Raw genomic sequence first — 101,031 nt, forward strand, 5'->3', positions numbered from 1 at the left:
TTGATCGGTAGGGCTCGTTCAGAAATATTCCAAAAATAAGATTTTTTTTTAAATGTTTTCTTTTGATAACTTTTAATGTGCTCGATGGATTGATTCCAAAATGGACTGGGCTCAAGATCTTTATAAGCCGCGTCAAATGCCACCTCAACCATCAAAATCGGTTCATTCGTTCAAGAGAAACCGTTGTCGAAAGAATTAAAAAAAAAATTTTTTTTAATTTTTTCTGAAATATCTCAAAAACGACTCGATAAATCGAATTCAAAATTTGATCAGCTTTAGAACTTGATAAAACGCGTCGATTGCCACCTCAACCGTGTCAATCGGTTTATTCGTTTGAGAGATATCGTTGGAGAAAAAATGGTGAAAAACGTTTTTTTTCGAAAACAACAGCATACAAAGGTATTTTCGAGCTCGAAGAGCTCGTAAATGTCTTCACAATAATGTTTTCGAGGTTCTTGAGCTCGAAAACAGCGGGAAGTTTTGGGGCTGGCCCGCAGGGTCAACTGACAGACCGATTTTTTTGACTGTTGTTGATTTGCTGCGACAATATTTTAAGTAATTCATTTTTGCTTATTCTTTGACGTTAGTAGATATATTAGCTACTACGAAAAAAAGTTTGAAATTAAGTTTTGAAAAAATTTGGCTCGATACGGTCGGAATTTAAATCAATAAATATTAAAAGCTCAATATCACAAGAACTATCAGTCTGGGAGATTTGGCCAAGAGAATCTTATTTGTAAGAAAATTTTTTTCCTACAAAGTTGTCATTAACAATTGTTCTGTTAGTTTAGTCATTCTTGATAGAATCGCAAAAATACAAGAATTACATACAAAAATTAACTTAGGTGGGCTCTACAAACCTGACGGTTTAAGTAACAGTTATACTGCGATTAGAAAATTTCGTGCATCAGTATTCAATATTCGGTAGAATGCGAGTTTAAACGTACGGTTAGCATAATATGCATCTGAGTTATAGGAATTAAAAATGAAATGATCAAGATAAAGAGTTACGTAAACTTTGAATGAAACTAGCGAGTTAATGTATGAAACATCCGGAAAAAGATGTCAGGAACAGTGATCTTTCATAATTTTTGATGATAATATTTAAACTAACAAATCTACTGCAATAATTTATGTAGCGATCATCAAACACCATGAAGCAATTATAAAAAACGCCGGTAGAAGTTTTGGAACATATGAGGAATTACAATATGCGTTGTTCGAAAAAACGAAGTAAATTGTTATTTTTTTAATTTTTCATCGTCGATATCCTTCGAACTAATTAACTGACTTTGATGATTGAGGCGACATCGAGGTAGTTTTTCAATCTTTAACGCTAGAACATTATTAGAATCAGTCAGTTTTGTTATTTTTGAGTTCATTAGAAAAAACTTTTTGAAATTTTTCCGACGATATCTCTTGAACAAAAAATTCAACTAAAAGCTATCCAAAAAAAAATATTTTTCAATATTTTTTTTATTTGGAATAACTCGAAACGTACTGTATCGATCAAGCTCAATTTCTTACGGCACCCAGGAATTAATAAACTGCTTCGAATACCACCTTAAATACCTTAATCGGTTCATTTTTTTTAAAAGTTATAGAATATTTACATACGTACATACACACATACATTCATTCAACACGGGATGTAAGTTTTTGGAAATCATTTTTTTTTTGGTAATCATTTTATTCGCTATTTTGAGAATGATTTTTGATATTCCCGCTTAAATAATGTCTCGGCATAAGAAAATTTTAATATTGGTGAAAATAATAATTACACACTGAGGGAGGAAAGTAGGACATTTAAACCTGCGCGTGCAATTGCCTAACTGAGCCGAAGGCGAGGATGGCAAACACGCAGATTGGGATGTCTTACTTTCATCGATGGTTTGTATATTATTTTTCACCAGATCTGTATCTGAAAGTTTAAATTTGTGCCTCTGTTTGTGGAAGAATGGCGCATGCGCTTATTTTTGTCATTTAATTTCTCATAAAGAAAATAAAATGACTCTCTTCTCTCGAAACAGGGCAGGAATTTAAGCTTTCGATGCAGGTATGATCAAATAATTTTTTTGTAGCTAGAAGTTCTAGTGCTTTCATATATTATCTTTTTTGAGATAATTAAAAAACTAGTTAAAGAATTAATTTCGAAATGGAATCAGGGTTCAGTTACAAAGTAATTCTCTACTTAATGTAATGCATATTAAAATCATAAGCATTCAAAAGCTATTACGGCATAGTTAATAAAATTGAAGCTCGAGATCAATGATCCCAAAAATTTTATAAAAATTATAAAAAAGAAAAATTGCAATAAAGAAATATTATTGTACATATTTAATATTTATGATTACTCGGCTACTTAGCTTCAAAATCACATCAGTTATCAGTCATCTTGATAAAAATTTTCAATTGCACAGCAATCAAAATCAACTAATTCGTTCAAAAATTATCGTAAAACAAAATTTAGTTTTTCAATATACATAACATAAATCATAAAAATTTTTCAAAATAAAACCAATAAGAAGCTTCACTTCAAAATGTACAAATTCATTGAAGATATGATATTCGACAATTGAAATGATCGTAACTTCCTTTTCCGTGAAAATTAATAATTTTCTGAGCGGTAAGTTAGAAATTAAACACATTAATTTTTGTTAATTTATATTTATTTACCGTTTTTATTTAATTATTTTTTTCAATATTAAATAATAGAGGACTGTGTGAATGTCATTACTTATTAATTAATCCACTCATTATGGTTTTTTTATCACTTCATTTATCTTCTCAAGTCAATAATTTATATAATATATATTACATATATATTATGATTAGTTACTCATTTAGTTTATGATTATTAGTAATTATCATTATTTTAATAATTATTAATATTTTAATGAATTCAATTATGACCGTAACCACCGACGAGATACGATTAACGATGGTAATTATTTAATTCATAAAATCATTGATTTCATGAATGATCATATTATTTTTTTATTTTTTTAATTTAATTTTCGAATTTAAAACTGAATAATTTTTTACATTAAATTTTGTTCTGTAATTTAGTTGTTTCGACACGCACTAAATCACTAAATTTCAAAAGTTATCTATTTTATTTTATATATATTTTTTTTTTTATCAAAGTTTTTTATTGTTAGAAGTAATGAAATCACGAAAGCAAGTTTAATTTTTTATTCAAAAGTTTTTTTCTCGGAAAATTTCTAAGAAAAATATTTTCTTTTGCTTAAATTGAAAAATTTTTTTCTATTTTGATATTGCATAAAAAACGTTTTTTCCAGAAATCAACAAAAACTTTTTTTTTTATTTTGGAAAAAAGTTTTATTAAAGAATAAATTATTAATGAAAAATGAAAATAAAAATTTTTAATAGCGTTTTGGTAGTTTATGATTGGTTATAAATTTCTATTTCAATAATTAAATTTATTAATTGTAATGAAAATTCAATTTTTTGGTACTATTTTTTTTCCATTCTTTGAACAGGACAAAAAGGGGAATGTAAAAAGGATTAATTTATTATCCATATTTTTTTTTTTGTTAAATATTAAATATATCAATTAATTAATTATTTATTTAATGTATTAAGACATTGATAGCGAGCTTTAAATGCTCATTTTATTTCATTTATTTATTTTGAATTAATCACTTGAACTTCATTATTTACTCACTTTCTTTAGTATTTATTCATAATCTTCACTGAATAATTATTCTCATCAAACAATGAAGTCCAAAAAAATTTTTTTTTTTCAAATTACTTAATTCATTGTTCACAATGCAACTAATCAATAAACATACTGATTAATAATTAGTTATAAAGAAAAAAAAAATAAACGAGTAAATATCGAAATTAAAAAAAAGCCAATTAAATCTTAGGAAATTAATATGGAAAAAATTCCATACGTATATATGTATGTATGCATATATGTAAATATGCGTATATATATATATATATATATATATATATATATATATATATATATATATATATATATATATACCAATAGCTTTAAAAATCTAACTAATTTTAATTAAAATTTTTTTGTTTGTAATTCTTGCTATGTTATTAATTTTCTTTCGTTCGCTATTGATTTTCTCAATTGACCCACAACTTTATTTCGTTGGATCAATTATTAAACGAAATATTTATTTGTTAGTTAATTTATATTTATCTTTCTTCATGTTTACTTCCATTAATTCATTTAGTTAATTACTATTAGTAGTTTTTATTAATTTTTTATTCTAGATAATAATTAATTTTGTTGATTAATTAATTGTAGTTAAAATTTAATTTTTTTATATCGAAATGCGTGTATTTAAGTTCATCTGATAATTTATTTTATCGAGTAATAAATGAAAAACAATATTTTAAATTAAAAGAAAAAATTTTTTCGTTAAGTAAAAACAAAGAAAAAACAAAAAAAAATGAATAAAATTGTTTTTTATTTCTATTCGTGCAAATTTATTTATTTATAATTAACAACAATATCATGAAAAACGTGAGAAAATTATTTGAAATTAGACAGAAAAATAAATCAGATTATGAAAAAAAAAAAAAAAAATCGTTTAACTATTCATAGAAAAACAAAATTCTTTCCACATTTTTTTCCCGAAAAATAATTCCATTTCCCTAACAGTTGAAAAACCCACTGAATTACATATAAAAGAGTAGTCATAATAATTACAATTTAAAAAATTAAATTATCTATTGTAAACTAATGAAAAACGTTCTTAATTAATATTGTATGTTTAATTACTAAATAATAATAATTAATAATTTAAATGGAATAAATTTTTTTTTATCTTTATTAGATAAGTAATAAAGGCTCCTTTTTGATTAAGAATAGAATTATTATTAATTATTAGATTGTTTATGAACATAACTTTAAATCGTGTAGAAGGAAACAAAAAAAAATAGCTATTTCTGTTTCATCATTTTTTTTTATACTTAAAATTAATAATTATTAATTAATAATATTATTTATTTATTTTTTTTCAACTTTTATTTATTTCAATTTTTATTTTATTTAAATTTTTTTTATTATTAATTATTATTAAACTTTTTTTGCCAACAGACAGACTTTTCATTTCATTGAAATCCTATTTCTTTTGTTACTTTTACTGTAGTTGTAGCTGTAGTTTTAGTTACTGCTAGATTTCTGCTTCATAACAATTCGCACCTGTAGATGTTCATTTTTTTAATATAATAATTATTCATTATTTATCTGTTTTAGTTTAGTTATTTAAATTTTATTTTATTTTTTTGAATTCTCTTAATATGTCAATACCACTTCAAGTTGAAAATTATTCATACACGTAAGTTGTATTCACTTTGATGTCATCATTGTGACGAATTCTGCAAGAGAAAAACCATATCATTATTAATTATTAAATTTTCTGAAAAGAAATGGGTAATGATAATTACCTTCATAATTAACTTGACCATCGCCATCGATATCTGCTTCTCTTATCATTTCATCGACTTCTTCATCAGTTAATTTCTCACCAAGATTTGTCATAACGTGTCTCAACTCAGCAGCTGATATGAAACCGTTTCCATCTTTATCAAATACCCTAAATGCCTCTCTAATTTCTTCTTCACTATCTGTATCCTTCATTTTACGTGCCATCATTGTTAAAAATTCCGGAAAATCAATTGTTCCGTTACCTATTAAAATTAACATATCAATCAATTCAATTATATAAGAAATTTAATATCATAAAAATTTCATCAATTACTTAAAAAAGAAATATCTTAATTTTTGACTAAGTCGGGACAAAATTATTATCTTGATTTGTATAGTGTGTTTTTTTTTTAAAAGACTAATGGTAGAAAAGAGTTTTTAAGTCATTGGTGTGTTTATTGGCAAAAATATTGTATATCTATAACAGCTAGATTTCAAGTTCGGACAGTAACAGCGATTCATTAGTCATGCAATCAATATTTTTATGTCCCGACGGTAATAATTCGCACTTATTTAGACATCGCGTTATGATATATTGGAATAAAAAAAAAGTTAAAGTAAGTTAAAATTATTCGTATTTAAGGCAGTCTCCAATTGCATTTGTAACAGCCATAAGAAGTAAACCAACATAGATTATAATTCTGCTAACTAATATTACTACAAAGTTAAAAATTCATACGAATTCAAATTTGACCAAAAAGTCATTATTATATAAAAACTTTACTACTGACAGTTGAGATTATTAGTATGGCAAAGAAATATTAATAATACAAGCTGATAATTGTTTGGTAAAATTACCAAAATGTTGGTTACTGGAGGATGTCTAGTCTACATCGAAATTTTGATTGTGCATCTTGTAGTCTACACCATTTTATAGATCGTATATCAATTGTCATTTTTAGTAAGCACATGGATAAATTTAATTACTGGCAAGAGGTTCTCACAGAATCAAATTTCTGGACAACTTTTACTTAGGAGTTTCCTGTGTAAAGGTGTCACGCAATAGAGCTATATTTAATTATTTTTAGTTTTTATTTAGTAGTTGTTTTATGATAGAGATGTTATCAAGTACAGTTTTCACATGGTTATGTTTTTTTATTCGAAAGAGCTTATAATTTAGTTGAATCGTTTACGCAATGCTAGTTATGGTGGAGTCGAGTCGGTTTAGTTATACATAATTTAGTTGAACGGGTTTAGAATTTGACAATGGAATGGTCATTCTTATTTTTATTTGATCATATGCGTATGAGTTTTTCACTGTCTGGTGTATTCATTTGTTATCTTAATTGACGCGTGTTTATATACCATAATTTGTCGAGTTTTTATTTAATTTTGAAGCACATTTCATATTGGGTTTTTTTTTTTTTTTCGTTTACTTAAAAAAAAAAAAAAAAAAAAATTCTATAAGGTAAGAGACCAAGTACCCGATCAGGGAACTAGTACCCAATCACTCATGTATTTGTATATCTGTATTTAGTAGAATTTAGTAAATATAGATATACAAATACATGGAGTGATCGGGTACTAGGTCTCTTACCTTACATTTAAGAAAAATAAATTAATTCAATAAAAACAACAATAAAAATAACCGCTGAAAAAACAATATTCACATTCAAAATAAACTTTTGATTTGTAATCATTTTTTCTATAATACAATGCCTAAATTTAATATTTTTATAACAAATTTACTACATTCTATAAAACTCAGATTTAATAAGACAATGAAAAATATAATTACCGTCAGCATCAACTTCATTAATCATATCTTGCAACTCAGCTTCTGTTGGATTTTGTCCCAACGAACGCATAACAGTACCCAATTCTTTTGTTGTAATAGTACCATCACCGTCTTTGTCAAACAGCGAAAATGCCTCTTTAAATTCAGCAATCTGTTCTTCTGTTAATTGATCAGCCTTTAACATAAAAACAAATCCAAGATTAACAATTAAATATCTTATTATTTTTCCTAAAAAATAAATAGATAAAAGAACATGTATCCTCTGTAAAAATATTTTACCCAGATATCTAGGGTCTTGTTAACTATCTGACCTCGACCTCAATTTGTTTGCCCTCATCCCTTAAAAAAAATAACTCTTTTCCTCATTGAAATAAAATAAAAAATTAAAAAAAAAACCAATTGTATAAAATATAGGTATCTACATCTTGTGGGAACAAAATATTTTTGAAGTAGACCGGGTTAAATTATAAAAAAAGAAGTAAAAAACATAAAATAAAGAGGTGTTAGGTGTACGACGGGTGAAACGAACCGTAGAGGAGAAAGTATGAAGAGGGGAGGTAACGGTGATGAGAGGATAGGGGAGAAGTTGAAGAAAATCAATAGCTTAGTATATAGCACAATGGCTGATTGGCGAATGCCGCAACGCGCTAGTATCCCTTCCACCCTCTCAAACCCTCGTTTTTTTTAATTTTCCCTCTCTCTCTCTTTCTTTTGCGTTATAACAATCCAACCCTCGGTTATGTTATACTAGAGTTTACAAAACATACAAATTCTTGTGGATAGTCTAACAAGACATTAATCGATTGACATACTTCTCACACGTTATCTAGTTCATTATTATAATTATTATTATAATTAATAATATTATTACAATAATTTGACCGAAAAAATTAAGTACTTATTTTACTAAAAAATTTAGAGCATTTAAAAAAAAACTCATCATGTCGAGTTTCATAAAAAAATTTTCGACCGCAAATTTTTGATTCGTTTCATAGTATTCCTTAAAATTAAAGTTTAAAAAAAACGAGGAAATTTTTTTAAATATGAATTTATGTAGCTCATTTATTGAATTAAATTAAAAATTAATATATATGAAAAATTACATTTTAATTGAATTTCCCTAGATAAAATCTAGTTATTTACTAGTGAAAAAAATCCCCATAAAAAAATGTAATAGTCTAGTGAAATAGAATACTATTTTTTTGTTCCAACGCCATTTTCTAAAATTAACAATTTAAAATAAATGTGTGGATATATTTACATAAATTTAAATATTGTAAGTGTCGCAGATAGGGCTTAAAAATAATAAATTATCGTATCCACGTGCTCGTTAAAAAGTTAAACGTGTCAGTTAAAAAAAAAAAAACATGCTGAGAAAAAAAAAACCCGGAAAAGATTTTTTAATCACGTTGAAAAAAAAAACCCAAAAAAATTCCTAATAATAACTCCATAACTCATTAAATAATAATCATAATGATAATCAATACTTACCATGTTGGCTTAGTAAAATTACTTGATGTAAGTCAAATGGAAGAAAAATCCACGAATTAATGAATTAGTAATAATAAATTATTCACAATAAATCACTGGAAAAATTTAACCAACAAAAGGATGAAACAGTCAATAATAACGTTGACAAAGAAAATAATTATCTAAATCCCGGTGCAAATTGGCAACACACTTCTCTACGCAATAAAATATACGTTAATATGTATTATTTAAAATAATAAAAAGTACGTTCTTTATTATTTAAAACTGTTAATTTAATATTTTGATAATAATATGAGACTTAAATGAATATTTAAATGTTAAACAATTATTAATTAAATACGATATTTATACAGTAAAACAACTCGACGTTAAAAAACGCACTCGAACTCTTACTAAACTTGAGCAGAGAACAAGAACAGCAATGGAGGAGTCTACCGTTTCGTGTATGTTAACAGTACGAGGACTAGTTGTATTACTACGCGTTTAAAGCTTTAGCTGCTGATGTAGAAGCAGTAGAAACCGACCGGCAGAGCGGCACTCGGTTATTCTCGGTTATACGTTTTGGCCTACACTACAGACAGACTTGTATATTAAAACCGATCATTGGCGGGGAAATTTTCGGTTAAAGTGGGGGAAATGACGGTTGATTTTGAACGACGCGCGCATTTTACTCCGCGTATATAAAATAGTACGTTGCGTTACTATACATTTTTATTATTATATTAATAATTTCATTGCTAGATACTTTATATTTATATTAATTGAATCGATTTTATCTGTTTAATTAAGCTATAGGTGAATTGAGGCAGTAGTGGAAATTAAAAGATGAAAACATGGTTAACGGTTTTTTTTTGTACGTTTAAATTTTTACTGGGGTGCGGTTATTGTTTACAGGACAGGTCCGGGCGTATACTCAGGACACTTGTGATTGGCCCGCGCGCACCTGCAATGCGTCAGCCGCCGGCCGACGTTGACGCCGCCGCCGCGCTGACTCTGCCGGTGGCTGCCGGGTCAAAGCCAGCGAGGCTCCCGAGCCGCAGCATTTTTACTTATAAACGCTATCTTTATAAATTTTTTCATTTAGTTATTAATTTTTTTTTAATATATATATATATATATATATATATATATATATATATATATATATATATATATATATATATATATATGTATATATATATATATATGGCGTATTCTTTCAATTATAATTTTTTATTAATTGCGAAGAGGGTGTAGAAAATCTCTTATGATCATTTTTCTCCAGTTTGGTATCAAATTGTTTTATTTTTATTTTTCGAATGAACTTTTTTTGATTAATTTAGCTCTCAATAGGGGGATAAATTAAACATACATATAAATACATTTATTATTTTTAAGTTTATCATTTGATTAAATATGATTATGAATGTAGCAGACATCAGACAAATTTAAAATTATAAATAAATAAAGTAAATAATTAATAAAGTAAAATTTAATGAAATGCACATTTAAGAAATTTTAAAATTAATGAGTGAATTTTTTATAAATATTATTTTTTTAATTATTTACCCTATTTATTTATAATTTAAAATTTGTCTGATGTCTGCTACATTCACACTCGTGATTAAATAGATAGTAATATTTTTAATGTTTTTTTTTAATAAAGTATGAAAATTATATTTTGTAAAAAAAAATTTTAAATAAAATAGTATGATAAAATTTTATTTTTTATTTTTCAGGAGGTAAACTCATGACAAAACAAATGAGCGTGCGCGAACGTACGCGCAATGCGACACGCTATGAAAGTGAGATGGAGATAGAACTGTAATCTTGTTAAAGAAAAATCGAGAGAGAAAGAAAGTAAAAATACAAAAAAAGAGCAATAGAGGAAAAAGAAGGAGTGAAAGAGCGTGTAATGAAGAGTGCACGGAGAAGTAGAGAAAAGGGAAAGAGAAAAAGAGAAAAAAGAGTGTGTAACATGGGTGGAGAAGAGAAAATTTAATCTTGTTGAACGTTCAATTGAGTTAACAGACAGGCCTATATTATTATGCGTCTTTTCTGTCTCTCTTTTTCTTTCTCATTTGATTTATAATTTGTTTTTTTTATTCATTTATTTCATTTTCACCTTTTTCTTTGTTCATAATCTTAAATGAGTAATTTATCAGATTGGAGATAAAAAAATTCAATAAAAAAAAAATAAAAAAAATAAAAAAAAAAAAAAAATTAAAGAATTTTTTTTTATCGGAAAAATTATATACATATTAGAAAGAAAAAAATATATTTGATGTGTAACGATCAAACATATAGAATTGACGTCAAGGTTTGATGATAAATAAATTGGGGGAACAAAAAAAAAAGTAATAAATAAATAAATAGAAATATAAAAATATACATCTATGGTATAATGTAACGAGCGAGATAGAGAATGATAAGAGAAAATTTATTTTTATGTTAGCGCATATATATTTTTACGTGATACTTTAATAGGCAATAAATCATTTTTTATATTATATATTCGTGCATGTGAGACATATTTATTGATTATACAAATACAAATTTCATTTTTTTATTAAATTTGAACGTGCATTGTAATTTTTGTTAATATACACTAAATATAAATTTTACTATGTATTTAGATGTCTATGAAGCATAAGAACAACTTTTAATGATTGTCATTTTTTCACTACGTTGAGCTAAGATACAAGAATTTGTTTGAATCAAAAAAATTTTATAATTTAATTTGTAGAAAATTAATGTTTTGCACAACTTTTTTCCAACGAAGTAAATTATAATAAACAGAATATGGCTATCTTGCAGTGTTGATGACGACTATTATTGCCGCCGAAAAATTATTTTATAAAATTTAATAGGCTCAGGATGCTTTAAACAAATAAAAGGGTTGGTCGGAATTTAACATTTCACGAGAGAGATCAATTATCACGAGAGATCGACTAATTTTTAAGTTATTAGAGAAATAGAATTTTTAACTTCCCGCTAAGAAAATTGGAAATTTTCAAAAATTCGGGAAGTTATTGGTTTCGGTCCGATTTACGAAAATCGAATTTCTAAGAGATCTTGACGTTTTGAGCTTCTAGAAAGCTATTCTGACTAATTTCAAGATGATGTCCGAGTGTATGTATGCATGTATGTAAATACCTATATCTTTTGAACGGATACACCGATTTTGATCGTCAAGGTGTTATTCGACGCGGCGTGTCGATATCTTGAAGCTGTAAAAAATTGATCTTGATCGGTAGGGCACGTTCAGAGATATTCCAAAAATAAAATTTTTTCAAAAATGTTTTTTTTGGATAACTTGTAATGTCCTCGATGGATTGATTCCATAATCAACTGGGCTCTAAAACTTTATGAGCCGCGTCAAATGCCACCTCAACCATCAAAATTGGTTCATTTGTTCAAGAGAAACCGTTGTCGAAAGAATTAAAAAAAAAAATTTTTTTATTTTTTTTGAAATATCTTAAAAACGACTCGATAAATCGAATTCAAAATTTGATCAGATTTAGAACTTGATAAAACGCATCGATTGCCACCTCAACCGTCTCAATCGGTTTATTCGTTTGAGAGATATCGTTGATGAAAGAAATAGTGAAAAACGTTTGTTTTCGAATATCTACAAAAAAATTGAATCAATCGATTTCAAAATCTAATCAGTTCTAGAACTTAATAAAACACGTTGATTGTCACCTTAACCGTCTCAATCGGTCAATTCGTTTGAGAGATATCGTTGGAGAAAAAATGGTAAAAAACGTTTTTTTTCGAAAACAACGGCATACAAAAGTATTTTCGAGCTCGAAAATGTATTTACAATAATGTTTTCGAGGTTCTTGAGCTCGAAAACAGCGGAAAGTTTTGGGGCTGGCCCGCAGGGTCAACCGATAGACCGATTTTTTAACTTCCCGCTAAGAAAATTGACGATTTTCGAAAAATTGGGAAATTATTGTTTTCACCCCGATTTTCGAAAATCGAAATTTCATCAGATGTCGACGTTTTGAGGTCCTAGGAAGCTAATCTGACTATTTTTAGAATGACGTCCGAGTGTCCGTATGTTGTGTGTCCGTATTTGTGTGTGTGTGTGTGTGTGTGTGACCGGTCTATAACTTTTTAACTAATGAACGGATGTGGATGGTTAAGGCGGCAATCGAAAGAGCTTGTTGACCATCAACTTTTCTGATAATTTCAGATCATTTGATCAAGTAGACTCGAAAATATTGGCGAATTACGAAAAAAAAAGTTTTCTTTTTTAGTTTTTTATTGATTTCTCAGAAACGACTTGAACGATCGACTTCAAAATCTAATCAGCTCTAGAACTTAATAAAACGTGTCGATTGCCGCCTTAGCCATCAAAATCGGTTAATTCGTTCCTGAGATATCATGGGAGAAGGAAATGCTAAAATCGTTTTTGTTTCGAAAACAATGGCACACAAAAGTATTTTCGAGCTCGAAAATGTATCCACAACGTTTTCGAGCTCAAAGAGCTCGAGAACAGCGGTAAGGTTCGGGGCTGGCCCACAGGGTCAACCGATAGACATATTATTTTTTATAGTTTTCAATTGTTAAAATCTTAAAATTGATCACTTGTTCGAGAGATGCATAAGTGTTTACACACTAACGCGCAGACGTTTTCAAAAAAATTATTTCTAGTCCTCACAAAGTTGACAATTGTTGTAACTCGAATTGTGAAAATCTTAAATGAAGTACTTATGACGCGTTCGGTTGATTATTTTAAACTGTTCTGAGCATACTTATTTATCGTACATTTACGTCTATGTTTTTCTGCTCTTAACTTTACTCCTAATCATCTCAATACATATATATATACAGACCGAGCAAGGAACCGAACACGCTATTAGTTTTTCTCTTATTTTTAAATCTTTTAATTTTTAGAATAGGAAGTTAAAAATATGACAATCAACTAACCTTGGCTTTGAAACTTGCCGCTCAAAGACAGTGTCTGAATGTATTGTTCCTCAAGTTCAAAAATACTATTCGAAGAACTGTTTGAGCAACTTATATAATAAAATCTCCATTTTATTTTTTTAAAATATGTTGTAAAACGTAAGAAAATTCACGTATGAAAAATACTTTTTTATTGAGAAATAAAAATCTTTATCAGTATAAAGTGACGAGTAAACAGTCTACTGCAGAATTGTGAAAAGATTTTACCACGAACGTACTGATTGGGTGTTTGCATTTGCTTTTCTGAATAATTTTGAATAAAAATCTAATCAAACCAATATCTAAATATATATCATATGATACTTTTCTGCTGTGATGCATATCAACTACTGTCTTCTGATAAAAACTTTCATTTTTGTAAAAGTCGTTATTTTAGTTAATCGACAAATTTATTGGCGATAATTTGTGTATGAGACATAATCGTTGACATCAACAAAGAAATAATTCTAACAAAATCTATAACAGTAAAGGAAAATATTTGTAGGAAATTTTCAATAAAATTTTTAGTGATATCCAACAACGAAAAATAATTTAATTTTTTTCGAAATTTTTAATTTTCAAAATGAAAAAAACTATCATCAAATTATTTTTCTTGAGAGGGGTTTGCAAATAATTTTGTCCAAATTTCTATTCTAAATGAAAACTTTTATCATCAGATGCATAGCAAGGTTATATGCATTATTCTATAATTTAGGGATCCTCGGACTAATTTATTGAAAGTTTCCATTGTTGCGAAAAAAATTTGAACAAAGCCTTCATTTACAGTACAAGCGCAACAATCACAGCTCCGTTCATTCACTTGAGTGCGACAGAGAACAAACTTAAAACCCCCCTCAATCTTATTTAATTTAAATCTTTAAACAGAAAAATTATTTAGACAACTTTTTCTGCTATCGATTTTCCCAGATACGGTCGATATGAGTATATTTAATAATTAATACAATCAAGTTTCTACAGATACATCTTTATTCACAATATAACAACAAAGTCCCTTACGCCGGCATAAGAGTAATTTACAAATAATTTAAAAAAAAATATTAAGTAGTTAGTTAACTTTAATAAAAAAAATTAATGGATAAATTTTTTTCTTATTCAAATGTAATTGAAATTGATGATATTGGTAAAATAGGATTAGAATTTTCAACTTCTAATGCTGTCGCCATACAATCATTGGCTGTTTCCATTTCACCTAATGATTCCAAAACTTTTCCCAAATTATACCAAGTTTGATGTGAGTTTGGATCTATTTTAGCTGCATCACGTAACGTTTTTTCTGCTAATCTTTGACACCCTAAGTAATGATAAATTAAGCCCTGTAAATCAAACAATTTTTGTTACAAAGTTTACTTGAATAAAAATACATTAGTCATAAAAATTAAAGAATATAAAAAAGACGTAAATTTTTGGTAATTTTCAAAAAAAACTGTAACTTAGTAAAAAATGGTCGCAGAGCAATAAAAAAAAAGTAAACTGAAAATACAAGTCTCTAGTTTTTAGATTTCGAGGTTAAATATTTTTATCATTGACAGTTTTTGAGTAATAAAAAAAATCAACGGTAAAAAAAAAATTAAAAAAATTTGTTTTGCCTTTCAAAAAGTCGACATATTTCAATAAAATGTGTGTTAGTAATTTTACTTCAAAGCTCTTTTAGTTCGATTTTTTACTGAGTTCATCCAAAAATAGATTTTTGACTTTGATAATTAATTACTCAGAAACTGACAATTGTACAAAAAATTTAAATAGGGTTTTAAAAATTTAAAACTATTCTATGTAAAACTTAACTTTTGTTTTTTAATCAAAACATTTTTTTTTTGATGCGAAGAACGTCATTCAAAAGAGTTACAAAATTTCGTATTTTGGGATAATTGCTAAAATTTAGATAACTTTGCAAATAGTGGATAGACCAAGGATAGTTTTAGTTGTTTTTTCAACCTTGAGGTATGCCAACAAAACGTTCAAAAATTTTAACCACTACAATTTTTTGCACACCTCAAACACGAAAGCGCTGAGGGTACCCTATTGTCGCTCGTTTTTTTTTTCTTTTGTTTCGAATGATTGAAATTATAATTTTTTCATGATACCAACATCGAAAATTGAAGTTTCAGTGTCTCTACAGCCCGTCGAAACTAGCTAATTTCAAGCCGATGCTGTAAACAACTGCTAGCGAATTCGTAATTCAAAAATACCTTCATACAGCGGGCAGAAACATGCGTGTTTCTTCCCAAGGAAAGAAACACAATTGTTTCTGCCCGGTGTCAGTTATTTTTAATGTTCATTTGCAGCCTTATTACTCTCAATTGTTTACTTGTCACTTCAGTTTACTCATTTCATTTTTTAAGTGACAATTTTAATTAACTAAATAAAATTAATAAAAAATGAGTGAAAATAATATTTTTGCATTATTTACTATTTAAAGCGCGTCGATTGCAACATTAAACGCTAGAATCGGTTGATTAGTTTAGAAGACATTCGCGTTAAAATGTTGAAAAAATAACATTTTATGTTATTTTTTCCGGATAAGTCATAATATAATGTAATAAAATATGTCCAAAATCATACCAACTCTTCGTCTTTATGGTCTTTTTCGAACCCCATATAATTTCATCTAACTCGTTCTTTAGTTTGAATCGTATTATCAACAAAAAAAATTTTAAAAACACAGTTTTTAATATTTTTCGCGGATATTTTAAATATCATTGCTCTGAACTACGTCAAAACTCATTTAAATCTCAATTTTTATTACTGACATTGATTTTTACCTCAATTTATTTATTTATTGAACATAATCAGGACTAAAAATTTAAAAACCGCATGTTTATTAATGATTTTCGATTTTTAAATGCTCAAACTTTAACATAAAACGTAACTTGTTAGAGCTTAAAAGGCTAATAAAAAAACAATTGCAAGTACAAGCATTTTCGAGCTTGCAGAGCTCGAAAATGTATTCACACTAATGTTTCCGAGCTTTTTGAGCTCGAAAACAGCGGGAAGTTTTGGGGCTGGCCCGCAGGATCAACTGACGCCCAGATTTTTTTTATGATATCCACAATGCTACAAAATCATAAAAAGTAAAATCATTTTTACCGCTTTATCCATCTTAGCCGTAGGATCTCATGTTTTTAAGAACAATCATATTCTGATAAACACATACACACACACACAAAGAAGGGTATATCTAACCACGCAGCCTCTTCGTATAATACTTTGAGTAACGCTGATGCTGCCGATATTGAAAAATGTTGATATGTGTCAAACAACGTCAAACGATTTTTTATACGATTGTGTGGTATTGTGAATATTGTATAAAAAATTAATTCTTAAAAACATTTTTTAATTGATTTTTTGTAGAAGAGACACTTTCAAGCATTCGAAACTCAACGAATAAAAAATCGCAGTGGTTTGAACTTTTAAAGATTCTGTTAGGATACTTTGAAGTTGAAAAACAAAAAAACAAAAAAATCAATATTATTGTTGAAATTTAGGTAATCAATAAAAAAAAAAAAAAATAGTCCAGCACCATTTTTATATCATGCAGTATGTAATTCCCAAATTGATAATTAATATTACTTCAAGTTAAAATTTTACGAAACAAAAGCACGTACGCATGTTTGTTGTAAAAATTAAAATTATAACTAATAAAAGTTATTGAAACTCAAGAAAAGATATTAATTAAAAAAAAAAAATGTCATAAATAAAATAATATTCAAAAAATCAATATTCAATTATAACTCATAAACAATTTTAATGTCATTGATGATTACTATTAGTTATTCATTTTTTCACTGTAAAATATAGTTAGCTGATTGTCAAATTGTATTAATTATTCGAAATCCATTATTTTGTAAGAAATAATTGAATTTATTTATACGTATGGAAAATTAATGACTGTGTAGAAGTTTTAGACTTACGGTGTAAAATGATTAATTATGATTTTTCAAACCAGTAGTTAATATGAATATTGTTCTAACGATTTATGAATTACATAGTAATCTTTAACAATGATTAATGCAAGATATAGATTGTGAAACAAAATAGTTCATTTAGTGTTAGTAAATAATGCTTAACATTTCAACAATTTGTAATAAAAATTAAAGATCAAGTTAAAGATTTTTGTCTTAAAATTTCAATTAACGATCATTTTAGATTTTGAAGGTGGAATTAAGTAATTTCATTTTTTTTAATTATATCTAAAAAATTGTCATCAATTAATTAATGTTTCAATCCTTTAAAGTTATAAATTTAACTTTAACTTTTTTGTTATTGGGTTTGAATCGAGCTATAAATAAAGTATCAAATATTATTCCTATCACCAATGACATTTTCTGTTCATATCATCTGCATTGGAACAACGAATTTTTAAATACTTGTTTAGACAATTGAATCAACCAAATTTACATATCAATGTGATTTAGTGATTTGTAAATCATCGGCTCTGGTTTCTAAATTAGTTTTTGACTTTATTTCAGCCCTACCAGAATTTTAATACTTTATTGGAAACATTACAATAACTAATAAATAATAAATCAAACATATTTTTATCATCACAATTCTTAAATAGTACGCGAATAGCTTATTTGAAAGTAGCGCTGGTATGGAAATACTAAACTCGTGTATACTTACGTATATAGATATTAGGCTGTATCAAAAAAATCGACTATTTTTTTTTTCTCTATTATATCGAAAATATTGTTAGAAATGACGAAAAAAATATACTGTGAAAGTTTGAGCACTCAATATTAACATTAAGAGGTTCCTATTACAAAATATCATGGGACCTTTTTTGTAGACAATTTTATTACCTACAAGTTATTTTCAAGCAAGTTTTTTTTAATTCCGTATTGTTTTCTAGTTATTCTAATTTTAATGTCAAGCTCATAAAAAAAATAGTCTTCTGATCGATTTTAAGAGCTTGACATTAAAATAAAAATAACTAGAAAACAATGCGGAATTCAAAAAAACTTGTAGGGAATAGAATTGTATACAAAAAAGGTCCCATGATATTTTGTAATAGATCTGATAGTTTCGCCGGAAAAGTAAAATGATCTCAAAATTTAATATGAATTCGACTTCAACCTCAAATAACTTTTGAACAAATAGATTTATCAAAAAATGATAAGAAACTTTTTTTGTAGAGCATTCAATTACCTACAAAAATTTACCTGCCAATTATTCCTATGACGCATCGTTAGCTACTGAAAAATCAGCAGACGCAAAAAAAATTTTTTCTATGTTATTCTTATGGAAAATAGAAAAGTGCCATGCGGAACCTCTTAATGTTAATATTAAGAGCTCAAACTTTTACAGTATTTTTTTATCGTCATTTCCAACAATATTTTCGATATAATGAAGAAAAAAAAAAATAGTCGATTTTTTTGATACAGCCTAATAGATATGTGTTTGAATATGCGCTTAGACGAGATACTACCGTTTTTTAATTATTTAGTAGTTAATTAATAATGTAGTTCATTATTTATTTATATATATTCTTACCAAATGTTGCAGACTTTTTATGTGATAAGGATTTATTGCAACAGCATTTTGATAGCATTGTTTAGCTTCATTGTACTCGGATTTGTATTCATGTAATAAGCCTTTCTGTAATAATTGAAAAATAAAATTAAATTAATTATGTTTAAAAATAGTTTTGTTGTATAACAATTATGACAAGGTTGAGAATGAAGATTGTTATTGTTTTTTTTAAATTGGCTATCAAGTATCATACATGTAATTAAAATTAATTATGCTTTTTAATTACTTATGTAGCTAAGAATAAATATGACACTGTGGTACATAAATATAAGATCATATTTTGGTAAAGTCAAAATTATTAAAATAAAGAAAGATTTGTTTTTTTCTATGTTGTTAATAAAATTTAATCTTTTTTTGTTAACTATTTAAAATTTAAAACTTAATTATACTATTTTAGTTCCCTCGACAGAAAAAAATAAAAAAATAAATGAAGAATCTTGGAGTTAAAAAAAAAAAAACGGTTAATAAATGAGAAAATAAAAAAAACCGAATACTGTTGTTTATTTTCGAATCAACTCTTTCAAAAGAATACCTACTAGTCTAACTTTGAATTAAAAATTTATTCATATTTTGTTTCACTCAAAAATATCGAAATTGATATACTATTTTTATTTTTTTCCATTTTTAGAACAAGCCTTTTTATTTTACTTCAATGAAAGATGTCATCTCGAAGTTTCCAAATTAAAAAAATAAAAATAAATCATACCGTATACATAATATGATGACTCATTGGAAAAATAATTGTAGCTTCTTGTAATGATAACGCTGCAGCATCTGGTTTATCAAGCATTAAAAAAACCTCAGTTAACAATAACCAAATCTGTAATTGCAGCAACCAAGCACGTTGTGGTCCGGGTTTTGGTGTAAATGAACTCAGTGATGAAGCAACTTCGGAAAGCGCTTGTTCAATTTTTGATGCCGCCAACGATTGTGCATGCAATGAACTTGAATCTTTGTCTGATAATTCCGTCGTATAAAGTTGAAAAACACTGCGTGTTTCACTGCGTTTTTCACTCTGCTGTTCATTACAATCAACATTTATTTGATTTTCATATAAATCGCGCCAGATTTTTAACATCTCTTTAATAGTAATAAGTGATTCTTCAGCACCCACGCTATGAAGTTGTAAATGGGCTTTTATATACAAAAAATTTGAATTCTCTGGATACTCAGCTAAAATTGAATTAACTAAATTTAATGCATCATTATATTGTTTGTATGCTGATAACAACAATGCTAATAAATGCAATGATGGAGTATGTTCAGCTCGTAAATTCAAAGCTATTTTTACATGAATCATAGCTTCATTTAGTTGTCGATTGATTGCATATTCATATGCTAAATAATATTCAGCTAGATGATCATTCGGATCGTATTGTTGAGCTCTAAAAATTAATATATAATTAATTTTTGGAAAAAAGAAATAATAATAATAATAATAATAATAATAATAATAAAATGCATGAGCCATTGGGAAATAATTAATTCACAAAAACTGAAAAATTGAGTATCGTGAAAAATTATGAATCACATAGAATATAACTGGTGGTTTTGTACACTTCAAGTTTCTGTTTTAAAAATTATCAGAATTTTGATTTGACTCGATATTTTTAAAGATTAAATTGATATCTACATACTTTCTGATATATCAAATTAGTTTCGTGCAGTTTTCTCAATTTTCGATAAAAAATCAGTAGGATTACTATACTTCCTAGTAGCTCATGATATATAGTTAAAATTAAAATACCAACTTATGGAATGCTTCAAGCGCCTGAGTACTGTGTGCTGCCTTGTCTACTTTTACCATACAACTTCTTGCTAAAATACTATTTCCAATACCAACGTATAAATGACAACGTGATATTAAACCTGATGGATTATTATTTTCTCTTGTAACAGCTTTTTTTGCCCACTCAATCCCTGTAGGTATTTTCTCTAAATGCTCGAAACAAATCCGTGCTGCGAGTAAACAAGGCATAACTTTATTTGGCGCTAAACGTGCAACTATCTCCAGTACTGCATATGCATGTGCATACTGTCCTAATTGTATCAAACAAAGTGCATACTGCATCCAAACGTGAATTTCTTCATGTGAAAATTTCATAGCACGTTTAAATGATTCGTACAATAATTCAACTTGATTCCATTTTACTGTGACAATCGTCAGTAAATCATAGACATTAGTTGCTATTTCATGAGCACGTGATTTAGCTTCTTTAAATTCTGGCGATTGACTCAAGACCGCGTCACGTACAGCCATCGCTTCACCAATTAATAAAAGCAAAATTATTTCCTCATTAATATTACGAGGTACAAACATATTAATGCCCTGATATTTTCGTGGTTTCCATGGAGATTTTTGTGTCTCCATTATGCCATTAGATGTTACATAATTATTCAATTTACGTGTTAATGTATTTGACGTTACCGTGGTAGTGGTGGTTTCAGCGACTTCAGGTGCTTTATAATCTGAATTTGTAATACGTCGTAAAAGTAATTCTGCTAGCTGACGAATTAGGGTCAAGCGTAGACTTTGAGTTGTTGTAGTTTCAATAGCAGATAAAATTGCACGCCAACGATTTATTGAACGTTCAATATTACCAGATTGAAGATGTAGTAATGGGGCACGTAGTAAAGCAGTTTCAAGAATAGGGCCCATTGTTTTTAATGTTATTGGGGGTTGGGGCGAATAGCCACCATTTTGTATTATCTGAGATTTTTCAAGTTCTTGAAAGTAGACTAGAGACAAGTCACCTGAAGTTTCAAAACATTTAGTGATGCGGTCATGATATTCAGATAATTTGTATTTAGATTTCACAGTTGGTAATTGTTTTTCAAGACATAAGCCTTGAATGGCATAAGACTCAGCAATTATACGAAGGCTCCGAGGGGGTAGAGGTTTTTCAGTTAGAGTATGAAGCTCAGCAAGGTCATAGTGGTTCAAGGCCTCAGAATAAAGTCCCATTGCGTAGTGAAGTTTACCCAGAAGTAGGTGCGCATCGAGGACTACTACTGCCTGAAATATTATAATGGTATTTTAGTGATTTAAATTGTTTTTTTTTTTTTTTTTTTTTTTTAATTATTAGGCATCGTACAATATGCCATTCATTTATATAGTATTAGATATTTAGATTTTCGTATTCCATTATAAATTATATAGTGTCATCTATTTAATGAATTATTATATTATGCATATCATAGAAAAAAAATGTACTTTTTGGTCATAGTAGAAAATGCTCACAAATATTAATAATAACAGGCATGAATCGTATACTTAATTAAGTTAAAATTATTCATATTGATTCTGGTACATAAAAATAGGTAAAACTTTATTATAACACACAAAACTAATAAGAAAATAACATTTACATAGCAAGATCATATAATTGATTAATCTGATTCAGCCACATTAGTTTTTAATAGATATGAGATGTAATAAAAAAATTATTTCAAGAGACTAGGTGAACTGAATGTTAATTTTTTTTTAAACATCATAGTTCAATGTGAATTGTTCGAACAGGGCTAGTTATATTATGAAAATAAGAAAAATGAATTGTGATATGTCACTCTTAGTTGATAGTTAATAGTAATATATCATTAATATAAGTATACATCATTATATTTACCTGTTTGTCTTTTTCATTAGCAGCTAAAACTAAATCTTTTTTTGCGTCAATTAATCCTGTTTTAGCTTTTGTAATATTAGAATCAATCGGTGGAGTTTCTTCGAGAAAACTTTCAAGTTTTCCTTCTCCGCTTAAAAAATTTGCTAAACATTCTACAAAGCAGAAGATTACAATAAAATGACTAATTAAAAGATCCAACTTTTTTTTGCTGGGTTAAAAAATATACATTTATTGTCAATATAATTTTTTGTGAGATGAAGTCTTAGAGTGAATTGATTTTTTTTAATTTCAAAATGTTACAATAAAACTTTGAATTTTTGTTAAGATAATAATGTTAATTTTTCCATTATTACTTCAATAAAGTATTTTTACGTTGCTGCTAAAATTATTATTGAAAATAGCTTTCACATTAATTGAAAAATAATTTTTTATAACTTTATTTACTATTCTTCTAATTACTATTATCAATAAATATTTATAAAATAACATAGATCATATAAACGAATGATTATTATAATTAATACACTATTTGTTTATACGAAGTTTTATTAAAGATTACCACAATATGTCTGATTATTATGACATTTTTTTATTAACTCAAACTTTGATCATTTCTAATTCAAAAACAAATGAAATTAAATTATGTGTTGATAAATTTGTTTAAAAATAATTGATCAACAGATATATAAAATGTTACAGCATCATAAAATTGATTTATCTCAATGTCCAGTTTATAATTCTTAATCGACAATAATTTACTTATATAGTTAATAATAAATGAATACTTTTATTTCGTTGATAACTAAAGAAAAATAAAAATCACGTACCATTAGATGGATATAATTCTTTTAAATTATTTGCTAACTCTATAACCTTTTTCCAATTCCCTTCACCACGATATTTATCAATCTCACTCTCGATTCTCAAAGTTTGACCTTTTTTACTCGTCATTATTAACAGAAATCGTCAATATCTCACAATAAATGTCGTCGTTCTAAATAAATAGAATAATTTAAACATTACTTTGATATTTCATTGCAATAATTTGACATTGCTACCTTGACACATAAAATAGCATTGTAACATATGTTATAATATGGCGCTGCTAGAAAAGGTTAGGAAAATTATGTTCGTGTAATAGAAAAAGATACCAAAATAAGTTGTATATTATAATTATTACGAAATAGCTGGTGGGATTTGTGCGCATGTACCAACCTTCTACGCATGTTTTTAAAAGAGCGGGAAATTGAAGTTATTATGTTAAATATGAAACTGAAACTAGTAGGGGTAGATATTGATTAAATGATAAAAACACCTGGTTATAAAATAAAACTATATTGTTTATAGATGTGTACTATATTTCTGTATACAAAACATTACCTAAATAAATTTATCGAGCAATGTTAAAACAAATTTTTTTATTGGTATTTATCGTCGACTGTTTTTTTTAAGCTGTTAATTTTGTTTTATTTGTTTTTGAATAATGGAAGGTTATACGATAACTGGAAGAATTGGTGAAGGTGCTCATGGTTTAGTTTTACGAGGTATACATCGTGAAAGTGGTAAAGAAGTGGCATTAAAACGTATTATGATGAAAAAAATTGATGATGAAATACCTGTATCTATAATTCGTGAAATAAAAAGCTTACAAGAATTAAATCACCCATATGTAATTAGTTATTATCGTTATTTTTAAATTATTATTTTTATTGGCATATACAAATGCATATTTAATATACTAAACTGACTGTAAAATCATGTTTCTAAATTTCAGATAATAAATTTACTAGATGCATTTCCATCAGGTTACGATTTTATAATGATATTTGATTATATGCCATCTGGATTATGGGAATTATTAAGAGACAATGATAGACCATTGACGGTGCCACAAATTAAAATTTATTTTAAAATGCTCTTAGAAGGCACACATTATATGCACAAAAATAATTTTATGCATCGGGTAAAAGATATAAAAGAAGTAGTCTTTAAAAAAAAAAAGAAATTTAGAATTCAAAACTGTAATTTTTCTTACAATAGGATCTTAAACCAGCAAATTTATTAATAAATAATGATGGAATATTAAAAATAGCTGATTTTGGATTAACAAGATTGATGTATGATGACAGTACACATCCATATTCACATCAAGTGGCTACAAGATGGTATCGTGCCCCAGAATTATTGTATGGATCGAAAACTTATACGTCTGCTATTGATATGTGGTCAATTGGTTGTATATTTGGAGAAATGATTAATAGCTCGCCATTATTTCCGGTAAGAAAATATGTAGGGATATAATCGAAAATCTTTAGATAAAAAAAACTAACTTGAATCAAAAAGAATTTTCATTAGCCAAAAGTATCATTATGGGGTAAAAAAATTTTTTGGATCAAGAATATTTTTTTCTTGAAATTTTTATTCTTGGTTTAGGAAGATATTTTTTCGATTGATAAATTTAAATTCTTGACCCAAGTACATAATTTGGTTAAATTAAAGAAAAAAAAAAATTGCTTGAAGATCCTCAAATTCTTGTTCCAACTGTATTACCGACTTAAATTAAAAGTGGTAAGAACTCAGTCCAAGAATATCAGTCTCTTCCCTACAAGAAGCGTTTTCATTTGTTTCTCTATTCGCGCTCAAGTGGATGAACGGTACTATCTTGGTTGCACTTGTACAGTATACTGATAGAAGGATTTCTTAGTATATAACAAATCATTTCTTAAACACCCGATGAAAAAAGATTTTATACAATTATATATAAACTATATATAAATTGGATAAAAAAAATGGCCCGATCCAATTGTATACAATTTGTATAGAAATTATATACAATTCTATACAAATTGTATACAATTCTATATAATTATATACAATTCTATATATTGCAAGTATGTAAAAAATTCGCGGAGTGAATGCGGATTAAATCCGGAGTGAATGCGGAGTGAATGAATTTTTAATTATTCACTCCCCTCGGAGTGAAATTCACTCCGCAGGGGAGTTTTCGCGGAGTAGATAATTTTTTATTAATTTAATCCCTCCGGAGTGAAATCCACCCAGAGAGGAAAGTACGACGGGCCCAGGCTTGGTGCAGGCTTGGCCCAAGTATGTAAAACCTTGGCCCAAGCTTGTAAGCCAGCCTTGGCCCAGCCTTGGTAGGACTCTGGAATGATAACATTGGGCCAGACCTGGTTGCTAGACCTGGCCCATGCTTGGTTGCCAGTCCTGGCCCTGACTTTTTCGCCAGACCTTGCCCATGCCTCGAGGAAACGAATAAATTTAATTAAAAAAAAAATTTTATTATTATTAACATCGTAGATTTTATGATCATTAACGTTTAAACTATCTGAAGGAGGTAAATGATGTGAAAAAAACTCGGTGAAAATTCTGCTGGGCTCCGGGCGCGAACTGCCGTCCTTCAGATTGCTGGGTCCGAACGATAGCTACTGGACGAACCTACTAACGTTGAACTGATACATTTATATGATCTACTTATTAAACCATAGGTATAGCCAAACTTGGGTAATTCTACCTTGGCCCAAGCCTGGGTTGCCATTGGACGGCCAAGGCAGGGGCATCCAGTCTTGGCCCAAGCCTGGGTTGTCATTGAATGGCCAAGACTAGGTTACCCAGTCTTGGCCCAAGTCTGGCTCCCCATTGGATGGCCAAGGCTAGGTTACCTATTCTTGGCCCAAGCCTGGCTTGCCATTGAATGGCCAAGACAGGGGAACCCAGCCTTGGCCCAAGTCTGGGTAATCATTGTAACGGCCAAGCCTAGATTACCCAGTCTTGGCCCAAGCCTGGGTTGCCATTGAACGGCCAAGGCTAGGTTACCCAGTCTTGGCTCAAGCCCGGGTAATCATTGTAATGGCCAAGACTGAGTACCCAATCTTGAGCCAAGCATGGGCCAATCTAGATGTGCCAAAGCTAGGTTCCCCAGTGCTGGGCCAAGTAGGGCCCTGTGGTTCAACTCTGGCGGCTCCTGCATGGGCACTCCGGAGCGGAGTTTTGAAAATATTATTAATAAAATATAACTCCACATAATAAAATCGAAGTAAAAATTCGCGTATTACATTATTGATCAGCTGATATGCACACACATACGCACAAATTTTCACACATGCACACATTTGCACACACGCACACAAACACCTGCACACATTGTTTAGCAGTTTAATATAAATTTATTTAAGTATTAAAACTCCGGAGCGGAGTGAATTAGGAGTGAAATAAAATCCGCGTCACTCCGAGATCACTCCGCTAAAAAAAAACTCCCAATTCACTCCGCATGCGGAGTGATTTTTTTTAAAACTCCGGAACTCCGAGTGGCGGAGTGAATGCGGAGTGAATTCGGATTTAATTCCAATCCGAATTCACTCCGGATATTTTACAGTGTAATTATATAGACTTGTATACATTTTGTATAGAATTGTATACAATTTTTCTACAGTTGTATACAATTGGATCGGGCCATTTTTTGTATATAATTTTATACAATTGTATAAAATCTTTTTTCATCGGGCATCATTTTTTTGTATTTAACAAATATTTTTTACTATTTAAGAAATTATTTTTCAATAGTTAAGAAATCATGCCTTAAGAAATGATTTCTTAACTATTAAGAAATCATTTCTTAAATAGTAAGAAATATTTGTTAAACAGTAAAAAATATTTGTTAAATACAAAAAAATGATATTTAAGAAATGGTTTCTTAAATACTAAGAAATCTTTTTTAAATGCTAAGAAATCCTTCTATCAGTGATAAATGGGAACTTTGTCCAAGTTTTTTTCGTAAACAACTGGAAGTTATCAAAAAATTGAAGTGCACTTCGTCGCTAGTTCATAGAGTAGAGCATCGGGTCTGTGTCTTCACTTTGTGTTTAGGGCTTTTATTTCAGAAAAAAGCTTGGACAAAATTATCTGATAACCGTTCTTTAAGAAATGATAGCTTTTCATAACTGTAGGCATAAAGCATATAACTTGACTAAACCCTGCTTAAAAAATCTGATAGATTCTTATAGCTGTTTGTATAAGGACATATACTTAACTATAGCACCTCATAGAACTCATTCATTCTTATAAAATCTCTATGGGAATTTATGAGAATCTATTGGATTCTATGAGATTTTCTAAACAGGGAAGCACTTTCTCATAGAATTCATTCATTTCCATAAAACCTCTACGAGAATTCATGAAAATCTATTAGATTCTATGAGATTTTTTCAACAGAGTTTGCTTTTAGATACCCCCACCAGGCTTGGGGCAAGAATATCGCGTCTTTGTTAAAGATTAAAATAATTTCGTTAAAAATATTATAATTCTTGGTCAAAGGATAAGTTTTCTTCAACTAAGATTAAAATACTTAAATGAAGAATTTTTTGGTTTTTGATGCAAGTGAATATTTTCTCGAATTAAAAAAAAGAATGACTTAAAAACAATTCAATTATGAAAAAAACAAATTTCTTCATTCATGTTAAATTTTTTTTTTCGTGTAATTTTAGGGTGAAACAGATATTGAACAATTAGCAATTGTTCTAAAACAGTTGGGTTCACCGACACCAGAATCATGGCCTGAATTAACATCCTTACCTGATTACAATAAAATTACTTTTCCGTATCAAACAAGTGTGCCATGGGAACAAATTGTTCCTGAGGCATCATCTGAAGCCTTAGATATTATACGTTCCCTCCTGATCTACAATTCATTCAAACGGTTAACTGCTGAAGAGGTAACATTATGAACTTATCATTTTAATTTTTTGTTTGATTAACTGTGTGTATATTTTCTCTTTTCTTTTAGATACTAAAACATAATTATTTTTATGTATCTCCTTTTCCTTGTGATGTTAAACAGTTATCAAAGCCACCAAATAATCATAGAAATCAATTTAAAACAGAAGAAATTGATTGTAATATTAAGTCAACTGAATTATTTGCTGATTTGATAAAAATTATGTAATAAAAAGAGTTTTTTGTTAGGATACATAAATTTCTCAACACCATAATGCTATAAAAAATGCAAACTTTAATCCGTCCGACGATAGATTTTATGTCGTTTGATTCAACTGTATAAAAAATGTCATTTATCAGCGAGTTTTCCTCCTAAAAAATAAAGTTATTTTAAAATGAGAAAAATATACTAAAGTTTGTAAAAATTTTTGTACAAAATAATTAAAAAAAAATAAATTAAAGTTTATTAAACAATGCACGGAAAAAAATAAACTTTAAAAATTAGTGTTTGAAATTATAACCCGAAACCCGGGTGTCAATATGGGGAATTTTAACATTCCAATTAATAAATTTTATAATACGTGTCGTCCATTTTCTAAATATTAGTTATACGATTTTTAAATTTCGAATAGAATAATTTCTTGCACCAAGTCATTTTTTCTAGTTCTAAATAAATTTTTGTTTTTAATTCATAATGTAAAAAATTTATTGGGGTAAGTAAAAATTTTCTTTAGCCGAGTAAAAATTGTTTGTGTCAATGAATTTTTTTTTTCTATGCACACATTTTTGGCTTTGAGAAGCTTCCTAAAACCAAAAGGGAGTATAAAAATCTGTCATTTTGAAATAAGTAACGCGATATGAAGAATATAGCTATATTCAGTGACATTCAGCCATATTTAGTGACAGAATAATTAAAGTATTAATTTATTTAAAGAAAATAAATGCGATCGTCTTTTTTCTCGCGTAGTTTAAATATAATGCGAATGATATGGATAAATCTATTTATCTTGGCAATTAAAAAGAATTTAAACTATGAAAAGGCACAAATTCAAGTCAAGACCTATCTAATGATACCGATTTCAATAACATTAACTGATTCTATCATATAGATATATGGCGGGAAAAAATCTTCCTTATTCTCTTAATAATATAGATTACTCCAGCCATAAATATACCACTAATTCAACCAGTGGTATACTTATAGTTGGTTCCCAGTGCATATTCGCTAATTCGCAGTGAATTTCGCTAATTCATTTTTAGAGAGTAACTGATATCACATTTGAATTCAAAATTATAACTAAAAAAGTAAATGGGGAGAAGTATTCTCCCCGAATAGAAATTTTTTCAGGTCAAGAAAATGTTTGAAATTTCTTCACGGAGAAAAAAATATATCTCAGAATTATATTCTATGATTAAAGTAACAATGCGCAGTACTTATCTACTAGATTGTTACTGTAACGATCTACTGTATCTTTCTGACAACAATCAAAAATAGTCGCACAGGGTTTTTTTTTCAGTAACGTTTGTTGTTCTCGTTATTTATATACTTTCGAACAATCCCTTATTAAAAGAAGCGATTTAAAACGATTTGCAATGTTAAATGCCCATAAGAAGGGCGATTAGAAAATATTCAAAGTATTCAAAAGTATTGAAAAATTTTTTTTTCTAATCGTTTTAAATCGCTTCTTTTAATAAGGGAACTACAAAATTTTTAAGTGTTTCAAATTTGTCCACCTCAGCATTTATCTGAAATTCTTTCGACTGGACTAAGTATATAGTTGTCTCTAAAATGTGATCTTTTCTCCCACTACTTGGCTATGATGAAGTCCATGAATTTGCAATAACTAACGTGCATACGCAGTAATGACATGATTGTAGAAAAATGGTGGGAGAAGAGATCATTCTTTTACGGACTCAAATATAGCCATTATACACCTAATGTCATTACCATTAATACAATTAAATCATGGTTAGTTGCAATTATTCACAATCTCAGCTTTTTTTTATGGACTTGGTATGTAATTATGTATATACAATTGTTCATTTGTATTAATTTAGATCATAAAATTAATTACTTTTGCAATTAAATTTGTAGGTTAGGATTTCATTAAACGGTTTCTCAACATCTGTAGCTGTTAGGATTAATGATAATGATAAAAGAATCCAAATAATCGATAATAGTAAGGGTATTGCTTATCAAGATTTAGAAAATTTTGGAACAAATAACAAAAAAATTCATAATATCGACACCAATATTAACGAAATTATTTTTAAAATGCATCAAATACCTTTAGTAATTTTTATGACAAAGTCTGAAAATTCACAATACTCTTATACAAAAGTATGAAAAAAAAATTATTTCTAATATTAATTAAAGAAATGATTTATTACACGGAAAGAATTTTTTGATAAAAATTACTCTATAATTTCGAGTAATCCTGGGCCGTTGCAAAAATTGGTATTTTTTTTTTTAAATTTAATATTTTTTGTTTAAATATTAACGTTGCTAGACCATGTTTTACTCTACTACTGAGTAATTTTTTAAAAGTCTTATATTTAATCGATTATTGTGAATATCTCAGCTTAATCTATTCATTTTTACTCCATGCGATTAATTTTTACTCCCCAATATACCATTCTTGTATTTTTTTTTATTCTTTTTCAAAATATTTATTTTAAGTCATATTCTAAAGCCATTAGATGATTTTTAGATTTTTTATGAAAATTTCAGTCTATTAATTGTAATTTTTATTGTAATTCAATATAAATTTTATAAATTGAATCATCAACTTTTTATCATAACCTACGAGTAAAAATTGAATTAGAGAGAATTTATTTAGACAGCCGCTAGGTGTAATTTTTACTCGTAATTGTGAGTAAAAATTAATCTGATTGATTTTTACTCTCAATTACGAGTAAAATTTCGTAATTTGAAAGTAAAAAGTCGTAATGGCCCAAGATTACTCGATTTAGAGTAATTTTTAGAATAAATAACATGGCAATATTCATACGAAAATTGTTTCCGTGTACTTGATTACAAATGTTTTGATTTCTAAATCCATTACTTGCGTTTTTCATCTGCAGATTTTTAAATTTGGTCGCGCGTTGAAAGTCAGAAAAATTTTAGATCGTCCTATAAACGGTATAACTACAACGATTTATTTTGGCAATAATGTATACGAAAAGGGATTTTTAAATCGAAAAAATTTTAAAGAAATACTTGAAAATTTTGCTTTAGATTATCCTCAGGTGATTAAAATATTTTTTTTTACCATCCCTGCACCGAAAGTTTAAATCTCTGCCTTGTTTAGAGGGAAGAAAATCGTTCCTTCTTTTTACGAGAAAAAGTGCATGCGCCATGCTTCCCACAAACAGAGGCCGAAATTCAAATTTTCAGGTACATATCTGGTGCGAGACTATACATACCACATAGAAAGGTAGGACATCCCGATCCACGTGGTTACTAATTGCTACACTCGCCTTCGGCTCGGGAATGACGCGTGCGGGCTGGAATGTCCTACTTTTCTCCCTGAGTGTGTAATATACTATTAATCTTTTAATCGATATTTTTTGTATAGGTCTCATTCACTATGCGTGATGATGTTAGACAAAAAATAATTATGGGTATAAAAAAAAAATCCTCAGATCAATTGCAGAAATATAAAATTATCAAAAAATCCAAATATTCCACTACCAATTTATTTAATTTGAAATTTGATAACACTTATCCTAAAAATAATATAAATGCAATAATTGATGTGTTGTTTCACAACAAAATAACTGAGTGTACAGAGATTGATATGGATAAGCAAACAATACCGTCGTCTGAAGACCATCAATTAAAATTTGACAACAAAATTAATTATGATAAAAAAAAGTCTATTCCGATGGAAGTGTCACGTGATTTAGATAATATTAGTGGCGAATGGTCTGACTGGATTTTAGATTCTCCCAATAATTATTCATATTCAATAAATAATGATGAAAAATATCTTAAAAATTATTGTAATTCAGAAAAACAATGTTATAGTTTTTTGCCAAAAAAATTAAATAAAGTATTACGGACTGGTGGTCAACGTTTATTCAATCATCAGTTGAGCAATGAATCCGACAATGAACATAACTTCAGTTTTCATTCATGTCGTCGAGAAAATTTAGATGATGTAAGGATTTGTAAAAATAAAAGGATATTTTCCGAAATATCTATAGACAAAAATTCATTACAACAAATTAAGGTAATTAAATTTATAAAAATAATTTTCACGTTAAATTTATAATCAACTAAAAGTCAACTAAATATAAGTTGATAAAATGAAATATGCAATAGGCAAAATTTGCCGAAGAAAAAATATCAGCGAAAAAATCAAATAGAAAAAAACTTTAATGAAGCCGAACAATGGAAAATACGTTATTTACAGTAAAGTTACTGTAGACGCTGTATTTTTTACAGGTAAAATACAGTAGAAATACAAAAAAACATGGTTTTTATGGTATAGGGGAGCCTGGGGCACAAAGGTCCCCCTCAAAAATTAGGTAAAAAATTTTTTTTTTATAGTTTTTTAGGGAGGGGGCCGTCGTGCCCCAGAAAAAAATTTTTTTTTGGATTTTTTACAAAATTTCGACTGATTCTTCCGAAATAGACGGAAAATAAACAAATTTGATGGTTAAAAGTCACAAAAAGAAAAAACCGGCTAAAGGGGGCCTTCGTGCCCAGGCTCCCCTAACATCGTATTTCACAGCACTTCCTTAATTACCTTTTCATCATAACATACCAGAATAAACACCATAAAATCGCCCTATCACTCTATTTTGCATAGTTTTTCAAAAGTAAACTTTTGAAAATTTTATGGATTTTTTATGGATCATTTTTTCCGGCAATTGGTTTGAAATTTTATTTCGACGTATTTGAATAGCTCCATAAACTTCATGTTATGAAGTTTGCAGCATTATTGTAAAAATACTAAAATATACTATTACTGTACCAAGTACCGTAAAATATCGATTTTTCTCGATTTTTTTTTCTCCCTTTATAGGAAAAAAAATATTGACAATGGGGCTAGTCTTGGCACAATATTGGGCTACCCAGGCTCGGCCTCCAAAGGTTGGTCCGAGATCCGACCAACGTTCAAGTGACGAGGCTCGGTTCGCCAGTCTTGGGCCAAGATTTAGCCACTACTCAAGTAACAAGCCTTGGTTTGCCAGTCTCGGGCCAAGGTTCAGCCGATACACAAGTGACAAGCCTTGGTTTGCCAATCTTGGGCCAAGATTTAACAGACATTTAATTGACAAGCCTTGGTTTGTCAGTCTCGGACCAAGGTTCAACAGATATTTAATTGACAAGCCTTGGTTTGCCAGTCTTGGGCCAAGGTTCAGTCATTACTCAAGTGACAAGCCTTGGTTTACCAGTCTAAATAACAAATGGTACCTAAAAACCTCTGGCTTCTATGAATAGCGTAACAGCCTAGTGGAAAAGACACTTGCCTAGCAGCCATGAAGGACCAGGTTCGAGACCCAGCAAATGTAAAAAAAATTAGTTTTATCGATCTACCTGATTTCTCTGTGTAAAAATTTATTTCCATATGCTACCATCACGCACATGTCTACGCATGTCTACGCATTCATGACCGAAATCAGAGAGGTTGAGGACAATATCTTTCTACATAAATCTTTACCTGCACTGAGAGAAAAAAGTGCATATTTTCAAGTAAAAATACTTGATTCAAGTATTTTAGATACTTAAATAGTACCGAGTAAATAATTTCTTAATTCTAGTAAAAATACTTGTGAAATCTATTAATACTAAAAACTTAGGTTTAATAAAAAAATACTAATGTTAAATAATAGAAAACTAAAATTTAATATTTAAAATACTTGAAATAAATGATGAAAAAAATTTAATTTAGTAATTAAGATACTCCAATTAGATAATAAAAAGTCACATCTAGTAGTTAAAATACTCGAGTTCAATATTTAAAAATTAAAGATTAGTATTTAAAATACTCGTGATCAATATTGAAATATTTTAATTTAGCATTTAAAATACTTTAATTTAATAATTATAAGTTTTTATTTACTACTTAAAATACTAAAGTATAATAATTGAAAATTTTCATTCAGTATTTGAACGACTTAAGTTCAGCAATTAAAAATTTATATTTAGTAATTAAAATACTTAAATTTAATAATTAAATCTTCTTATTTAGTATATGAAATGATTAATTCAATAATTAATTATTTATATTTAGTATTTAAATTTAATCCGTATGGATGCTTCTTCGGATTCCCCGGCGCTGTTATAGTTATGACTAAAAAGCATTCCAAAAATCTACTCACAAGTATTTACCTCAAGAGTACTTGTACTCTTCTACTAGGATATTATCCTGTTGGGAGTAGTTGACAGAGTGACTTTTTCACTCCTTTGAACGGAACTTATTACTTCTATTCTAACTGTCCAACTAGGAAAATGTTGCAGCGCTCTTCTGCGCCTAGCGGTGACTCCTGGTACTAATTTTTTCGTTCGCACTCTGCGTTTGCACACTTTGTTATTTTCACTCGCCTTAATTTTTCTCTATCTCTTTATTCATTTAAATTTATTTATTTTTTTTTTACACGCATTATATTTTTTTGCGTTTATTTTTTTTTCTTTTAATAATTTTTTTTTTTTATATATGAAAATATCGTGACTCGTCACACCATGATAAAAAATTCCTTAAGTTGAGAAAAAAATATTCTCGAACTGGAAAAAAAATCACTTGGGCTGAGAAATTTTATTACTTAGTTTAAAACTTTTTTTTTGTTTTAGTTCAAGAACTTTTTTTGTTGACTTAATACAAAAAATGTCTTTAGCCAAGAATAAAGATTCTTGACTTGAGAACAAAATATTCTCAAACTGAAAAAAAAAATCACTTAAGATGAGAAATTTTTTACTAAGTTTAAAATTTTTTTTGTTTTAGTTCAAGAACTTTTTTATTTGACTCAATACGAAAAATGTCTTTAGCCAAGAATAAAGTTTCTTGACTTGAGAAAATATATTCTCGAACTTGGAAAAAAATTGCTTGGTCAAAGAAAGATTTTTCTTGGCTTACGTAATTGCTTTCTTGAATATAGAAATATGTCAACTTGATTCAAGAAATAATTGCTTGTTACAAGTAACTCATGTATCTAGTAATATATTATTAGATCGAAGCAATAGTTGCTAAAAATAAGAAATATTATACTTCAATTTAGGAAAAATTTCTTGTTTTAAGTATTCACAGAAATAAGTAAAAAAAATACTTGAAAAAAATTTTTTTTTCTCTCAGTGTGGGAAAAAGGAAAAATGTTTCTTTGAAGTTTGAAGTAAATAAATTTATTGAATACATAGAAAATTATAAAAATACTATTTCAATTGAGTGTTTAGTATTATAATGCTTATTAGTAGTAAATAGTTCAAAATTTATTTTCATAATAATTTAATTATTGATTTACTTATTTACTACTTCTATGTTTTTTTTTTTTTTTACCAAAATAAAAAAAAATTTCAGTGTTAAAGGAAATATTTCTGTTTATGTTTGATAGACATTCAATTATCATTAATTTATTATTTATTTGATTCTATCGCAATAACAGTATAGATAGTTAACACAAATATAATTCATAAAAAAAAACAAACCATAAATAAAAATAAAATTGTTCTTTTCATCAAGAACTGTGATAGCGCCATGAGAACTTCACAAGACTCTCAAGTGAGAAGTCACAAGTTCGAAACCTCGATCAATTATCGCTTTTTTTAAAAATTAATTATTTATTAAAAAAACATATAAATAAATTAATTAACTAATATACTTAAATACATTAAATATATCGATATCTAAGAAATTATTTTTTTATCTCAGTATAACTTCGGTATAAATTGTTCAAAAACATACCTAAATTATTATTATTATGGATGAGTATAATTTGAGTATACTTTTAGAATTCTACTTAAAACATACCGAAATCATACTCAAATACTAGGTATGTTTTAGATATTTTTTCGGTGTAGCCGAATTCGCTAGGGTAGAGAATAAATAAAGTATAAAGCTAAACAAACCTCTGTATTTCTGAATAGACAAGTTCACAGATCCAATCAGATTGTCGCGATTTTCCTGTTAACATGGTAACAAAAATACCGTATTTTTCGGTGGATTTACTTTAATTTTACGGTGCATGTCTACCATAATATACGGTAAATGCTAACCGCAATATACATTAAATTACCCGTAGGAATGCAGTGAATCCACCTTAAAATACATTAATTGAGCATAAATTAGATAACTAGCCGTTAACTATGGCAATTTACGTAAAAGCTTTCAAGTAAAATACTGTGAATTTACCATTATATTATATATATAACCTAAATTACGGTAACGTGAATTTGCCTTAATCTAGACATAAAATTAAATTTATTAACTAATAGACAAACAAAATAAACAGGTTTTTGATCAACAAATTATGTTTTATCACCCGGATTAGAAAATACGATTTGGGACGATTAAAAACGATTAAAAATTTAATCGTCATTAATCGTCATGGTTTTCCACATTTAATCGTCTCTACTCGTCAAAAGACGATTTATTACTTTAAGATTAATGACGATTAAAATTTCAAATCGTCATCAATCGTTTTTAATCTTCATGTGGGACCAGAAATTGCAATATTATTTTACGATTAAAGACGATTCATGACGATTTGAAATTTTGAATCGTAGTGAATGCATGAAGATTAAAAAGGATTCATGACGATTTAAAATTTAATCGTTTTTAATCATCTTTAATAATCAATTGACGATTCATAACGATTTAAAACGATTAAAACATTTTTAGTCGTCATTGATCGTATTTTCTAACCAGGGCACGAAATTGAAATATAAATGAAAAACTGATATTAATTATTTTCTAGGTGTTGCGGCAAATTAATTTTGAGTACATTGCTGGTATAGTTGAGCAAAATAATGAAAGATTACTAATTTTAATTGATCAACATGCCATGGATGAACGTATTCGTTATGAGAATCTATTGGAAGGTATGATATATGAATCGGTGTAATGAAAATTTTTAACTTCCCGCTAAGAAAATTTTCAAAAATTCGGGAAGTTATTGGTTTCGGTCCGATTTTCGAAAAACGAATTTCTATCAGATCTTGACATTTTGAGGTTCTAGAAAGTTATTCTGACTAATTTCACGATGATGTCCGAGTGTATGTATGTATGTATGTATGTATGTATGTACGTACGTACGTATGTAAATATTCTGTAACTTTTGAACGGATGAACCGATTTTGATCGTCAAGGTGTCATTCGACGCGGCTTATTAATTTCTACAAACTGTGAAAAGTTGGACTTGATCGGTAGGGCTCGTTCGGAGATATTCCAAAAATAAAATTTTTTCAAAAATGTTTTTTTTTTGATAACTTGTAATGTGCTCGATGGATTGATTCCAAAATCAACTGGGCTCTAGAGCTTCATAAGCCGCGTCGAATACCACTTCAACCATCAAAATCGGTTCATTTGTTCAAGAGAAGCCGTTGTCGAAAGAATTAAAAAAAAAATTTTTTTATTTTTTTTTAAATATCTCAAAATTGACTCGAAAAATCAATTTCAAAATTTGATCAGCTTTAGAACTTGATAAAATACGTCGATTGCCACCTTAACCGTCTCAATCGGTCGATTTGTTTGAGAGATATCGTTGGAGAAAAAATGGTAAAAAACGTTTTTTTTCGAAAACAACGGCATACAAAAGTATTTTCGAGCTCGAATAGCTCGAAAATGTATTCACAACTATATTTTCAAGCTCAAGGAGCTCGAAAATAGTGGGAAGTTTTAGGGCTGGCCCGCAGGGTCAACCGATAGACCGATTTTTTTTTTCAAGTTTGTTGTTTTTATAAATATCTCATTCATTGTCATTATCTATTATATTCATTAAATTATGTCTATTTTTATTTCAGACTATAAATTTCAAAATGAATTTATATCAGTGCTTTTAAAACATCCAATAAAAATAATTACTCTGCCAAAAAACTATTGCAATTTATTATTAAATAAATATGATGATATAAAAAATTTTGGATTGAATATCGTAAACTCAAATTTTTATCATGAAAACAGTGACAATGGTGGCCATAATAATGCTACATTAATAGTAACGGCTGTTCCGAAATGTTTTTTATTTAAAAAAATGTATAGTGAAATTAGTTTAAGAGAGTTAACGGAAAAACTTTTGATAGAAATAGCAGAAAAGTTGATAAATAAAATTGGAATCAATACATTACCATTGACGATACATAACGTTATTGCATCAGAAGCTTGTCATGGTAATTTGTTTTCTTTGTAATATTTTCCCCTATGACTGTGGATGCCCCTGATCTAATTTTGTCCTAATTTCTTATACCATAATTTATTATCTATAATGATATACATATATATATATATATCAGGGTGTTTAAAAAAAAAAACATTTTTTTTTATGGTATCCAAAAATTGAAAGTATAATTAAAATAAAAATTTTGGTACTATTCCGAGCTCTTAATAATGATATTAAGGTTTGCCTCAATCCGTTTTTCTATTTTCCATTTAAATAATACGGGAAAAAAAATTAATTTTTAACTTCCCGCTAAGAAAATCGACGATTTTCGAAAAATTGGGAAGTTATTGTTTTCACCCCGATTTTCGAAAATCGAGTTTTCATCAGATCTCGATGATGTGTGTGTGTGTGTGTGTGTGTGTGTGTGTGTGTGTGTGTGTGTGTGTGTGTGTGTGTGTGTGTGTGTGTGTGTGTGTTTGTAACCTCTTTGTAACTTTTTAACTAATAATTGATTTGGATGGTTGAGGTGGCAATCGAAAGAGCTTGTTGGCCCTCGACTTTCCTGAAAATTTCAGATCATTTGATCAAGTAGACTCGAAAATATTGGCGAATTACGAAAAAAAAAAATTTTTTTTTTTTAGTTTTTTAGAGATTTCTCAGAAACGACTTGAACGATCGACTTCCAAATCTAATCAGCTCTAGAAATTTATAAGCCGCGTCGAATGCCACCTCAAACATCTCAATTGGTTAATTTGTTCGAGAGATATCGTTGGCGAAAGAAATGATAAAAAAACGGTTTTTTTTCGATTATCTTTGAAGTGACTCATCCGATCAATTTCAAAATCTAATCAGCTCTAGAACTCAATAAAACGCGCCGATTTCAACCTCAAACGTCAAAATCGGTTGATTAGTTCAAAAGATATCGGCGCCGAAAAGTTCAAAAAATAACATTTTATGTTATTTTTTCCGGATAAATCAAAATATAATGTGATAAAATGCGTCTGAAATCATACCAACTCTTTCTCAATATAGTCTCTTTCAATCATCAGATAATGTCATGTAACTTGTTCCTTAGTTTTAAACATATTGTCAACAAAAAATTGAAAAAACCCAGTCTTTAATGTTTTTCTCGGATATTCCATATATTATTGCTCTGACCTAAGTCAAAACTCATTCAAATCTTGATTTTGATCACTGACATTGATTTCTGCCTCAATACATGTACTTCAGAGAACATAATCAAAAATAAAAATTTAAAAGCCGCTTCTTCATTAATGATTTTTGATTCTTAACTTTTAAACTCTAGCATAAAACGTTACTTGTTAGATCTTGAAAGGCTCATAAAAAAATGATTGCATTTAATAGCATTTTCGAAGAGCTCGAAAATATATTCACAGTGATGCTTTCAAGCTCCTTGAGCTCGAAAACAGCGGGAAGTTTTCGGGCTGGCCCGCAGGGCCAACTGCTGCCCAGATTTTTTTTTTAGAATTTTCCAGCTCATAAACCGATCAACGGATTTTTATGCACAATAAATGTTTTTGCAGGAAATTGAATGCTCTACAAAAAAGTCTCTTATCATTTTTTGATAAATCCCACTGTTCAAAAGTTATTTAAGCTTCAAGTCAAATGTATAGTAAATTTTGAGATTGTTTTACTTTTCCGGTGAAACTATCAGTCTTATCAAAAAATATCACAAGAACTTTCTTGTAGATAATTTTATTCTTTACAAATTATTACAAATAAAGTTTTTCAAAATTCTGCGTTGTTTTCAAGTTATTTCCATTTCAATGTCAAGCTCTTAAAAAAATAGATTTCTGATTAATTTTAAGAGCTTGACATTGAAATGAAAATAAATTGAAAACAATGCGGAATTTCGAAAAAATTCTATTCGTAATAATTTGTAAGGAATAAAATTACCTACAAAAAAATTTCCATGACATTTTGTAATAAGACTGATAGTTTCGCCAGAAAGTGAAAAGATCTCAAAATTTACTATAAATTTGACTTGAAACTTAAATAACTTTTGAACAGTGGGATTTATCAAAAAATGATAAGAGACTTTTTTTGTAGAGTGTTCAATTCCCTACACAAAATTTTATTGCGCATATAAATCCGTTGAGTGGTCTGTAAGCTAGAAAATTCTAAAAAAAAAAAAATTTTTTTCCTGTTATTTAAATGGAAAATAGAAGAATGGATTGAGGCAAACCTTAATATGATTATCAAGAGCTCGGATTGGCACCAAAATTTTTATTTTCAGGTATACTTTCAATTTTTGAATACCAAAAAAAATTTGTTTTTTTCTGAAACACCCTAATATATATATATATATATATATATATATATATATATATATATATATATATATATATATATATATATATATATATATATTAGACTGGGCCAAAAAAATTGACTATTTTTTTTTTTCATAGCTATATCGAAAATATTATTCAGAATGACAAAAAAAAAGTTTCATGAAAGTTTGAGCTCTTAATATTAATTTCAAGAGGTCTATCATCGCTATTTTTAATTTTAATTCATAATTTGATGTTTTACGTCAGAATTGCTAAAACATTGAAGTAAAAAAATTCATTTCCACTTATTCTTAGGTAAAATTAAATTCCCTACAAAAAAGGTCTGATTGAAAATTTTCGTCAGACAAGCCGTTTCCGATTAATTAAGCTTAATAAATTGATATATTTTTTCGATTTAACATTTTTACTTTTGAATTTTGTAACTGACGAATCAATGAATATCTAATAAAGACCATGACAGATTTTTGAAGGAAATTTAATGCTCTACAAAAAAGGACTCTTAACATTTTTTGCTAAATTCACTCCTTCGAAAGTTATTCACGTTATTGAAATCCTTTTGACTGAAATTCAACCTTGAATAACTTTCGAAGGAGTGAATTTAGCAAAAAATGTTAGACCTTTTTTGTAGAGCATTAAATTTCCTTCGAAAATCTGTCATGGTCTTTATTAGATATTCATTGATTCGTCAGTTACAAAATTCAAAAGTAAAAATGTTAAATCGAAAAAATATATCAATTTATTAAGCTTAATTAATCGGAAACGGCTTGTCTGACGAAAATTTTCAATCAGACCTTTTTTGTAGGGAATTTAATTTTACATAAGAATAAGTGGAAATGAATTTTTTTTACTTCAATGTTTAAGCAATTTTGACGTAAAACATCAAATTATGAATTAAAATTAAAAATAGCGATGATAGACCTCTTGAAATTAATATTAAGAGCTCAAACTTTCATGAAATTTTTTTTTTGTCATTCTGAATAATATTTTCGATATAGCTATGAAAAAAAAAAATAGTCAATTTTTTTGGCCCAGTCTAATATATATATATATGTATATATATATTAGACTGGGCCAAAAAAATCGACTATTTTTTTTTTTAACGATACTGTGTAAATATTATTTGGGATGACAAAAAAAAATTATTGTGAAAATTCGAGCCCTTAATTTTGATATTAAGAGGTGTATCATCGCAATTTTTTATTTTTTTTTAATGAGCGGGTTTTTGTCTCATAACTCTCAAACCATCGAGATAAACGAAATCGACTCAGATACATTTTTTGAAGGAAATTTGATGTTCTACAAAAAAGGTTTGATTGAAATTTTTCGTCAAATTAACCGTTTCCTTATAATCATGCTTTAAACATTGGTATGATTTTAAAATTTGATTGTTCAACTTTGGAATTTTGTGGTTTATGTAAGAATAAGTTTTCGGAAAAAGCCAATCAATATTCTTGAAGAAAATTGAATGCTCTACAGAAAAGGTCTCTTAACAATTTTTGCTAAATTCATTTCTTTAAAAGTTATTCAAGATTATTGAATTCGCTTTACTTAACTTCAACCTTGCATAACTTTTAAAGGAATGAATTTAGCAAAAATTGTTAAGAGACCTTTTCTGTAGAGCATTCAATTTTCTTCAAGAATATTGATTGGCTTTTTCCGAAAACTTATTCTTACATAAACCACAAAATTCCAAAGTTGAACAATCAAATTTTAAAATCATACCAATGTTCAAAGCATGATTATAAGGAAACGGTTAATTTGACGAAAAATTTCAATCAGACCTTTTTTGTAGAACATCAAATTTCCTTCAAAAAATGTATCCGAGTAGATTGTTTATCTCGATAGATTGAGAGTTATGAGACAAAAACCTGCTCATTTAAAAAAAATCGAAAATTGCGATGATACACCTCTTAATATCAAAATTAAGGGCTCAAATTTCCACAATAATTTTTTTTTGTCATCCCAAATAATATTTACACAGTATCGTTAAAAAAAAAAATAGTCGATTTTTTTGGCCCAGTCTAATATATATATTCAATATAGTCATATGTTACTAATAGACATGACGATAAAATTCAAATTTCAATTTCAATTACGCGGAACATAATAATTGGTAGTGAATACTGAAGAATAATCAGTAACTTCGACTGACTATTTCGGTATCGGCTACTGAGCTAATCGTTAGCTGTTATCGATTATATTTTTCCGTGTATTATAATATTATGCAGATCATTTCCTATAGTTTTATATTTTAAGAAATATTTAAATCGTATTCTGCAAATAAAATCATATAGAGACAAATGTACTGATTATTTTCAAATTGAGTTGCAAGCAGATATAATTTGATATAACATTATATATTTATATCTGATCCGATATAATTATATTCGAATAGATATAATCATCAAAAATATTATTCAAAGTCTTATAATGTATTAGTAAGCTTTTTAAAATTTTACTTTATTCATAACTTAATTTACATTTTTTTATTTTCCAAAAAGCTGAATGATTCATATTTATTAATGAATCAAAGATCTTTAAGCTCGAAAACAGCAAGGTTTTTGGGCTACACTGTAGTTATAGTCGTTTTCCAATTTTTTTGTTTTTTAAAAATATAAAACAACTATATCTCACAAAGACCATTAAATAAAAGATTAAAGCTTTAGTTTGAAGTATTATATAAGGTTATCCTCGAGTAAAATATGCATAATTGAATACAATTATTTCGTACAATTCTAGTGATTTGTATGTAATTCTATTTTTTTTTATAAGTATATATAATCATATTGGACCATTTTTCATGTACAATTATATGTCGTATTATAAATAAATTATATGGAACCGTTTTTACTTGGGTCCTCATAAGATTTGTTGATCTTGAGTTGCATCATGATTATTTATTAAAATAATGAGTACAGATTAATGAATAAGTAATAGATGATTTCTTTAATTGTATTTAGGTGCGATAAAATTTGGAGACCCATTAAACGTAAACCAATGTAACGATTTATTAAAATATTGGATAAAAACAGATCTACCTAATCGCTGTGCACATGGCAGACCAGCGATTATTCCATTATTAACATTTAAACATAAATATTTTAATAACAATACTTAATAATACACAAGTTGATAATTATATATGTAACTATTTTGTTTTCACTGATCATGTTTTATTATAAATAAAATTAAATCCATGGACATATGAAGTATTGATTTTTCAGAGAGAATTCTTCGCTATATAAATTATTTATTATTATATTTAAATTTCTGGATATGCAGATATTAAAATATCCTTACCAAAGTAATTAACTCGATTACTGATAATTATAAAATTTTGATTAGCTAATTTTATTGGACATGCATAATTAGGACGTGTGTAAAAGCACATTGTATATAGTGCAATTTCTAATTCTGGAGATGTGCCGACGAATATCGTTGTAATGGGTTGGACAGTGTCCTCGAGGCTGGATCGTAATTTAACGATGGCTCCTTTCTGTAATAGAATAAAATTAAAAATTAGACATTTCTATTTTTCGAAAATAATTTCCAATCTTAATCTAGTTCTTATAACTTTTTTTTTATTTAACATATATAATTATCTTAAATCTTTTATTGCAAATAACATCTCTAAAATATTTTCACACAACAAGATAGATTATTTTATTGTTGTTAATTAGCTCATCTCGAAATAATTTTCCATTTTTATAATGAAGCCAATTTATTTCGATTGATTAGTAATTGGAATTAACCGGAATTAATTGAAGTTTTTAATCAGGTATTAGTTTTTCACCCGAACAATGTAGAATTTTTATTAAGTAAAAGTAACCGCAATTAGGTATACCTAACGAGCCTATAGGCTTTAAAAATAATGTACTTTTAACCATTCCTGCTTAAAAAATCTGATAGATTGTTATATAGCTGTAGGGGAGGGCCAGGCCGGGCAAAACGGGGTACTTAAGGAAATACTAAGTTTTCGAGGACTCAAATACGCAAAATTTTTTTTTTTTTTTTAATAAAGTGAATAGAAAAAATTTTCAGTTGCAGTTGAAAAAAAAAAAAATTTCAAATTTGCGGGCAAAATGGGGTACCCCCTAAAAAAGGTAAAAAAAAAAAATTTCTGGATTTTAAATGAAGTTGATTAAATTAAATTTTTTTGTAAGTAATTTACTCAAAGAAAAATGATATTTTACATGATTATTTGATACAAAGAGAGAAAAAAAAAATTTTAATAGTTTTTATCATAAAACGAAAATCATTAACATTTTTTGACTGACATTCGATTTTTGAAAAAGCTTAACGAAACGATTGACGTATATATTTTATATATGCTAAACATATACGGACTCGTATATGATGAATATTATATATTTTACTATAAAAAAAAATGTATTACAAAATGTAGTTAAATTGGCCACATATATTTTCTGATATTTATCATATATTTTTACATATATTTTGACTATATATATTATATTCATACGGGTTTTTTTATGTTCGTCTTTTATAATTTTGTAATCATACTTTTATGAATATAAAATATAGGTCCATATTCATTATATAGCTTTTAAGGCCGTTTGTTTTAAGTGGTTGGTGCATCAGCTCAGTTGATTAAATTGTTAAAAAATGGATTCATAAAAACAAAATTATCTGTTCGAAATTGTTTTCAATTTGTATCAGATTGAAAAATATCAGTAAAAATAAATAGAAAAATTTACTTACATCTCCAAGTGGAGCTTGTTTAATATATCCAAGATAATTTAATTTGTTATCTTCTTCACGTTTTGCATAGTAAATCCAATTATGCATTCCAATAATTTCTGCATCGAATTTCTCTGCCAAAAATACCGTTTCAAATCCCGAGCTACCAGGTTCTCCATCAATTCTTTTAAACTGTGAAAACCAAATTCTCTTTAATGTATCTTTAAACTCATACTCATCATTTGGTACATATCCTTTGTCAGCTAAAAATTTCATCGTTGTCTTCATTACATCTGTTTCAAGTATTGCATCGATAAAATCACTTTCTTCTTTTCTTTCTTCTGAAGTTACTACTTCTTTAACTTTAATATCTAAATCGTAATTATCGTGAAGTGCAATAATAGTTTTAATCGTCGGTATTTCATAAGCCTCATCTTTAACTTTCAATAGTGGCTCACTAGCATCATCTTTTGTACTGTCATCCATCTTCTGTCCTTGAAGATTCATCGTGATAAATTTAAATGCATTATTTGTATCCTTTTCAAACAAATCTTCGGTTAATTTTTCTATATCATTTTTTGTAATTATGCTACCAAGTGGACTTGGGAACATTTCATCCTCATTTTTAGGCGGTACATTAGCGGATTCTGTGCTTGGAACATCAGAATTGTTTCGAGGATTTAAATCAGTTTCAAGTGGTACTATTGGAGGTGGTGCTGCCGAAGCTTGAGCTGGAGCTGCTGCTACGGGAGCTTGAGCTTGAGCTGGAGCTACTGCTGGTGCTACTGGATTTTCAGGAACACTCCCATTGTTATAATAATTATTATAGGTGATCTGCGTATGAGATACAGGTGGAACAGCTGCATTTCCAGCAGTTGCAGAATGGCTAGAATATCCATGGCCACCATAAATTCCTCCGGGAATAATTCGATTAGCTACGGCATTGACACCAGCACTTACACCAGCAAAAACAAGTGCTTCTTTGGCTAATTGACCGATTCCTGGTCTGGAAGACTGTCCAGCTGACTGGACCAATATTGTTTGAGGAGCATGACCAACTGGTGGATTATATCCAGTTCCTGGAGTATATGAGTGTCCATAAGATGGGTTATACGGATTGTATGGCTGATGAGGCTGATTGTATGATGGATGATAACCACTATTCATTCCTGGCGATGGATGATAACCACTGTTCATTCCTGGTGATGGATGATAACCGGGTGAATTGTATCCATTGTAGCTTCCAGGATTATTTTGACTGTGACTGGGATTATGGTGGGTATTTTGGTGGAGATTGTGTTGATTTGAACCTACAGATGGATTATAACCTTGGTTTAAATTATGCTGACGGTTTGATTGTCCTGAATTACCATATGGTGTCCCTGTCTGTGAGTTATAGCCACCAGATGGTTTCCAGCTGGATTGAACGTTGGTAGCGCTACTTTTGGAGATAGATTCAGATGGTGCTGATGCTTTTGTGTTTATAGGTTGTGATTGTTTTGGTGGCACGTTCCAACCATATGTTCCTGGGCTTGAACTACCTGAAAGATATTGTAAATTATTGATAAAGTTTCTTTAGTACTTCGTTAACTCATTGTTCCGATATTTATGCACAGAAAAAAAAAATTCTCGACTGAAGGTAAATATTCTTGATTCAAGAAAATTTTTTTGGAGACCTAAATTTTCTCAGATAAAGTAGAAATCTTCTCCGACCAAGACGAATTTTTCTTAACCAAGACAAATTCTCTTGGCTTAAGAAAATCTTGACTTGGTTCCCGAAAACGTTTGTCTTCAAAAATATTTTCTGGACTCAAGATAACTTTTTTCCTGTGTGGCAATCGGCCTTGATTAAAAAATACGATTAATGAGGATTCAAAATTATTCAATTGTTTCAAATATTCATGAATCGTACATTGGCGATTGAAGAGTATTTAAAGTGATTAAAAATTTTAATTGTTTTGAATAATCTTTAATCGTTGATTTATTTTTTGACTATTAAGTATTCATGAGGTTTAGATTTTCTTTGTACTCATGAATTGTATTGAATCCCCATGTGTGATCAGAAATTGTAATATTATTTTAGGATTAATGAGTATTAAAGAAGATAAAATATTTTAACAAAGTTTTAAAAAATACCTGATTGCTGACGCGGTTTTGATGTTGTCCTTGTTGAGTATCGGGACCCTGAACTGCTTCCGCTACGTCTACTACTACTGCTACTCTTACGACCATCAATGTCTACATGAAAAAATTATTATAAATGTATACATAAACTCATCAAAACATTCAAGTAAACATATTTAAGCTCAAAGTTTATTTATTTATTTATTGTCCCTTACTGTAGGTAGCAAATGTTATATGGTTAATTACACGAAGCAATTCTTTAAAACCTTTTACTCATAATATTTTTTTAATGTCGTATAACTTTGAAGATTCTCGTAGGTCTTCGTTTATATTCATAGATTTTCGGTGATATGCATAGATTCTCGTAGATTAAAATAGATTTATAAAGGGATAGTAAGATTTTCTTTTTTTTCTAATTTTTTTTATATTAATGCACATCACATTAAGACTAATTGTGTAAAAATTTAAAGTCGATTGAAGTAAAATTAACGAAGATATGGATTTGTAATTCTCCGCCTCTCCGGCTTAGTTTCGTGTTGCGGCCCGAGTCAAAATTTGAAGTGTGGATTTGACCTCCATAGTCTAAGTTAGGTTATTGACGCTGAAATTATAAGTAAAGTGGTCCCAGTAAGAGAATGCACCTCGGAAATCGCCCCCACCACCGAACATTTATGAATTGCGCATGCGCACAGAAAAGTGGGAGAACATTTGACACATAAAATACCCAGAGTGGGAGTAAAAACCGACGACACCCGAGGTGCATTCTCTTGTTGGGATGACAATATATGAGGGTATTGAGAGTAAAATCACATTCGAGCAATAAGGCATGCTATTGAGCAAAACTGTAAATTTGACCTAACTTTGGGAGTTTTGTTCGCTTTTACCAAATGTAGGGTAAATTTACAGTCGGCAGGAATGTAAAATACCCTCCAAAACCTACTTTTTAATGGTGGACAAGATCGTTATCAGATTTCGTTGGTAGATAAGGGGAACAAAGGGGCGAAGGGGGTATTAAATATGAGATTAAAATGACTGCCATAGGCGCGAATTTTTATATCAAAAACATTACAAATATTTATAGATTAATTTACAGTATCGATAAAATAAGTGAAAACAATGACGCATGCAAAAAAAAAAATAATTGATTTCGGAATCGAAATAATTGCCTATCACTTTAATTTATCAAAGAAATTTTTTTTCTAGTCAGGGAATTATTGGCGCTAGTATTAGCTATATAAATATCAATAACGATCCAAGTATAAATTATAATCTAGATAATATAAAATTAATGAAATCAAAAGCAACCAAAAAATTTATCATTGAAAATATTGTATTAATTGATTTTTCATCTCTTAAATAATAAAAATGTCTTTATTGTTAAGACTGATTTAGTTATTAATCCAATACATAAATAATTTTTGGTTTAACAATTTTTAATATTACAAACACTAAAAAGATGGCTGATCGCATATTGGTTCACAATACGGATCGTAGTACTGATTATAAATATCGTTATAAGTATTATTGTATTTTGTGCCAGTTGTGTTAGTTATTTCTGAGTTTACATAGGATGATTTTGGATCAGCATTAACATCTATAAATACCTCATTGAAATTTCAAAGCTGTCAGGTTTAAATAAACATAAACGAGAAAAAATTTCGGACTTAAAAAAATTCAATGGATTTGCAAGCGTCGAAAAATTTTCAAGTCCAGAATAATTTTACAATTTTATTTTGGACTTAGAAATTTTTCAACTTTTGTTACTCGCTTGAATTTTTCTAAGTCCAAAATAATATTTTTTGGACTTAGAAAAATTCAATCGAGTGACAAAAGTCGAAAAATTTATAAGTCCAACAAGTATAGTCTTAAATCAAAATTTTAGGCTATGGAGGATAAAATACAGTTCTAAAATCACTTTGGAAGTATGTTTTTACCTTCCCAATGCTACTTTGGGGGCATGGAGATCATAATTACAGTTCAACTGCGAGCGGCAAGCCTGTTAACAAAAGAATTGAGGCTATCTAGGCTAAAACCACATTTCAGATTTCGACTCGGGCCACACCCGTTGAATTATCTTGCTCTACCACCATTATTAAAAATGACATTTATTATAACAATTTATGACTTATTTTTTGATTAAATTAATTTTCGTAAGTAAAGTTATAAAATTGCGGTTGTTGATTGCAAATAATAACAAACTAAAAAATATATAAATTGTTAGTTGTAAATAGCTTTAATCGGAAAATTGAAATATTTATTAATTAAAACTTAGTTTACTTCAAAAATAAATAATTATTAATTACAGAAAACTATAATAACAAGTTATTTGAATAATTAATAATCGATTAGTAGATTTTTTCAATTAACAAAAATCAATCATTGAACACTGATTCAGCAACAGTAGCCCAACGTTGTGAACCGATAATCGGCCAATCATAAGTAGCCATTCATTGACCAGCCATCGGCAGCGTTATACGACTGGCGTTTCCTCTATGGAAAGTCACATTCTGATATGAAACCAGTAATACCATATCATTTACATTCAAAAATTTTATTAAAAACTCATTTTGATTTGCCTACGCTATCTTGGTAAAAAATTAAACGGCTGGTGGTAATTAATCAGGTTTGGGCCATTACTAATTGCTAATGCTTGGCCGAGCGACGGCAGTCAGACATCGGCCAACCTACGGCATTTTTTCCAATAACGGCGTCTTTGTATGGGGCAGTCAAGATTGTATAGACCGAGAAATAAAGTACCTCTACACAAACGCAAGAAGGACGATGTACAAGCAAGCATTGCGTCAACAAAAAAAAATAAAAATGAACATTTCTTAAGGCGTGGCAGAGGATTCTGAAAAACATTATAGAGTCGTGGATTTTGTGCTTGTTTTTTTCGACTACAACTTTTGTGAAGTGCGTGAAGTGTGATAAAAAAATTACTGCGATGTGTTGGAGGCTTCATTCAAAACAACAATGAGAGTTTCAACCAAATCGGTTGGAAAATTACTCCAAAAATTGTGAATGGTTTCTCAAATATTTTTGGAAATCGCAGCAAATGTAGCAGCATGTATTTTTAATGACGGCTGCTTTGTTTTACTGGTGTTTATGAAAGAGATGCACACAAAAAAAAAAAAATCTGTCTATCGGTTGACCCTGCGGGCCAGCCCCAAAACTTCCCGCTGTTTTCGAGCTCCTTGAGCTCGAAAACATTGTAGTGGATACATTTTCGAGCTCGAAAATACGTTTGTATTCCATTGTTTTCGAAAAAAAACCGATTTTAGCATTTCTTTCTCCCACGATATCTCAGGAACGAATTGACCGATTTTGATAGTTGAGGTGGCAATCGACGCGTTTCAACGAATTCTAAAACTGATCAAATTTCGGAATCGTTGAGTTTAGCTGTTTCAAAGATATTCGCAAAAAACCGTTTTTTACCATTTCTTTCGCCCGCGATAACTCTCGAACGAATTATCCGATTGAGATGGCTAAGGCGGCAATCGACGCGTTTTAGTGAGTTCTAGAGCTGATTAGATTTTAAAGTCAATCGTTCAAGTCGTCTCTAAGAAATCAATAAAAAACTAAAAAAAAAAAAAATCGGTCTATCGGTTAACCCTGCGGGCCAGCCCCAAAACTTCCCGCTGTTTTCGAGCTCGTTGAGCTCGAAAACATTATTGTGGATACATTTTCGAGCTCTTCGAGCTCGAAAATACTTTTGTATGCCATTGTTTTTTAAAAAAACATTTTTTAGCATTTCTATCTCCCACGATATCTCGCGAACGAATTAACCGATTTTGATGGTTGAGGCAGCAATCGACGCGTTTTTTAAGTTCTAGAGCTGATTAGATTTTAAAATCGAATGATTCAATTTTTCTGTAGATATCTGAAAAAAAACGTTTTTCACTATTTTTTTAATCAACGATATCTCGTAAACGAATTGACCGATTAAGATGGTTGAGGTAGCAATCGACGTGTTTCATTGAGGTCTTGAGCTGATAAAATTTTGGGAATGATTGGTTTTGTTGTTTCGACGATATTTGCAAAAAACCGTTTCCTACTGTTTCTTTCGTCGACGATATCTTTTGAGCGGATTATCTGATTGAGACGTTCTTGGTGGCAATCGAAAGCTTTTATCGAGTTCTAGAGCTGATTAGATTTTGGAATTGATCGATCCAACAGTTTTCACAATATCCAAAAAAAACGAAAAAAAAAAAATTTTTTTTTTTCGTATTTCTCAAATATCTCAGAGTTTATTTGACCAAATGGTTTAAAATTTTTTTTAAAATCTAAGTTCAGAAAATATCTTTCGAATGCCGCAAGAACCATCTAAATCGGTTCATTCATCAAAAAGATATGAGATGTTTACATCCACACACACACACACACACACACACACACACACACACACACATACAGACATCGCTCTGAAAATATCAGAAGAGCATCCTAGCACCTTCAAATATCGACATATGATAAAAACCCGGTTTTTGAAAATCGGGGTGAAACCAATAACTTCCCGAATTTTTTGAAAATCGTCGATTTTCTCAGCGGGAAGTTAAAAATTCTCGATTGAAGGTAAATATTCTTGATTCAAGAAAATTTTTTTGGAGACCTAAATTTTCTCAGATAAAGTAGAAATCTTCTCCAACCAAGACGAATTCTCTTGGCTCAAGAAAATCTTGACTTGGTTCCCGAAAACGATTGTCTTTAAAAATATTTTCTTGACTCAAGATATCTGTTTTTTCTGTGTAGAAATCAAAACCGGGAGAAGTTCTCATGAGTGAGCGTGGAAAGTAGACAGCATTCGAATAAGCCGAGTGAAGCAAGAAGCTGCCAAAGAAAAGCCAAAGAAGGTAGACAAAGGTAGACAAATCGTCATCGACGAGAACAAAAAGATGCACTAGACATCCTAGTCGAAAGCCCTTCGCTTTATGGAGCTGGCATCAATGATCCAGTGTAAGTAAAGAAAAAAAGAAAAAAAAATCGGTCAGTTGACCCTGCGGGCCAGCCCCAAAACTTCCCGCTGTTTTCGAGCTCGCTGAACTCGAAAACATTATTGTGAATATATTTTCGAGCTCTTCGAGCTCGCAAATACTTTTGTATGCCATTGTTTTGTAAAAAACCATTTTTTAGCATTTCTTTCTCCCACGATATCTCGCGAACGAAATAACCGATTTTGATGGTTGAGGTGGCAATCGACGTGTTTTATCAAGTTCTAAAGCTGGTCGAATTTTGAATTCGATTTATTTAGCCGTTTTTTAGATATTTAAAAAAAAACAAGGAAAAAATTTTTTTTGAATTCTTTCGTCAACGGTTTCTCTTGAACGAATGAACCGATTTTGATGGTTGAGGTGGCATTCGACGCAGCTTATAGAGTTTTAGAGCTGATTAGATTTTGGAATCAATCCATCGAGCAAGTTAAAAGTTATCCAAATAAAACATTTTTGAAAAAATTTTATTTTTGAAATATCTCTGAACGCACCCTACCGATTAAGTTCAAATTGATACGACCTCAAGACATTAACAAGCCGCGTCGAATGACACCTCAACGATCAAAATCGGTTCATCCGTTCAAGAGTTATGAATATTTACATACATACATACGTACGTACACACATACATACACTCGGACATCATCGTGAAATTAGTCAGGATAGCTTCCTAGAACCTCAAAACGTCCAAATTTGATAGAAATTCGGTTTTTGCAAATCGGACCGAAACCAATAACTTCCTGAATTTTTGAAAATTTTCAATTTTCTTAGCGGGAAGTTAAAAATAATATTCTTGTGGTGTAAAAATCTTTGAAACTTTTAAATGCGTTTTTCTTACACTTAGCTTTCTCAGAGTCGGTGCCCACTATAGCCCAAAATCTACTACACTGATCTTTTCCAAATTTTACACACTCTTTCTTTACATAAATGACGAGGTAATGATGTCAATTTTTTTTTTTAATTTTAACGTATTTTAAAATAGCAACATTTTCAATTTTTTAATAACAAATCAGTATTTTGACTTTTAAGTGCTGTAAAAAAGTGAAAAATCAATAAAGAAATAAAAACTAGACGTTGCTGCCTGCAAAATTTATCAATTAATAAAATCTTTTTGTTTTTTTGATTTCAGATGATCCAGTGATAAGTTATAAGGGGCACCGCAATGGAACTTTTTTCGTCATAAATATTAATAAAACTTTTATAGAATATTTAATTTTGTAGCAATTATAGAAATGAATATATTAACTGTGTCGTTGGGAAAATTTATCAAAAATATGTTTTTTTTTGTATCAAATTAACCTTACTACCCCAATAAATGGGATATCTACATAGCTCTTCGTAGATCTATGTAGACTATTTTAAAATTTAGATCTACGTAGGGGAGGGTGGGGCAGAGCGGCCCCCCTGAAATTTTGATCAAAAAAAAAAATTTTTTTTTTTCGACTAATTACTATAAATCCGATATGGTTGCGCATTTTTACCCCTACGCATGACATTTGGGGAAAAATGGACAAGCCCAAAATTTTGAAAAAGTGATTTTTTCATATTTTTATCGTTAAATTAAAAAAAAATTAGTATAATTCCTCATTTCTAGCCCTACGCATAACACCTGGGGCAAAATGGACCAGCCGAAACTTCCGAAAAAATTATTTTTTCATATTTTTCGGCCGTTTCTCTATGTAAGAGGCAAATTTGGTCACTACAAATTTATAAAAATTAAATTTTTTTTTTAGTTGATAAATTTTTGAAATAAAGTAAAACTATAGAATTGATTTTTTTTTTTATTAAATAACAATTATTAATTAAGGTAATCGAGAGTGAACGATTTATTACACTTTAAAAATTTTTTTTCGAGTAATATAAAACCAAAAATAGTTGTCAAGAGAAAGAAATACATTCTTAATGATGAAAACAATTAAAAAAAAAAAAAACGAAAAAAAAAAATTTTTTTTATCACTTTTTGGTAGAGCACTCGGCGCGTTACCGAATTGGTCTGGGTTCGATTCCCAGTTCGGGCTATCTATATTTTTCTCAATTTATCTATAAATTGTCTTATTGAGAGGTTTGCATGTTTAGGTTTCCACTATATAAAATGGTGCCGCTCTGCCCCACAAAAAAAATTTTTTTTTTTTCAGAATTTTGGCAAAATGTCCATAAATTTGTTCGAAATAGGACAAAAGCAAACCATTTTTATATAGTGGAAACCTAAACATGCAAACCTCTCAATAAGACAATTTATAGATAAATTGAGAAAAATATAGATAGCCCGAACTGGGAATCGAACCCAGACCAATTCGGTATCGCGCCGAGTGCTCTACCAGTTGAGCTATCCGGCACTATACTATATTCCGTTGATCTTATGTTTGAAAGCCACAAAAAATAATAATTGGCTTAGGGGGGCCGCTCTGCCCCACCCTCCCCTATATTCAATCCATTTTGAAAGGAAATAAGGGAGCCTGGGGCACGAAGGCCCCCTTAAGCCGGTTTTTTCTTTTTGTGGCTTTTAACCATAAAATTCGTTTATTTTCCGTCTATTTCAGAAGAATGTCGAAATTTTGCAAAAAAACGAAAAAAAAATTTTTTTTTCTTGGGCACGAAGACCTCCTCCCCAAAAAATTATAAAAAAATTTTTAACTTCCCGCTGAGAAAATCGACGATTTTCAAAAAATTCGGGAAGTTATTGGTTTCACCCCGATTTTCAAAAACCGGATTTTCATCATATGTCGACATTTGAAGGTGCTAGGATGCTATTCTGACATTTTCAGAGCGATGTCTGTATGTATGTATGTATGTGTATGTGTATGTGTGTGTGTGTGTGTGTGTGTGTGTGGATGTAAACCTCTTATATCTTTTTGATGAATGAACCGATTTAGATGGTTCTTGCAGCATTCGAAAGATATTTTCTAAACTTAGATTTTCAACAAAATTTTAGACCATTTAGTCAAATAGACTCTGAGATATTTAAGAAATAGGAAAAAACAAAAAATCGTTTTTTTTTTCGTTTGTCGTGAATATTTCGGAAACTATCAAATCGATCAATTCAAAAATCTAATCAGCTCTAGAACTCGATAAAAGCGTTCAATTGCCACCTCAACCGTCTCAATCGGACAATCCGTTCGAGAAATATCGTGACGAAAGAATGAAAAAAAATCGTTTTTTTCGATTTTCGTGAATATTTCGGAAACTATCGAATCGATCAATTCAAAAATCCAATCAGCTCTAGAACTCGATAAAATCATTTGATTGCCGCCAAGAACGTCTCAATCAGATAATCCGTTCGAAAGATATTGTTGACGAAAGAAATAGTGGAAAACGGTTTCTTGCAAATATCGTCGAAACGACTGAACCAATCATTCACAAAATTTTATCAGCTCTGGGTCTCCATAAAACGCGCCGATTACCACTTCAATTGTCTCATTCGGATAATTTGTTCGAGGGATATCGTCGACGAAAGAATGAAAAAAAATCGTTTTTTTCGTTTTTCGTGAATATTTCGGAAACTATCGAATCGATCAATTCCAAAATCTAATCAGCTCTAGAACTCGATAAAATCATTCGATTGCTGCCAAGAACGTCCCAATCAGATAATCCGTTCGAGAGATATCGTCAACGGAATAATAAATGTTAAATCAATATCTGCTTTTTTCATTGAATAACATAATAATTACTGAACAAAATTATTAAAAACTAATATGTTCTTCTTTATATAAGTCATTGGAAGTGATTGCCTAAAAATCGTTATGTTCGCTCGTATCAGGATATACTTACACGATATAAATACAACGTATCACGTAAATACTTATTTTTGAGCTAATTATTGAACATAATTGTGAACAAATATAAAAAATTCTCATTCATTTATTATTTTAGATTCTAAATTTTTAAACTTTAACATAAAACGTAACCCTGTTGAGCCTGAAAAGCTCATAAAAAAGGGAAACAAAGGTATCTTCGAGCTCGAAGAGCACGAAAATGCCCAGGTAGGAATCGCCAAGGCTGACGATAGGCCGAGCCTTGGCCCTGTTGTCACTTGCCAAGCTTCGGCAGCTGACCATTGGGCCAAGCCCTGGCCGAGGCTTGGTCCAATGGTTTCATTAAATTTAGCCGAGCCTTGGGTAGTGACCATTGGCCCAAGCCTCGGCCAGGGCCAGGCCCGATAGTTAAATTTTTGTTAAATCGAGCCTTGGCCGCTGACCATTGGCCCGAGCCTCGGCCAGGGCCAGGCCCGATAGTTTAATTGTTGTTAAATCGAGGCTTGGCCGCTGACCATCGGCCCGAGGATCGGCCGAGGCTAGGTCCGATAGTTTAATTTTTGTCAAGCCGAGCCTTGGCAGCTGACCATTGGCCAATGCCTCAGCCTGGGTTAAATTTTTATTTAATATTAAAATTATCAACTTTGCATGTATCTATATATATGTATACAGAGAAGACCAGGGCATAACGGTCTACCGAGTATACGATTAATATCAAGAGTTGAAATTTTTTAAAAAGTAAAATTATTTGATATACAATAATTTTCATTTAATTAGTTATTGCTATGCACAAAACTTTAGTTAACATGAAATTTTTATTTTTGGCGGTCAAAATGGGGTATCCTTTAAAAAAGTTGAAAAAAAAAATTCTGAAAGTTGATCAAATTTCATTAAATTCAAATTTTTTATATGTAATATACATAAAGAAAAATTACATTTCACATCATTGGTGGATACGAAGGCAAAAAAAAATTTTTTTTTGTGGGGCAGAGAGGCCCCTCTCCAAAAAATGATAATTTTTTTTTTTTATTAAATTGTTTTCAACATTAAGAATATATTTCTTTCTCTTGACAATTATTTTTGGTTTTATAATACTCAAAAAAAATTTTTTTAGGTGTAATAAATCGTTTCCCCTCGATTAGCTTAATTACTAATTGTTATTTAATAAAAAATAACAATTCGATATTTTTTATTTGTCATTATTGTGAACCCAAAAAACGTGTTTTTTGATTTTTTAGATTACAGATTATTTTGCATTAAATTATTCATTTATATCAAATCATAAAATTACAAATTGATATAAATATGTCATTACTCATCAGACAATTTTAAGTTCATTAAATAAAACTACATTTCACCCCATGTTTACGATTTAATATTTTTAAATTAAATTGTATTTAAATAATTAACAAGCAAAAAAATCATGATTATTTGGACATCAGATTTAGCACAGTGGATAGCGTCCCGGCCTAGTAATCAGAAGGATCTCAGTTCGAACCCCGGTAGCCCCCAAATAATTTTATTCGTTATTTCCCATTAATTCAGTAATTAGTTAATTACAATTCAATGTAATGTTGATAAAAGTGTGATCAAACTTTTTTTTAGTTATATTTATTAATTTAAATAATAACATTTGAGATCGAGCATAGGGTGAGCCTTAGATTTTTTGCTTCCCGAGGTTTGGCCGAGGCTTGATTTTTTGTTTCCCAAGCCTTGGCCAAGGCTCAATTTTTCGTTTCCCAAGACTCGGCTGAGGCTTGATATTTTGTTTCCCAAGCCTTGGCCAAGGCTCAATTTTTCGTTTCCCAAGACTCGGCCGAGGCTTGATATTTTGTTTCCCAAGGCTTGGGACATGGTTATCATCCAAGGCTTGGACCAATCCTTGGCCTAATGCTCAGCCAAGGCACGTGCCAAGCCTTGCATAATCCTAGTGACGCTTGGCCAAGGCTTGGTCCAAACCTTGCCCAGTTGTTCTTTCCTACCTGGGTGTATGCACAACAATGTTTTAGAGATCAAGGAGCTCGAAAACAGCGGGAAGTGTTAGGGCTGGCTCGCAGGGTCAACCGATAGACAGATTTTTTTTTTTATTTTCCGTCAAGTTATGACCTCTATAATATTTTTATTATATTTCAGGTCAATATGTGATATGGGGGGTAAAATGGATCATTAAAAAAAAATTGTAACGAAAAAAATAACTTGACGGAAAATAAAATAAAAATAATTTTTTCGTTACAATTTTTTTTTCGAGTGGTCCATTTTGCTCCACATATCCCATATTGAACTGAAATATAATAAAAAACATTATAGAGGTCATAACTTGACGGAAAATAAAAAAAAAATTTTTTACTTAATTTTTGAGGGGGGCCTTCGTGCCCCATGCTCCCCTATATCTGAAACAAGAATTTAAAATCTGTAAACTATTCATGTTTAAATATTTTTTAGGGTAAAAAAAATCAGTTCACGAGTGTGTTTTACGTTTCTTAAAAGTTCTAAAACTGTAATCAAGAAGTTTTTTTACTGAGGACATCGATTTATGCCCCTTCAGGATTAAGCACATTTTTAAGAGATGGATAGCAATCATTACCATTATTGAAGCAGTCAATTTTCATTCTCTAACAGTATAATTTTTATTTGAGAAAAATGTTATATAAAATTAAAAACAAATTAAATTACTTTTCATTGATATAAATATGTCACATATATGTATACATAGCGTTTATTTCTGTAATTTATCATTTAATTTAAATTGGATAATACGTATACAAGATAGTAGTAAACTACTTGCTACTTAAAGCGTTGATTTAAGTACCATAAAATACAAATTGAATGCAATTGTTCACTTTATATCTGTAGGTATAATGCTCGTTGAAATATAAAATTTTATAAGGCTTGATTTAATAATGATAAATGATGCATTAAATTCTCAGAAATTTTTGATTAGATTTACAATTTTCTAACTTCCTGCTACAAACATTGAAAATTTTCAGGGAAGGAAAAGAAATAAATTTTAGTTTAATCCTCAGATATTGAGTTTGCAACAGATGTCATACGCTAAATCCACCGTACATTGAGGTTAATTAACCGTTAATTGAGGTTAATCGTCCTAAATGCCGGCCAATCCACTGCAAATTATGGCCTATTTACCGTCATTTTACGGGAAATAACTGCAGCAATTCCCGACTAGAATTTTTTCCTGAATTTGCCTGAAGTACCATAAGGACCTTGTCAGGTTAATATAAGGTTTTCCTTATTAGGGCAAACCTGACGAGTTCCTTATCAGGTCTTCATCCGGCAATCCTCATTAAAAAAAAAGTCATTTGCCATCAGGTCAACTTGACGAGTTCCTGATCAGGACCTCGTCAGGATATCCTTATTCAAATCCTTATCAGAATTACCTTCTCAGGCCCTTACTAAGATATCCTCATCAAATCCTTATCAGGGTTGCTTTATTCAAAAATTTTATTTTTGTCAGTTAGTGTTTTGAAATTGGGCAGCCGAGTACTGTTTATCTACTTGCAAGTAGTCTCATGAGAGTGATCGAGAGAAAAGATCCGACTTTTCTTATATAAAACTTTATACTCAGCCGTACATAATCGACATAAACATGGCATGGTTTATGCTGGTTTTTTATTATTTTTTTTTCTAAATATTTTTTTACCTGGTTTAGAAATCAAAATTCGAAATTCTGGCAGGTATATATACTGAAATTTTCTGTGCTTTTTGAATGTTAACCGTGTCTATCTTCAGATGTGTATTTATCACGATCTAGAAAATAAACAATGAGACGATCTAGAAAATAAACAATGGAAGGTAGATTTTCCAATTGATCTATATAAAAAGTTTCATACATACATATCTTGCGATTCATGTTAGTCTATCAAATTATTGGAAGAAATAATCAAAAAATCATGAAAATTTAAAACAGCCATAATTTCAAAACTATTCGAACGATTCAGCCCATCCTTGAACTTGATCAAGGTAATCGCCGATAAAATGAATGTAAAAAATTTCATTAAAATTCGATAAGAACTGTGTGCGCTATCGTAATGACAAGACCAGTGATAATCATAGGGATTAGAAGTACATTTGATACATCATAATTAATCAAAGAAATACTTTTAAAATATAAAATAGCAGTGAAATTTACAGATTATTTTGTGCGCAATAAAATATAACTGACAAAACTGGATTATAATGGCACAAGCATAAGTTATGTGGAATGAAAACCATATTTTCAACATTTTTTGATTCCATTAAAATTTTCAAGGCTATCATACTATTGGAAGAAATGGTCAAAATATAAAGTTTAAGGTCATAAAATAAAGCTTATTAGTCAACCTCTAAAATACTTTTTACAGAAATTATCTATAAGGTTTAGTTTTAAAGTTATATGGACTTTAAAAGTGATTAAAAACGGATTTTTTCCAAAAATCATTACACTGTTAAAAATAATTTGAAAATTACAATACAAAAGAAATTAAATTTTTATAACTAGATATTTGAATTGTATTTTCAATAAAAAAAAACTTCAAATTTAATATACGTTATTCAATAATCAAGCTGGTATTGAAAATTAAGATAAAAAATATAAATTTTAATATACGTACTTAAAATTTATACTTGTTTTTTTAATTTTCAAAGCAAGTATTGAAAATTCTAAGACATATTGAATTTTAATAATTTCAATTGAAATTTCATAATACTTATTTGAAAATTCAAATGCTTGTATATGAAATTTCTGCGCGTGACGTGCTGCGCGTTCAGTAATCCAGGATTGTGTAGTGAAATATATATTATCTGTGTGAGTAATGTGAGCGGTGTACCTCAGACTTTTTATTGTTAAGTTTTTCATTCCTTAATAATAAAAAGTTAACAAAACTTGTGACTGAACTGAACACCATTGACAGCATGATAAATGATAAAATAATACAGTATTAAATGTGATATACACTGTTAAAATAATTGTTTGAATTTTTAAAACATTGTATATAACGCAATGAACACATACAATTGTGTTTGAAATTTCATTGTAACGATCGTATAGAATTTAAAATACACGCTTTTGAATTTTCAAATAAACGCTTCAGATTTTCAAATACATTTATTTAAAAATTAAAAAGAAAGTATTTGAAAATTAAAAAAAGAGTATTTGAAAATTCAAAAAAAAGTATTTGAATATTAAAAAAAAAGTATTTGAATATTAAAAAAAAAGTATTTGAAAATTCAAAAAGAAGTATTTGAAAATCCAAAGTGTTACTTTGAAAATTCAAAAACATGTATTTTAAATTCTATATGAAATTAGTAATGAAATTTCAAGCACAAATGTATGTGTTTATTGCGTTATATACAATGTATTGAAAATTCAAACAATTCTTTTAACAGTGTAAGATCGGATAAGAATTGTAGACGCAATCGTGTCTTCAAAAGTCCGTTATATTACATAAATATATATATATTAGGGTGATCCAAAAAATAACAAATTTTTTTTTTTTCTTCTGACTAATTAATAAATAAATAATTGACTATAGTTAGTTATGCTATAAAACAATAAATGAAAAAATTAAAATCATTTGTTAAAACTACTCTGGTTTATTTTTTTTTCCTCCATTTTATCACTTCAAAAACATACTTTCAAGATCTAAATATGAGCTTTTATTTATAAAAATAAATATATCATGTAAATTTAGACATGTATTATAAAAAATCATTTAATAAAACTATAAATATTGTTATTTTTACATTTTATAGACATGTAATAAAAAAGATAACCTCGTTCGTAGTAGGTTAAAATTTGAGGGTCAACAACTTCATCACACCTTTAAAATTGAGCCTAGTTAAAAATAAATTTTAATTATATATTGATCTATCCATACATTTTAGATTAAATTTTTTGACTGACATGATAATTAGTGCACAGATTCAATTGTTGCACCTTCTAACGTCAACTGCTTAGACTACACTACACCTAAAAAATGGCTTCCTCAGCCACCTACGACTAAATCATTTTTTTTTATTCAGATAATAATTTCTATGTTTTTTAAATTGCCATTAATTAGGCTCAGAATAGATTACTATAAATTAAGAAAAAATCGATTTTCTTGTTAAAGTTATAGTTTTTCAAGTAAGTTAGAAAAAAGTTGAAAAGGTCAGAAACTGAGTCATGGTCAACAACAGGGTCTTTTACCTTATGTGTATATTTTTTTTTAATTTTTCTGAAAATTTTATTTTTTTTTCAAAATTTGATTTTTTTTTATTTCAACTTTTTTCAAAAAAATTTTCTTCACAAAATTTGTTCTGAGGACTTCAAAAATTTTTTTTAGTGGATACTTGGTGTAAACTTTGTGTATATCGTGCGCATATACACCATGTAAATTCAGTGTAAACTTTGAGTGTATTTGGTGTATACTCAATATTCACCGAGTGTAAACTAAATAAACCCCTAATTTACACTGACACTAGGTATATATCGAGTTTACACTAAGTTTACACGGTGTATACGGATCCGCTAGGGGAGGACAAAGACCGTAGTTAGATTTCTCTGAAATCTACTAAAATTTGAAAATTTTGAATAATCTAATTATGTTTCTAGTTAGTTCTAACATAGTTCGATATTGACTTTTTATCAATTGTTAAATGTTTTGACAATAGAAACTTAAAAAAAAAAATTAGTTCTCCAAACGCTAATGAAAATTATAAAAAATATATAGGAATTTGTTAAATTGAACTCATTCAAGAAGTTCTGATGATTATTACTAAGAATCACAAAGTTTTTACTCACAAGATATTAAAAGTAAAATATACAAAAATCCAGTTAATATATTCAATTTCATGATTGTAATCAATTACTAATTTTTCGAATAACTAGTTAAAATTCAATAATAAAACAAACTTCTTTCAAGCTAAAATTTGAGTTGCAATAGAGAGCCGACAAAAAAGTTATGAAAGCGTAGTATCACGTCGTAACGTTTGGATAAAACTAGTTTTTAGAGTCTTGTCAGCTGCAATATATAAAGCGATTGGATGAATCACAAGTAATAAAGCCTTTCTCTTTTCACGGTCAACATAAATATGTAGTAAGAACAAGATAATTATAGATGTATTGTATTTATTTGCATTGTATTTATTAATACAATGTTGCCATAAAGATAAATACAGGAAGTATATATACGGGTTTAACGTTGAAATTAATTATACTAACTGCTTGCGTGAAATTTAATTCAAATTTTTAAATTACTTTAAAATTTTTTTTAATTTTTGTAAATTAAAGAGGTATGGGAGTAAAGTCGATATAATGAGATCAATTAAAAATTTTTAGGATCAATAAAAATATATATAATACATATTGTGTTGAAGTTTCAGAGACCTAGGGTTCGTATAATATATAATCATACATAATTATATATAACTATATATGATCATATATAATTATATATAATCTTGCATATATATCCATATAGAATTATATATAATAATATATTAGACGGGGCCAAAAAAATCGACTATTTTTTTTTTAACGATACTGTGAAAATATTATTTGGGATGACATAAAAAAATTATTGTGAAAATTTGAGCCCTTAATATTGAAATTAAGAGGTGTATCATCGGAATTTTTGGATTTTTTTGAATGAGCGGGTTTTTGTCTCATAAATCTCAAACCATCGAGATAAACGATATCGACTTAGGTGCATTTTTTGAAGGAAATCTAATGCTCTACAAAAAAGGTTTGATTAAAATTTTTAGTCAAATTAACCGTTTCCTTATAATCATGCTTTGAACATTGGTATGATTTTAAAATTTGATTGTTCAACTTTGGAATTTTGTGGTTTATGTAAAAATAAGTTTTCGGAAAAAGCCAATCAATATTCTTGAAGAAAATTGAATGCTCTACAAAAAAGGTCTCTTAACAATTTTTGCTAAATTCATTCCTTTAAAAGTTATTCAAGATTATTGAATTCGTTTTACTTAACTTCAACCTTGCATAACTTTTAAAGGAATGAATTTAGCAAAAATTGTTAAGAGACCTTTTCTGTAGAGCATTCAATTTTCTTCAAGAATATTGATTGGCTTTTTCCGAAAACTTATTTTTACATAAACCACAAAATTCCAAAGTTGAACAATCAAATTTTAAAATCATACCAATGTTCAAAGCATGATTATAAGGAAACGGTTAATTTGACTAAAAATTTTAATCAAACCTTTTTTGTAGAGCATTAGATTTCCTTCAAAAAATGCACCTAAGTCGATATCGTTTATCTCGATGGTTTGAGATTTATGAGACAAAAACCCGCTCATTCAAAAAAATCCAAAAATTCCGATGATACACCTCTTAATTTCAATATCAAGGGTTCAAATTTTCACAATATTTTTTTTTTTGTCATCCCAAATAATATTTTCACAGTATCGTTAAAAAAAAAATAGTCGATTTTTTTGGCCCAGTCTATTATATATGATTATATATGATCAAATATAATGCAATATTTACACGGAGAAAGTCATATCCCGGGAAAAAATGTTTTTATAAAATTTTATAAAATAATATAAAATTTCATACAATTTTATAAAATTTTGTAAGATTTTACAAGATTTTACAGCAAAATTTTATAAAAATTCATACAATTTTATAATATTATATACAATTTTATAAAATCTTATAAAATTCAATAGAATTTTAGAAAGTAAGATCTGAGTAAGGAACGTAAGAAATATATGTAATTTTATAAAATTGTATGACATTTTATGAAATTGTATAAAATATAATAAAATTTTATAAAGTTTTACATAATTGTATAAAATTTTATACAATTTTATAAGACTTTACAGCGAAATTTTATAGAATTTCATATAATTTTATATAATTTTATCCAATTTCATAGAATTTTATAAAATTTAATATGGTAAGATCTTAAAAAGGAAGTGATAATTAGATCAAATTTTATATAATTGTACGAAATTTTATAAGATTTTATAAAATTGTATAAACGTTTATACAATTTCATAAAATTATATAAATTTTTATACAATCTTAAACAATTTTATAAAGTAAGATCTTAGTAAAGGAAGTAATAATTAAATGCCCAGACAGCATGAAAGTCAGAATGACTGCTTTACGACGTATTTTTGAAGGAGTCTTCAAGAAGTCTTATAATGACTTCTTAAAGGTGTCATTTTTAAGAACTCTAAATTAAGAGTTCTTGAAGACTTCATAAATAAGACGTCAGTTTTGTGACGTCTAAATGTATTCTTTTTTTAACTTTTTTGAAGTCAAAATGAAGTCAAAATTAGGAACTCCTTAAGACGTCATGGTAAGTTCATTCTGAAGTCTTATTTGCGGAGTCAGAAAAAAGAACTCTTTGAGAACTCTTTGAGAACTTTTAAAGATGTCTTACTGAGTTCGCTAGGTGGCGCATTCGACATCTTGAGAACTTCTTAAAGACTTCTTTAACGTGTTTTTAAGACGTCCAAATCATAAATAGGAACTCATTCAGAACTCATCAAGACGTCATTTTGCTATCTGGGTGGAATTTGATATAAATGTATGAAATTTTATAAAGTTTTATACGATTTCATAAAATTATATAAAATTTTTAACAATTTTATAAAGTAATTTCTTAGAAGGAAAGTAATATTTAGATGAAATTCTATAAAGTTTTACACGATTCATGAAATTATATAAAATTTTATATAATTTTATGAAGTAAGTCCTTAGAAGAAAAATAATATCCCGATGAAAAAAGATTTTATACAATTGTATAAAATTATATAAAAAAAATGGCCCGATCCAATTGTATACAACTGTATAAAAATTGTATACAATTCTATACAAAATGTATGCAAGTCTATATAATTATATACAATTTTATATAAATTGCATACAATTCTATACAATTCTATATAATTGTATACAATTCTATATAATTGCAATATATAGAATTGTATATAATTATATAGAAATGTATACAATTGGATCGGGCTATTTTTTCGATCCAATTTATAGGGGAGGGAGGGGCAAAAGGGGGTACTTAAGGAAATACCAAGTTTTCGAGGACTCAAATACGCTAAATCTTTTTTTAACTTCCCGCTAAGAAAATCGACGATTTTCGAAAAATTGGGAAGTTATTGTTTTCACCTCGATTTTCGAAAATCGAGTTTTCATCAGATGTCGACGTTTTGAGGTCTTATGAAGCTATTCAGAATGAAGTCCGAGTATCTTTATATGCGCGCGTGTGTGTGTGTGTGTGTGTGTGTGTGTGTATGTATATGTGTGTATGTATGTGTGTGACCGGTCTATAACTTTTTAACTAATGAACCGATTTGGATGGTTCAGGCGGCAATCGGAAGAGCATGTTGGCCATCAACTTTTCTGAAAATTTCAGACCATTTGATCAAGTAGACTCGAAAATATTGGCGAATTACGGAAAAAAAAATTTTTTTTTTTTAGTTTTTTATTGATTTCTTAGAATCGACTTGAACGATTGACTTTAAAATCTAATCAGCTCTAGAACTCACTAAAACGCGTCGATTGCCGCCTTAGCCATCTCAATCGGATAATTCGTTCGAGAGTTATCGAGGGCGAAAGAAATGGTAAAAATCGGTTTTTTGCGAATATCTTTGAAACAGCTAAATTTAACAATTCCGAAATTTGATCAGTTTTAGAAATCGTTGAAACGCGTCGATTGCCACCTCAACTATCAAAATCGATCAATTCGTTCCTGAGATATCGTGGGAGAAAGAAATGCTAAAATCGGTTTTTTTCGAAAACAATAGAATACAAACGTATTGTCGAGCTCGAAGAGCTCGAAAATGTATCCACAACAATGTTTTCGAGCTCAAGGAGCTCGAAAACAGCGGGAAGTTTTGGGGCTGGGCCGCAGGGTCAACCGATAGACAGATTTTTTTTTAATGATATTCAAAGTAAATAGAAGAAATTTTCAGTTACCGTTGAAAAAAAAAATTTTTCATTTCTGCGGGCAAAGTGGGGTACCTCCTAAAAAAGGTAAAAAAAAAAAAATTTTTGGATTTTAAACGAATTTGATTAAGTTGAATTTTTTTTTAAGTAATTTACATGAAGAAAAATTATATTTTACATGTTTATTGGATACAAAAGAAGAAAAAAAATTTTTAATAGTTTTTATCATAAAACAAACGTCATTATTATTTTTCAACTGACAATTGATTTTTGAAAAAGTTTATCAAAAAAAATTCAAAGTAACGCTTAATTATATTTACAGAAGTGATTTTGGAATGTTTAAAAACCATTTAAAATATAAAATTTTTTTTTATCAAATTTTGGGGGTACCCCGTTTTGCCTACCCTACCCCCTTTTGCCCCCCCCCCTTCCCCTATATAGTCTATATATAATTATATATAGTCTATATATAATTGTATAAAATTTTTTTTCATCGGGATTTAGATGAAATTTTATAAAATTTTATAAAGTTATATATATACAATTTCATAAAATTATATGCAATCTTATAAAATCTTATACAATTTTCTAAAGTAAGATTTCAGAAGGGAAGTAGAAATTAGGTGAAATTTTATATAATTGTATGAAATTTAATAAAATTATTTAAAATTTTATAATATTTCATAAAACTTTAGAGAATTTGATGCCACTATTGCATCTAGTGAGGGTACCATTTTGTAAAATTTGATAAAATTTCCCATAATTTTATAAAGTTTATTACAAATTATTATAAAACTTGTTAGAAATTCAAAGTAAATAGACAAAATTTTCAATGGCCATAAAAAAAAAATTTCATTTTTGCGGACAAAATATGGTGATAAACAAATATGAAAATTATATTATAAAAAATACAATTGATTACCTAAATATATACAGGGTACCCCCGGAATAGTGTAAAAAAAAAAAAAAATCTGAATATTGAATAAGTTTGATTTTATTAAAATTTTTTGTAAGTTACACTGGTCACAGAAATTAAGGGATAGAAAAAAAATCCGAAATTTTTAGGTGATTTTCAACATGCTGTAACTCGGTGAAAAATGGTCGTATAAGAAAAATAAAAAAAGCAAATTGTAGCCTCAAGTTTCTAGTTTTCAGATCTGGACCTTAAAATTTTTTATCATGTACGGTTCCGGAGTAATCATAAGAAAACCAACGAAAAAAAATTTTCAAAATTTTTGCTGATCTTTCAATACCTCTATGGGCAACAATAAATTTTTTTGAATAATCCGACTGTCTGACTTTTCTAGGAAATTTTATGCCCTTTAATTTGGCAGCCTGAAAAAGTCTCTCTGACGATTTGGCGCCGAGTTATCATTGATCAAAGCAAAAAAGTCCATTTTGAAAAAAAATTTTTTTTTTTTTCAAAATTTTTTTTTTCAAAATTTGTTTTTTTTCAATTTTTTTCGATAATCGATCTTCTTGATCGAAGAAATGAAGATTATCGGTAAAAAAACCATTTTCAAATCGAAAAAATGAACAAAAACCGAGAAACTACCAATTATGGTGATTTTTGACAAAATCGATAAATTTAAAGCTTCGGGGCACTAAGAACAAAAAATCGCAGCGATTTAAAATTTTCAGGGTTTTTTCAGGACACTTTGAGGTTGAAAAAAAGTCGAAGATTTCCTTTGTCCATCCTTTATATCCAAAGTTATAGCAAGATTTCCGAATATCCTTAAATTTGTGAATTTTGACCTGTTTATTACTAAACAATATCGCTTTAAAAAAAATTTTTCTATCAAATGCCACTAATTTTGCCTTATAGAGAATGTTTTCCAATTTTCAAAACTCTGCTTTGATTCTCTGTACGACCAGTACATCCGGAGTTATTGATTATCAAAGCCAAAATGGACTTTTTTGCTTTGATCAATGATAACTCGGCGCCAAATCGTCGTAGAGACTTTTTAAGGCCACCAAATCAAAGGGCATAAAATTTCCGAGAAAAGTCAGACAGTCGGATTATTCAAAAAAATTTATTGTCGCCCATAGAGGTATTGAAAGACCAGCAAAAATTTTGAAAATTTTTTGTTCGTTGGTTTTCTTATGATTACTCCGGAACCGTACATGATAAAAAATTTTGAGGTCCAGATCTGAAAACTAGAAACTTGAGGCTACAATTTACTTTTTTTAGATTTTTTATGCGACCATTTTTCACCGAGCTACAGCATGTTGAAAATCACCTAAAAATTTCGGATTTTTTTTCTATCCCTTAATTTCTGTGACCAGTGTATTTACATTAAGAAAAATTATACTTTACATAATTATTGGATGCAAAGGAAGATAAAAAAGTTTTTAATAGGTTTTATCATAATATAAAAGTCTTTAACATTTTTCGACCGGCACTCGATTCTTGAAAAAGTTTAGCGAAAAAAATTTAAAATAATGCTCAACGATATTTGCAAAAGCAATTTTTGGATGGTTAGAATAGATTAAAAAAAAAAAATTTTTTTTATAAAATTTAAGAAGTACCTCGTTTTGCCTACCCCCGCCACCCCTTTCTCTTACATATTTATGTATATATTACATAATGTGATAATTTTGAATTTAATGTTTTTAAATTTTTATTTTGTCAACTATACCCGAGTCGAAATTTAAGTCGTAGATTCAACGTTTTGAACGTTGAAATCGTAGATTCAACGTTTTAAACGTTCAAATCGTAAATTCAACGTATTGGACGTTGAAATCGTAATTTGAACGTATTGAACGTTGAAATCGTAGTTTGAACGTATTGAACGTTAAAAACGTTAGTTGAACGTATTCAACGTATTGTGAGCGTAAATCAAACCGATAAGGAGTGTAAATAAGTAATATCAAAACTATTCAGATAACCACATGCTTTCAAATGGAAGTACGATAAAAATTATTTTTATAATTCTGTTAGCAGAATTTCAGTTTTTTGGTTGAAATTCTACCATCTGTTCAATGAAAATACTTAGTCCGAATTTTTTATTTGTGGAATTTTCTATTGGGATTTTCTATAAGTGATGGAAAAATAATTTATGAACGAATTTCACGATATTCCACCCCTCAGCGGGTTGCGGGGGTGGGTATTAACAATGAAAATTTTAAATTTTCAAGCTATAGCTCCTATCGACTTCAAATTCGGTAGGAATCTTCTTTAAGTGATGTAAAAATAATTTATGAACAAATTTTACGATAGCTCACGCCACAGGAGTTGCGGGGGTGGGTGTTAACAATGAAAATTTTTAATTTCTAAGGTGTAGCTCTTATATGCTCTAAATTTGGTAAGAATCTGTTATATGTGAGGTAGAAATGATCTAAGAGCGAATTTTATGACAACCTACTTCCAATATGATCTGCGGGGGTGGGTGTTAACAATGAAAATTTTAAATTCCTAAGCTATAGGTGCTACATACTCCCATTTTGGTAGCTATCTTTTATATGTGATGTAGAAATAATTCATAAACGAATTTTACGATATCTCACCCCGAAAAAGATTGCGGGGGCTTGTAGCTAAATTTAGCCCATAGGTTATTTTTTACGCATTGGTATATGCCATTTTTTCGTAACTTTTAATTTTTACTATGGATCATATATTTTTTTTAAACAGTTGAATTTATATTTTTTACGTTCAATACGTTCAAATTACGATTTCAACGTTCAATACGTTCAAATTACGATTTCAACGTCCAATACGTTGAATTTACGATTTGAACGTTCAAAACGTTGAATCTACGACTTAAATATCGACTCGGGTATCAATTAAAATTAATTCCTCATTACTCAAGGAAAAATTCAAAAGTTTTGCCATTAATTCGAAAATGTAAATCATTAAAAATCAATAAATTTAATTAATTTTAAAATTTTATGTCCATTAAACAATCGATAGTTGAATTATTCAAATCTTTTTTTTATATATAATTATAAATTAATACTATGAAATATGGCTGATAAGAATTCATGAGTAATAGGGTGGGCCGAAAATCCGCTTTTTTTAAATTTTCATTATTAATACCAAAAATATTTTTCCTCGTACAAAAAAAAAATTTTTCGGAAATAAAAAAAAATTTTAGGTCGATGTCTTAGGCTCGCCAAATCCCGCTAAAGTTAGAAGTTGTTTAAAAACTTTTTTCCAACACATTTTGATCGAAAATTTAATTCTCTACAAAAAAAGGTTCTATAATAAAATTACGTAAAGTTGATAGTTACTCAGATAATTGCAATTTTGCTCTAAAAAATGAAATTTTTCAAGATATTATTACTTTTTCAGGGTAAAAAATAAATTTTATCATAAAAATTTCGTAGGAAATTCAATTTTTTACAAAACAGACCTAATAAAAATTTATTCAAAGTTGATAGTTACAAAGATAATAGCAATTCTTGGTGAAACCCTGGCGGATCCGATTCCACTGAATCCCCTGAAATCCCACCGTGTAAAAGTGAAAAAATTCCACACAACATACACTTAAATTACACCGTACTCCTCCGGGTTACACGATTTTTACCTGCTATTCCCACCGGAGCTTTGATGAAAGAAAGAGTACACCAATACTACACTGACTTTACACGACGACTGTTTTAGTGGAAATTTAAATTTTACGCTTAAATTACATCGTATTACACGATTCTTACTCGCTATTCCCACCGGAGCTTCACTAGAAGAAAGAGCACACTATAACTACACTTATTTTACACCACGGATGATTTAGTGGAAATGTAAATTGTACGCTTAAATTTCATCCTATACAACGTATTAAATAAATTGTAAATTTTTGTTCATATAGTAGAAACTCTATACTTTTTACAAAAATAATTTTTTTTCGTAAGTCCAAGTTTAATTTCTGAGAATTAATATTCATGGAAGCATTGGTAATAAATACTAATGCCACGATGTAAAATAGGATATACTATGATACCAACAAAAAAAGTGCTCATCACTCTGTCAAATGACAGAGGAGTACTCGTGCCAAAATTGCTTCCAGCATTGGAATTTAACACTTCTGAAAAAAGTCTCTTACTAGAGACACAACAACCCGTGGGCGCGATCTCGTGGCGAGCATAGAACTACTTCCGCTGCTGCTTATAGCACCGGTGACCTCCCTCTCCTACATATTTATCTTTACTCCCGAGTTATTTTTCTCTTAGTTTAAGCATTTTTTTTTTTTTTTTTTTTTTAAGGCATATAAAAATTTTTGCGCTTAAAAAATTGTACTTATTCCGAGAAAATTTATTGTCTTCAAATCAAAAAATGTAATATTGTTTCAAAAAACTAACACATCTTTCTTTAAGAAAATATCTCTCATGTTTAGAAAAAAAAACTCTTAAAACAAGTATAAACTTTTTTTGTCCAAGCATAAAAATATGTTGACTTCAGGAAAAAGAAATTTTTGATTCAAGATAATTATTTACTAGGTGCAAGAAAATTTCAATTTTCTGAATCGTTAAACAAAATCTCTTGTATCAAGATTAATTTTCTTGGTTCAAGTGAACTGTATTACTTTGTGAAAAATAAGTTGTAGGAAGTGAAATGATTGACATAAAAGACTCTATCACATTTTAAAATAAGTCTGATAGTTCCGCCGAAAAAGTCAAATAATACTAAAATTTACTGTGAATCCAACTTTGACCTCGAATAACTTTCAAAAAATTAACTTTATCGAAAAATTATAAGAGACTTTTTTTGTAGGACGTTCAATTTTCAACAGAAGTATCCATTGATTTTTCCGATACACTAATTCCCTGGTGAGTGATAAAATTCTAAACTGTGAAAAACATTTTTCCTATGTTATTCAAATCAGAAATCGAAAAATGCGATGGACTACCTCTAAAACTTGAATTTAAGAGCCGATCTTCTAAAAGAATTTTTATTTTAACATATTTCATCAATTTCTGGTGGTACCCAGAAAAATAAATGTTGTTTTCCGGCACACCCTAATTATTATATTATAAAATAATTACAACTTTTAGTAGTGATTACAAATACATTTTACAATTATCTGATACTCTTGCACCAAGTAAATAATTATCTTGATAATTTTATCTTATGTCAAAATGTTTTTTTTTTTTTTCAAATCAACATATTTTTATGCTTAAATTGAAATAATTTTAATTGCTTAAAGTGTTATTATTTCTTAGTATGAGAGATATTTTTTTGAAGAAAGTTATTCGTTAAAAGTGAAAATGAATTGTATTTTTTAATCAAACAATTGAAAGCAAAATATACATTTATCCAGAAAATTCAAGGAACAAGAAAATTTTATAAATTTTTTAGTGATTTTTGGAAGGCTGTATTTTCGTGAAAAATGATCGTATCGAAAATATTGAAAAAGCAAATTGAAGCTTGAAATCTCTAGTTTAAGGATCTTCCAGCAAAATAATTTTTTGAGCTACAGTTTTTGCGGAATCATAAGAAATAGCTCGAGACAAAATTTTTCTAAATTTTTTGGTTTTGGTTTTTGGGTCTACGGGATCAGGAAAATTGTTTGGCTCATTTAGGAATTTTGTTTATCTACAATTTGCTTCTTTTTTGTTTATTTGTACGACAATTTGCTGCTGAGATATCAGCCTTATAATAAAAATGGATCTATTTGTCCTTGATAATCGATATCTCAGCAACTAATGGTCGGACAGTGATTTTGAGGGCAGCTTTAGAACTTGAATTAATACCCCACAAGCCTCATTTCCGATTTAAAAAAAAAAAAATTTTTTTCAGCCTTAATATTAATTTGAAAAACCTACAACAAATGGACTTTTTATGGTTTTTTAGTAAATCAACCGCTGTTATAAGAATATTGATGGAAAGGGAAATGTTGCTAGGTGATTTTACAGCTTAATGTACCCCCAAAAGCCCTGGAAATTTTCAAATCGATCCATTGAACTGTTTGTCCGAGCCGATTGTTCAAAGTTTTACAAAACAATTTAAGGAACAATCTTTGTTCCTTAATTTGTGTAATCATTACCAAAATGGTAAAATTAACTTTCTTTCATTTTTGCGTTAGTTATTCAGTAAATGTAAGGAAAAGAAAAAAAAATAAATCTCCAAATACGAGATAAAACAAGAATTTTTTTACGTTTTACTCGGAGATTCTTCTTCCTTTTTTATTATAAGGCTGATGTCTCAGCAGTAAATTCTCGTACAGAGAAACAAAAAGGCAAATTGTAGCTGAATAAATTTCCTAAACGAGCTAGCAATTGATTTTCGGAAAAAAATTTTTTCGACCCCGTAGACCCAAAAACGAAAACCAAAAAATTTAGAAAAATTTTGTCTCGAGCTATTTCTTATGATTCCGCAAAAACCGTAGCTCAAAAAATTATTTTGTTGGAAGATCTTCAAACTAGAGATTTCAAGCTTCAATTTGCTTTTTTAATTTTTTCGATTACGATCATTTTTCACGAAAATATAGCCTTCCAAAAATCACTAAAAAATTTATAAAATTTTCTTGTTCCTTTAATTTTTTGGATAAGTGTAGAATTATATATAATTATTTAAAATTATATATAATCTTTTTCACTCGGGCGCTTAAATTACATCGTACTACACGATTTTTACATGCTATTCCCACCAGAGCTTCGATGAAAGAAAGGTATATGTACCAAAATTACACTTATTTTACTCGGCGGCGGTTTTAGTGGGAATTTCAATTTTACGCTTAAATTACACTATGTTAAACGGTTTTTTTCAGTGCACGAACTCCTTCAACGTGAAAATAACTATTTTACATACTGATTACACCAAAATTTTAAAATTTTTAAAATACGCTAGAAAATGCAGACAAAACGTCGTAAAAACTCCGAGGAAACACAGTAGAAACCTCTTGTCATCATGGCAGACAAAACACCGCTTTTTAACGAAAAACACCGTCGAAACTCCGTTGATACGTCGATTTTTTAGCGAGTTTGTACGGTAGCGCTTGAACCACTAGAATATACAGTGGAAACTCAATGGTAATCGAATGTAAAATGAGTGTCAGTAGATTAGTGTGAAACAAGGGTAAACTAAGAGTGAAATTTTCACAAACCCACCGTGTGATACACGTGACATTTCGGTGTATTTTCAGTGTAATTCGGATTACACTAAGTTAACACTGAAACCCACGGTGGAAACGGATCCGCCAGGGAAACCACAAAATAACGAGAAATGTGACTATCTAAACATAAAATTGCCAGTTTCTGAATAACTATAAATTTCAAGTTTTCACCAGAAGACCAATTTTGTAAGAAACTTATTTTCCATGAAATTTATATGATAAAATTCATATTTTACCCTGAAAAAGTGATAATATCTTGAAAAATTATATTTTTTAGAACAAAATTGCAATTATCTCAGTAACTATCAACTTTACGTAATTTTGTTATAAGAACTTTTATGTAGAGAATTAAATTTTCGATTAAAATATGTTGGAAAAAAATTTCTAAACAACTTCTAACTTTAACGGGATTTGGCGAGCCTAAGATATCGACCTAAAATTTTTTTTGTTTTCCGAAAAATTTTTTTTTTGTATAAAGAAAAATATTTTTGGTATTAATAATGAAAATTAAAAAAAAGCGTATTTTCGGCTCACCCTAATGAGTAATCATAAATACAGCCACGAATTTTTCTAAGCTACAAGTGATTAATAGACGAGCGGAGCAGACTACGATTCTTCATTGACAAAAGTTAAGCAGCATCGAGGTTGGACATTAATTGCATGGGTGACCTATCTCGGAAAAAAAATCATTTTATAAAACTTTATAAAATTATATAAAATTTTACAAAATTTTATAAAATTTCATACTGAAAATGGCCTGGTAAAATTTTATAAATTTTTATAAAACTTTATATAATTTTAGAAAACTTTATAAAATTTTGTAAAATGTTAGTACTAAAATTTTATAAAATTTTATAAAAACAATTTTTCCCGGGATGTAGCTCCATATATAATTATATATGATACTATTCCGAGAAATTTTTAGGCAGATTTTTTTTTAAATCTAGGTATTGTATTTGTCCTTATGGTCGATTTTTCAAGGAATTTTGTCACAACCTATCATATTTAGAGTTCGAAAATACCATTCGTTGAAAAATTTATATATGTATGTATATTAGGGTGCTTCGTTTGAAACGACTATTTTTTTTTTCTAGTCCATCGGCGGAATAATGTTCTAAACATGTAAAAAAAAATTGTCACCAATCATGAGCTCTTAATTTTAATTTTAAGTACTCGCTAAATGAATTTGAAATTTTCCCATTTAATTAACATGTAAATTTCGATTTTTTTTTTTCAATTATCTATAGCTCCGTAGCATTGCAAGATATTAAGTCGCAATTGTAGCTAATTTACGTTTTGTAACCAGCCTCACCGGTAAAAAATCTTAAAGCCAATTTTTTCTCAAATTTCATGGTTTTTTTTAATTTACTCCCAAACCACTAACTTTAGAACAAAATTATACAGGACCTTCTTATAGAAAATTTGATTTCCTACAAAAAAGATCATCTAAGCCATTACTATAGAGCTAGTAGTTTCTGAGATAAATCTAATTAAACATCTCAAAATTTGAAAAATTACTGTTTCATCTGAGATTTCAGAACTTTTTTATGAAATTATGGCCGTAGAAACATATCATGTATAAGAATAAAATATGAAAATACATATAATACATGTATATGTAATTATAAAAAGTATGAAACAATTATCTTTGAACTGAGAGAGGTAGTAATTTAAAAAGCTTTCGATAGTCAAACAAAGACATTTGGGTTAAGGTAAGCAAAGATGGAGATAAGTGTAATAGGAGACAGTTTCGGATCACTGGAAATATTTTTGATGATATATTTACCAGTTTATATTATACATTTCTTCGGCCATAATTTTATAAAAAAGTACTGAAATCTCGGATGAAACAGCAATTTTTCAAATTTTGAGATGTTTAATTAACTTTATCTCGGAAATTACTAGCTCTACGGTAATGGCTTAAATGAACTTTTTTTTGTAGGAAATCAAATTTTCTATAAGAAAGTCCCGTACAATTTTGTTCTAAAGTTAGTGGTTTGCGAGTAATTTAAAAAAACCATGAATTTTGAGCAAAAATTGGCTTTAAGATTTTTTACCGGTGAGGCTGGTTACAAAACGTACATTAGCTACAAGGACTTTCAAAGAGGAAGAACTTCTCTGCACTGTTAAAAATTTTTGTAAAATTACAATAGTTTTACAAAGCAATGGTATGGTAAAAATACAAACCAATATATGCCAATACAAAATTACAACACAATTTGAGTGATCTTGCATGATGTATTAGGAAAACTACTAATATAAGTTGTGATTTTACCATCTCTGTGTATAAATCGTACTCGAGTTGTAATTTTATAAAACAGTAAATTGATTTTGAATAACAAGCGATGAAAGTTTACAAAGAATGTTTGTGATTCAATTTGCAATAATTCTTAGTAAAATTATAAATAAATCTTGTAATTTACTTTGCAGTGAAATCATTCAAATTTTACAAACCTTAATTATTTTTTTACAAATTCTATTATAGAATTACAGAGTGTATTGTAATTTCGCTATGAATTTTTGTTTATTACACACGAGCTGTAATTTTACAAAACAGTACGTCGATTTTAAATAGAAATCGTTCAAAATTTACCAAAATGCTAGTAATTTAATTTACTACAATCCTTAGTAAAATTTAAAAAAAGTATTGTAATTAATATTACAATGAAGTCATTGAAATTTTACAAACCTCAATTTTTTTTTTACCAATTCTATTGTAGAATTACAGAGCGTATTGTAATTTTACCATACATTTTTATTTATTATACCCGATTTGTAATTTTACAAAACAATACGTTGATTTTAAATGACAATCGTTTAAAGTTTACACAAGATGTTTGTAAGTCTATTTGCTACAATTTCTAGTAAAATTAAAAAAATGTATTGTAATTAATATTACAATGAAGTCATTGAAATTTCACAAACTTTAATTTTTTTTTTTTCACGGATTTTATTGTAGAATTGCAAAGTGTATTGTAATTTTACCATCAGTTTTTATGTATTATACATGAATTGTAATTTCACAGAGCAGTACGTTGATTTTAAATAAAAAGCGATAAAAGTTTACAAAATATGTTAGTAATTCAATTTGCTATAATTCTTAGTAAAATAATAAAAAAATATTGTAAATAAAATTACACAGAAATCACCCGTGTAAAAAAATTTTTATTCATAATGAATTTAGATCTAAATTTCATCACGAAATTCAGATCGTGACACAAATATGACTTTCATCATGAATTTGTATCAACAATTTCAATCACGAAAAAATTATGACTCAGTCAAATTTTTACCCAAATGATCCGAAGTTCATTCACTAAATTAATTTTACAATCGAAACTGATTTACGATAATCGAGTACTTGATAGAAGAAATTTATTGGTAATTTCTGAGTCGATAAATTTGACAAAAGGTTTAATTCAGTAAAAATTCAGTCAAGTTTCTATCGAAGTCATCCCAAGTCCAATTCAAAGACATAATAATAAATTTTTAGAAGTGATACGGATTTACTATATAGACGAAAAATTGTGGGAGCAAATTCATGATGAAAGTCATATTTGTGTCACGATCTGAGTTTCGTTATGAAATTCAGATCTAAATTCATTAGGAACAAAAATTTTTTTTACACGGGCACTGTAATTTTACAAACCTTAATTTTATTTTTCACAAATTTTATTGTAGAATTACAGAGTGTATCGTAATTTTACCATAAAATTCTTAATTATTATACAGGAGTCGTAATTTTATAAAACAGCATGTTTATTTTAGAGAAAACGTGTTCAAAGCTTACAATTGATGTATGCACTGATAGAAAATTTATATTGACTCAAGAAATATTTTCTTTAGCCAATAAATTATTTCTGTAGAAAGCCAATTATCATGCTTCAAGACATTTTTGTCTTAATTTAGGTTTTCTTGGCTCTAAACATTTTACATCTTCGATGTCCTGAGTTATTGACTGTCAAAGTCAAAATTGACTTTTTCGCTTTGATCGATGATGAATTCGCGCCAAATCGTCGTAGGGACTTTTTAGGGGCGGCAAATTAAATTAACCAAAAGAGGTTCAAGGATAGATAATTAAAAACAATAGGGTGGGTTGAAAAAAAACTTTTTTTTTTGTTTTTCTTAGCATGGGGGTAGAATCTGTACCTTATAAAAAAAAAAATTTTTTTTAAGAAAAAAAAAATTTTTTTACTTAACATTTTGAGGTGGCCCACTCGTTTTTAAAATAAATAATTGATCAAACGGGATAGTCCCAACGAAAAAAACTACATGGTGTTCTAGAATCTGTGGGATCTCCCCTTGAAAGCTAATTGAAAGTCAGAAGTTGAAAAAAATTTTTTCCTATTATTTTTGTAATTTAAGTAAAAAATCCAAAAATGAAAAGCATTTTCTTTTGAATAAAAATGAAAGTAAAGTAAAAAAAAATCACATTCGACAATTATTGAATGTTTTCCACGATTTTGGACAAAAAAAAATTTTTTTCGTTGGAACTACCCCGTTTAATCAATTATTTATTTAATGAACGAGTGGGCCATCTCAAAAAGTTGAACAAAAAGTTTTTTTTTTCTTGAAAAATTTTTTTTTACTTCCCGCTATGAAAATTGTAAATTTTCAAAAATTCGGGACGTTATTCCCGTGTAAAAAAAAAATGTCAGAAAAAGGTTAAAAAAGTGTTGACTATTGTAAAGTTCAAAACGTGACACAACGACGAACTTTTTTTGAACACTTTTTAAACTTCTAAAATTAAAGGGAGTAAAAAAAGTTTTCCCTAATTGTATAATTGTACGTTTTTTGAATCATTTAGAAACTAATTTATTGACTCTTTTCGGAGCGTTTGATTCTTTTATTTTTTTATAGTGAGAAAGACGTTTAAAAACGACTAATTTTGAACAGTTTTTAAACGTTTTTCGATCTTTTTTCTAAAAGTATTCCGATTTCGTTTGCAGAGTACTTGTTTTTTAATTTGTTTTGTTCAAGAAACGTTTAAAAAAATCGTATTTTGAACGAAAATAAATTCAGCTATAAATGCTCTGTAAACGGGATTAGGAAGCCGTTAGAAAAAAGATAAAAAAACGTTAGAAAACTGTTTAAAATGCGGTGTTTTCAAACATTTTTTGAAGAAAAGAAAGTCATCTACAAATGTTCCATAGGCAGGATCAGAAATCCGTTAGAAAAAGACCAAAAAACGTTTAAAAACTGTTCAAAATTAGTCGTTTTTAAACGTGTTTCTCACTACAAAAAAATTAAAAAATCAAACGTACAATTATACAATTAGGGAAAACTTTTTCTACTCACTTTAATTTTAGAAGTTTAAAAAGTGTTCAAAAAGAGTTCGTCGTTGTGTCACGTTTTGAACTTTACAATAGTCAACACTTTTTTAACCTTTTTTTGACATTTTTTTTTTACACGGGTTGGTTTCGGTCCGATTTACGAAAATCGAATTTTCACCAGATGTCGACGTTTTGAGGTCCTAGGAAGCTATTCTGACTAATTTCACGATGATGTCCGAGTGTATGTATGTATGTATGTATGTACGTACGTGCACGGAAAAAAGCGCAGCTCAAAATTAGCTAATAATTATAGTCGTCAAATAAAAATTACTTTCCTAAGAGAAATTTCCAATCTCAAACCAAAAATTACTATTATCAATGGAAAATTACATTTTTTTGTTGATTCTTACAATCAGTATTGTAAATTTTACGATTTGTAAAAGTTATAATACAGATTAGCAAAAATTGGATAAAGAATGGTAATAATCCATAATTATTTTACAACGATCGTTCTGGAAATAACAATATTCAAAAATCTCTTTGATAATATTACAATTCTGCGTTAAAAACATTTGTAGGAGTATAAATTGAATATTACAAATCATTAAGAATAAATTACTATAAAACTTATATTTATTTTTATCTATTCTATAAAATTCAGTAGATAAAATAAAAATTATTAGTATAGAGTAGATAGTGATTTTTATTTGGAAACAACAGAAAAGTCACTCATGACTCAAGTTATGTTTACATGAATTTCGCAAAAATTATTCATTTATATCCTGATTATTACAATTTGTAAGATTATTAATTTTATTTTATAACATTTTAAAACTATTACTGAAAACATTGTAAAAAGAACTCTGGTATTCTAAAAATTATAATATCAAATAAATTTTGTTGAGGTATTGCAGTTTTTAAAACATCGATAACGTGAATTGCTACTTAGCGGGTAAAAATTGCTATTTGCCTGTAACTTTTAATACGAGAAATATAATATCGACTGCGTTGTATTTTATTCATATTTGGCATATACTTCGAGAAATTGGAAGGGTACCTGTAGCCGAGTGGTTAGCATGCTTGCACTTTAAATGGAATATTCGCAAGGCGTAGAGCAAGTACTCAAAGAGCTCGAAAATGTATTCACGACAAAGTTTTCGAGCTCAAGGAGCTCGAAAACAGCGGGAAGTTTTAGGGCTGGCCCGCAGGGTCAACCGATAGACAGTTTTTTTTTTATAAGGTACGAATTCTACCCCCATGCTAAGAAAAACAAAAAAAAAGTTTTTTTTTTCAACCCACCCGAAAAAACAATTTATTGAAGCTCATACTTCGAGCATCAGTATTTCTCATTGAAACTAACCAATTCCGCAACTCAATCACATTTTCCCATTTTAAACCAGTCAAAACACGAAGCTTCTCATCTGATAAACGATAATCCTCTATTTTATTCAGTAATGTTGAATCGCATTCAACAGTAAAATTTTCCATCATATTACTTAATTCTACAGATGAAATTAAAGTCGAGTTAGAATAAACTCTGATCAAACTTAGAGATTCATCATACACTCCTCACATAAATTAAGGGAGCAAGAAAAAAATCCAAATTTTTGGGGGATTTTCAACAGGCTGTATCTTGTAGAAAAATGGTCGTACAGCAAATAAAAAAAAGCAAATTGTAGCTCTAAGTGTCTAGTTTTTGGATCTGGGTTTGAAAAATTTAAAAAAAAAATTTTTTTCGAGTAATCTTAAGAAAACCACCGAAAAAAAAATTTTCGATATTTTTTTTTTTTTTTTTTTTTTATCCTACGGACTTGGAAAAAATTATTTTGACTTAACCTCTATATGGACCGGATAACTTGTTTATTCAGCTTTAATTTGTTTTTATAAAGATCTTGATACGAGAATTTCTCGCTGAAATATCGGTGTTTGAGTGGAAAAAGGTCATTTTGTCTTTGATTATCAATATCTCAATAACCAATGATTGCACAGAAAATTCAAGGTTGGTTTCGAAAACTTGAATAAATTCTCTACAAGAATTGGCTATTGATTTTTTGATAAAAAAATTTTTTTCAATCATTACATGAATTTCAAAAAGCCACCAAAAAAGGGCTTTTCGTGGTTTTTTGGAAAATCAAGCGCCTACTCAAAAATATCGCGGAAGTCACTAATGTTAAGTGTGCCTTTTACTGTTCAATATACCCACAAAAACCCTACCAAGTTTCAATTTAATCCAGCCAACCGTTTTTTTATCCCACTTGATTGAATTTTTGAAAAAATTAAAGGAGCAAGAATTTCGCTCCGAAAAGGTCATAATTATTATTAAAAATAAAAAAAAATTTTTTTTTTTCATTTTCCTCTCAATTCTGTATCAGTGACTTAATAAATTTAGAAATAAAAAAAAAAAAAGCAAAATCGAAAATTTTTGAAAAAAATATTCAAAAATTAAAAAAATTTTTTTTTTTAAAAATTGTTTTAAATTGGCTAAAATTAAAAAAAATATAGCGACTCACATTCTCACCGATTTTCCTCTTCCGGACTTTAATTGACCTTTGGGTAACGCTAATGCCAGCGGTAAATGCAGCACCAGCTGCACACATAATCAACGCTAAAATAAGGAAGGGTAATAACAATGACCCAATCGCTCAGTCAACGACGCTTGGCTGGATCATCTATGGATCTGTGGACACCGCTACATCAAAATTGACAGCTTATGGTCATCATGTCACTGTTGATGATCAATTACAAGACTTGCTGAGCAAGTTTTGGTACCAAGAAGAACCACAGACAGAATTTGCTATACACTACAATGAAGATGAAGAAAAGTGTGAACAACACTTTGTCAATACACACTACAGACAGACTGATGGTCGATATGTCGTTCGCTTGCCGCTTAAATCTCCTCCAAGTCAACTGGGTGACTCGCTACGAGCTGCACAATACGCTTTACTACGTCTTCGCAAACGTCTGGATAATGATCCAATCTACAAGAAGTTATACTACGACTTCTTGAAAGAATATGAAGACTTGGGACACATGAGACGCGTAAAATTAAAGGATTTACCACCAAACAGCTACATGTTGCCTCATCATGGGGTTCTTAAAGAACAGAGCAGTACCACCAAGCTCAGGGTGGTATTCAATGGATCATGGAAAACGACATCAGGCGTATCAATTAACGAGATACTCCATGTGGGCCCCAAGATTCAAGTTGACATCAGTGATGTACTGATTCGCATTCGCTGTCACCGCTATCTATTCGCTACTGACGTAACTAAGATGTTTCGTCAGATTGCAGTTGACAAGGAAGATCATCATCTACAGTGCATACTCTGGTTTGACGAGGATGACATCCCAATAGTATTTGCACTCGCTACGGTTACTTATGGAACCACATCAGCTCCATATCTCGCTGGAAGAGCACTTTTACAACTCGATGAAGATGAAGGAAATAAATTTCCGAAAGCTGTTGAACCGCTGACAAACACTCGCTACGTTGATGACATCTATGGAGGCGCAGATGAACTCGCTGAGGCAATTGAAGTTGCTCTCGATACAAAAAATATGTGTGCCGCAGGATGCTTCCCGCTTGCAAAATGGGCAAGTAATTCAACAGAATTACTGTCTCAAGTCGCTCCAGTCGAAACCCAAGAAGATACACCACGAGAACTTGGGGATACTACAGTAAAAGTGCTCGGGTTAACCTGGAATTCTACTCAAGATAAATTCCAATTCGGTTATTCGCTACCAGAAGCATCTCCAACTACTAAACGCACAATTTTATCTGAAATAGCTCGCTTGTTCGACTCGCTTGGGTTTTTGGCACCTATCATCGTAAGAGCCAAGATGTTCATGCAGAAGCTATGGCTGCAGAACTTCGATTGGGATGCTACGCTATCACCGTTGCTTCTTCAAGAGTGGAACTTGTTTCGAGATGAACTACAGCAGATCTCGAAGATTCAGATACCTCGCTGGAATCATATAAGAACTGGTGTACCGATTGAATTACATGGATTCTCTGACGCTTCTCAACTCGCTATGGCTGCTGTCATCTACTTAAAGGTTACTGACGCTACAGGAAGCTCCAATATTTCGCTAGTGTGTGCCAAAACACAAGTTGCACCACTGAAACCAATTTCAATACCAAGAATGGAGCTCAACGCCGCTGTCTTACTCGCTCAACTGGTACTCTACATCAAGAATGTCTTGAAGCTTGAAAATGTACCAATTTTCATGTGGACAGACTCCGCTGTATCCTTAACGTGGATACGAAACAACCCCGCTAGATGGAAAGTCTACATTCGCAACAGAGTTACCAAGGTTCAGGAATCGCTACCAAGTGTCAACTGGGATTTTGTTCCTGGAAAACTCAACCCAGCTGACTGCGCTTCAAGAGGTTTAACAGCAGCTAAACTGGAACAGCATTCGCTATGGTGGACGGGACCTAAGTGGCTCAGTCAATCAAAAGAAAACTGGCCATCTTTTGACATCCCTACTCAGACGGTATCACATCTTGAAGAACGTCCAGGTCTGGTTTTTACCATCTTCAAGGCAGATTCACACCCGCTACATACGCTATTGGACAAATTCTCTAAGTTGTCACCACTACTTCGCACGCTTGGAATCTGCCTACGTGCCATCGCTCAATTTAAAAAAGTGCCACAGTCCACACTGGCCACACCACTATCTACAGTCGACCTGGAACTCGCTAAAACTTTGCTGATCAAGTATACACAAAGTCAGTACTATTCGCAAGAGCTGAAACTACTGAAAGATGGTGATTCTCTACAACGAAATCATCATCTCGCTAAATTGATTCCCTACGTCGACTACAATGGAGTACTCAGAGTCGGCGGTCGCTTGAAGAATTCGCTACTGGATGATGATCAGAAAAATCCAGCTATTTTACCAAGATCATCACGCTTAAGTACGCTACTCATAGAACATTCGCATCAAAAAACATTCCATGGGGGAACTCAATTCCCTATCCAAAACATCCCATAGAATCCATTAGAATGGGTCAAAAGCCGCTTAAAAACCAATACAAGTCTATAGGATTCTATGCGGCTTTTGACCCATTCTAATGGATTCTATGGGATGTTTTGGATAGGGTTGACTCTCGCTGATCTACGGAGATCTGTCTGGATGGAAGGTGGGCGTGTTTCAGTCAGGTCTCAAATTCTTCGCTGCGTCGTGTGCACGAGACATAGAGGTGTTCGTGCACAACAACTAATGGGACAATTGCCATCCGCTCGTGTAAGACCATCGAAAGTATTCTTACACACGGGAATAGACTACGCTGGGCCAGTAACACTGAAGACATTTCAAGGTCGAGGTGCGAAAACCTATAAAGGTTGGATCGCTGTTTTTGTATGTCTCGCTACATCCGCTATACACATTGAAATTGTCACCGACTATTCTACTGACGCTTTCGTCGCAGCATTCAGAAGATTTACTAGTAGGAGAGGCGCCTGCAGTACCCTATACTCGGACTGTGGTACAAATTTTGTAGGAGCAGACGCTACGCTAAAGAGAGAATTCGCAGCAGGATCGAGACAGCTACGGGAACTTCAGTATTTACTCGCTACAGATGGCACAGACTGGAAGTTCAACCCGCCAAGTGCTCCCCACTTTGGTGGCAAGTGGGAAGCAGCCGTCAAGTCAATCAAGTTCCATCTTATTCGAACTATTGGTGAATCGCTATTGACTTACGACCAACTCGCTACAGTGCTAACACAGATTGAAGCTGTGCTCAATTCAAGACCGATCGCTCCGCTATCCGAAGATCCTGCAGACTTAACCGCTTTGACTCCTGGACACTTTCTCATCGGTGAACCGCTAATCGCTGTACTAGGACCGTCATTACTGGAAAACAATACCGCTACGTTGTCACGCTGGCAACAATTACAACAAATGTTCCAGACATTTTGGACTAGATGGTCGTCTGAGTACTTACAACGACATCAATCAATCTCTAAGTGGCATCATCCATCTAATATCATCAAAGTGGGCTCATTAGTCCTGCTGACTGATGAGAGGTTCCTGCCATCAAAATGGCCACTCGCTAGAGTACTCGCACTACATCCAACACGAGATGGGTTGACTCGAGTAGTCACCCTGAAGACCGCTACCACGGAACTTGTTCGACCAATCGCTAAACTGTGCGTGCTGCCAGTTCACTCTCCAGATGACAATCCTGTCGACACCGTCGCCAGCGCTGGGGAGAATGTTCAGTCAAGAGCAAACTCGCTACCACCTGAGAACGCCGAGCCTCACCAATAGGTCGGCAGCACTATCGCTAATTTAAACTTACGCGCGAGATCTCAGCCAATGAGAGAATTCCATCATTTGAATAATTAGTTCCAACTTTGAATAAAAGAGTTGCGACATGAAACGCACTCAGTGGCTCAAGATCTCATCGAGCTACGTGAATTTTTCCTATTGGCTGAAATCTCGTTAGCGTCGCTTTCTAATTTTCTCATTGGTCTACCGCTCTGACGTCACAAGGAAACCGTTGTGGGCTTTCATTTTACGACGTTTTCTCATTAATTCACAACGTGCTCTTCTACAGTTCACCTCGTGCTTAAAACCGCTCATTAATTCAAGTATTTCTTTTTGTGCTAATAAAAACAGTAAAGCTCAGCTAACTACTCTCAATATTTAGTCAGTGAATTAAGGCTGCTATTTATTGGGAATAGATAAATCGCTCATTCACGCGTAATTAAAAGTAAAGTAATTCCGTGAATTTAACCGCTATCAACCACGTGTTGCTCTTATACGCGCGCTTTACGTTGCATTCGCTCTCGCGTATTAATTAAGTTGAATTCGCTCTTAATAATTGTTTCTCACAATAATTGTCTGTAAATAAATATCTAATTTATTTTCCATAAAAAAGTGTATAATTTTTAGTTGTTAAAATTACCATCACCTACACCAGATCCAATTAGTTTATCCTCTAATTTAACACGTACCTTTTTTAAAAATTTTAAAAGCACTTAAGTCTATAGGAAATTGGATGAGGAATCCAAAAAAAATTATTGCATAATTGTACCAGAACCGTAACATCGTGAAAAGTCGAAATTAAAACTAAAAAGTCATTTTTTTCGAGGTTGTTGTCGACCGATCAAGCTCCCAATTTTTTTCCGAGGAGCTACTATCGACCTCCAAAACATATCCCGAGTATAAGTCAATCGATAAAATCCCTGATTAAAAAAAATGATTAAAAATGATTTCACACGTTAAATGTCCATAAGAGACAGGATTAGAAATGATTTGAAGGATTAAGAAGTATTTAAAATGATTAAAAAACAAATCATTTTAAATACTTTTAAATAATTTTTTTTAATCAGGGATAGTCTCTAAGAATATTCATTTTATCTGATTTTTACATATTTGGCTTTTTCTCGAAGACCGATTGGTTTCAAAAGCTGAAACTCTCAGGATCTTAATATCTTATTAGTACCTAAAAATCCCCGCAGTATTAAGCCGATACCTTTCAGGGGCAAATTCACCATGCTTATACCCCTAGGGCCTTTGGAAATTTTTTTTTTTCAGTGGTTTTTTTTTTATTACTCTTTTTTTATTATAATAAAAAATTTTCAAGACCAGATCCGAGACTTAGACACTTGAAGCTACAATTTGCTTTTTTTATTTTCACTGTACGAGCATTTTCCTCCAAGTTACAGCACGTTGAAAATCAGTTAAAAATTTGGAATTTTTTGAATATCCTTTAATTTTTATAACTAATGTAAGATACTCGAATTTTTTCAAATATATAATACATATTCAGCAGTAGTAATTTTTTTTTTCTACAATTAGTTCCATTGAATCGTATACAAATGTTTTTTTTTTGACATATATATTACTGTTGTAATATTAATTAAATAAAGACATGCCAGGACTGGTTGGTGGTTGGGATGTTTGAAAAATACGCATATTTAAAAATACAACAATATTTTTATTTGTCACAGCACAAAATATCACTGGGTTGCAAATTAAATAGTTTATTTAATTTATAAATACTGTTAAATGTCTGAGCTCATGAATACGTGAATGATTGAATACAAAATATTGAGTTGAGCTCGAGTAAATAATGAATCAAAAATAATCAAGTTGAGTTTAATTGAACACTGAGTTGAATGCAAAAATGTCATGATAATAAGTAACATGATGTCAGAGGTTACTGAGCGAAGTGAATTATTGAACACATTAATTACTATTTTTAATAGCACTGAATACATAAATATTTTTGTTATTGAGTTTTAATAGTGATAATCACTTAATTGAATTGAATTTAATGAGCTCATGATAAATTACACTGATTTTAATTTATTTGTTGAACACGTGGTAGCATGATAGCAGAGGCTACTGAGTGAAACATAACTTTTAAATTAATTAAGAAATTGAGCATAATGATAATTAAATAAATAATAAAACTGAGTCTTTTAAATTAATTGAGCACTGATAGCAAGTAAATGTTTAATAAAAAATGCACCTGTTGCTTTCTCGATGATATAACCTCGTCAGGAACAGGTTGTAGAACACTGGATTTCTTGATGTTATTTATTAATTATTTTATGAGCTCTGGAGCTCGCGATTATAAAAATAATTATATTTTTATATAGAGTAATGAACTCTGAATGTAATTAATTGATTACTTATAATTAGTTACTCGAGATGAGCGCAATTTTAATAGATTATACAAAAAACGTGGTGACACTTGAAATTGTATAAACGAATAGATAATGGCGACGGTCTTCTTGCCACGAGGCAGGATAAATTCGATGCGCATGCGTCGAACAGCGCAAGTCAAGTTTTTAATTGATAGACACTAGGCCCCAGTAGGTGCTGCCTCTATTTGCCGGGAGTTCAACTACATTCAAATTTGAATGTAGTTGTGATTACGCAACAATTACATTTTCAAATAAAAAATCTTAGAAAATGTTAAAAAACACTCCTAAAAAGTTTTAAAAAATCTTATGTATACATAAGAAAATACAATGTATACACTATAGTGTACAATTAAATTTAGTAGTCACTGTCGGTTGTGTAGCCTAGTTGTTATAACGTCGGTCTTTCGTGCGTAGGGTCCCGAGTTCGAATCCCACTAATGCGTGTGCGTTTATTGATAAGTTTAGCGTTTTTTCTCTGAATTAAAAATTTCTAATTCGATTAGAAATTCAATATATCGCATATCTAATATTCCTAGCATCGTCAAAGTGATTGAACAAGAAATTAAAAAAAAAAAAACCTTTTTTTTCAATGTTTGTAAAATTACAATACTATATTGTAAAATTACTTCAAAGAAAGCCATTATTTGTGTTGTAAAACTCAAGTGAGATATTGTAACTTTCCGAAACCGACTGATTAAAAATTGTTTGTAAAATTACTAAACTGTTCTATAATATCACTAATCTAACAGAGCTTCATATGTTTTGTAAAATTACAAAACTCACAATGTAAAATAATAGACTAAGTCTCGAAAAACGTTTTGTATTATTACTATAACTACTTTGTAATATTCCAAGGCTAGGAAAATGTTTTGTAAAATTACGATAGAAATTTTTAACAGTAGGCATTGCAATTGTACAACATGTATGATCTCTTGAAAGTATCGTATTATAACAGTTACACATTGTGATTTTACAAATAATTTCCAATTGAATCGTTTTCGAAAATTACAACATTCGTTGTGTAAAATTTACAAACCTTTTTTATTATCTGTTTAGTAAGATTAGTACTTTTGTATTGCAATCTTCCAAAACAAAAATTGTAAAAGATGTGTTGTAAAATTACAACACTGGTTTTATTAAATCACAAAACTGCATTGGCAATTGACTTCCAACACATTTCTTGTAAAATTACCATGGAAATTTTAACAGTGTGTTATTTCCGCCTTATTGCGACTAAATATCTTGCAATGCCACGGAGCTATAGATAATTGAAAAAAAAAATCAAAATTTACATGTTAATTAAATGGGAAAATTTCAAATTCATTTAGCGAGTACTTAAAATTAAAATTAAGAGCTCATGTTTAGTGAGAATTTTTTTTTACATGTTTAGAACATTATTCCGTCGATAGACCAGAAAAAAAAAATAGTCGTTTCAAACGAAGCACCCTAATGTATATATATGTAATAGAACCAAGTTTTGAGAACACGATTGCGCCTAGAATCCTTATCGGATCCTAATGAAATTTTCACACTTATTCTATGGGCGATTACCACGGTTAAGTTCGAAGATGGTCTAAATCGTTTGATTAGTTTAGAAGATATGGTTGTTTCAAATTTCCACGATTTTTCAAAAAAAAAATTTTATCCACTTTCAAGTTCATATAACTTTAAAACTAAAACTCATAGATAATTCACGTAAAAAGTATTTGAAAGCTTGTCTAATAAGCTTTATCTTAAGACCTTAAACTTGATGTTTTGACCATTTCTTCCAATAATTTGATAGCCTTGAAAATTTTAGTGGAATCAAAAAATGTTGAAAATATGGTTTTCATTCCACACAACTTATGCTTGTCCCATTATAATCCAGTTTCGTCAATTATATTTTATTGTGAATAAAATAACCTGTAAATTTCACAGCTATTTTATACTTTAAAAGTATTTCTTTTATCACTAATGATGTTTCAATCGTACTTGTACGCCCTACAATTATAACTGGTCTTGCTATCGTAATAGCGATTACAACTATGATCTCATACTAATTACATTAAAAAATTTTTTTTCTCAATTTTTTTCAAGAATTACTGTTTTTAATTGAAGAAATTAAGCTTGTCGTTAAAAGAAACTTTTTGACATTGAAAAAATGATTGAAAACCGAAGAATCGCTAATTATGCGATTTTTGGCTAAATCGATAAATGTAAAGCTTCGGGACACTAAGAAAGAAAAATCGCAGCGCTTTGAAATTTTCAGGGTTTTTTCAGGACTCTTTGAAGTTGAAAAAAAACGACGATATCCTTGGTTCATCCGTTATATCCAAAGTTATAGCAAAATTTCCGAATATCTTTAAATATGCTAATTTTGACCTGTTTTTTTATAAACATTATCGCTTCAAAAAAAATTTTTCAATCAAAAGCCACTAATTTTGCCTCATAGAGAATGTTTTGCAGTTTTCAAAACCCTACTTCCATTCTCTGTACGACCAATACGTCCAGAGTTATTGATTATCAAAGCCAAAATGAACTTTTTTGCTTTAATCAATGATAACTCGGCGCCAAATCGTCGTAGAGACTTTTTTAGGCCGCCAAATTAAAGGGCATAAATTTTCCAAAAATAGTCTTAAGGTCGGATTATCCAAAAAAATTTATTGAAGCCCATAAACTTGTTGGAAGACGAGCAAAAATTTTGAAAATTTTTTTTGCGTCGGTTTTCTTAAGATTACTCCGGAACTGTGCATGATGGAAAAATTTGAGGTCCAAATATTAAAAGAAGAAACTTGAGGCTACGATTCACTTTATTTATTTTTTTTCTACGAACGTTTTTCACCAAGTTACAGCATGTTGAAAATCACCCAAAAATTTCGAATTTTTTTTCTATCCCTTTATTTTTGTAACCAGTGTAGTAATTGTTATCATAATATTATGGTAAACGTTACCATAACATTATGGTAATGGTTACTATAATATTATGGTTATGGTTACCATATACAGGGTGATCCAGAATTACTTTCACAGCGAAAAAATTCAGATAGAGGGGGTGATTCTAAGCATGAAGTTCCTTTGCCACTTTTGAAAATTTTGAGTAGTTTTTGAATTATTCAACATTTTAATTGACCAATCATATGTGAGAACTGGAATTTGAAAAAAAAAAATAAAAAATAATAAATATTAAGTTTGGCAACGACGCAATTATTAACGTCAAGTCAAACATAAATTTTTTATTTCAAAAAGTTCGAATTCTGCAAAAATTTGAAGAACGAAAACAAAACACGTAATCGCAACCTCAAATATACTCTTATCATACATTTTTTAAATTTACTTACTGAGAATTGTAAATAATAATTATGCTTTCATCATTACAGTCAGGCCCACGGACAATTAAAGCACAATTATGTTTTTGGGGCATTCCACGCTAAATCGATCACTTTTGAAACAAACCCTTTCTGATTTCACAGATTATTTTTTTTTATTTTCTATCTCACTAAAGGCGTTTCTCATAATTCATTAAAATTATATTACCCAATAAAAAAAAAAAGTTACGAATTTTTGAAAAAAAATTTTCTTTTATTTTCAAAATTGAAGCCTCATAAGAAGTCAAAATCAAAGACAAAATTCAAGGTTGAGAATAAGACAAATTTCAAGACCAGAAATAAGATAAAACCAGAACTTAAAATCCCTGGTTAAAAAAGAGAATTAAAGAGGATTAAAAATGAATTGAATCCTTTTTAATTCTCTTCAGAGAATTAAATAGAATTAAGGAGAATTCATATTTAGAAATTTTCAATACTTTTAAATTCTCTTCAGAGGATTAAATAGAATTAAGGAGAATTCATATTTTGAAATTTTTAATACTTTTAAATTCTCTTTAGAGAATTAAATAGAATTAAGGAGAATTCATATTTTGAAATTTTTAGTACTTTTAAATTCTCTTTAGAGAATTAAATAGAATTAAGGAGAATTCATATTTTGAAATTTTTAATATTTTTAAATTCTCTTCAGAGGATTAACTAGAATTAAGGAGAATTCATATTTTGAAATTTTTAATACTTTTAAATTCTCTTCAGAGAATTAAATAGAATTGAGGAGAATTCATATTTTGAAATTTTTAATACTTTTCAATTCTCTTCAGAGAATTTAATCGAATTGAGGAGAATTCATATTTTGAAATTTTTAATTCTTTTAAATTCTCTTCAGAGAATTAAATAGAATTGAGGAGAATTCATATTTTAAAATTTTTAATACTTTCAAATTCTCTTCAGAGGATTAACTAGAATTAAGGAGAATTCATATTTTGAAATTTTTAATACTTTTAAATACTCTTCAGAGAATTAAATAGAATTGAGGAGAATTCATATTTTGAAATTTTTAATACTTTTTAATTCTCTTCAGAGAATTCAATCGAATTGAGGAGAATTCATATTTTGAAATTTTTAATTCTTTTAAATTCTCTTCAGAGAATTAAATAGAATTGAGGAGAATTCATATTTTAAAATTTTTAATACTTTTAAATTCTCTTCAGAGAATTAAATCGAATTGAGGAGAATTCATATTTTGAAATTTTTAATGCTTTTTAATTCTCTTCATATTAATCGAAAAGAATAAAGAACTATTCTCAAGAAAAATATAGAGAGCCCGAACTGGGATGGATATCCCGAATTGTCCATGGGGAAGACCACTGGTTATACCAAAAATAATATATTATCTATACCAGATATATATATATATATATAGGATGTGGTGCAGGGTATGCTGCGCCACTACCAGTAGGTACTTCCCACTCTGCTACGCAAAGTTCACTTGATAGCAGTAGAGTGAAGACTAACGATTAAGGTCCGCTGCATTTGCTTTTAACACTTCTACTATAAGTGTCCATATCCAAGAAGCCCGCACGCTCTAGCGGTGAGCGCGGAACTAACTTTCGCTCACTTACTCTCTCCCGCCAGATTGTCGGTCGGCGAGCGTCTCACGATCACTCTTACATTTTTTTCCCGTTGCCTTTTTCTCTTTTAATTACTTTTTTTAACTTCCCGCTAAGAAAATTGTAAATTTTCAAAAATTCGGGAAGTTATTGGTTTCGGTCCGATTTACGAAAATCGAATTTCCATCAGATGTCGACGTTTCGAGGTCCTAGGAAGCTATCCTGACTAATTTCACGATGATGTCCGAGTGTATGTATGTGTGTACGTACGTACGTACGTACGTACGTACGTACGTACGTACGTACGTACGTACGTACGTATGTATGTATGTAAATATTCATAACTCTTGAACGGATGAACCGATTTTGATCGTTGAGGTGTCATTCGACGCGGCTTGTTAATGTCTTGAGGCCGTATGAATTTGAACTTAATCGGTAGGGTGCGTTCAGAGATATTTCAAAAATAAAATTTTTTCGAAAATGTTTTATTTGGATAACTTTTAATTTGCTCGATGGATTTATTCCAAAATCTAATCAGCTCTAAAACTCTATAAGCCGCGTCGAATGCCACCTCAACCATCAAAATCGGTTCATTCGTTCAAGAGAAACCGTTGACGAAAGAATTCAAAAAAAATTTTTTCCTTGGTTTTTTTGAAATTTCTCAAAAACGGCTGAATAAATCAATTTCAAAATTCGACCAGCTTTAGAACTTGATAAAACGCGTCGATTGCCACCTCAACCATCAAAATCGGTTAATTCGTTCGCGAGATATCGTGGAAGAAAGAAATGCTAAAAAATGGTTTTTTACAAAACAATGGCATACAAAAGTAATTGCGAGCTCGAAGAGCTCGAAAATATATTCACAATAATGTTTTCGAGCTCAGCGAGCTCGGAAACAGCGGGAAGTTTTGGGGCTGGCCCGCAGGGTCAACTGACAGACCGATTTTTTTCCACAAATTTCTCCATAAAAAAAAATAAAATTTCACGTATAAAATTATTATTTCATTTCTTTCCCAGAATAAAATTTTAATATATAAATAATTACTCATCATTATTATTTTGTTTTTTCAAAGTTTAAGGCCATTCTCAGACAGTGCCCCCCACTTCTTAAAAATTTTGAATGACTTTCAACTGTTATAAGCGTATCAAATTTTTAGCAATTAATTAAAAAAAAATTGAAGCATTAATTGAAAAAAGGACAACGTAGTTGTAATTTCGCCGATATATAGATATAAAAAAAAAATTATTTACACTTGATCAATTCGAAGTTAAACAAAATTCGTTGAATAAATTTTCGTGAAATCGTCCTGTCAATTTTATAATTAGAATTTTTTGATTTTGTTGAGTAAGTAATTTTTTCTAAATTCTATATCGCAACGAAATTACGACTACGTTGTCCTTTTTTCAATTAAAATTTTGATTTTTTTTTAATTGATTAATAAAATTTTAATACGGTTATGATAGTTGAAAGTCATTGCATATTTTTAAAAAGTGGGGGGCACTGTCTGAGAATGCCCTTAAAAGAAAAATAATTTTTTTTGTTATGGTTACAATTCTCTCGAATTCTCAGCGAGAACAGGAATTACATGACTTTGAAATTAAAAAAAAATAAGATGGAATATAACTTTTTCGAATCCTGGTTTATTCTCTCGAATTCTCGGGAAAAACAGAAAGTGCAACATGACTTTAAAATTAAAAAAAATAAGATGGAATATAACTTTTTCGGATCCTGTTTTACTCTCTCGAATTCACGGAAAGAACAGAAATTGCAACATTATTTTAGAATTAAAAAGAATTAGTTAGAACTGAATTTTTCCGAATCCTCTTTTATTCTCTTGAATCCTCTGCGAGAACAGAAATTCAAAGTTATTTTAGAATTAAAAAGGATTAGTTATAATTAAACTTTTTCCAATCCTCTTTTATTCTCTTGAATCCTCCACGGGAACAGAAATTAAAAATTATTTTAGAATTAAAAAGAATAAGTTAGGATTAAACTATTTTGAATCCTCTTTTATTCTCTTGAATCCTCCGCGAGAACAGAAATTCAAAGTTATTTTAGAATTAAGAAGAATTAGTTAGGATGAAACTTTTTTGAATACTCTTTTATTCTCTTGAATCCTCCGCGAGGACAGAAATTGAAAGTTATTTTAGAATGAGAAAGGATTAGTTAGAATTTAACTTTTTCCAATCCTCTTTTGTTCTCTTGAATCCTCCACGGGAACAGAAATTAAATATTATTCTAGAATTAAAAAGGATTAGTTAGAATTAAACTTTTTCCAATCCTTTTTTATTCTCTTAAGTCCTCCACGGGAACAGAAATTAAATATTATTTTAAAATTAAAAAGAATTAGTTAGGATTAAACTATTTTGAATCCTCTTTTATTCTCTTGAATCCTCCGCGAGAACAGAAATTCGAAGTTATTTTAGAATTAAAAAGAATTAGTTAGGATTAAACTATTTTGAATCCTCTTTTATTCTCTTGAACCCTCCTCGGAAACAGAAATTTAATATCAATTTAGAGTTAAAAAGGATTAGTTAGAATTAAACTTTTTCCAATTCTCTTTAATTCTCTTGAATCCTCCGCGAGAACAGAAATTAAATATGAATTTAGAATTAAAAAGAATTAGTTAGGATTAAACTATTTTGAATCCTCTTTTATTCTCTTGAATCCTCCGCGAGAACAGAAATTGAAAGTTATTTTAGAATGAGAAAGGATTAGTTAGAATTTAACTTTTTCCAATCCTCTTTTGTTCTCTTGAATCCTCCACGGGAACAGAAATTAAATATTATTCTAGAATTAAAAAGGATTAGTTAGAATTAAACTTTTTCCAATCCTTTTTTATTCTCTTAAGTCCTCCACGGGAACAGAAATTAAATATTATTTTAAAATTAAAAAGAATTAGTTAGGATTAAACTATTTTGAATCCTTTTTATTCTCTTGAATCCTCCGCGAGAACAGAAATTCAAAGTTATTTTAGAATTAAAAAGAATTAGTTAGGATTAAACTATTTTGAATCCTCTTTTATTCTCTTGAACCCTCCTCGGAAACAGAAATTTAATATCAATTTAGAGTTAAAAAGGATTAGTTAGAATTAAACTTTTTCCAATTCTCTTTAATTCTCTTGAATCCTCCGCGAGAACAGAAATTAAATATGAATTTAGAATTAAAAAGAATTAGTTAGGATTAAACTTTTTTGAATCCTCTTTTATTCTCTCGAATCCTCTGCGAAAACAGAAATTGAAAGTTATTTTAGAATTAAAAAGAATTAGTTAGGATTAAACTATTTTGAATCCTCTTTTATTCTCTTGAACCCTCCTCGGAAACAGAAATTTAATATCAATTTAGAGTTAAAAAGGATTAGTTAGAATTAAACTTTTTCCAATTCTCTTTAATTCTCTTGAATCCTCCGCGAGAACAGAAATTAAATATTAATTTAGAATTAAAAAGAATTAGTTAGGATTAAACTTTTTTGAATCCTCTTTTATTCTCTCGAATCCTCCACGGGAACAGAAATTAAATATTAATTTAGAATTAAAAAGGATTAGTTAGAATTAAACTTTTTCCAATTCTCTTTTATTCTCTTGAATCCTCCACGGGAACAGAAATTAAATATCATTTTAGAATTAAAAAGAATCAGTTAGGATTAAACTATTTTGAATCCTCTTTTATTCTCTTGAATCCTCCGCGAGAACAGAAATCCAAAGTTATTTTAGAATTGAAAAGGATTAGTTAGGATTAAACTTTTTTGAATCCTCTTTTGTTCTCTTGAATCCTCCACGGGAACAGAAATTAAATATTATTCTAGAATTAAAAAGAATTAGTTAGAATTAAACTTTTTCCAATCCTCTTTTATTCTTTTGAATCGTCCACGGGAACAGAAATTAAATATTATTTTAGAATTAAAAAGGATTAGTTAGAATTAAACTTTTTTGAATCCTTTTTTATTCTCTTGAATCCTCCGCGAGAACGATAGTACAAAGTTATTTTAGAATTCAAAAGGATTAGTTAGAATTAAACTTTTTCTAATCCTCTTTTATTCTCTTGAATTCTCCGCGAGAACAGAAATTCAAAGTTATTTTAGAATTCAAAAGGATTAGTTAGAATTAAACTTTTTCTAATCCTCTTTTATTCTTTTGAATCTTCCACGGGAACAGAAATTAAATATTATTTTAGAATTAAAAAGAATTAGTTAGGATTAAACTTTTTCCAATTCTCTTCAAATCTCTTGAATCCTCCGCGAGAACAGAAATTTAAAGTTATTTTAGAATTAAAAAGAATTAGTTAGGATTAAACTTTTTTGAATCCTCTTTTATACTTTTGAATCTTCCGCGCGATCAGAAATTGCAATATTATTTTAGAATTAAAAAGGATTAGTTAGAATTAAACTTTTTTGAATCCTCTTTTATTCTCTTGAATCCTCCACGGGAACAGAAATTAAATATTTTTTTAGAATTAAAAAGAATTAGTTAGAATTAAAATTTTTTGAATCCTCTTTTATACTTTTGAATCCTCCGCGCGATCAGAAATCGCAATATTATTTTAGAATTAAAAAGGATAAGTTAGGATTAAAAATATTTAATCCTTTTTTATTCTTTTTAATCCTAAAACGATAATAATTTTGTCGCTAGATGATGGAGAATTAAAAAGGATTCATTTTATGTTCGATCTGAATTCTCCGGAGAATTAAGAGTATTAAAGAGTATTAAGGAGTATTAAGTATGTGTGCTTTTTTAATCCTTTTTAATTCACTTTTTTAACCAGGGTATAAGACCAAATTCAAGACAAAAAGTAAGACAACATTCAAGACAAAAAGTAAGACGAAATTCAAGACAAAAAGTGAGACAAAAATTCAAGACAAAAAGTAAGACGAAATTCAAGACAAAAAGTTAGACATAATTCAAGACAAAAATTCAGACGGAATTCAAGACAAAAATTCAAGACAAAAAGTAAGACAACATTCAATACAAGAGCTAAGACAAAATTCAAGACAAAAACTAAGATAAAATTCAAGACAAGAAAGTGAAGAAAATTCACCACTGAAATTCATGACAAAATTCAAGACAAAAAGTATTAGAAAATTCAAGAAATAAAGTAAAAAAAAATTACCACTGCAAATAAGACGAAATTTAAGACTGACAGTAATTTAAATTCCAAGAAAATAAGACAATGATTAAGACAAAATGTAAAAAAAAAAAAACACGTCTCGATAAGTCTATTTTTGCCAAAGTAATGGAATTTTGAAAATAAAAGAAAATTTTTTTTCAAAAATTCGTAACTTTTTTTTTTGATTGGGTAATATAATTTTAATTAATTATGAGAAACGCCTTTAGTGAGATAGAAAATAAAAAAAAATAATCTGTGAAATCAGAAAGGGTTTGTTTCAAAAGTGATCGATTTAGCGTGGAATGCCCCAAAAACATAATTGTGTTTTAATTGTCCGTGGGCCTGACTGTAATGATGAAAGCATAATTATTATTTACAATTCTCAGTAAGTAAATTTAAAAAATGTATGATAAGAGTATATTTGAGGTTGCGATTACGTGTTTTGTTTTCGTTCTTCAAACTTTTGCAGAATTCGAACTTTTTGAAATAAAAAATTTATGTATGACTTGAAGTTACACAGAAAAAACAGATATCTTGAGTCAAGAAAATATTTTTGAAGACAAACGTTTTCGGGAACCAAGTCAAGATTTTCTTGAGCCAAGAGAATTCGTCTTGGTTGGAGAAGATTTCTACTTTATCTGAGAAAATTTTGGTCTCCAAAAAAATTTTCTTGAATCAAGAATATTAACCTTCAGTCGAGAATTTTTTTTTTTGTGTGTAATAATTGCGTCGTTGCCAAACTTAATATTTATTCTTTTTTATTTTTTTTTTAAATTCCAGTTCTCACATATGATTGGTCAATTAAAATGTTGAATAACTCAAAAACTACTCAAAATTTTCAAAAGTGGCAAAGGAACCTCATGCTTAGAATCACCTCTTCTATCTAAATTTTTTCGCTGTGAAAGTAATTCTGGATCACCCTGTATTATGGTAATCGTTACCATATTATAAGGTAACGATTACCATAATATTATAGGAACCATTACTATAACATTATGGTAACCATTACCATGTGTATGGTAACGATTACTATAATATTATAGCAACGGTTACGCGAAGAGCTCGAAAATGTATTCACAACAATGTTTTCGAGCTCAAGGAGCTCGAAAACAGCGGGAAGTTCTGGGGCTGGCCCGCAGGGTCAACCGATAGACAGATATTTTTTTTTTTTTTTTTTCGTAATAAAATTTGTGGATACATCATGGGACCATCGTGGGTACACCGTGGAACCACGGTGGGTTTACCGTGAAATCACGGTGTTTCCACCGTGATTCAAATCCGCGAGGGATAAGTATGCCACACAAACTCCAAGTTACCACTACCAAAACGACGAAAAAATCCTCAATATACTCCGCAAAAACCATGAA

General features: G+C 29.4%; 7 protein-coding genes across 11 annotated transcripts; 4 read left to right on the forward strand and 3 right to left on the reverse strand.

Annotated features, from left to right (window-relative positions):
• Window positions 1–2,651: 2,651 nt before the first annotated feature.
• LOC130677920 (calmodulin) lies at window positions 2,652–9,280 on the reverse strand. 2 transcript variants are annotated; one of them, XM_057484839.1, is made up of 5 exons: window positions 8,712–9,280; window positions 7,221–7,395; window positions 5,443–5,685; window positions 5,306–5,373; window positions 2,652–5,197 (listed from the first exon to the last, which is right to left on the reverse strand). In XM_057484839.1, the coding sequence occupies exons 1-4, from the start codon at window positions 8,712–8,714 to the stop codon at window positions 5,345–5,347; spliced, it is 450 nt and encodes a 149-aa protein (XP_057340822.1). In that variant the 5' UTR covers window positions 8,715–9,280; the 3' UTR covers window positions 2,652–5,197; window positions 5,306–5,344. The 2 variants fall into 2 exon arrangements, with proteins under 2 accessions (XP_057340822.1, XP_057340820.1); XM_057484837.1 differs by having other exon boundaries at window positions 2,652–5,373; window positions 8,712–9,278.
• Window positions 9,281–14,615: 5,335 nt separating this feature from the next.
• On the reverse strand, window positions 14,616–23,919 carry LOC130677918 (tetratricopeptide repeat protein 7B). The gene is made up of 6 exons (XM_057484835.1): window positions 23,650–23,919; window positions 22,823–22,974; window positions 20,948–22,212; window positions 19,903–20,581; window positions 19,158–19,262; window positions 14,616–14,980 (listed from the first exon to the last, which is right to left on the reverse strand). Exons 1-6 carry the CDS (start codon window positions 23,771–23,773, stop codon window positions 14,756–14,758), a joined length of 2,550 nt encoding a protein of 849 aa, XP_057340818.1. The 5' UTR covers window positions 23,774–23,919; the 3' UTR covers window positions 14,616–14,755.
• Window positions 23,920–23,980: 61 nt separating this feature from the next.
• On the forward strand, window positions 23,981–29,049 carry LOC130677919 (cyclin-dependent kinase 20-like). The gene is made up of 5 exons (XM_057484836.1): window positions 23,981–24,491; window positions 24,597–24,785; window positions 24,863–25,099; window positions 28,324–28,551; window positions 28,623–29,049. Exons 1-5 carry the CDS (start codon window positions 24,306–24,308, stop codon window positions 28,779–28,781), a joined length of 999 nt encoding a protein of 332 aa, XP_057340819.1. The 5' UTR covers window positions 23,981–24,305; the 3' UTR covers window positions 28,782–29,049.
• Window positions 29,050–30,407: 1,358 nt separating this feature from the next.
• LOC130677319 (DNA mismatch repair protein Mlh3-like) lies at window positions 30,408–54,259 on the forward strand. Of its 3 annotated transcripts, none has more exons than XR_008991574.1 (7): window positions 30,409–30,566; window positions 30,648–30,893; window positions 31,637–31,801; window positions 32,131–32,787; window positions 37,472–37,595; window positions 52,762–52,965; window positions 54,130–54,258. XR_008991574.1 is itself a non-coding variant. In XM_057484032.1 (7 exons), the coding sequence occupies exons 1-7, from the start codon at window positions 30,519–30,521 to the stop codon at window positions 44,303–44,305; spliced, it is 1,764 nt and encodes a 587-aa protein (XP_057340015.1). In that variant the 5' UTR covers window positions 30,410–30,518. The 3 variants fall into 3 exon arrangements, 2 of the variants coding, with proteins under 2 accessions (XP_057340016.1, XP_057340015.1); XM_057484032.1 differs by lacking the exons at window positions 52,762–52,965; window positions 54,130–54,258 and adding exons at window positions 38,517–38,882; window positions 44,148–44,305 and having other exon boundaries at window positions 30,410–30,566; XM_057484033.1 differs by lacking the exon at window positions 52,762–52,965 and having other exon boundaries at window positions 30,408–30,566; window positions 54,130–54,259.
• LOC130677318 (endoribonuclease CG2145-like) lies at window positions 43,921–63,732 on the reverse strand. 2 transcript variants are annotated; one of them, XM_057484031.1, is made up of 5 exons: window positions 63,531–63,732; window positions 48,025–48,126; window positions 47,259–47,429; window positions 45,910–47,198; window positions 44,171–44,683 (listed from the first exon to the last, which is right to left on the reverse strand). In XM_057484031.1, exons 1-5 carry the CDS (start codon window positions 63,580–63,582, stop codon window positions 44,450–44,452), a joined length of 1,848 nt encoding a protein of 615 aa, XP_057340014.1. In that variant the 5' UTR covers window positions 63,583–63,732; the 3' UTR covers window positions 44,171–44,449. The 2 variants fall into 2 exon arrangements, with proteins under 2 accessions (XP_057340013.1, XP_057340014.1); XM_057484030.1 differs by having other exon boundaries at window positions 43,921–44,683; window positions 45,910–47,429.
• A 19,809-nt stretch (window positions 63,733–83,541) lies between these two features.
• LOC130676992 (uncharacterized) lies at window positions 83,542–85,980 on the forward strand. Its single transcript, XM_057483509.1, has one exon. The coding sequence runs from the start codon at window positions 83,542–83,544 to the stop codon at window positions 85,978–85,980; it is 2,439 nt and encodes an 812-aa protein (XP_057339492.1).
• A 57-nt stretch (window positions 85,981–86,037) lies between these two features.
• Window positions 86,038–87,258, forward strand: LOC130676993 (uncharacterized). The gene has a single exon (XM_057483510.1). It carries the CDS (start codon window positions 86,038–86,040, stop codon window positions 87,256–87,258), a length of 1,221 nt encoding a protein of 406 aa, XP_057339493.1.
• The last annotated feature ends 13,773 nt before the right edge of the window (window positions 87,259–101,031 follow it).

The sequence above is a fragment of the Microplitis mediator genome, chromosome 11, assembly GCF_029852145.1.
Source record: "Microplitis mediator isolate UGA2020A chromosome 11, iyMicMedi2.1, whole genome shotgun sequence".
Lineage (NCBI taxonomy): Eukaryota > Metazoa > Arthropoda > Insecta > Hymenoptera > Braconidae > Microplitis > Microplitis mediator.

Excerpts from the sequence above, each read along its gene's own strand:
- LOC130676992 (XM_057483509.1), top strand. The coding sequence starts at position 83,542 with ATGCCAGCGGTAAATGCAGCACCAGCTGCACACATAATCAACGCTAAA.
- LOC130677318 (XM_057484030.1), bottom strand. The coding sequence starts at position 63,582 with ATGAAATTGAATATATTAACTGGATTTTTGTATATTTTACTTTTAATA. Across the intron at positions 48,127-63,530 it reads TATTTTACTTTTAATATCTT|ACATTGATGGTCGTAAGAGT; the intron begins GTGAGTAAAAAC and ends TTTTTCATGTAG. Across the intron at positions 47,430-48,024 it reads AAAACCGCGTCAGCAATCAG|GTAGTTCAAGCCCAGGAACA; the intron begins GTATTTTTTAAA and ends AATATCTTTCAG.
- LOC130676993 (XM_057483510.1), top strand. The coding sequence starts at position 86,038 with ATGCGGCTTTTGACCCATTCTAATGGATTCTATGGGATGTTTTGGATA.
- LOC130677918 (XM_057484835.1), bottom strand. The coding sequence starts at position 23,773 with ATGACGAGTAAAAAAGGTCAAACTTTGAGAATCGAGAGTGAGATTGAT. Across the intron at positions 22,975-23,649 it reads AGAATTATATCCATCTAATG|AATGTTTAGCAAATTTTTTA; the intron begins GTACGTGATTTT and ends TCTGCTTTGTAG. Across the intron at positions 19,263-19,902 it reads GTCATCATATTATGTATACG|AAAGGCTTATTACATGAATA; the intron begins GTATGATTTATT and ends CAATTATTACAG.
- LOC130677319 (XM_057484032.1), top strand. The coding sequence starts at position 30,519 with ATGGTTAGTTGCAATTATTCACAATCTCAGCTTTTTTTTATGGACTTG. Across the intron at positions 30,894-31,636 it reads CACAATACTCTTATACAAAA|ATTTTTAAATTTGGTCGCGC; the intron begins GTATGAAAAAAA and ends TTTCATCTGCAG. Across the intron at positions 32,788-37,471 it reads ATTCATTACAACAAATTAAG|GTGTTGCGGCAAATTAATTT; the intron begins GTAATTAAATTT and ends ATTATTTTCTAG.
- LOC130677919 (XM_057484836.1), top strand. The coding sequence starts at position 24,306 with ATGGAAGGTTATACGATAACTGGAAGAATTGGTGAAGGTGCTCATGGT. Across the intron at positions 25,100-28,323 it reads ATAGCTCGCCATTATTTCCG|GGTGAAACAGATATTGAACA; the intron begins GTAAGAAAATAT and ends GTGTAATTTTAG. Across the intron at positions 28,552-28,622 it reads AACGGTTAACTGCTGAAGAG|ATACTAAAACATAATTATTT; the intron begins GTAACATTATGA and ends CTTTTCTTTTAG.
- LOC130677920 (XM_057484839.1), bottom strand. Across the intron at positions 5,686-7,220 it reads TAATGAAGTTGATGCTGACG|GTAACGGAACAATTGATTTT; the intron begins GTAATTATATTT and ends TAATTTTAATAG. Across the intron at positions 5,374-5,442 it reads TGGTCAAGTTAATTATGAAG|AATTCGTCACAATGATGACA; the intron begins GTAATTATCATT and ends TTTCTCTTGCAG.